Source organism: Phalacrocorax carbo, chromosome 7, assembly GCF_963921805.1.
Source record: "Phalacrocorax carbo chromosome 7, bPhaCar2.1, whole genome shotgun sequence".
NCBI classification, from domain to species: Eukaryota; Metazoa; Chordata; class Aves; order Suliformes; family Phalacrocoracidae; genus Phalacrocorax; species Phalacrocorax carbo.
Window position 1 is genome coordinate 38,703,868 of NC_087519.1, and position 143,824 is coordinate 38,847,691.

At 47.3% G+C, this 143,824-nt stretch overlaps 2 protein-coding genes across 3 annotated transcripts; both read right to left on the reverse strand.

Annotated features, from left to right (window-relative positions):
* Window positions 1–3,200: 3,200 nt before the first annotated feature.
* Window positions 3,201–80,361, reverse strand: P3H2 (prolyl 3-hydroxylase 2). Of its 2 annotated transcripts, XM_064457585.1 has the most exons (15): window positions 79,527–80,361; window positions 20,754–20,900; window positions 19,658–19,847; window positions 16,772–16,903; window positions 15,505–15,647; window positions 13,947–14,036; window positions 13,400–13,440; window positions 12,820–12,914; window positions 9,813–9,940; window positions 9,119–9,214; window positions 8,884–9,034; window positions 8,237–8,354; window positions 7,657–7,732; window positions 6,631–6,771; window positions 3,201–5,512 (listed from the first exon to the last, which is right to left on the reverse strand). In XM_064457585.1, the coding sequence occupies exons 1-15, from the start codon at window positions 79,992–79,994 to the stop codon at window positions 5,420–5,422; spliced, it is 2,109 nt and encodes a 702-aa protein (XP_064313655.1). In that variant the 5' UTR covers window positions 79,995–80,361; the 3' UTR covers window positions 3,201–5,419. The 2 variants fall into 2 exon arrangements, with proteins under 2 accessions (XP_064313655.1, XP_064313656.1); XM_064457586.1 differs by lacking the exons at window positions 3,201–5,512; window positions 6,631–6,771; window positions 7,657–7,732; window positions 8,237–8,354 and adding an exon at window positions 8,384–8,578.
* Window positions 80,362–123,708: 43,347 nt separating this feature from the next.
* On the reverse strand, window positions 123,709–135,453 carry CLDN1 (claudin 1). The gene is made up of 4 exons (XM_064457588.1): window positions 135,106–135,453; window positions 126,797–126,961; window positions 126,280–126,364; window positions 123,709–125,777 (listed from the first exon to the last, which is right to left on the reverse strand). The coding sequence occupies exons 1-4, from the start codon at window positions 135,326–135,328 to the stop codon at window positions 125,615–125,617; spliced, it is 636 nt and encodes a 211-aa protein (XP_064313658.1). The 5' UTR covers window positions 135,329–135,453; the 3' UTR covers window positions 123,709–125,614.
* Between the last annotated feature and the right edge of the window lie 8,371 nt (window positions 135,454–143,824).

Consider the following 143,824-nt stretch of genomic DNA (forward strand, 5'->3'; position numbering starts at 1 on the left):
GCACACATATATAGTGCCTATCCACACCTGTGGAAGAGCACAATGTCAAGGCACCCATGCATGGTTATACCCCAAAGCACAGACAAGCAGCAACATTTCCCTCAGGAAAAGGTGGCTCTTCTGGTGGGGTGTGGGTGTAGCAGCAGTTGCGGAAAGAAAAAACATGCATGCTTCTTTCCTTTTTTAATATAGTTCTTCCTCAAAGCAGGACTAGCCCATTTTTATCTCACTGCCAGCACTATTAGAGCCAGCTATTTTGTTTTTTTTTTTTCACCCAGGTTGGGCAAGGGTGTGGAAAGGAGGAAACAACTTTTTTTTTTTAATGACAGGTTTTCATGGGAAGATGTTTGGCTGCCTGTGAGTGCTCAGCTTTGCTTTGCCCAGGTTTAACCAGGAGGGCTAAGCACTGCTCAGTGCAAACACTGTCTTCTTCCTCTGTTCACATCTTTCCCCTGGTGAAATCACTGCAGCTTGCAGGCAGCCAGCAGCTGTAATGCAAAGCTGACAAACCAGTCCAGGCTCCTCTCCCACCCACAACCAGCAGCAGCAGCTGCCTCCGAGGTGGGAAGACCCTTGCACAAGGGCTGGCCAACCTTATGTACAGCAGCTGGCGAGGATGATACCACCCAAATTGCCCATCACCAGGGCACAGACCAAGCAGCATTGATGGGGAGATGGCAAGACTGCAGGGTGGGATGGAGTGGCAGCAGAAAAGGGGTTTCAGCCAGGCTGGCAGCTTGCAGGGATTATTGCTGGGACTCCAAAGGTCATCAAAGCTGCTGTATCTTGGGCTGTCAGTCTAGTTCCTGGGAAATAAAAGGGACATTAAAAAGGTCCAAATACACAATATTTTATAAGCTTACCATGCCCCAGCTTGGAATCAATGGGGATTAGTCATCATCTAGTGGAGCTGCTGGAGACTGACTTGCACATGGCCCTAAGACTTCACAGCAATATCAGTGACGTTCAGTTGCTTAAAATTAACTCACCAAAAAGTTTTGCAGGCTAATGCCTATGGACATGCCCAGGTTTTTTTAGACTGTAGCCACTGGACATAAAGAGCTTTAGGTATTTCAGTCTTGACTGTGTGTTCAGGAATTTGTAAATACCCACAAGTCTTATTTCCAGGTGAGGTTTCAGGGGCAAGCTTTTGGCTGGCGGGAAACTTCTAGCAGCCACTTGCAGTAAGGCATTTCCAGACCAGAAGGGGCTCAGCCACAGACTTTCTGCTGGCCCTCGTTGGTGGTTCTTTGCTTGTAAAACGTGTTTTCCATGCTCCTACTCTGTGCGCAAGGCAGCAGGTGCCTTGCTGGGCTACCATGACCCCTGCTAGCTACTCTCCTCACACCTCCGTGGTTTCACTGCCATCAGCTCTGCATGCTCTGCGGCTACATCCCTGATTGCAAAGTGCAAGGATTCATATGCTCCTTAACGAGGGCATCCATTTCACCTGTACCTTTTCCTGAAACGTTACTGACTCCATGTTGCTGACAGCATATCTGTGGCACAGACTGGCCTCCTCCAGCCCCATCCTCAACCTCTAGCAGCAGCCTTTTGCAAGGGGCAACCAAACTTGGCTTGGGCCCACTTGAATGTCAAAACAAAACCAAATCTCCTTTCTAGTAAGGATCCCCTGGCATTGAGTAATACCATGCAGGACTTCACTTCAGAGCAGCTGCCGCACCCAAGTGTGGGCACACACACACGCACACGCGCGCGCACACACACACAGAGCCACTTCAGTTGTTCTTTGAAATGCTTCTTAATTCTATTATATTTCCCTTATGAGTTGTTTTCTTTTTTTTCCTCATTGAATGTTATAAATCAACCCTGCTAATCCCACTCTGCATGTATTATTAGTATTAGGCGGGGCACAGCAGAGTTAACAAAGAACTAAGACACAGGTCAAGCACCTCCATCTCCAAACTGCTCCCATTGCCGGTGATAGACCCAAACCGGGGCATCTATAAAACCTGGCCAACATGTAAATAGGTTATGGTTCCCTTCGGTGGCCAAGCCTTGCCTAGAGGCACTCAGAGCTGGCCTCTGAGCTAGGAACCTTGCTCTGGAATGCACATCAGCTTTATTCTCAGTGGCGTGACTTCAGGCACTGCCGCCTTGATGAGCTGCTTCATGTAGGGGCTTTGGGAAGCAGCAGTTACCAGGCTGGCAGGGTAAGGGGAATAACCAGCATGAGCCAATGTAGCAGGAAGCAAAATGTTAGTGCACCAGGTTGTCCCTGGGGTGTATTTGACCAAGGAGGAATGTATACACTTGGTGTTCGTTGTTAGCTTTCTCTTTCCAGGGATGTGGGTGCCCTGTAGGCAGTCTGAATGTGACCCTGACAGCTCTGGCAGATGTCAGGCCCCCTACATCAAATCTAAGAGTTCAAATTCATTTCTCAGAGGCCAAGCCACCTTGGTGGTAACTCATCCCACTCAGATACAAAAGAGACCCAAAAGCCTACACTGCTCTGTAACTTGCTCCTGTGAGGCTACAGTGTGTTAATAAGCTTCGAAACCACCTCTGCTGTTGCAGCAGAAATACAAATCCACTTCTGAGTTACGTTTTTGCCAAAGCAGAGAGCTAGAAAAACGAACAAACAAACAGAAAAAGTACTTTTGAGTGATAGCATTCCCGTTTCCTGGCTTCACCCTGGCACAGACCACAGGCAGGTCTCGGTGGCAGAGCAGTGCAGCAAGCGGCATCGTCCAGGCAGCCCGGAGCCTTTCCCCTTCTTGGCGCTTTGGGGTTTGTGTTTGCAACTAAGCCCAAAATGTCGCATCCTTCTGAGGCGGCTCCACCATTCCCCACCAAAGCTGTTGCTTCAGCAGGAGCCAGCCAGTGCCCTGCTTCACTCTCCAGCCTGCTGCACACCCCAACATTGCACAGGGGCTGCGACACCCTCCTCCTGCTCTCCAGATTGCCTGAAGTGTGCCTGGTACTTAAGTTATCAGGTGGCTGGATACAGAACAAAGGAGATGGACAGGCAGGTAAATGCACACAGAACACAGACACGTTTTCTTACTCCTGTCCACACCAGTGTCTCTAACGCTCTTCCAATGTGGGAGATGTGTGTGTGTGCTCTAGGGACTGGGGCAGGAAACCCCAAAGGGAGAGGCACATTCATGAGACAAACTGCATATCCCCCACACCTCCAGCCTCCCCTTCTAGTATTTGGTGAAAGAAAAAGACAGGCGCAGAGGTTGTGTTTAGTTTATTTCCCTTGGACTTAGACACAGCTCTGGCTAACCATCACAGCAGCAAACAAACAACAACCGGTGCCAGCCCCACCATCTCCATGAAGGAGGACCAGCTGGTGGGATCCCTGCAGCCCCAGGAAGGCAGGGGCTGCACGGAGCTTCTTGGAGAGGGCAGCTCTGCAGAATGCGCTCGGGCTGTGGTTGTTGTGGGGTGGCAGCACAAATTCACACTGAAGGTGCAGCATGTAGGCATCAAGCCTTGGATGCAGTAGTGTGGTGCAGGTTGGGGGACAACACAGCCTGTGTTTTGGCTCTCTGGCTGTTCTCCCCTTTGTCCCTCCAGCTTTTCCTCTGGTTATTTTTTAAAAAAGAAGGGTTAAGCATTTACAGGGGAGGTATTTAAGCAAGGAAGGGTCTCTGCAGGGTAAACTGTGGGCAGTTCCTTGGGGAGCCAATACAATGAGTCTTTTAAACAGTCTATGAGGAAGGGGGATAACCTCAAAGAAACAAGCCACACTGGTGGCTCAGAAACACTCAGAGCTTTCCCCTCTCCAGATTCAACATTGGAGGATGTGCAGCAAATGACCCATCATCTCCTAGGTGGTAATAGTGCCCCCTTCACAGTCTGGGCATTTTTCTAGATGAACTGAGTGCCCCTTTATCTTGTCCAGGACCAGCTTTTGAGGAGGTCTCTGCAGAAGACCCATCCTTGTCTCTGGCCTTTGCAGCCAGTGACTGAATGAGAAGGGTGCTGCTGAGCGTGTAAGAGTTGGATAGGCACAAGGTGCATAAACAAAGAGAAAAGACAATTCCCTACTGCAGATCTTAAGGCCTGGGAATGCCAAAGCTGGCAGAAGGGAGCAGAAAAGGACTGAGAAAGTGCCAATGCAGCAGGGAGCTGAGCAAAGCTGCTCAGGAATGCAGACTCCAGCCAAGAGCCCTGCAATGCTTTCTGGAGAGACAGTAGCCTTGCAGTAAATTAAACAGTAAAGATTGCTGCAACCTGCCTTTTAGGAACTGCTTTCTAGCAGCAGCAGCAGCTGTTGGATCAAAATAAAAGCTGTTCCTATGTCTGGGATGTGGGCAATTCTGTGAATTCAGTGCTCATTCCGATTGAGGTAGAGGCTGCTCTGGCCTCATGCACAGGAGTTAATTTAATGGTGGTAGAGGGATGATTTATTAACTTAACAATAGTTGCTGGCATAGTAAATCTCTTGTGATAAGCAACATGTGCTTTCAATGCAACACCCTCAGACTGGGTCAGACATACTCCTGAGCAAATAGATGCTACCACACCGTGAACATCCACTGCTTCTGCACTGTCAGGATGGGAGGATGCAGCCAGGACATCTGAAGTACAAATCATCCAACAAAATGGCACTGTAACATCCCTGAGCCTTTCTGCTGCTTTCCAACACACACCTGGAAATGAGGACTTTTAACCTTGGGTTTTACAGGCAGCAGCACTGGGTTGGAAGCTCAAAGGATGTGGTATGAAGCAGTTACTTTCATGCATCCCAAGCCATTAGTAAGAGCAGGGACTGAACATGAGTGATAGACCCTATTTCACCACAGTCAGCTGCAAAGCAAACCCCTTCTCACTCGGGCACAGCTCAAGCCCCTGCCCAGCAGATGATTTCTGGAAGCTCTACTTGGAATTAATACCCAACACCAGCTTTGCATGGCTACAGAGAGATATGCATTTTGCTAGGACCTGGGTTTTCCTTTGGTTTTTTTTTTCCCTAAAAAGCATATTTCAAATGGTGAAGGGCTCTGAGATGGAAATAACTGACTTGGTGCTCCCGTTTCCCCCAGGGCAGCACCGCCCGGGTCTTCAGCCAGCACGTAGCAGGAAGACTGGTCCATTATCACACCTGAGGCATTTCTCTAGCAGAGGCTAAAGAGAAGCAGCTATTTCTGGCTGAGAAAGAAAAAAAAGAGGTTCTCCAAGGGGGTACAGTGGGCCTGAACAAGTCCTGAGAAGTGCTAGGGAAGGACAGGGAATCCCAGAGGCAGAGTCAGTCCCAGCAGGAGATGCTGGCGCAGAGATGAGGGGTCCCAGCAAGAACTGTGCTAAACACAGAAGAGGTACTCCTGAAACTCCACAATCATATTAACCTGTTAATTTATACAGTGGCTCTGTACAAAAATAGAAGGGTTCTAATAAGATTAACAATATTAAATAAATATTTAATAGAAAAAGTCTTTGGCCTAGTTCATAGCTCATCCTTCGGGTTGATATTCATTTCACTGGGTCCTAGATGCTCCTGGTCCAACATTGCGATCACTTCATCTGCCTGGATTCGCTCCTGCAAGAGGGGAAGGGAAGAAACTGTAACAGCAGAGCTTCAGTACCTGCTCTCAGCTTATTCAGTGCAGCTCAGGCTGCTGGGAGGACCCACAGCAAGCAGTTCAGCCTAGGACAAGCAGTGTATTTGAGAGGGCAGGGGACAGCCTGAGATTTGTGATGGGGAATCTCTGGGCAAAATTAATCAAATAAATTTGAACTTCAATACCTAATTCCTTCCTCCCTCCATGGTCTGCAGTCCTTGGGGCAGAGCTCGTGTATTGCTGTTCCCTTATCACACCTCACTAGCAGCCTCTGCCACAGTGTACCTTCCTCCTGCCCCTCTGCTGGACATGGATTTCCAGCTCCATGGGCAGGGCTGATCTCCTTCCACACAGGCACCAAGCATGGAGGAATTTCAGCTAGCACCAAAAAGCAGAGAGACAGTAAAGTGCATGTCTGAAAATAAGCTTCTCCCTAAACGTCACAGTCCACCTGCTTCACAAGGCAAAGGCACAAGGGTTTTGCTCTCTCCCTGCATTTAGTTTTGCTTGGTCTTTTATCTTTTGTTCTTATAGACCAGAATTGTTATCAAAGGGAGTCAGGGCTGGTCCAGCAGGCTTTTAAAACAGAATTTGGAGATTGCCTGTTGAAAGGCACCACAGCCCAGATCTCCCAAGGCCTCTGGGTGCCCAGACCAACGGTCTTCAGGCTGCCAAACCACCTTTGAGGACCTGACAACAGCCACACAGCACTCTGTCTCTGAACTGTGGACGGCTGTGGAGGACTTCCCCGTTCATCAGGTTATTGCCACTAGGTGTCAGAAATGGCCAGTCCAGCCCTGCGCAGAGCCCTCCTGCACCCTGCTCAGCACCCCAGCCCAGTCCTGCACCCCAGCCTGGCCCTGCACCCCACGGGCCCAGGGTGATAGATGCCCAGGAGCATGACCGGCAGGAAAAACCATTAGGTCCCAAGGCCACCAGCTCATGTCTCTGTGGTGCAGGAGATGGGAACACTGCTGCAGGTGTGCAATGGGGGGTGGAACTAGATGTACTGGGACTAGAGGCTGAAAAAGGTCCAAGTTCCTCTGGGATGCTGAGTAGCCCCCAGCTCCACTCACATCATGATGGAGGGACTCACCAGCTCCCTGTAAAGTGGGTCCAAGGTGAACCAGAGAGCCACGGCGCACCGCTGGCCTTTGGTAACTGCCTTCACCCCATGGGGGTTCTCACCGCCTGAGGAGAAGCTGATCATTCGCCCGCACTTGGGCTTGATGGAGGCCTGAGGGAAAACAAGCGACACCAGGGTGACAAGGAGCAGCATGGCTGCATGTACTGGCCATGTCTGGGCTTGCCACGGTCCATGGCCTGGGTTCTTACTGCCATCTCTCTGCATTGCGCCAGGACCCCAGTTGCTCTGGAAGACATGCAGAGCTCTAGGCACAGCTGTAAAGCTGTGTGGGGTAAACTGGGAGGTGTGAGGCTTGGTCCAGCTGTGCAGACATCATGCAGAAGGAAATGGTGGCATGGAGGCCTTGCAAACCCTGCAGGTGACCACTTATGGCAAAACAGGGCCATGGCATAACTCCAGGGATGTTCAGGCTAAACCTGGCATGGACTGTGAAACACCTCTTTCTCCTCTCTGCTGAGTCCACAACAGGAATCCTGCAGGACCGCAGGGGCAGAAGTGCCAGCCAAATCAACCTGCTGGCACTGATCTTAGGTAGATGCAACCTACCCTCCAGCAACTACTGAGCTTCAGAGCCCCAGCATGGTGCCCAGATGCTCTGTCCAACCACAGAGGGGGTGCCCAGCCTCCCAAATGGCCCCGTGCAGAGGTAGGGACTTGTGCCTGAGCCCCATCTCTCTCAGGAACTGATGCCCACCATCGTGACCTGCCCTGGGCCAGGCACTGCATATATACAGAGGCATCGCTTCATGTTTGGCCACGAGATGGGGTGGGAGGGACGACTCTTAGCCATCCCGCTGATCTGCAGGTTTCCTGCTCAGTGCGGCCTCAGGACAGGGCACAGAAGGTCCGTGCACCTCTGCCAGCAGGATTTTGTATCGGCTCTTTGCAAGGTAGGAGCCACAGGCTTCTTGGGAAAGCTCAGAGCCCCAGCACAGGCTGCTGAGGAACGGTGTTTGGTTCACAGCACCAACTTACCGTTACAGTTTTGGCATCCATCTCAGTGAAAATGAACTCGCCACCTTCAAAATCTGCATTCATGTACAGGAGGGCACTGGGGGAGGAAGCAGAAGATCCTCTGAGGGGAGCAGCAGGGAGGGCTCAGGGCTGACCCCCACCTCCAGAGCAGAGCCTGCATTGTTTCACCAAGATTTGGTTGGGGTGCTGCCAGGCAGTGGAGATTCTCCTGTGGGGCTGATCGGGGCCACCCAAACTGCCCTCATTTTGGAGCCATTGCTGAGAAACAGCAATTCTCTTCCTGCCTAGTAAACAATTCTCAAAATGTCCCCTAGGTCCCACCAGCTCTCACCCTCCCATTCTGCACCAAAACCACCTGACAGAGACACAGCCCTGTGGGCCACAGCTGGGATCTCTCAACCCTAAAATATCACATTCTGGCTTAAAGCTTAGCCACAATGCTTGCTGTGACCAGAAACTACATGCTGAATCTCACTTCTGCCATGGCTGGGATGCACCAGCTTTAGGTCTGTGGAGCAGGATGCCCTGCCTCGGAGAGGGTCCCCGGGAGCCCTTGGGGGCAGTCCCCCTTTTGTCCTACCTGTAATCCCGAAAGGTGTAGGCAGGAGGCTCCTTCCAGCACTCGTTGGCCTCAGGGTCCAAGAGGCAGTTGTCAGCATGGATGGGGTGGCTTAGGTCATTCCTCCTCTCCTGCTGGCCTAGGCAAGAGCATGTGGAGGAAGGGGGGAGAAGAAGGGGTGGATGAGATGGAAATGCCATGCTCTGTGGGGTCCATCATGGTAGGGAGCTTGCCCCAACCCCACTCTGGTGGTGTTCACAGGTGAGAGAAGGAAAGAAAAGGCTGGGGAGAAAAGGGAACATCTGAGGACTCAGATTTGCATAGCTCTGCTTGTTCCTCACTGCAGGGAAGTGAGATGGAGAGCTGGGGTGGGGCATAGAAAGAAGAGACAGTGAGAAGAGGCAAGAGAAGAGGGAGGAGAAAAAAGAAAGAGTTGGAGACATGAAAAACAAGAGACACCCCAGAAATTAGCTTCTTTGGGACAGCAGTGCCCACCCTTTGCTGCTGTGGGGACGGTGACTTTGCCCAGCCCTTGACCACCAATTTAAGCATCAGGCAAAACAGAGCTACTCTCAGGCATGCATCCCCACCTATAAAGCCCCCATGGGGGGCTGAACCTCTCCTGTCCTCCCAGCCCTGCCCTGCCACCGGCTCCCCCAAACCCTCACCAGAGAGGGCGGTGCGGCACACCAGGTGGGTGTAGGAGAAGTAGAGTGTGGAGTTCAGCATGAAGTAGGACTCAACGATCCTGCGAGCCTTCTCACTGATGTCGTAGAAGAGCCGGGCACTCTTCAGCGGGACACGGCCCTCGTAGCCATACTGGGCAAAGAGAAGGGTCGAGAGAGGGTCAGTGCTGTGTACTGGCTGGGAAGGAGAACATGGGAGAGAAGAAGGCAGCTGTACCTTGAGGGCTTTGAGGACGGTGGCTCCTTCAAATCTCTCGTTTGGGGTGTGGGGGGAGGTTTTGCCCCTGTAACCATCTCCAGCCAACATGATCCCCTGAAAGACATGAACACGGGTGAGTAGGGAACTGGCTTCCCAGGAGAGGGGGAGCTGAAATGGAAGCATCTGGGACCCTTTTCCCCAAATACCCCAGGGCTGCATCTACCGGCACAGATGGGTTGGGTGGGGAGGTGTTGCAGCTCTCCATGAGCATGGTCCATTCTGATATGGTGGAAAATAGCCACCCACCTCCCGACTGGCGATATTCAGGCACACTCAGTCCCTTCCCAGGCTCAGTTGACGGTGAATGACGGCTCAGCCAGGCTTGTGGATGAGCATCCTTTGGGGATGCATATAACATGGGGCAAAGGGCTATTTCTGCACAGGCTCTGTCTTGCAGCATGTTTCTAAGAATGGCCCAAGATGGAGCAGCAGCTCCTGTGCTGCAGTTTTGGCTGTATTATGGGGATAAGCATCTGACTGCTCTCCACAGGCACCCTGGCATCAGTTGCAATACTCAAGAGAGAGGCAAGAACCCAGAGCCTCTCCAGGGGTTGATCACACACTCAGGTCTCATAAGCAGGATGCTAGGGAGCCCATCAGGCACTCAGACCAGGTGGCAGTCACTTCCCCACCAGGGGCATTGTCTACTCACACTGGCCACCCTGTGAAGCTCTCGGCACTGCTCCTCTGAGATGACGTTATCCAGTAGTACTCGCTGGGTGCCATTTAGCTGCTGCGAGTTGTAGACAAACTTCACATCACTGTAGAGAAGCGGACCCCCTAATGGAAAGAGAGACACAAAACGACTCTGCTGACCATGCCCTGGCCTCATTAATGTCTTGTACCATGGCTGAGGGCCAGATGAAATCACTCGGGTGCCCTGCCAGGGCAAGAACTTCACAGAGAGCAGAGTTTGGCCTCACATAAGCAACAAAAGAAAGAGAAGCAATGGTAAACACCTGGAGATTAAATAAATTTGCTGCAAGTGCATCAGCATTTTCCACCTTCTCATTAGCTGCTTTGCAAATGCAGGGACCACAGCCTGAAAATGCGAAAACCTAATGGGACATGATGAGATACATGGACACCACCTAACGTGGCTCTCCTGCCCAGCAGCCAACATCAATGGAGGCCATAAGTTTCCACTTCATTTGTGCTGTGTGGATCTTGCCAGCTTGGCATGCACAGCCATTCTCTGCAGTCATCACCAGTGGGGTTGTTTTTTTGTCTTTTACACACATAGAAAACCTAATGCAGTGCTAGGCTTGCAGCAAGCATCACTTGTTCTCCACCGAGCAGAAGGGCTTTGAGTAGGCCAGCTGGAGGACCCTGAGGACAATCCTCCTCTTCAGAGGCAAAGAACTGATATGGCAACCCCTGCCGTCCCTCACTCCCCACCTCTGAGCTGCTTCCCTCTGCCCTCCAGAAGCCAATGGCTTGGCTGTGTTTTGGAGGTCCCAGGTAGCATTCCTGGGATTAGATTACAACTGTGGCTGGGCTTGCACACTGCTGGGCTTCCGCCTGGTATGGGACGACTGAGCCTTGCCCCATGCTGAGTGAAGGGGACAGGAGAAAGAGAGTTTAGCACTTTACAAGAAGTTTGCATCCATCCCCATCGAATTTGCCTAATCAGAAAAATATGGCGAGGCCACTAAATCACAATCTTCTGCAGCCTCTTCCCCTCATCTCCTCAAAGAAAGAAAGAAATGACAACAACAAAAACCTAAGCCAGATGTTTCTCCAGGAAGAAGGTGAAATGCATCTAAATTATGGGAAAAATTGTCTGCTGTCACAGAGCCACAATAAAACAGAGGAAACATAGCTTTAGAGCTTCTTTCACCATGTGGCACAAGCAAACCTCTGTTACACTACATTGATAATTATTGCTTTTCCTGTCTGTTGAGGCACACTGTGTTTTTGGGAGGTCTCCTTGGCCTATGGAGGACACATAACCCTGAGGGCTGAGCCCCACCACTAGCCCACGACTTTATTTCTGAAGAGTTAGGTTTCGTGGAAATGGAAAAGATGGGATGTTTCTCATGTTCACTTTGCTGTTCTTGTTGCTTGATAATAGCATTTATTATACATGCAGCTGGATCAGAACCAGGACTCTGAAATCCAAACTCCTGGCACACTCCAATTCAGGGCTGAGTTTTCCAGCTTGGATGCTGCTCTTCCCCAGCCATAGGCACATAAGGGATGAACCTGGAAGGCATCACTCACTACTTCCCCAGCTTCTTCTGTTCCTCTTGGGGAACTATTTGGGGCTGCCCTGTGCCATGAACACTGAACCCTTGTCCCACACCGGCGGTGCACTCCTGGCTGTCTTCCTTGCCCCACTTCCTCTAAGTATCAGCAGAGAGAAACTTGTTTCCTGTGTGTATGCTCTGTGAAAAACACCCCAAAGAAATTGGGGAATTCTTTGGACTTTGGGGAGTGAAGGAATTGGTGGAAAGAAGGAAGAGGGGAAGGAGAGAAGTACAGAGGAGTATAAAATTAAAATGGACTTTTCTTTTTCTCTTTTGGCCTTTTCTCTTCTTTTTCCAAGCAAAAAGAGAGAAAGGAAAAGAGACAACAAAGAGAGGAAACAGCTGGATGGACAAAAAAACCATTTTCTTTTTGACTATTTTCAGTTTTCTTTGTAAACTTGAAAACATTCTGCAACTAAACCAGAATAAAAGCATAGAGAAAAGAAAAAACAGAAAGGTGTGCTCTGAAATTATTTGGTTATACAATGCAAACAGGCCAATAAATATAAAGCCACCAGCTCTTGGCGAAAGTCCGTTCTTCAGGATGTTCCTGTGGTATTCATCTATTTTTTTGTATGGCTAGAGAAGGGATAACAATACTCTGAACAAGACACTGAGCAGCTGGAGGCAACTTGGGCCATGGAAAGCTGTGAAATTCCCCATGACCAACCATTGCATTACAGGGAGGTTTAATTGTCTGCTGCTGAGGAGCTGGCCCACTAGAGACACTGGACACTAGCTGGCTTGAGATTCCGTTGTTTTGCAGTGAGGAGCACACTTTGGGTTTTGGCCACAATATAGTTTTTCAAAAGTGTTATGGGGAAAATCTTATCTTTAGTAGAAGATGTTATGATATTTTTCTGTGGTTGCTGAAAATGTGTTGAAATGTCTGCTAACAGGCCTTAAAACCAAGCGATTTGATATAAGCCAAGCCGTGCACTCACAAGCTAGTCTGCAAACGGAAGTAGTTGCTAAAACGGTGTGATCCAGTGCACTTAGCAAAGCATCAGGATCGGAGTTCCCAAAACTTATTGTCGCCAGCATCCATCCTTCTGCAGCCTGGACAACAAAGAACATTTCATTCTTAAAAGCTCCTAGGGGAAAGACTGCTGTTTGTTGGTGCCACCTTCCCCACGGTAAGTAGGACCCAGCCTCCCAGCTCTGCATTTCAAGGCTCTGCACTGAGCAGCTCAGCAGGTGGGAAAAGCAGGTCCAAGAGCAGAGCAGCACTGGTGGGATCCACAGACATAGAAATGCTGTGGCAGCAAAGACTTCTCCGGCTCTTAAGCAAAACTTCAGCCCCTCAATGTTGGATTGGCCCTCATTGCTCAGCTGCCAACCTTTGCAGTCTGCGGTCTCAGCAATAGGAAAAGCCTTCTGATTCTGTTGAAACCTCTTCATTAGACTTACCCTCCTTCAACTCTCGATCCGGTTTCGGCATGGGTTTCTTTGCCAGGGACAGCCTGGGCCCATCTTCTGGTTCACTGCTAATACTTGATGGGACACTGAGGAGCAAGGGAGAAGAGGAACATCACGACTTTGGCCACAGGTCTCAAGTTCTGGGAATTGTGCTGTTTTGCACCTTTTGGAAACCAATACATGAAAAAAAATGGGCAAATTGATATTTTGTACAAATACCACAACTGCGCAAATAGAAGCCTTCACCCTACCCCATGGAAAACCATGTTTTTCTGGTAATGGGAACAACATTTTCCACCAGCAAAGCACAGACACCAACGAACCTGAATAGCACCACTTGCCTCATTGACAAAGTTCACTCTAGACAATCGCCGGTTTTGAGGCATTCAGCTAGAATAAGGTGCTGTGGGAATGTTTGTAGTGGTAAGGGGCAAAGGACACTAATTCAGCCATGATGGTGTGCTGGGGTGGATGGGCAGTGCCCCCTGAGTAGCAGACTGGTACTCCATCCCCTTCACCCACTGTGGGGACCGGCGAAGCTGCAGGCACAGGCGGGGTGGCAGTGGCTCACCTGTGCTCATCCTGGCGGGCACCGTACCTGTTCCAGTAGTTCTGCAGGAAAAGAGAGAGGTTGTGCTTCTTAATTTAATGCTCCTACCAAAGCCAAGAAGTGAGGTTCTGCCTCACACATGGGGACACCAGTCAGCCTCTCTGGTGTGGATCCATCCCACACAACTTCGGGCAATTGCCTGGGGTGACCAAATGGAAAAATTACCCCAAACCCAAACTGGCATAATATGATGAGTACAGAAGGAGGCCAGTTTGTCCAGCCTTCTCTGTCCTACCCCATCACCATGGCAATGACTGAGGCACAGCCAGATACCAGAGCAGGAGAGCTGGACTAGGCTATGTCTGCTTCTCCTTCACCCTGGGAACAGCTGCCGCCATTGCTTTGCCATCACCTGTTTCCCACAGGGAACAAACCAGGCGAAGACCCAGCTCCTGAGTCACCTACATGGGACTCGCTTTACAGAAGGGGGAGGGGGGCGGTGCAGGGCGAGCTGGTCCTATAGCTGTGAACTCCTAAAGGTCCTTGCCATAGCAGACCCAGGCATTACCGGTTCTGTGTAGGTGTATCCGAGGCCAGCCGCAGCCACCTGCAAGAGGTGAGACTCCAGCTTATGGCGCCGCAGCAGTGTTTTTGCTTCCTGAAAAGAAGAGGAGAAGGGGAATAGTTGAATGTGTAGCTTTCACAAGGCACAGTCAGTGCATGTCTGCTTCAACAGGGTTTTGCTTTTCACACAACATCATAGACTCCTATGGGTTGAAGGATGCTTGAGTCATGCCTTAGAGCAACCCTGGACACAGGGATGAGCCACTTGCTATGTTACAGAAGGGGGTTGTTCAGCAGTTCATTCAGGAAGCCTGAATCCCCAAAATACATGTGCATAGGTGGCAGAGAGTGCTGAGCACCTTGGAAAGCTTCTAAATATCTGGGCAAGAGGCTGACTGGAGAAACCCCAGCTGCAGGGTGTGAGGCAGGCTGGTTCAGGCTGGTGGAACAGGGACCCCGGCTGGGCTGTGCCGCTGTTCCCCACCTCCCACACAGAGCCCATAGCCTGCCAGTGGGCGGCTGCAGCATCACAGCGTGGGACACACTCAGTGCACTGGGAGGTGGACTACAAAGCACAGCCAGCTGGAAATCGTCCACCAAAGGGTGTTTTTTTTTTTCATGAAAAATATGTAAACAAAACACTGGCATTTCTCGTAGAAAATTACTTTTCTACGAAGCAAAAAGTTTTTTTACAGAAAACTTCAAAACACTGGAAATGCTGTAATGTTTTTGTCAACTTCAGGCTTTTCGCTGGATTCAGTTTGTGAGGAGAAATGATGATTGTTCTCGTTTTCTTTTTTATAATTTCCCTTTTTCTTTTTTAGCATTTCACCAAATTCACCTTGATTTTACTGGAAATCAAGGAATTCCCAAGGAAATGGAAAATCCATTTCTTGCCCCTCCTCTGCTTACAGCTTAAGGGGAATGAGCCTCAGCAGGGCTGTGATGGGGCGGGAGGAACTTCTTCTCTTCTGCATTGAGAGAAAGGCAGCCCAGGGCTGCAGATAAAGGCTGCCCAGACTGGAGAGGAAGCCTGTCCTGCTGGGTGACTGAACACGTACTGTTTGGTTGTTTGACCCCAGCCTCACTTTGTGATAGCAAAGCTATTCCCCGCATCACAGGCTGAGCACTGAACTCCAAGCTCAGTGACTTTAGAGTAACACTGACATCCCAGCCTCCCCATGGGAAAATATTTCTCAGCCCTCTCATAACAGAGGTACCCTCTGCTAGTGCTTCATTGCTTTCCTCCTCCACATCTCCTCCAGAGCACTGAACAAGGGCAGGGTTTACATTGCTGAGGCAGCCATCACCCTGCCTGCCCTTCCTTGGGCTTTGCTAAGCTGAAGTCCCCATCTAAAGAAGACACGGCCCTCCAGCTTCTCCCCCCCACCAGTGACTCTGCACTTCCATCCTGACAATTAGCATCACCCACTAGTCCAGCATCTCCATATCTGTTTTCAAAGTTGCCCTCCTGTTGGAAAGCTGCCAAACTGCTTTTATTTCCAGCTGACACTTTTGATAAAGCCTCCCACCAAGGGCTCTTAGGTGACACTCACTCTCACCTTTCTGGGTTTGACAGTGTCTGGATCCATCGTACCTTCCAAGAGGCCCTCATAATAACCTGCATTCTCCAAAACATCTTCATCATCTGGGTGGAAGAGTAGGTAGGACTTGGCACACTCCAGGGCTTTTACATAGTCACCAACTGGGAGGCAACACAACAGTTGTCAGGAAGGTCAGAGGGGGCACAGCCCCACCGGCCAGTGGTGCTGGGGGCACAGCCTGAGCTCTCCATCAGCTGAAGGACAAGCCCAACACTTTACAAGGCTCATTTGTTGTAACTTCGTCTTAACTGATCCAGTTCATCGGCGGGGAAACCAAGATAACACAGACACCATTTCTCTGTGGTCATGCACAGGTTGGGGATAGTATCCAAACTGGATCCAACTTGATGAGCAGGATGAGGATGCTGTCTGGCAGCAAACTGCCTTTCTCATACGCAGCATCTCTCAAGCCTCCAGAGGTTTTTACCCACTACATTAAACTTCTAGCTGGGCAGAGGAATAAAAAAAGCCTGTACACCATGCACGAAAGGCTGCTGACTCCTCCAGCTTTCTTCCCATTGCATTGATGAATGAAGAGGTGTTAGGTCTGAGTAGCAATTTTGACCCTCCCACATTCTGCCCTTTTCAGGAGAGAGCTCCTTGCACAAGCCTGAGATAACAGAATTCTGCCTCATTTTTTTCTTTCATGCAACAGAACATAAGAAAATGCCATACAGGACCACACAACTGGCAACATTTTATAGCACTGACAACTCCTGATATTTTGCAATGTTGTCAACTCCTACTACTTTACTGTGAATCTTAAAACATTTTGTAATTAGCAAAAATTGGCATCTTGGGATAAGCTTGGGGTAACTTGTATAGATGTTATATATCAACTTAGAAAATGTATCAATTGGTTCACAAAATGTGAAACATATAAAACCCTAGAACTCTAATATCAAAGGTGAATGAAAGGACCCTAAAAAAGCATGATTTATTTTAAGAATAATAATGTTTAAGCTAAAGGTTGGGCTTTTAAAACCTGCCCGATGATTGAAAACTTTTACAAAAATACTTAACAGTGCATTTCAATCAACCTGAAAGGAAAAGGACTTTCAAAGAGACAATTTCCAATGTCCTTTGCTCTCAGACCATGCCACCACATAGCCATAGCAGAGACATCATGGGAGAATATCCTGATTACCACATGAAGCAATTCAAACTTGTACAAAATGCAACAAAACTCAGCAAGCACTACAAGGAACAGAAAGACACCCTTTACCTCTGTAATAGGCAAACTGCAAGTAGTCGTAATGGAGGGGAAGGAAATTTTCAATGGGTGAGATACGGCCTGAACGTGTGGCAAGTTCTCGGACACAGTCATGTTTGCAGGCCAGGATTTGCATGTAGTGATCTGCCAAGAAAAGAAGACAGTCTGAACTGAGAAGGATGGGGATGGGGATGGTGCTGAGATTAGGACAGAGAGTAGATCTCCCCAGCTGAAGAACATGCAACTTACGCTACTGTGGTCCAGCAAGCGACTGCACACCTAGAGAAAGAGCTCAGGCTCCTTCCCAAAGCCGATGGAGAGCTGTAGTCACATTTTTGCCCCCCCTTGAGAAACGCCTTTCTCTTTCTGTTAACTGTAGAGGGAGCTTGAGCACCTCTTTTGTGTGCTGGGATCTGCTGCTTCTGCCCAGGAAAGCTGGATGGGTGCAGGGACGTGCAGGTGACAAGTAGCTCTTCAACTTCAAGAGCCAAATCAAAGGCAAGGACACCCACAAAGCAAGCGGAGGTGTGAAGACAGGTGCTGCCACACAAAAGCCATCTCCACATACCCTTCCTTCAGCTCATCTTTAATCCTCTCCTTTCTGCAGCAAGAAAGCTCCCGAGGGCACAGGGAGGTTTACATAAGGGGGTCACTGCAACTCCTCAAGCATGGCTGAGCAAGGCACCTGTGACGTGAGTCTGAAAGGTCTAAGGTGCAAATATTGGCAGCAAAATCCCTGTGTTTGCTGCTTCTCAAAGAGGCGATATCTCCCAGGGAAACCCAAGCACTTGGTAAACATCTGCCATTAGCAAGGTTTCTTAAGTGGTGGGAGTCCACAATATAGGTGTTGTATCAGCTGTACAATTTTGAAGCCAATGCTGACATCTGATTCCTGTTTGGAGCCTTTGCTGCAATGTACTTATGAATCAACTTTGCTTGCTCTGTCTCTGTATACCATTAAAAACCCTAAGAAACAAACACAGGCTTGAAAAAACCCACGTGCTCAGCTACCAAAGTATTTCTCAGAGCTGCCAAAAAACCAGCCTGAGGGATTTGCAATGAAATCAAGTGGAAACTAAAAACAGTCCCCATTTGCTCTGGGCAGGTAGTCTGAGTAGTTACCTGAGTTACCATACACGTCCAGGGTATTACATTAAGGAAAGCAAGAAAGAAAAGGACATAAATAATTTTGTTGTAATTTAAACCTATTTAAGCATCATAGACCTGGAATAATCCATCACTGAGAAACACTGCTTTTTCTTAGTACTGTCAAGGTGCCCTAGAAACAGCTATATAGACTGGAATCAATTCACTGAATTGCATCTGTTCCTGGGGTGCAGAGGTGAGAGCATTTCAACCTCACATGGCAGCACAGCAAACCAGCCTCGGACTGAAAAAAGAGTTCTGAAGAAACTTAAACTCTTTTCTTGGTGTATTGGTGTTCCCACTCCCTGCTGAAACAGCTGGGGCTGAGTGCCCTTGGTCCCAGTGTAAACACTGGATTAGGCTGTCCCACAATGACCACTCGGTTCCCTATAGGAAAGCAGTTGCACTAGCTTATTTTCCTCCGTGTGCCCTCACTTCCCTGTTTTTTTGGGTGCCTGAACAGCCCTGGGTTTTGGAGTTGTTATTCCCAGGCGTTTCTGGCCAAGCCAAGTCACCGTGCTTGCAGAGACCATTTGGCTTGTTCTCATTCCCAGGTGATGTGCTGGGCTGAGGACCCTCATGCCATGACTATGTCTGCGCTCCACATGGTCCAGCACAGAAACACCTCTGCTCACTGGGGCTCCATTCGACTGGCACAGCACAGGAACAATTTAACAGACACTAAAACTGCTCGAAGAGCAGCAGCTTTCAGTAAGAAGGTGGGCTTCCTTTGCCACTGAAGGCTGCTCTCCTGGAGGGCTTAATATGGCCCTCAGGCCATATCAACCGACAGTTCTACTGGTACCAAGTCATCCCTTACAACACTCCTCATATTTTTTGCATGGGTAAATAAACCCGACAAAGGCAGCTTCCCATCTGGTATGTTGGTGGTTTCTCAACTTGGTCATTTCAGTAAGATTTCCTGTCTCAACACAAAAAAAAAATTACGCAAAACAAAACAAAAAAATCTGCATCTGAGCGAAGTATTTTCTACAGAAAAAGTAAAACTCCAGAGTTTGACGCAACTCCAAGAGCAAGAGCAAATAAATAAGATTTCTGTCACAAAACAAACCTTAATTTATTGCTCTTCTTTCCCTTACAATTAATTGAATGTAATCTCATTTCTACTGAGAATGAACCATTTTAATCCCCTCTGGCTCAGAGCCACACATACAAATCTGAAGATTACACAGCGATATTCAGTTCTCTCCAGAGATTTCAGTGAAGATCATAATTAGGTGGGCGTCTGCTAATGACAAATCCATCCCTTTGAACAGGGAGGAAATCTATCTTCTGAGCCTTTTTGGCAACTTTCCTGGCCATCTGAAGTGTGGCCAAGAGGACTCTGCTGCTCTCTTCATATGCAATGAAAAACCAGAGAAAATACAAACAGGGGCCAGCAATGTCTAGATTCCAGTGAGGTATGTGAGACTGTGTATAGGGGAAAACTGAGGCAGTTTATGTTAAAGCACCTATACTTCCAGCTCTTACAGAAAGCTGCAAATGCTCCACACATCTGGAAATGAAATTCTTCCAGCCCAGCTTCTGTTCCTGTCCAAAATGAGATATTGTAGTTCCCTGCCCTCTGTATTTATACCTTCTGGCCTTACAAGTGCCTCCTGCAGCATTACTCAGCAGCCAGCAGTGATGGAAGGGAAGACTCTTCACCAAATCCAGCCGAAGGCCCAAACTCAATAATTAAAACATTGCAGGGCCAACAGTGAGAACCCTGAAGATGCAAAAATATCTCACCTGCAATAGCTTCATAGAGGCCAGCCTTATATTCCAGGTACTCGTGCTCCTCAAATCTCTGCGGTCCCTCACACATGATCTGGCAGTCTTCATCCTCAGAGTAGTACCCTTTCAGTGCACGCTCCAAGAAGTCAATGGCCAGCTCATACTCCTCTTTGTCATAGTGCCGTACCCCAGCACTATAGTCCTCCTGCAAAGTAGGTAGGCAGAAGACAAGACCATGAGCAGGCTATGCTGCTCAGACAACAGCTTCCTGCCCTTGCCAACTGCAGGTGATTTTCAAAACAAGGTACAAGCAGGCAGGGGCAGAACAATCTCCCCTGGCACCTACCAGATGTAAGCTGTTGTACCAAAGCACGTTTAAGCCATCAGTGGACTTTTGGACCACTGGAACCTCATAAACCTGCCTAAATTATCTTCTTAACATCTCCATACTTAGGGCATCCTCAGTGCCACTGCTGGGTTATGTGAAAAACCACTCCTTTTCTCTGTTCTAACCCTCCTACCCAACAATGCTGAATGTCAAGGGAAAAGACTGCACTTGATCCAGGCAGATCCGTCTTAGAAACTCCATTAATTACACCAAACAACCACTTCTCCTTCCTTGTGTCTTGTGAAATCAGAAAGTTGGGGGTGGCCCTGGCATTTGTGTTGGCCTTTCACTTTGGGGAGGTGGAGAGAGCTGTCACTCTCCTGCCTGCCACACTGCTCCCTCACCAGCACAGTTACTCATGTGCATGTACCCTGCCCAGGTGGGAGAACCCAGCTCAAAAAAAATATGTGTGAGCTAAGATCCGTCCTTCAGTGCCCATGGAGGCATCCATCAAAGCTTCCTGCTGGTGCATGTTCACAGCCACAGATTTCCCCAGAGTCCTCTGAAGAGAGGAACCATGTTGAAGCAGAGAGTGACTTGAAAAAGCAGGAGCTGGCTTGCCTTAAAGGAGAGTGCTGAAAGGGAGAGTTTGTTTTGCTGTATTGTAATATGGACCTTGGCAAGAATCTGCCCATTCATAGATGATGCTCTTATGGCCTCCTATATCTCTTCTCTCCAGGCTGCCTGACATTTAACCCAGGCACCCCTTTAGCTCAGACTCACCATGTGCTGCTTGGCCTCCCGGTCAATCAAGCTGACCTTCCCTGCCGTGGTCTTGTAGTTCTCGATGTCCTGCTGTATCTCCATGTGCTCAGGGTTTGCCATGAAGAAGGTATGAGCTGCGTTTGCTGCCTCCTCCAGCTTGTTCAGCTGTAACAAGACAAGAAAGACCACCTGAGCTGGTGATGTAGGACAGCAAACATAGCAGTTTACGTGGCACTACCTGACACCCATACCTCTGACACCCTTTTGACACCGAGCTGGGCAGTGATGGGATAACCAAGGAAAATCTGAACACAGGCTAAGGAAAACAGCTGAAATGAGAGGGAAGCTCAGTGCAAGGGAAATCAGAAGAGCTGGAGTTCCCAAGAGCCAGACAGGTTGCTTATATGTCTGCAACATGGTCTGTCAGCGATGGGGTCCAGTCTCTTTTCCAGCTGTACCACCCTCTCAACTCAACTAGTCCAACCCTCTGCATGGTCCTGGGTGGAGAGATGCTCACATGAGATATGTGATGGAGAGAGGAGGGGAAAGCAGCTGCTGAGACTGCTCTCTCCACAAGCCTTGGAGGCTAAGATATGTCCAGGCTAAGGGCTTCTGTTTGTAAATGGGCACTTGGGACCATTTATCAAGCTCAGCTCTGTATAGCCAGATTCTGCTGATAGTGATAGACAAAGAGCTTATCTTGGTATACAAAGTTAATTTGGATTTAGAGATTCTGAACCGAGACAAGACATTAGTTTCACCATGGAGAAAGCCTCCTCCTAAACAAACAGAAATACTAATAATTCTAAACACACCCACAGCAGCTACCAGGAGTGCAGGGAGCAGGACAGATGTTCAGGTAAAACATCTGTATGACCTAGAAGGAGAGAGGTCACTTTCATGGCAAACGCACTTGCTCCTGAAACAAAGCCAACACCAGTGAGTATCAGCAAGGTGCAGAGTCAGGCCCCTGGGATACATCTGCAGGCTGAGCATGCTCACCCAAGTTTGTTGTCAAGGACCAGGCTGATGTTATCCCTGGCAAGGCTGTGTCCAAGTGTTCTCCTTGATAGCGAAACCCACACAGAGCCCCATGTCACTGCTGCTAGGCCCCTCCTGAGGCACCGGAGCCAGTGAGCTCAAGCATGACTGTACTACACTGATGTCATGGCATGGCAGCTCACCTGAAGAAACCTGCACACGTACCCATAGGACAACCCGATTGGCAAAATGACGGGAACTGAAAAAGGGACCTGCAGAGAAGAATGAGCTTCACACCCTGTTATTCTACTCTTGGAGCAGGGCAGAGAGGCCATGTGAGGTGAGGTGAGGCCATGGATGCCCTCAATATCCTGATCATCCCAGGGAGACAATGGCAGCTTCTTTGGGGCTCCTTAACACTGGATTAATACTTGTGTAACCAGGGTGATGAAGTTAATGAAGCATGGATGCTGCTATACCATCCAACTGAACATTAAGTCTGGGGACAATCAGTGTATTCGTTAATCTGTATTTTAGTCATTAGTTAATCATTAATGCAATAGATAATGTGTTTCTGTCAGAACCCCTCTCCTTTCAGACTCAAAGCCTAATTTTTAGATCCCAAAACCCTCACTCCTAGTGCTTAGGGTCCAAACCTCTGTTTTAAGGATTAAATTAAAGTCTCACTTTTAGGTAGCAATGATTCAGGGTATAAATGGTTGGGAGTTACTAATACAATCTAGCATAGCTCAGCTAATGCTGGGACCAGAAGCCAAAACTTAGCCAAGATAATGAGGTAGCCAAAACAAGAACAGCCTACATGATGACAAAATCTTGTTGCTTTAGGGGAGTCAGAGAGGCCTCAAGATTTGAAGTACCTAAACAAAGTCACAGTGACATTTGGCCTTAAGAAAAGCAGACGTCCAGAGCCATAAAGATAAGGAACTGCAGAGCAGACACTAAACCAAGAACAGACCAAGCCTCAAGGGCAGTACATACATATTCTCAGAAGTGAGTTTGCGTGAAAACAAGGGTTAACTAGCGGACACAGGGAGGAAGAGTATGTCCTTCATCCAAAGACCACTGATGACCACCCGGAGACACCAATAGGCATGAGCAAATGATGTCTGCAGATAATGAATATGTATATCTTTTATATGAAAGCTAATGAATATGTATATGAAGCATGTACTTAACTGGCACAATAAGATCTGACAGTATGCACATTAGGAGGAGCCGATATCCCCGTGCATCCAGCACCGTAAATAAAGAATGCCTGCCTTTTAACACTACATTAGTGTTACAAGGTTTATTCCCGATTTCGGTGACACTTGCATGCACTTAATGTGCATCAACCATAGCTTGCCTTTCAGCCAAGCCATGACAAACACCCAAAACCTCTTTCAGTGAGCCCCGTGAACTGCCTAGTACCCTGCATTTCTTGGGGGCTCAGAGGGGTCATACAAACACTCATCACCAGCCAGGCATGTAACAACTAGTTTAATCTCTGACATATTATTATCTTCAGAGATGTGGCTGAACTTTTAATTTTCTGAGCAGCTACCTTGTCAGCAGGTTGTTTGTTACCTCTGCAGAAGTGTTTGCAACCATCTTTAAAATTAAAATACACATCTGATAACCCATGAACTCCTGTTGAATGAAGTGAGATTGACATCTGGGTGAATTCATGGGGCCTTCTCCTTGAGGGATGCCCCTGCATATGTATACCCTATGGCAATTTTGCATGCATGGCTTGTGAAAGATTTGTGGTGAAATACTAAGGGAAAAAAATGTGAAGGGTTTGCTCAGGCCACTCAGTTGCAGCAACAGCATGGCAAAAAGTCCTTTTTTATGCCAAACACTGCTCTGATCCAGAATAGGTGGAGTGGGGCAAGAGCAACAGCTTTGATTCAGCTGGACAAGGAGAGTCCCCCTGGAAGCATCGACCCCACACCAAGTCACTTATCAAATCTGTTCCTATTTGGAAAGTGGAGCTGTCTGCCAGCATTAATAAAATACTCCAGTTGTAAAACTGGCAGAATGATGCCTCCCTTCCTACTGCACATCAAGCTTGGCAAGGCTTGGGAAAATACAGGGTGAAGACATGCATTGTTTTTGCAAAGTAACCTTCCCTAATGGTGTGAAGGGAACATCTTTTGGCTGTCAAGGAAGCAGCCAGTGCCCTTTGAATCTCCACTCTCAAACACAATTTCTAAGTGGCAAATATTAAAAGAATTACCATAACAGGTTTCCTTCGGCTTTTCTTCAAAACAAGGTGGAATTAGAAAGTGTGGCAAGCTGCTGAATACAATTTTTGCATTAAAAAAAGATAGATAGATAGATAGATAGATAGATAGATAGATAGATAGATAGATAGATAGACAGACAGACAGATAATGGTGATTGGGACCCCAGTTTAAAGGCGAGGGAAGCAGGGAAGACGCAGAGCACAGCAGAACACACACTGAGCCTCCTGGCACACAGCAAAACCCAACAGAAGTGCCCAGTGCTTTCACCTGGGCTATTTAGTGTGCAGAGCAAACAGGGGAGCTACCATGAGTCAAACTGGTGGCAACTGGAGACATCACAGCTGTTGGAAATTGCTAGCTGAGCTTGTCAGGGTGATTCTGACAGGGAGACACTGAATGACAGCAGACGCCCAAGTCTACCAGGGGATTTGTGAAACTGGCACTTTTATATCAGACGAGCCACTCCAGACATGCTCTTATGTCGCTCTGGGGCATGGAGACATTTTGAAAGCAGATGCCCAGATACTTGAAGATCTTTTGGTGGAAAAGCTGAGCCATCGCTGTGGGACCAGACCCATGCGAGGCAGGCATTCTCCTAAACCCTGTCTGCTGCTTTGCTGCTCCAGCACAGCCAAAATTGCTTGTCCAGTTCCCAGAAAGGCCAGGGCAGAGCTGGCCAAAGAAGCATGTATTAATACCTCCAAAAGAAAGATGAAAGCTCCGGTCAGGCAGCATCTCATCTCACTCCCCAGATATGCCCTTTGAACACCAAAGCACCACTGTGCAGCAATGCCCAGAGAAACACAAAAAAATTGCCTTGTGTAAACTTTTGAAGTGTTTCAAGATTAATTCTGTGCTGACAACCTACGCAGGGAAGCCAGCTTTTACTGCAAAAACAAGATCTATTCCAGTGCTTCACTCGGAGTTTTCCTAAGGACACCACTCTCCAGCATAACCCCTTGGCTTCCCAGCAAGTGTGCAAAATGACTCTAAGAATTTTTTATCCAGGACAGACACACAAAAAAAATCCCAAACCCCTTCAGTGTAGAAGTACTTTTTTTTTTTAAAAAGACATTCCTATTCAGAAACATACATCCCATATTGAAAAAGCTCATCATAGCTGGGCAGCATCTGATACAGAATAAAGGACTGACCAGAGCATGTCACGATGGGAATTTTCAGGTCATGCTGAGTGTAGGTAGGACTGCCGCTGCAGCCGGTAATTAGAGAGGTCAAGATGGTGCAAGAGGTAAGCTGCTAACCTGGTCCAGAGGACTGCTATTAAGCCACTACTTGAGCTGCTCAGGAGAATTGCATTCTTCCATGCCACACCACAGATTTCTGTTCACAGACAGCATCCTGCTTGTGCAGACTTCAAAGGGACCAAATGCTCTCAGCCAGGTACCTGGTCCCTCGAGACACAAGCTGCAATAGTCTGTTGTGGGATGTTCTTTTTTCCTTTGGTTCCAGCTCCTTTTCAGAAAGCTGTCAAAAACTGTCACAGATCCTAGGATGGGCTTAGTTCTTCCTGAATAAAATCCACCTGTGAGATGGGAAGAGTCTGATTTCCAGACACAACAGAATATCCCTTTCCCACCCTTGAAACACGGCTCATACTGGGTCTAGTCCTGCTGGCTCTTCACAGCAGAGATGACCTTTGGATTTTGCTAAGTGGACTCAAAGCAGAACATTTCAACTCAACACTTTTCAATTTATCATGTCCCATATTTGCCTTAGAAACATTCAAGTAACACAAAGAAGCCAACAGTTGCTAAGTTTTGGGGAGTTTTTAAGTGGATGTGTGTATATAAAAGCAAATTCCTAACTGCTAAGACACGTTCAGAGACTAGCACTGACATTAATTATGAAACACTCCAGGGTAACTTTTGCCAAAACATTCTGAATTCACAAGGAGCAGGATATTTTGGTGTTTAAAGGTCTGGGCTGGGACTCAGGACACCTGGACTCAGTTCCTGGCCCTGTCACAATCTCACTGTGCAGCCACTGGAAAAAACATTTTGTTTTCTTTGTGCCTGATTTTCCATTGTTTTAAGCGAATAATAATAAAAATAATAGCATTCCTCCCACAGAGTAATCATTTTGTTTATTTAGATGGCAAGCAACTCAGGGACCATGTGCATATGCAAGCATGTAACACAAGGGGATTTTGATCTTTGTACAACGATCACTGAATGAAAATCGGCAAGGAAAAAATGACAACTGTAGAATCACAATCTTAGTATGTGCTCTAAGATCTGCTTGTTCATCCCACTGGAATATGATTGCTGGACTATCACTGCAGCTTTGCACCAAACTCTATGTATTTTGGCCAGAGAGGACACACGAAATCACAACACCAGCACTGAGAGCGCCCCAGGAACACCCTGTCCATTTTGATCTTATCATGCCAACAGCTAGAGCTGAGAAGGGGAAAACACAGCATTTAAGTGCTTCTGTATTTTGATGCTGAAAAATATTTTTTTTCCTCATTCAAATGTTAGGAGTGTTGCATTTTACAGAAAAACAGGAAAATTATTTTAAGCAGCACAACCTCAGATTAAAGCATTTCAGTAAATTGCAGATGCTCGGTTTCATGCCCATCAGGGACAGTGCTGGCCTGGACTTCAAGGGGCCTGCATCTTCCAACCTGCAGTAGTGGCTTGGATTAGGAAGGCTGTTTTATCCTGATCATTAGACAGTACCAAACACAGGCTGGAGAAATGACCTTGAGTGAACATCTTGAGCATCACTATACAATCAATGCCAATTCTCATTGATAACAGTTGAGAAAATCCTTTATGGAGCTCTCATGGGCTGCATGATGAACCATGTAATGTTAACAGTTCCTTAATAGTTCATCGTCATTCTTGTACTTGTCAAACTACATATTAGCCAGTAAACTCCATGTCAAGCAACCTAATTTGTACCTGTAAGGCCACTGTAACCAACCTGCCATAGTTAGGAAATAAACTGTCTTGCTGGAATATGTCTAACTTGCTGTTTGATTTTGCCGTCACTTGGGCTGCTGCATCCCTCAAAGAGAAGAACAGAGGATTCACCTCTTTGCTAATGCCTACCTGAAAGCAGCTCAGGCTGGCTCAGCTCCATGTGCAGGCACATGCTCTGAATTCACATTTGCCCTCACTATTTGCAGACGAATGAATTCTGACCAAAGCCTCTCTCATGCCAAGATGTTCAGCAAGCTTGCATAAACCCCTAGCGCCTTCCCTGGGGGATACGCCACACAACAGCACCACGGCTTTGGCTACAAAGGCTCTAAACTTGCAGTCCTTAAAGTTTGCTCTCTGGTGCTTGGCAGTGGGGATAATGAAGTGGAACAGGCGTTGTGCCAGGTCTGTGAGACGAGCATTGCATAGCTTTACAGTGTGCTCTTGCAGCCAGGGGGACAGTGTGCCATACGACAACCACTTTGCTTATGTTGAACATTGACATAGTGCTGTTTATGGGGGGGGGGGAAGCAGCTGTAGCCAGAATATCTACAGGTGCACAAGTGCTCCCAGCTCATCCTGCAGTTTTCATGGCAAAAACAAGGACAGAAGAAGGGCAAAAGTCAGAGGATTTTAGAGGATGTAGCCAAAGCAATATCAATTCTGACTGCCTGAGACAAGGGGTCACAGGGCATGACATAGCCAAGACCTCAGACTGTTACTGATGATGAGCTCTCATTTCATTGAACATATTATCAGATATTGGCAACTGTCATGCATTCTGTGTAACTGTGATAATCCAGCCTGCTTCTGTATTAAGGTATCTTCAGCACATAAGACATAGTTTGAATTAAAAGTTCTTTTTTGGGAGGGGAAGAGAAGAAAGGCTTATACACTGGAAAATATGTCAGACCCCTCAAAACCCCAGCATTTCCTGCCGTGCCAAGACTGGACCTACCTGCACATAGCCTCTATTAATTGATGAGTGCATGAGCTTGGAGCTTGTGAGAAAAAATTTCAAACCATTTGGCTGACCTATAAGCTGAAGTCTCAGACCTTCAGACAACTCTTGTTTTGCTGAAGAGATACTGTTTTTTTAAACTTTTCTGTAGCTCTGCTGCTGCTGTGTTGTATCAAAGGCTTAGGGCACTGGGCTCTGCAGAGGAGGGAGGCTCTGGAGTCAGTAAGCACAGATAACAAGGGAAATAAAAGGTTCAGTGTCATGAAGGATTAATTTCATTGTGTCTATGCAGAGCTTACTGCCTGGACGAGTAGAAGCAAGTAGCAGTGAGATGGCTATAAATAGCCTGTGACCTCAACTATTTTATTACTGCAAATAGAGAAGAAATTCTCCAGAGAAGTTAATCAGGAAATTTTCCCTCTGCTAATGGGATCTCACATTCACAGAAAGATGCTTGAGCTGTCTGCAACCCACAACAGCACCCACTGACCCCTCAGAAACACTAAAATCAGAGAGCAAGGCAAGCTTATGGCAGAAAAGGGCCTTAGCCAAGTGTAAGGAATAGGTACTAAGGGACAAAGGGGTGAAGCAGCCTTTGAGTTCATTAACACACCATCCCCTGCTCTCCAAAGAGTCTACCAGTTCCTTCCAACTGAAGGTAAGTAGTATTGGTCCCCCTTCTTGTTACTACTGTGATGGAAGGCAGTAGAGATGCTTTCCTGGAGGCTCCACATGCATCTTTTTCAGAGGTCTTCTCCATTTTGAAAATGCAGATAACCTCCAATATGCTTTGGATGGTTCCTCTCAGACCACCCCAGCACACCTCGCTGTGTGCTGCTACTCACCAGTTGCTCTGGCAGACCCAAATCCAAAAAAGAAGAAATCTGGGGAATTGGCACAGGGAAAACTTCTCATGAGAAAGGAAACTTAGGAAGGATTTGGGTTTTTTTTATTATTCCAACAAGCAATTTTTCAGTACACAAACATATTCAACTACATGTTGAATTAGTCTCCAGAAAGTGGCAGATACTTGGAAATTTAAAACTAAACTGAACAAACCACTTCAATATTCTTCTTGGAACAAATTCTTTCAATTAATCAAGAGAGAAATCCAATTCCTAATGAATCTCTCACTTGGGCCATACTGGCAGTATTTTATGTATGTGCCGAGCAGACTGACTGTATCCCTCCCCCTGAAAAGGCCATTTTGCATTGAGAAAGCAAATTAGATTGAGACACTTCATTCCTTCCTTTCCTCCCTGACATGCTCTTCTGAAACTGCTCCCAGGCAGGTAAGGATGAAGATTTTCACACGTTTCTGGCTGTGCATTATATGCTTCAGTGCACACTTAGTGTAGCAAATACTGCACAAGGAGCAGGGCATTGCTCACAGCAGGTGACTTGCAAAACCACTTCCCAGCAGGAAGGTCCCTTCCCACATAAACCTCAAACACACTGAAGCATTGCAGGATTCATCCCCGAAGTAGTCAGTGGGAAATATGTTTGTGCTTACTGAACCTTCGATCTGACTGTGAAAAACACTCTGAGCCAGATTTTGTACTGCGTGTAAAAACTTAGTTCTGTCTAACGTACTCTGATGACATCTAAGTTGTATGTGAAACAGCATGTTCAACAAGGAAAAATTCCTAGAATATGTAGTGTGGGCTCTCCTGGCACAAAACAAATCCCTAGAACTGGATTTTTAAAGCTTGGGCAAGAAACCCCTTGTAGATGGGATTCTGCCCTCTGTGACAGTACACAACAGCTGAGATCGCAGACAGGAGCTGGCAGTACACGGATTTCAGCACACTACTTTGTACAAAAAAAAGTCCCTTCTATCAGCGTATACCTGGCCAGTTGTCCCCCTCCCTCCAGATACAAACATACAACCACACTGGCAACGCACGACGGCCACGCTGCAGTCAGTGGTGCAAAATATCCTTGCCTGTGTGTTTTAAGCTCATGAAATCAAGCAGCTGGAAACAAGCGGTACATGACTATCTGACTATCCCCTCCTCACAGACCACCAGCAAGAGTCCTGTGGGCCACAACCTGTTAGACAAATAATAGGCTTTCATCTGATATACTGACTGATAATAGACAGAGCGGCAGGTGATCCCCTGCAGAGTGTCTTCGAAATACCTGGGAAAAGAGAGGTGAATCTCACTAACCCTGCCAGCAAGGAGCGAGGGAGCCTGTTCTCCACGAAGGGAGGAAGGTCAAGGCTGGAATGCTTCAATCTGATTAAGGCTAAAACTGATTGCGTGCTTTTAGGGGAAAAACAGAACAAAACAAACTTGGCAGGCAATTAAAAGGGCTGGGGGGTGCATCATGTAAGCGTGAGTCACAGGAGGAAGCAGACAGGGCACTCTCTCCATCAGCAGATGCCACGGGAACATAGCAATATTCTGCATTTCCACAAAGCCTTCCAACCTCAGGAATCCAAAGGCATTTGATTTGGGCTAGAAACAAAGCCAACTCATCTGTGATGAAAGAAACTATGACACAGAGATAGAATGGGAGGTGCTTGGGAGAGGATCACGGATGGTGCTTTTGCAGACAGTCTTATGAAGTGTCTAAGATCCCAACAGTAGTATAATCCACAACACAGAGTCATCAGCATGGAAACAAACTTAACAGTGTTTAGTCTAAGGAGGATGAAGGCCAAAGCATGCTACAGCATGCCTCTATCAAAAGAATTCCCATCAGTAAGGGATTTCATTAAAACAATGGTGACACACAACATCCTCTCCCAATGAGAGGATGAGAGTTATACTCTTGTGATGACTAAACTGATTAACAAATACTACACAAGCAACGGTGAATAACCTGGCGCCTGTGCATGGCAGGCTGATGCCATCCATGTGCCTACAAGAATAGGGCAAAGCAGCTTATTCCAGCAAACTTTTGGACATCAGTACTTCTACCTGGAAAGGTTCAATGGCATTTCTCTGGTATGTTTGCAAGAATGCAGCAACTCAAGTCGGAGACTAGACCCAAAATTAGCAGAACTGTCACATATTCTATTTTCCAGATTCTGCTTTTATGTATCTTCCCCTCTCTGAGACCCATAAAGCACAAGCTTTACATTTTAGATGTGAATTTTCTCTAGCATCCTGCCTCTCTGGACATTGCAATTAGTTGAGCTGCTCTGGTTGATGACATCAGGCACTGGGGCAGACTCCTAACCAAGCTGTCTCCACATTGATATCTCTATAGAAATAATTACTAAAACACTTAAGAAAAACACAACAGAAAACTCTGAGACAAACAGAAAAATTCTTACAGCAGAAACTTTCCTCCCTTTCCAGGGTTTAGCAATGGCTCAGCACCTTTTAAAAGAGTCAGGCATGATGAGCTATTGAATGCCCTTTGGGAGCCAAAGTTTGCTGTGAAACTGCATGTGCTTGTATGCTATTACTCAACATCATCCAAATAGCTACACATGCCCCTAGAAAACGCCCTTCTGAGAAGACACGTGGATTACTCACGACCATCCTGGAGCCAGGAAGCCACGCTGAACTGGTGATAAAACGATAGCCCTTATTTGCAGCCCTTTTCTGATGTAAATAGAATTTTGTCAAATGACTTATCTAAACCCTGTCCCAAGCCTGAAGACTGCCTCTCCCTACCTTTTCCCTGTGCAATAGATAGGCCATCTCCTATAGAAGGTACCAACTGACCCTAACAGTGATTATAGCCAGTTTATTAACACCACAGCTGTTTGTTTGAAAAGCAGAGCGCGTAGCCTTGAGGGTGGGTTGCAAACAGGACTGCACTATCTGAGAAAGATGTTCTCTCCCTCTGCCCTAAGCCAGCAAAGGGACAAATGGCACAAAACAAATTGCACAGCAAAAGGAAAGGAAACAAACCTCAAATCCCAAGGAGAGAACAGACTCATAGCATATCTATGCATTGTCCCCTCATACAAAATCCTTGACAGTTTTCAAGGAAATGGTTTTAATTACCATGGATGTTTTCCAGACACAATGTTTCTGGAATACCTTTTCCAGGGCTCAAGTCATAAACCAGTGGATCATTACTCACAACTGCTGAATGCTTGGAAACCATCATGACGGTGATGGGCATTAGGGCACTGCAGACTTGATTATATAAATCATCAGCATTATGCAAAGACTAAAGATCTACGAATCAGGGTGGGCTCTGTTCACCATGAGGGGAACAGACTGATGCCAAAGGGAAAACATACTGAGCTTATGCCTTAGGTGACTTTGGAGAAAACTGCCATCTTTGAAAAGGAACTTCTATGTTGATCTGGGCCAGCATCGAGGCATTGCATTTACTTTCTGGAAGGAAACAATGCTTGTAGAGAAAGAGAGGGAAGTGAAAAATATATCCATAGTTCTGCTGTATAATCTCAGTTGGTCTGGAAAGCAAAGGAAATGTCTTGCAAGGGGCACTACCTGTATGGGCTGCTCAGCTTGTTCAGGCCAAAGGGTCATGTATCCCAGGAACCTTAGCCCAGCAGTGGCCAGGGGTAGACCCATGTGAGCAGAGAGTAAGGACATGGTGGGTACACCCTCACACCCAGGGTATCATCAGCGAAAGCAGCAGTTTACAGGCTTCTTGAATCAGGATTTGCCTCTGGACCACTGTACTTAATAACCAATGATGGGCACAGCTCCAGGGAGCTGTGTAATCCTTTCTGGAACACATTTATACAAGCTGCAGTAAATGAGGGATTTGGAAGATTTTAAAGACATCAGTATATTATTTTCACCACAGTAGATGTGTGGCTGAGAAAGACCTACCACTAGGCTTCGATAGAGTTTTCGGCAGACCTGGGGGTTGCTTGAAAATACACCTGCACATTTACATGCCTGGAAGGCAAGAGTCTTTGCAGCAGCACTGCAAACTTCCTCAGGTTCCTCCAACATTCGTTCCACTAAAACTCAAACTCATCTGAGTAAAACAGGAATGGGTTTTCCCACAAAATAGCATCTTCTGAAATGAAACAGGGCAGGGGAGGGGGGCCCGCAACCCACCCTCTCATCCAGAACAGTAAGAGCACTCCAGGTCTCAAGGGTGCTCTCTTGGTGAGCAGAATGCGTATGCTGGCATGAGATGGACTGTGTTGATTTTACAGTGGAGCAACTGCCAGATATGTTCTCAGGAAAATCTGACACTGCAAATTCTGGAGGAGAGGTCCTCGTTCTTCAGAGTTTCTGACTGCTGCAGCTGAGGCTGACACATGGAACACAAGCACGCTGAAGAACCCACTTTCATGCACTTTCACCTTCAGTTTATCCAGCACTACTGAAGAAACATATATTTCATTTGGAAAGGATGTAATTCTACCCTTGCAAATCTACTCTTACCCTACTCCTGATACCAGATGGAACATTTGGTCTCTGTCTAATTAAAATAACCTAAGTAAATTATATAGTTACAAGCAAGGTAAGTTTAGGAATTCATTATATTTAGACAACAGGAAGAGTTTGAACATGATTTAGCATTGCGTCCTTGAAGAGTATATCCTTAACATGGTTTAGCATCGCATCTTTGAACAGTATATCCTTAATTAGTTGACTTTGCAAAGTAAGTGCATGGAAGTACCTTGCAAACAAGCCAGAAGGAACCAAGCATGCCTGAAGACCAATTTCAACTATCAAACACAGTGAGGAAGACTATTGACAGCCACCAGAGGACTTTAGAAGACTACCAATGAATGTGAATGTGCATGCATCGAGGACATTTGCATATATTAATGAGTTCTAAGAATAGCATGAATATTAAAATAATTTCCTGGAAATCTGATGAATATGCAAATTTCATGTGTATATAATTTCTGTAGTACGATAGCCCGGCGTGCACATTAGGTGGAGTGATCCCGTGTGCACCCGGTGCCGCAATAAATGCCCACTTTCTAAAATTCTAAAGAATGAGTCTTACAGAGTTTCTTTCACTGACTTTTACAGTAACACTCCAGCTCCCCAAGCTTTGATGAGCACTGTTGCTAATTTGATAGAGGAATTACTGGCTTTGAGAGAAGAGTAATACCAGTCTCCAGAATAACACCTCCAACACTGAGCCCAGGGGCATGTTACTGACAGCATCCACTGCTGCTCAGGCTTTTGTTGCAGCTCCAGTGTCTCCTGTGGAGTTACAACAGGGTGAACTTGGCTCATGCTTCAGCGAGCGAGGCCGCATACCTTTGGACAATTGCCTCCATACATGACACACACCACAAGTCTCAGCTGGATTTGCTGCTTCTGAAATGAAAACACTTTGCTCGCTTTCCCCAACTGTAGCTTGGTAATCATTACTAAACACTTATCAACTAGACGGCTTTCATTTCCTGAAAGCCTGGACCTAATTACACCAGGAAAAGCTCTGGTTTTTCTTCAGATACTGAGCAGTGTTGGTTTCTGAGCCCTCCTCCTACAAAGTCAAACTTTGCTCTGATTAGTAGAGGGGAGGGGAGGGGAAAAATGCAGCCAAATCTCAAAAGGCAAACTGCAGTGATTATTCACAGAGATGCCCTGGCTTCACTCTACATCATTAATAATAATAATAAAATGTCACAGCTATTCCATCTCCCCTCCCTCCCTTATTAATCTTAGCTGGGCCCTGCGAGGCCCCTGCAAAGAAGTATCATTTTCCCCAGCTTGCAGGTAAGGAGTCCGATGTCTCACGGCAAATCAGAACCAGATCCTGGGGTTGCCAGCTCCTAACACCATTCCTCGAAGGAGTGAAACAAACCCCCTCAGCTCCATTTCTTTATCAGGACATTTGATCCCGCAGTGGGATGAAGGACCCTTTTCCAAAAGCACTGCACACAGAGCAGCACTTTCAAATCCATCCATTGTGCCGTGGGGCCACCTGGGATGTTGAGTTACAATCGCCTGCTTGTAACAGAGCTCAGAATATCTCCATCAAATCAAACTGTTGGCTAATTAGTGTATGAAAAAAAACCTATGAATGCCCAGTAATGGAGTGATAATGTCCATAGCACCAAATCGCAAGATCTGCTGCTGCAGTGGCATTGGTTTTACCCTGTGAGCTGCCCAGGAGCTGCTGCCCATCCCAGTGGACAGCCAAGCAGGGCTGCGGGTGCCCACATCTGGTGGGAGCCACCTACAGCGAACCTGCTCAGGGAAGAAAGGTGAGGAAGACTTGTGCTATGGGGTTGTGCTTCTTCTGACCAAGGTTTCCAGGCAGTCTCACTAATCTTATTATCCTGGCTTGGGGAAGAGCCTACAGAAAGGCAGAACAGAGCTGTAGGTCCTCACAGTGCTTCAGATTTCCCTTCACAAGAGTTGGTGGAATGGCATGGGTGGGATGTGTCAGCTCCCAGTTTGGCCAGTGCACATGCGGCCAAAGGGGTGACCCAGGAGGAAGTGGGCATGTGTCTCTCCTTGAGAGCAGCCAAGAGATGTGCCCTTTGCAGAGGGCTGATCAGCAGCACATCCCATATTTCTGACTCTGGGTTGCTCTACTACAGGTATGTACCTTCACCTGTCTTCTTCCTCCCAGCCAAAAGTGGGAAATAAGACACAGACTTATTACCCTGACCAAGAGCAGTCCACAGACTGTACTCCTGGGGACTGGCATAACCAGAAGGGAGGCCAGAGCATCAGAGCCAGAACTTCCTATTGATCACTCCAGCATTGGTGACCAAGCTCCAAGCCAGAAGCACCAAACAGCCTGAATAAAATAGAGCTGACTTTTTTTTGTATCACGATCCTTCCTGGCCTCTCCCACAAACATGTTGCCAGTTTATTTATAAGCCACAGTACATAATGCATGACATGGCTTGGAGATTGGAAGCCTTTGCCTCTATTTCCTTCTCATGCCTGCCTGGACTCTCCCTGCAGATCCAGCACATCAGGGAAGTACTGCAGGCTCAGGGTGCTTTGGCAAAGCACCTCTTACCCCAACACACATTAAGCCCTGACCCTGCAGCTCCGCCAGGCCTGTAGCAACTTCTGTGGCCCTTCGGCAATGTGGGTTTTCCCATGTCAGGTTGGTAGACAGCACTTTGGGGAGCGCAGTGCTTGGGCAAGGAGGATGCTGAGCCCCGACACTGTGTCCCACATAGGCTGCTGCTCTGTAACAGGGACATCTACAACAGCTGCCTGCAGAACAGGACTTCAGAGAAAAGACTTGTGTTCACTGCTGGAACAAACACAGAGACAAAATACACCGATATCTACCTCTGAGCAGATAAACACTTGGTCAGATTCCTGTACTGAGGGAAGATATGGATAGAGCCAGGCTGGATGACACCCACAACTTGGAAAAACTGAAACACATACAATGTTCAACTCCAACTTCTGACACCCTTGTGGCCCTACTTGCTGGGAACCCTGTAGAGACACATTCCTCCACAACCTTCTTCACATCAGGGGCTTAAAAGCATCCACAGTGGTGGATGATCTTCACTGGTCTCCCATCCAGGTGCTGGCTCCTCAGTTTCTCAGTTCTCACAAGCACCAGGAAGCAAAATCCTAAAGGATGTGTCACTTTTGGGCACAATGCAGGTGTTTATTCTGTTACTGTTTGCTTTGCTCTGCCTGTCTGAGACAGGGAAAGCAACTGCTTGGTGCAGCTCCAGTGAAGGATGGCAGCCCTCTGGAGAGGGAGCCCCACCAGAAACTGCGGGATGAACAGAACTGCAGCCTGGAGCCTGCGGGGAGCTGGACAGGAGCATCGTGCTGCAGCGTACACAGGCAGTCGTGTGTCTCGCAGGGATTCTGGCAGGGATACCCCCCGAGCACAGGCTGTTATTACTCACAGCACTGACACGTTCTGCATCCTGGCTGCCAGCTGCAGCCCCACCACTGATGTCACCCTGGCAGGCTGAGAGGCATTACCCGCTGTCTGGGGCAAAACTGTTTTCTAGTATGCAAAAAATGAGAAGCTGTCTGCCCTTGCTGAGGACACGGCTCAAGTCATGCTCCTGCCAGAAGCCAGTGTTTTCCAATTACTTCGGAGGGGAGTCTGGATTTCTGCTTTTAATTCCTGGCTCTGGTTCTGATGTACTGGAAATTCTTCTACCAGTCACTAGGCATCTCCATGACTCAGTTTCCCTGTTAAACAGGAGTACAAATGACAGCATTTAAATACCTCAGATGACGATTCAGGGCTTAAGACATTGCACGATTTTTCTGTTGATATTAAAATTATGCACCGGTCTCCTGTAAGAGCTCACTCAATCCTTATAAGTGGCTCTTTGTCACTGTTCCCATCCACACCCTGGTTCTTTTTTGAAAGGCAAATACCATAAAAGGCTGTTTATAGAGACTGAGAGCTAGAAAGGAGAAGTCAAATAGGGTCAGGCTCACTACAGCTTTGCTGTCCTGAGCTGTGGCCAGGGACGGGTGGCTTCCTGCTCCCCCTGCGATCCATGGGGAACAGCAGCTCCTCTGTCCAGGAAGCCTCCGACGTGGGTGGGTGTCTCCTGCCCCTTTGCAAAGAACCGTTTCATCTCCAGTGGAAATAGTTAAGACGGAAAAGGCGGAGAGTAAGAGAATTAGGAAAATAGCAAGCATCCCTAATCAGTCACACTTGGACAGTGAGGGTTTTATGTGCATGAAGACTTCGCTTAAATTCTTTTTTGCATTTATCCACAAGAAAGAAAAAAAAAACAAACCAAACCTGGTGGCTGAGGAAATTGCCAGATGTTGATTCACCCTTGCTTTCTGCAAATGTTTCCATTTTGTTGCAAACCCAGGAACCCTCAAAAAAAGAATTTATGGGTTTTTTTAGAGAATGAAACCTGCAAGAGCTCCAATGACAGCACATGATGTGGATGAAGGCAGAGGAACTCTGCCATCTAACAGACTTCATGCTGCTAACTTTTCCCTAGCCTGCAGCAGCAGAACCATACCAGTCGCCCTATCACTGTCTGGTACCAAGTCTGGGTTTTCCCAAGCATGGAGAAGAGAATGCTTAAAGAAACAGGTATGTCAGTGCAGGGATTCTTAAAAGAAAATGCAGCTAACTATATTAATAAACTTTATAGGTAATGATCCTAATCACCATCAGGTTCACAAAGGGCTTTTAACTTGCTTAAAGGTGATCCAGGGCCACAACCAAAAGGGTCACAGACTGAAATAGAAGCCACAGAAGGCAGCAAGGTAGCTAGGATGTAATAACATCCCGTGAGACTCACCCCAAACACCTGAGTGGAAATCACAAGTCCTAAGAAATCCCATAACAACCAGTGAGAAGCATCTGTATTTTGCATCTCAGTCCAAAGACACCATCTCCAGAAAAGCAGCCCCTTAGAAACAGCTCCGGGGTTATTCCAGTATTAACTTCAAAAGGCCACCACTTAGGAAATCACCTGTAACTTCATGTCTCATCTCTCATAAGATCCAAAGCACACTTGCTCAGCCTGAGTAATCTGCAAAACCTAGAGCCTAACCAGTAGCTGTGGCCTCCCAAAAAAACCTAAGCCTATGTTCTGGACACAGCAGGCGACAGCACGCCACAGACCATGCGGCAAACAGGGTTTCCCAGGCCCTGCACACCAGCAAGCACTGCTGACAACATCGAAGAGCATTCCATGCTGCAGAGAGTGGGAGCTGCACCACTTTCCAACATTTCTGATCTAAACATAAATTTACAGCCAGCTATTGATGGATTAAATATGAAAGGGGAGACCAAAACACAAGACTATTGTCTCATTTACTCACTTAGCCTCCTGGCATATGCACCTATTGCATTTAATTTTGGTTTTGTTTTTAAAAAGAATCGCTTTGGACTTACTTCCACAAAGCCCTTCTCTTTGATTTAGTGCACAAAAGCTGTTCATTTCAAGAAGCTGTTGGAAAAACATTCATGTGCTCCCAGCCCAGACTACTGTTAAAAAAGCAGAGCATACTTCTAAAATAATAAAAAGCTTTTAAAAGTACAAATATGAAGAACTTTTGACAAATGTGTTTTCATCATTGCTGAGGCTAATTCAAAACATCAATTGCCACAGGTGTAAATTCACGGGAAACACACAGCTTTCCATCCAAAATAAATCTGGGCCACAGACTAAAATCTGCATGACCTAAATGGTAACTTAGTTGGCAAACGGAGGCATGGGCAGACTTGCGTGGCTAGCACCAGTACTGCATTCAGCCCTCCAGGGTATTATTTACAGATGCTCCCTATGACAACAGCATCCCTCCCCTCTTGCTCTTTGGGGTGCTTCCCCGGCACAGGATGCACCTGAGCCTCTCCCTGCATGGAGAAGCGTGGCTCCCTGAGCTGAAGCCATTCCGCAAGCCCACGCAGCAGGGATCAGGGCACAGGTCTCTCAATTGCACTGCAAAGCCCAGCAAAGCGTGGCACGGCAGGGCTCAGCCCGGAGCCTGTTTCAGGGCCAGGGCTGTACCTGCAAGCCCTCAAGGTCTGGCAGAGTGCGCTCAGCTCACGCTGCCAGGCTGTCGCACAGGCACACAGCAGAAATACCCCAGGAATGACACAAATATAAAAAAAAAAAAACTGGTTTCCAGTGACAGCAGCAGAAAGGTCTCTGGCTGCCAGACCACAAACAAGCTGGAGACGTTTCCCTCCCTCATCCTACTTGACATGAGACCTGAGCCAAACTCCTTCTTAAGCAGCTCTCCAATGGGTTTAGTATGAGACTGTCCATATGTCTGAATGCCGTTTGCACACAGACCTGTCCTTGCACTGGCAAGGTAAAAAAGCTCAGATTTAAGGGTCAATGGCAGCAGCAAAAGCACTGTCTTGTGATGGGTCAGGAGGGATAACAGTGACTTCTGATATTCCAGCAACCCCAGGCTAGATTTTACACCAGACCAACAGCAGCAGCAGCAGCTTTTGACTCCCCTGGAAAACAGAGATGCTTTGAGTGAAGCACCAGGAATGGCCAGACCTGCAGCTCAGCTTCTCAGCCTGCACACCTTGGTTTGCCCAGGCACATGGGCAGGATGGGTGGGCTTCTTACTGCAGCTTGAGATTCAAACTCTTCTTCAGGCATGGGCTGAGGGCTGCCAACCTGCCTGGACACCTCAAACCAGGGCTGCAAGGCAATTGCTGTATCTCACTTCCATGTCATATCATGAACTTTTCTCTTATGTCCAACAGATCAGCTGGGTTGCAAACACTTCTGGTCCCAGGCTATGAAGGGAAAGAGGTCAGACTTATATGCACATTAATCACACAGAAGAATTGTCCTCTTCATCACCCTCCCAAGGAAAGGTTGTTACTTATGTATATACTGATAACTGTGGTCCAAAGAGCCAGCTCAGAGCAGGGCCCTCTATGCCAGCTGGCCAGTGCAGCCCCAACATGTACAAGAAGGTGGGAACTCCTTCTCCCATGCCCAAGTCAACTGAAGGCTTTAAGAAGCCCTCAACCCAGAGAGCTCATGAACGCGATTAAGGGAAGGCACCAGAGACCAAGTCTGGACAAGGAGAAGAGTGAAGACGAGAGTGATACAATAAAGCTTAGTTTTTAGAAAGCAGATGGGTCCAAATCATGCAAGAAGTCTTTAATATCCCTTAAGCAGGAAATAAGTGATGACATGCTGTCATGTTGCTGTGTCAACAGCTGACACAACACAGCAGGATAATTGCATGGAGTCCCACATTATTTGAAAAGCCCTCTGAAGTTGCAGAGCTAGGGCAGAGGAGCCTCAAGCTCTGCAGAAGATCCGCTGCTGTGGGAGACCCCAGTCCTTCAGCAACCAGCCTGCGCTGTGGGGCTGCAGCCAGCCCTGCCATCCACAGAAAGCATCTGGGGTTCACCGCAGACAGTTACTGATACAAGACCAAAGCACCAGCCTCCCTCCCCTTCCCCCCTCCAATAAAACAGTACTCTGACCCAAATTGTGTTCAAAGGGTTCATTGTTGTCTGGCCAGCACATGAGATGCTTGAAGCTAGCCTGGAAGTCCTCAAGGTTGTGGACAAAGTTCTGCATGTCTCCAGCAGGCTACAGCACTTCTGAGAGTCTCCTTTATCCTTAAGAGGGGCTTTTTGTTTGCTTTTAACATTAGGCACAAGAAACAAAACATTCCTCCCTCCTGCTGCTCTCTCTTTCTTTCTTATCAGAAGCAGCCACTCAGATTTTCACCAACACGATCGCCCAGCTGTTTTTCTAAAGGTCTGCATATTTACTTTCTCTGCTTTTTTTCAGCAGTGGGATGCAGGAGGCAAGTCCTTGAGGACTGGCCCACAGGGTCCTGCCATGCTGGAAACCAAGAGGGATATTTCCAGGAAATCATGGATTTCTTAGCGCTGCCAACTGGCCTTGCATTTCTGCTTCCAGCAGCGGATTCGTCAAAAGGCACATACTCAGATATCAGCAGAAAGAACAAACCCTAAGTTCCCTATGAGCCTCACAAAAAGACTACCCCTATTCAGCACGAATTCTGCAAAACACATTCAATCTCTAAGGAACAGCTTTGTTTACAATCTGGTTTTGTTTGCCGGACCACGATGTTAGAGACAGCCTCTGCATAGATGTGCCTCCCACATGGTTTTGCTCTTCAGAGTGATCCTGCCTTTGGGAGAAGTTTGCCGGAGTTACCAAGTGAGCACACACAACCCTCTCCCCTGAAAGCAACACATTAGGAAATGGTCTGGGCTCATACATCAGAGTAAGTTTTTTGCTCATTAACCTATTCATTTACTCCCACCAGCAAAGCCTCCCCCCTGCCCCAGGTTAGTGCCTCCATCCCCTACAGCAAGCGAGTGCACAAGAGCATCCTCAGCAGGGCTGCGCTGAACCAGCTGCAGCGCTGCTAGCCAAAGCAGGAGGCAGGATCCTGAGCCATGGCTGTGACTCACTCTCCTGGCCCTGCCAAAGAAGTAGTTTTGGAGCAAGGAAGCGACAGGGAGTTTTAAATTAGAAAGCTGGTGAAACAAATGAAAGAAAATCCTCTTCAGCTCCTTCCTTGGGGCCAGCACGGAAAAGGGGAAAGGGAAAGGGTGTGCAGAGCATGAGAGGTGTCCGAGCATGGCGTGGTGCTGCACCAATACAGAGACAGGCTCTGGCCAAGTAACCTTTTCTTCTACATCAGTGCAACGCCCTTTTCAGCGTTTCGCCACCCGCCCTAGTGAGGCAATGACTATGTCCATGCTGCTGTTTGGCATACAGCATGCGAGCCAATGAGCTGTACAGGCATGTCAACATGCTCTCTAGGATGCTGCCAACCACGCCGGTGCTGGTCGGGTTTCCTTCATGACCCTCTGCCATAGAACATTGGAAGAAGTAAAACAAACCCTGAATGTCTTCCCCACCACTACATATAAGGCTGAATGCTTCTAGGTCCACATACAGGTGCGGGGAAGCATTAAGACCTAGAACCACTGCAGTCAATGGCAAATCTCCTAACATTAAAGGGGCTCAAAATACAACCACAGGTAATGTGGGCCAAAAAACCAGATGCTCCAGGTTTGCCTATCTCTTCAAAGCCACGTCCCAAGCCCTCTCTCAGTTTGGCACATTAAATCCAGCTCTTTCTTATATACCAATTACATAGTTAGCTGCAGTGCTAGCTGGGCTGACAGTCCCACAGGAGCACGACACGAGCACACAGAAGCAGACAGGGTGGTGCTCACCCAATGGCTTTGCTCCCCTCTGGTTCACACTTCTCCCTTCTTTGCTCTGGGGACCCTCCCAAGAAAGACACCGCTGCTGCTGAGCATCACTACAGACAGGCTGGGTTGCAGGGGCCCCTACACACCTTCTGCCCTCTGTGGCCAAGGGTTAACTCCACTGCTTACTTTGACGCTTATATCAAATCTGCAGATGGGGACGGGGAACTTTTTATGTTTCCCAGGGAGAAATCCATATTTTTCTTACTACACTTTGAGCACCGTAATGAATGACCCTGACAAGGGTCAGCCATGCATATAGTGGCAAGAAGAGGTTGGTGGTACGTTAGATCAGCCTGAAGCATAGCCCAGAAATACTGACTGAAGAAATCTGAAACTAGGACAAGTGCCTGCCCATAAATCACATTGCTGTGAAGAAGGCTGGAGGCATGGTGATTATGGCTCAGGCTAGCGTTAGACTTGTAAGATAATTTCCTGCTCTGTATTCGTTTAAGGCAGACCCCATTTTTCTAGCCCCTCAGGACTGGGTCTGCTTAGGCAAATTAAACATATAATGTGCTATTAACAAAGATTAGAAAAAAATATGAGTGCAGTGACTTGGACTTACAACCATCACACTGACCTGAGAGACCACTGTGCTAGGACCCACCCAGCCATGTCCACAGGCTCAGTGTAGATGGAGCTGAGAGTGGTGCCCATGGCTGCAGTCAGCACTGAGCATGATGCCAGCCCACATGCCAGGATGTTTCCTGCTAAGTCCTAGGAGCTCTTCCAGCAGGGTCTGGTCACATCAGCTCCACACCAGTGAGGTCAGTGTGCAGAGTAAGCATAGCCTCAGTCAGGGAAGTGCCGCATCTCCTCACCTGCCCCAGCCCCCAACATAAACTGAGATGTTACAGCTCCAGCATTTGCCAGTATAACTTCTAGTTTAACGTGCAAAACAAACCACAGCAATTAATTACACCTCTAAGCATCAGCACCCAGAGTTCCCAGCACAGAACCTCTACTAATTCTCCCAGCCAACTTTTAAGGTAAAAAGCTGTCACTGGGACTGCTGAGAAACAGAGACAAGTCATTTGGGTTGAGTCTGCAAGCCAAGGAGAAAGTGGGCTTGGCCATGGGAATGGGCCTGGACCAGCTCTGAGCTGATGGTTGGGGTTCACAGTTATTTCAGGATACGCATCCCAGAGCAGTTACAGCCAAGGCAAACCTGACGCCTCTTCCTGTGCTTATGTCCCTGATCCAGGATGCTTCCTACAGGAAAATCCATTATATCCTCTCACATACACACACACTTTTGCCCAAACACCTTCCTTGTCAAGTTTCAGCCCATGGCTGAGATTTGATAGCTCAGTTAATAACCGGGGGAGGTCTCAGTTCAGAGCAAGGAAGATGAAAAAGTCAGGGTCACTTTTCCCCACAGCCCTCTGTGCCTAGTAAGAGAGACAAGCATCAGGAACAGGAGAAGGATGCTGGGCCATGGCCCTTGGGAAATCCCACTGCATGACTGGCCGGGCAGGCTGGATCAGCTCCCAGGCAGGCCGGGAAGACATTGTCAAGGAAAGAAAAGGTCTGATTAGGCCTTTCTACCACTAATAATATCAAAATAGCATATTGCTTTCATTGGCAGTCAAGCAGAAAATGAAACGGTGCAAAAAGGAGAAGCCACAGGTGAAGTGGACTGGAATAATGTGGTGTCTACAGAAACAACAGCCTTCAAGTGCCCTTAATACTCGAGTTCTTCTCTTGCACATTGGGAGGTCTGTGAGGTACAAGCTATCAACTCTTACTCCCCACCCCATGGGAATCCTCCCACGCTCCTGCCTTTGCATTGCTGGTAAATTGGCAAGTGTCTCCTCCAAGCTACAGCAAGCCCCTGGGAAACAGGAGCCGGATGGTCCTCTCGCCCACTCTGGTGCACTGGAGGAAGGACATCCTCATTTTCCACCTCTGAGAGCCATTAAATTGCACTTTTTTTCAGTGCAAAGGGGAGCAAAAATGCTTTTGTCTGGCATTTAACCCCAATAATGAATCGTAGGTCAGAAGCCTGACTCGTAGGCTCTCAGCTCTTAAACCAAAACCTGCCAAGGACATCTCCTTGCTGCTACACAGAATGACAGCTTAGACTTTGCCAGACTTTGATGCCTTGGATCTCCCCCACTGGGTCTGTTGCACCCCACCTGCCTCACAGACCAGACAGAGCCTAGGCTCTCTGGGGCAGGGAGGGTTTGGCAACATGGCTGGACCCTGGACACTGATTAACAAACTAAAGCACTGACCTTTTCTGACTCCCCGCTGCTATGGCAGCAAAAATAAATAAAAGCAGGAATACCAAAGAATTAATTGAAGCAACTTATTGGAACCGTCTAGAGTGTTCCTAAATTAACTTCCTTTTTATTTTTTTTTTACTGCAGATCCTGTGCAAATCCCAGAGCACACAATGGGAGGGAAGCAGCATGCATATGACAGCACGTATCTAGCAGGTACCCTGTAGTGGGGGATAAGGGTGCTGTAAATCTTCGGGATGATGTTTCCAGCCCACAGTTCCTGAAAGCATTAGAGCTCTTATCATCTAAACACACAAGCATGCTCATACACAGCAGCTGGCATGTTGCAACAGCATGCAAACTGTGTACAATGTTTGTACAGACCTACATGCACTTATATATAATGCACATACCATAAGAAGGGCAAACTGTATGCCTGGAGTCAGAGCTAGGCAGAAATGATCAGTTTAGAGGTGGTGTGATGCACCTCAGTTCCAGAATTCAAAGAGTATGGCTACAGTCCAAAGGTACTTTTCTTTTTTCTTCTCTGTGGCGAGTGTCTCCTTCCATATCACCCTTACTCCCAGGAAAGGCTGAATATAAATTGTCTGCTAGTTCACAAGAATAATGGAACAAACTGGGCCACTCTCCCAAGCTCAGCTGTCCTTCAACCTAAAACTAGCACCAACAAGAAAGTGACTGGAAACACCCAGGTTGTGAGGCTCAAACCTCAGCCTGCTCAGAGCTCTATTGAACCTGCAGCCCAGTGACCAATGCAGGGCTGAGATGGTGCAAAAGGCTCCGTGCGTGAACAGTGTGAATCTCCCAGCCTTTGCAGGAAGGGGGCTATAAAGGATAAAAGGCAGGGACACTGGTGGCTGTGGGTGAGCAGGATGATGGAGTTGGCAAACTTCTGAGCCCTCCCGTTCTCTGGGATGCTAAGACCAGATGGCTTCTGCTGCTTTCAGTAGTCTGTGCAGAGAATGGATGCCTTTTCCATACATGAAACAAATTATCTTCTTGCTCTCAAGGATACACTTCCCTCCCACATGTCCATCTAGTTAATGTACATTTACAGCTCCTCAAGGGGAGGGAAATACCAAGGACCGCCATCCCACCTCGGTTGCTCTGCACTTTGCTTCCTACAAGAAAACAGCCCCTTTGCTGGTGGAGGGCAGCCCAGCAGAGCAGGGTCCCCTGGGAGGTGAAGGGCAGCAACTGGGGCCACGATTTAGGTCGAGATGGCTGCTGGCAGCACTTCAGCTGGCTGTGCTAAAGAGAAAAAAAGAATAGGGGGCTGGGGAGTTAATGTCATTAAGTATCTGACAGCTGGAAAATGTGAGCAGCCATTGTTTGCAGCCCCCCTACAGCTCCTCCCGACAAACAAGTCTGCTGAAAGCAGCAGTAATAAAGCATAAAAGCCAAGACTGGAAATATTGACTCCCCTCTCTGTCCCACTGCTCCCACTGAGGGAACAGGACGGCTCTGAGCCCACCCCGCCCTGGCTCGTGGGCCCACGTCTTCCCCACACCTCCCGTCCCTTGCCCTCATCCCCCTTGCTGCTTTGAGGCAGTGGCTTTGGGATTTATGCCAAGAGGCCTGGGGAGGCTGCAGCAGGAGCTTTCTCATCTTTCACCCGCTCAGAGCAGCTGTGCTCCATCTCTGCAAGCAGATGTGGCTGCTATCACCATAGGGGTGAGCAAACTGCTTCGAGTGCAGCTTCTGTCCCCACGGAGCTGCTGCAGGGAGGGATAGAGCAAGCCAGCTACACCCCACATCACCAAAAACTCAGAAACATTGCTTTTAACCCTTCACCCAGCTCCACTGATGGGAGATGCTAGAGACCCTAGGAGTTGCTGGCTGCCAGCTGAAACAAACTTGTCCTCTGCAGCCTGAGAAATGACCCTTACACGGCTTCTCCAGTGTGCATGAATGTTTTAGTGTTGGCTGCACGAGACGAGAAAGAAATCCACAGCTTAAGACACATGCATCATCTTAGACCAGCCAACACTGGTCAACAACTCTAGGGGCATCAACAGCTTATTTATCTCTTAACCTTCAGGCCACCTTCCCTTGTAGTAGCTGAACCTGAGCCCATGCCACGTTCCCCATGCACAGCCTGGCCACTAACCTGCTCCCAGCAGCACCGTGAGCTCCCCCAGCGTCAAACTGACCTGGTGCCAACCTGGGCGGGAGCATGCTGAAGAACACTGCAGGGAGGAACCTAGCTCTGGGGAGAAGATTTGAAGGCAAATTTTGGCTTTTTTTCCTTTAAATCTTCCAGAGGATTTTCATCAACAAATCTTCACAGTCTTATTCTGAAAGTACTAAACTCAGGCACTGAAACTACATCCCACTTCACCTCCCATAATGATGGGCAAGTAAACCACAGATTCAGCTCCAGGATCTCCAGCTGCATGGGCAGATGTGAGACTCCTAGCAAAGGAGGTCCATATAGTGGGCTTCAGGTTTATATCTGATCACAGGCACAGGACTCGACTGTCACATCACTCAAAGGACTCAAGGGAATTGCCAGTGGTCCTGTTCAAACTACCCCACACTTCAACAAGAAAAGAAGAATTTCCTTCAAGGCAGCATGAGAATTAAAATTGACCAGTGTTCATACCTAGATGCTCCCTTTCACATCTTGATTGGGTCCTCCTGCATCCCACATCAATAACAAACTCGCAACCTACCCAACAATTCTTTCAATCCTCCCCCCCATGAAGGCAAGCAGCAGTTGGGAAGCAGCACTTTCAATAAGTTTCCTTTTCTTGATGGAAGCAAGCAGATTTGACTATTTTGTAATAACTAGCACCTAAGAACAGACCCAAAACACATTGCCTGGGAAGATATAAACACAGCTCCTTTCTCTCACACCCCTGAAAACTTCTGAGGAAATACAGAGGAGGACCTTGCATGGCGTGCAACTTCTGCATTACGAAAAGTCATATTCCCCAGCACATCCTAAAGGAGAGAGCAGGTAAAGTGATGTTCAGCTTAGGCTGAGCCTGCTGGTAGGATAAAGAAAGTACATTCATGTTTCAAAAAGTATCCTTAAAATGCCTGATAGTATATCCTCCTTCCAGGTTTCAAGCCAAAGTGGAGAGTGAATGATGATGTGATGGCCAGCCAGACACCCACTCCCAGTTGGTCACAGAGAAGGAATTATTTTTGGCCATGGCAAATTTTCCTCTGTCCTGCAAATCTGCTAATGGCTGGGTTCTTGGAAAAGGCCAGGGTAGGACTATGCCTCTTGTGCTCAGACGCAGGTGCAGACCCATTCTTGCATGCACCAAGGAACACAATTGTACTACAACCCTCTAATCGGAAAGCTCAAATGTTGTTGAACTGGAATTGCAAAAAAAATGGGGTAAGGAAATACTTGAGAAGAAACCTACACTTCTGACTTGGTCTTTTTCTGCTCATTGTGTCTCTGTGACCTGGCAGTGTCCTTTAGGAGTTTGGTGACCATTTTTCATAAGTAATCAGTGTCCTGGAGTATTGGGGTATACCACACATACACTGAGGTATCTCATTAGCTTACTCATGTGGGTCAAATCCTGTGAAATTAATAGTCATTCAGACTATTGAGTCCTGATTTCATCTTTTCACAGCATCAAAACACTAAATGACACCAATACCCCTTGACCTTAAGAGTTCTTTGCTCAGCACTTCATCAGATGATACAACTGCAGCACATCTACAGCAACAGCACATGTACACGCCCCCATGTGCGTGCAATAGCAATAACTGAGATCCCAGAGACATTAATTTTCTCACCCCTTCCCTGCCGAGTCCCACACACTTCCGCAACAAACAGGAGGATTCTGATTAAGGCAATTCACATGGGTATAAGCCACATTTTCCCTGGCATCTTCCTCACTGGATACTCACAAACTCCAGAAAGAGCATCAGAGCACCTCACAGCAGCTTGTTTCAAAGCCTTTGTGCCTCCTTCCAGGCCAGCTGCCTTCCCCTCCCTGGTCTTTGTCCAACTGGGAAACACACATTTAATTACATTCATTTATGTTCAAACAGGCCTCCTGAAAAATAAGTGGATTAAAAGCTGGTCTGGAAAAATATTTAAACCCTATTGCAGCACACTGCAGACAGCATACTTGGACTGCAACGTAATTCAGGCAATGGGTAATGCAAAATGCATTCTGCAGTTACCCAGGTAATTCAGAAATGCAATCCCCTGCAAGAGGTATTGGGAATTTAAGATCTGCAGCACAGCCAGCCCTGCTACCTGTGATGCATTTAGCAGATGGCAGAGACCCACAGCCTCATCCATCTACCTTTGATCTTATGTTCTAGTCCTTCCTTCCGAGTCTAAACAATCATTTAACCACTGGAGAGGCTCAGTACATTTCTGCAACAGATCTAAACTCCTCTCAGAACTTGCAAGGGTAGGAGCTGCACATATTCATCTCCAGGCAGCAAAAGAGTACACCCACTCATTCATACCCTTGATCACTTCACTGTCATCCAAGACCCACATATGGATAATCTGCTTGAACACAGCCTTTCCATCACAGCAGATGGTTAATGCTATAAACAAGCTGGCTGGTAGCTGGCTACTGAGTTTGAACATCAACACCCTCCTGTTTGCACATCCTACTGGTAAGCATAGCCAGGCCAGCGCTGCTCAGCTTCCAGCTTCCTAGGAGAGGATCCCTCCGCAGGCAGTGCAAGCCTTTCCTACCTCTAGACCTCAAAGTCCAGTCATGCAAGGCAGTAAAATGCTAAAAAAACAAAAAACTAAAAACCAAAACCACAACAAACAAGCAAACAAAAAAGTCCTATGAAATCAGAGCCAAAGAGTCAAAATGGTGAAGTACCTGGTACATCCATGCCAGGGATGCAGAGACAGCTGACTGTACATAACACACATTAACCACAGACCTGGAAGCACTGGGACTGTACAGCCCAGGTATCAGGGCAATGCAGCTGGGACAAAATAAGCATATTTCCAGGATGCTGTGCTGAAACGAGTTAAGTTGTGCCTGGAGCATTTGTCAGCGGAGGCCACAGCAGTATGCAAACACAACCGAACTGTTTCCAGACCCATGCAGGTAACTCTGCATGGTGCCGCACCGCTCCACGCTGACTTGCTGGCCCAGATGCTGACTGCACAGGACACCAACTTCCCTTGTGCTCAAAGAAACCAGGGGCATAGCTAGAAACAAGACTCCAGGACTTGTTAAGCCAATGCCTTCCCTTCCAATCCATACCACACAAAGCTGCTGGCTCTCAGAGTTGGCTTTGTGTGGGGAAGAAAAGAAGGGACAGGAAAAAAAAAATTTGTAACAGTTTTTGCAGCCCAGTGAAAAGTTCTGCAGCATTTGGCAGACCATTAAGACCTGGACAAAATCACTTTGCTCCAGGCTTCAGAGGAAGCTTTCACCCTCCCAGCTTTTCTTGCCTCCCTTCCCTAGCACAGCCAGAATGCAGAGCTGGCATGCTCTTTCATTTAATTAAGCAACAGCAATTAGGCAACACATTTTTAAGCAGTTCTGTTGCAGCCGAGCTTGCTGTTCCTTGGGAAAGGGCTGGCTTTAGTATTCAACCAGCAGCTGTGTTCAAAGTGCCAAATCACTGGGTCAGAAAAAGGAAGCTTGATATGTAAACAGCCTTGTCACTAATTACCCCATTCTTTTGAGTGAAATGCAGCGGCTTTGCTCCATTAGAGCCTCAACTTCCTCAGGGGCAGGGGGAGCAGGCAGGGATGCTGCAAGAAGCAGGAGTTTGTCTGACGGTTAAACCAGAGCCTGGGAGACATAACAGGAACAGCCTTGCTGAATATGCACTGTTGTACAAACCTAGCCGCCAGAAGCCAGTTACATGGAGTGGTCCCTCTCAGCATGGGCCTGGAGGATTTACTTGTCCGTTCCACAGGCTCTGGGCTGACATTTATCACAGCAGATTGCATAGGAGAGGGGGTTTCTTTCCCAAGTAATTTGGAGTGGAATCCAGAGATTGCTGCCCCCTCCTCAGAAATTCCTTAGGGGGGTGACATAGCAGATCGGGGAAGGGGAGGACTCCACCAACTAGTAGGGAATTGCACCCAGCTTTCCTCCTTGCTCCCGCGGGAACCAGGGACTTCATGTGATCCATGTGGTGCTGAAAGCATGTTCCAAAAGCCCTGAGAAAAATGCTGAACGACTCTCTCACAGACAGCATTCAGCAGCTGCAAAGTAAGCAGTGCCTGGAGGATGGTGTCTGAGGCACCATGGCTCTGGCTGTGACACTCTGGGAAGCAGCACAGGTCGCCAGGCAGCACCACCGCCCTATGACTCCTCTCCGTGCCTTTGGCTTTCACTGGGATGTAAGAGCAAGGCCATCTAATATGTGTTCAGGGAGGCCGCAAGCAAAATTTAAAAAGATTTCCTGTTTCGTGTTTTTTCTTATAAAAAAAGTAATGGCCATTCCTCCTCTGCTTCAATAAGTGCAAAGGTGGCCAAGGACACCCAGTAAATCTATCACACACACATGCTCCGCTTCTCTCTAAGCTGAATATTTACAAATTTCTGAAGCGCTGAACCTCCTCAAGCCATTCAGCTTCTGCTTGCATCTGTAATATCTATAGTGCTTCTGAGATTTTCTGCAGCTACCCTAAATTAATGAAGATCGGAAACTAGGCTTCATCCATAACCCTGAAGGTCAATCACATCATTTTGCTTCAATATGCCAAGCAGGCAAGAGGAAAACAAACATATGGAGTTTCCAAAAGGAAGATGAATGAAGAGCCCTGTCCCAAAGGAAAGCAAAAGCCCTATACTAAGAAAGATAACTTAAAATAGTTATTCCTATCTGTCTGGATAGTGGCAACACACACAGTTCCTGGGTGCTAGCAAGATACCTCAGACTATATGGGTTTTCCCTGTATTTCTAAGAGGTGGTAAAACATTCCTTGCTATTTTGGGAGAATGCCACCATAAAAATTTTTCATTCAAAATTAAATGCGGTTTTGCACATCTGAAGGGAGTTTGGCAGCCCCAGGACAGTGCCAAGAGGCTTCTCCCCAGTCCAGCCCACAACACCATGTTATGCTGAGAGCACAGCTGCTAGGACAGGAAACCCACCCTGGGGAATGGGGAGGGCTTTACAGCCTGAAATTACTAAAAACACCAAATAGCAAGTTCGAGATTAAGAGTCACTTCACTGGATAGTCCTGTTTCCATGATCATGGGCAACAGCATGAACTGTGTGTCCTGTGCTCCACAGGTTGCCCCATCTGGTACACATCTGCTACCGCACCTCGGGTACGGTTCCCAAGGAGGCGATGGGCTCTGGGAGCATAGAGGACCTGCCTTAGCTCTGAGATGATGGCGTGAACACTCCCAGCTATCCAGGGACGGGTGGGACATGCCCCACCATACACATTTCAAGGATCCAGTGTCAGCAAGGCAAAGGCAGAGCCACATCTCCAGCTGTGAGACCAGCTAGTTCTGCCCTTGCTGTGTACTGCCCAACAGGCTGTCACACTCCAAGGGAGATGTTAAAAGATCAAGTGATGAGAAAAATAGTCACCAACAGTTCTACACATGAGTTATGGGGCTGGAGGACAAAGCACATCAAAATGAGTAATAGTGGTCTGAGGGGACTGCACACAGCTGGAAAGCTGAGGTTTTTTGCTCCTGCCATGGCAGAAAAAAATCCAGCACCCATTGGTAGCTTCCAAAAGAGCCTCTTTTTCTAACCATTCCCATTGCCATCTACATGTGACCAGCGGGGGGGAAGTGGCTGTGTGTCACCTCTCATGGCCCTTAACCAGCATCCACTTCATTGCTCCAGAGCCTGCACAGAGGCTCAGATCACAATGCCCACAAGCATTGCTCAGGCTCTTGGTGCAAGATATGAAATCATCCTCCAGGGGAAAGTAGACTATGTATTTAAATTACATGTTTGCAAGCTGTGTTTTCTCAGCAGTCAAAATTATCAAATATAAAGAAGCACCACGAGAGCTTCTCCAGGGACCTCCCTTTCTAGCCAACCTTCAACTCTCAAAGTAACATCCCTCAGTCCTAATTCATGTACTGCTTCATTGCCTTTAACAGCACTTTCCCCCAAATCTGCACTCTCTCTTCTGCCTAAAGCACTAATTTCCATTACCTCAAGAGGTATCAAATTCCAAACCTTTGCTGTAGCTTCAGGTTTTCACAGCCTGGTTACAGACACCTCATTAACCTCCCCACATCTGGTCCAGGCTACAAGGTGTTTGTTCTGCAACACGCCAGAATCAGTCAACACAACTGTCCGATTACATACAGGCTCCAAAATGTCTCATGTATTTAAAAAAAAAAAAAAAAAAGAAGAAGAAATTAAGCAGATGGCCTGCAGAGCACTGAGATTTGCAATTTTCTTCCCGGAAAACTTCTGCTAACCCCAGTTCCAAAAATAATACTAGGAATAGCCCTCCATGTGGGAAGGAAGCATTTTCTAAAAACCTTTGATCTCTGTGCTCCAGAAGAGGGAACTGACACATTAATTAGGACATATTGCTGAATGGGGTTGCTATCTCCCACCATAGGGCAAAACCAAAGCGGGTATTGAAACATTTCTGGCCAGATCCTGATAGAAATTTATTGGATCCTTTTTCAGTTAACAAAGTATAGCAGTTCAACTCTTCCATAATCCCTACTACCATCTCTCCCCTAAATCACTGCTCATCTCCTACTAAGAATGCTTTCCAACAGTTCTCACCCAGAATTTTATGCAGGTTTGTATCTGCCCTTTTTTAATAGGTATGTATCATGAGACTTCCCAGATATAATGAATTTATCTATGGCTACAAGCCTCATTTACAAGGCACTGAGACACCATGGAGCACAGGTGTGTGCTTGGTGGTTTACATCCAAGGGATAAACCCAAGTAGTCAACACTCCTGCTTGACCCTGGAGTGTCTCAAAACTTCCCAGGCGAAATGTTTCACTCACAAGTGCCCTTTTCCCACTAGGTTTCATTGTAAACTAGGATTTATGGGAAAATCACCCGTCAGACTGGACCTCCTACATGCACCCTCCTCTCCAAGACTTGTCACCATTCTTGGAGGACATCTATGGAGAACACCAATTCCTGTCCATCTCCTCTCCAAGTCTTTATCTAATCAGTGTGAAGGGCCCTTGTCATCTAATCCCTCTTCAAGGCTGGGCTTCCTCATTTTGGAAACAGTATCTTCAAGTTATCGCTGGTCCCTTCTCCCATACTCCAGCATCAGCAGAGCCAAGTCCCCGGACACAGGAGTACGTTGCAGAGCTCACGTCCTCTTACAGAATTGCTTCTGTCTGTAGAGGCCACAAGCTGACAGCACTCCTTTGAATTCCTTTCTTGGATCAAACCTTGCTTGAAATACTGGATTTTCTCCACTTCTTCCACTTTCCTTCTGTAACATGAAGCAATACTTTTTCCCCTATAAAAACTGAAATTGGGAACACACAACCTTAATTTCAAGGTATTTATAATTTTGGCCCATGCAGTCTCAGCATTATCCTGCCAAGCACTACTTGCTGCTTGGAAGGCTGACAAAATGTGATCAGCCATAAACAAATGAGCTTTAACCCCACCACAGGACAGGAACAGAGGGGAAGGGAAAGGGGAAAGAAAGGAAAGGGAAAGTGGAAAGAAGGGAGAGGGAGAAGGGGGAAGGAAAGATAAAATTCTATACTTTTTAACTGGACCTTTTTAACTCTGGTAAAATCAAAAACAAAACAATAAAAAGGGTATATATAAAGCTGTTTGAAATCTATACTACAAGGTGGTAGCTGTATTAAGAGTAAAGGGTATCAGACCCCTATCACTTTTGCCATTTTGCAATGGCAAACGATGATGACCCTGCTGCAGAGTGACAGCACACTTACTGACTGGTCTATCAGTAGGTTATGGTAAGTATGAAGCCAGGATAAGGGGAAGACAAGTTATCAGCTCTCTTTGCAGTCAGAGAAAACAGAGTGAGGGGGGAAAGGTGGAAAACACATCTCCAGTTTTTTGAAGAGAGCTCATCTAAGAGCTGTAGCCTGAAGGAGCATGTATTCTGGGTGGCTTTATCCACAGACAGGGTTGTAACAGAGATGCATGGGTTGAGCTGCTTAGTGATGCTTACATCTGAGAAGGGATTTAGGAAAGCTGAAAGTTAGCTACCCAATTTGGATAGTTGGAATTTGGCATAGCAATCTGACCTGTATTAAGTTTCCATCCACTTAAGTACTACTTGGAAGAGATTCTTAACCACTGTTTTTGTATCCTGCGCTTCCAGTTTGTAAAACAAGTTAATTGACAAAGAATCTGGGTTACCTCAGAGGAGGAGAACGATGAGAGACTTCCTCTGTCTGGATCTGATAATTCATTATCCAGTGGAGGGGAATTTGCTTGTAACAGTGACCACAGGCAACTCAGTAAAACGCTACAGAACTCACTGTCTTCAACACTAGTTGCAGCTTCATGGTGCTGCGTAGCTGGCTCAGACTCCGTGCTATCTGTTAACCAGCTCCCTGCAAGGCAAGAGGCTCCCCAAATGGCATCTTCTTCCACAGCAATACCCCACAGCTCTGGCCCTGCTCTCTACACCCTTCCTTACGAATTCAGCAGTGTTTTCCAATTTCATTGACAGGCAGCAGCATCTAGCATCTCCTGTCTCCTGGCATAGCGGAGCACGCACAGCCATTGCACTGCACACCATTAAGCAAGGGCTCAGCACCATGAACTCTCTTTCCCTGGGAATCAGAGAATCCCACTGAAACACTGAACAACAGGAAGTATTAAATCAGCATCTCCTCTGGAAAAATACCACAGGGAACCACCCACGGGACTATTCTGCTCTTGCTCTTTTGGCCCTGAATGCAACTTCCTCAGTAAATTAACCATCTGTAACAGGAAATGCTGCCTTTATCCATCCTATTGCCTCTGAAACATCTGCTCAGCTGTACATACTGTCAGCATTCTCAAGCAGGCGTCATCCCCCCTTGGTCTGTATCTGTGACACGTCTCTCAGTAGGAAGAGCCCTTTCTACAAGTTTCAGGAAAAAATACCTCTTTAGCCCAACATAGTTTTAACCCAGCCTTCAACTTACAAACACAGAGGATACACCTGCACTGCAATTAATCGGATTTCTGCAGAAATATGAGTGCTAGAATAACTTGAAGAACACAGGCTGCTCTTGCAAACAGCGTATCTCACAATAGCCTCAGTCTTAACAGTCCCGTGGCAGGACATGAGCAGCAAGAAATGCAAAGTCTATGCTTTGGGAAAAGTGAACACAAGCTAAACAGAGTCCAGCAGAGTTGGGGAAAAGAAAAATTAGGAGAAAACAAAAAAGAAAAAATAAAAAAGAAAACAGCTGTATAAGGTCTGACTCAAGAGGGACAGCTGAAAGCAGGGTTTTCTCAATATAGAATTGAAAAAAACGGGGGGGGGGGGCTGAAAACAGCCTTCAAATGTCTAAAAAACTGATATATAAAAAGAAAGGTGATGAGGGTCTATGCACGTGCTTAGTCTGTAGTGTGCCATAATGCTTATCTTGCTATCAGGAAAAAAAATCCCAACTTGAAGAACAGGCAATCCTGGGGACATTTTCCTTGGGCATTTGGAATTCTCCTTCTCAGGAGGATTTTAAAAATACATACTCACAGCAGATGGTAGGACTAGGTAAGTTTTTTAAGTGCGTCCCAACCCAACATTCGCACAAATCTATGACTCTGCAGAATTTCAATTTCTGAAAGATCTTGAGCGCTTTTAGTTCAGAAAATTTCCCAGGACAGATGATTTGCCCTAGTTCTTAATGAATCACTGCAATTCCTAACTGCCCTTAGTATTAGAAATAAGCATCCTACTTATGCTCTGAACTCACCCAGTTCCAGCTCCCAGCAGAGCCAGTTGCAGGTTTGTCAGGTGGACCACAGAGCCTTCTCCTGGCATTTTGATTTTCCCACACTGCCCTGTGACCCCTCCACCCCACCAACCTCCCCATCCTGCCACCTCCACACACACAAATACACATGCACATTTATTAATACGGCACAGAAACCTCTATGTCAATCATCTGCATGAAAGGACAATTTAAATAGCATCACCTACACAGCGGTGCCACACACACACCCCCACCCTTTTTTTTATTGTTTTTTTTTCAAGAAATTTTCAAGTTCTGAAGGAGTTGACTGAGTCACCGATAGACACATTACAATCAGGGGCAGCAAGAGGAAGGAGGAAGTGACAATTTCAGACCAAAGGCAAGGTGGCAAATCTTTATGCAGTGCATCATTACACTTTGAAGGAGCGGTAGATGCAAACCCTTTATGAAAGTTCAAAAGCAACCAGACAAATTCATAGAGGAAAAATCCAGCGGAGGCTCTCACAGACACAGACACCAACCTCAGATCCAGGCTGCCCCACAGCCACCAGTTCTGGAGGCTGGATGAGCATTTGAGGCAAGCATCACATCATTTTCGCTGTTCTTCTGTCTTGAGTGCCCAGTGCTGGCCACTCTTAGGGACCTTTATTCTAACTGGATACAGCTGCTCTTGTCTTAGTTGCCTAAAACTAAAAACAAACCTTCCCCTCTCACCATACCATTAATCATCTGTTTTCTAGTGCACACAATGTTACTAAGAGTAACAACAGCAATAACAAAAAGCCTGGGACAAATAGGTTTTCTCACTAGAAAATCCAATGTGGTTTCCACACTCTATGTCCATAGTCTGTTATTGCAGGGACATTCAAAGGAGCAGAATTGCAGGGAAGAGGTTATAACACACCCAGTACAGGGCTCGAGTTTATCTGGAAGGGAAGTTAATTGAAACAGAAAAATCCTAATTAATATTGGAATCCCTAACAACCTTCCCAACACCCAGACAAGAAATTCCAGGTGGGAAACTGCTTCTCTTCCAACTTGGCCTCCTCCTGAATCCAGAAGTCAAAGGAGCCCTGTGCTGGTGAGGCAGCAGGTGACCTCTGATTTCGTGCTGCTCCTTGGCACCCTACTGAACCCAAAAGTATAGACCTGGGAAAGAGATAGATGAAAATAAGTTGCTTGACTGATGTCATGGGTATCTTTGAAAACACTGGAGCAGAAAATCAATCTGTAATGCCAAGATCAGTGCATCAGGCACAGGCAGACAGCCACTCGTGCACCACTGCCTTCATCAGCCTTCTCCTTGGCTGGTACGTCAAGCTTCAGCCTAATTTACTGCTCTCCCCCAGAGCACCTGTAGAGCCTCTGATTGTTTCTTCATGCTGGGATATTTCAGCTAAAGCATCTATTGCATGAGAAGCATCAACAAGTCACTTGATGAAATTCAGATTAGCAGTTCACACCTTTTAGGATAAAAATAACCAAAGGAAACTGGGATTCATCCCAAAACACACCAGACAATTCACATTAATCAGGGGATGATATACCTGTCTCATTTCCAATCCTTCACCTCCTCTCTCCAGCAAGATAAATGGCAAAGAAAACAAATCAACACCCTCTACATTCTTCTTCTGCAAGGATCCAGTTTCCATGAGACTAGTCTGCCTTGGCTGTGAGCTGGAAAGAGCTCTGCTCTTTCTCTAGGGCGAAGATGAAGAGGCTGCGCACAACCAAGAATGAAAAAGCCCATGAGTCTCTACATTTTCCAGGCTCCATTCCAGGCTGGTTGTTTATAACTGAAGTTGTGAAAGAAGTACAGCAACTCTTTTCCCGGAAACAATCTCTTTTGGACAAGTGTCACAATATAGGCATCTTCTAGCATCTTCCCCAGAATCTGCCTTTCTGAATCAGCACCACAGTAACTTCCCAGCCCAGCAAGGTTTCCCAGCTCCACGTGCTGCAGCCAGCGTCACAGCCTGAAACATCGCAGCCAGAAAGATTCCTAACTCCCAACTGCTGAAGCAAGAAGGCGATCTGCTCTCTAAGAGGCCAATGCCAGCCTTTGCCTCTGGAACTTCATTGTGAGGCTCATGGCAGCTGTCAGTGCTCAGTGCTTCTGAAAACTAACTTAGTTGCTCTCCTACAGGATGAGATACCAAACTGCAGGCTCTTGGTTTCAAAACGATGGGACCAAAAGGTTCTCACTTAGGGTTTGGTCCATTCTGCGACTTACCAAAGCCACATTGGTATTTCTACTCTGATCTATTCAGTGCTGCTTGGATTGACAGTGTCAGTACAGCAGTGCCCATATCCCAGTGAGGAGCTAAGAGTTGGTAGCAGTTCCCAGATTCCATACATCGCAGGGCTTCAGGTGATGGGCTCCTGAAGCCATAGGACCAACTAGGCTTTCTGCATGGAAAAGATATAAAAATCCAGGTCCTTCCTCTGCTATTTTGCTGAAGAATGAATCACATCCCTTAAATTCTATTTTTGGCTGAAACCACAATGACCAACGGGGAGGTCTGCAAGGATGGAAAAACCTGGAAAGTATAAGATGCAGCCTACCTCATCTCTGAACTGCATCTGCTTGACTCAGCAAGCTCTGAGGGGGTAAGACCAGCATCTGCAGTAACCGAGAGCCTCCTCCTCCCCTTGCAAAAATGTGCGTTTGTGGCACAGCCAGATTCTTAGCAAGCAGTGTATTCAGAGGTGAAAAGGAGGTGCAATAAAAATACTTTCCTTATCTACCAGATTACAGCAAGACTTTCTCAGCAGGGAGTGTGAAATGTCAGCTGGCTAGGGGAAGCAGCTCTAACACTACAGCTTTTATGGTGAAATGATTTCATTGCCCTGTCTATTGCATACCACATTTGACACGGCCAGAGAGAGGCCCAGTGACAATATCGGCATCCACTGAAAGATGTGGCAAACCTCCACCTTGGGAATATTAAGGAAAGACCAAGAGTTGTGTCCCCCTTACACCCCACTTGTGGATTTGGTTAGGTCTAACCAGAAGCACAGGGTGGAAATAAGTGGCTGCACTGATGAACCAGATAGCATCTGGTACAGGAAGGAGACACAGAAGAAATGCAACATGAATTGCAGGTCGCAATTCACACCAGCTGCTCCACAACAAGTTTAGATCAAACATTTACACCTTGCTAATGAAGAGATAATTCTTGCCTGCCTGCCAATGCACACAGTTCAGCCCAATCCCCATGGTGCCATGAAGGCTTCTTCCTTCTGCAGTTCATCTGCAATGAAAATGTATAAAGCAAAACTTCAAACTCATGTGCAGGTGGGAACAGTCGTATGTATATGACTGAAATTAATTTAAAAATTAAGAAAGAGGGATGGACTTCAGGTCATTAGAGAGACCCATATTGTCCGGAGCAGGGCACAGAGTAGGTCCGTTTGCCATTGCTACCCTTCCGTCATACATTGTTTTGGTTGTTTGGGGTTTTTTGCATTTTCTATGGAAGGCAATTTATTGGGTCTTTTAGTCTTCTAAATTGAATAATTCTGACAAGTTGTAGTGCGACCTGTGGCAAAGCACATGACCAAACTTCTAGCTTCTTCATACCTCTTCATTTTATTGAGGTGGTGGGTGCCTGATGCCCAGCAGGTTCTGCTCACAGTCACAAACTGAGAACAGGGAAATCTCATTCCACCTTTCACCTTGCTGAACCTGTACACTCTCAGTAATTCACCTACCACATCAGTGCAAGCACTGCAGGCTCCTTGAGATGAAAATCCATCAACTCCAGAAGTTTGTATGCCTGTTACTGGCTCCAAGCATCCCATCCGCTAGCACAGAGCAGATCCACACACTGGCTCTGTGCAGATTACACATGAAAAAAATCATTAGCTGGAGGGAAAAAAGCCATCACCACCATGAAAGAGGAAAGCTGTTAGATGAGCTTTGTGTGATTATTTGCTGGGCTAAGGTAAGCTTCTTGCCTTGGACCCCCCACAACACAGACAGAAGTAACAGCTTTTCCTTCTCAGGACCGAGAATTCTTCTCATCTTTTCTTCATACTCCAACAACTTTGTATGGGTTATGAGCAAATAACATCAATCATTTCTGTCTGGTTGCTACCTTGCTGCTCAAGCAACAAATAAGGTGATTAATGAACCTCTGATGAAGAAAACAGAGGCTTTACTAAATGTAAAACATCAGCTAAGCACTATGAACTTTTCTTAAGTTCCCTAAAAATGAAGAGCAGCCGCCTGGCACTGATTCCCTCGGCAGTAGCAACTGCAGTATTTGGAGCAGCTCTGGATGCTTCTGAAAATAGGCATGATCTTGTGCCAAAGAAAACAATCCTTTAATTTTATAGTGTATGAATAAATAAAAAAAAAACCTGAAAATGAGAGTGTCTGGGGAGACACATATAATGCATTGCCTGGTGTTTAAAAAGGTCTTTTCCTTTGCCTTTCTCCAAGCATCAGCAAGTGGGACTTGACCAGATATAGACTGAGAGTTCAGGGGGTTCAAATCAAAAACCTTTTCACTTGATATTCAGTTTTCCATTGATATCTGTTCTTTGGGGTCAGGCCACTCAAAAAACAAAGGGAAAAAAAGGCAAAAATTAAAATATTTCTCAGTACTAAAGAGTCCTAGCAGTATCTCACAGCAAGAAAAAGTCCTCAGCACCTCCACGTATTGACTGCTGGCAGAGTTTTGCCTAAAATTTTTAAGAGGAGATTTTAGGCTCTCTACATAGCAGTGGCATGCACTGCCACTGTCTCCTGGTGTGAAACCAGCCGGGATGAAACACTGGGGAAAAAATTTTTTTTTTTCCCTGAGTAACTCTTCTGGTCTATGTTACAAGTAGCGGGAGGAGTCAGGTTGGAAGCAACCTTGATGGGGCTCAGTGGTGAACATGGGAAGGGGACACTCGTGCCGAGGAGGACATGTGCCATTCTGGGGAAGGCTGAAGTCCTTCTGCTGGGAAACATGCACCTGGGAGAAGGAGTGACAGAGAAATCTTGTGACTGCCTGCGCCATGATGCCCTGCTAACCCAGTGGTGAATCACTGAAGAAACATGAGCCTCTGGAACAAATTCTAGAAAGAAAGTGGGAAAAGCTCCCACCAGAGCACGACATGAAGCTCTGGAGTTATTTCAAGCATGGAAAATACCAAGAACAGCCCAGGAAATGGCAGCTGTTTGGGACTGATCTTTTATAAGCTACTCTAAAGAAAGCACTGAATATCCTACTTATGTTGAAAATTATACAGGTCATCTTCCATATTTAGTGCAGAGTTGCACAGAGGTAGCCAAGGGACGAGATACATTCATACTTCATCTTTAGCACAACTGCCACCCAGATCCATATGTGATGTTGGCCTTCTACCCTGTATTTAAACCACAATAAGTTGTGCTCTGCATTCAAGGAAAAAGGAAAAAAAAAATTAATCCAGACCTTTGTGGAAAAGGTTTCAGTGAAAGGGCTGGCTGCTTTTCTGTGGTTACTGAGGTAATGAAACTTCAACAGGGGCTTACACAATGTCAGAGTGGAAGAAATTTTAAGCATCTACTAGAAAGGTTTTAAGTTACTCAAAAGCCTTACTGGTAGGATTTCAGAGCCAGCTACTCTATTCGGACGCTAATGTGCAAGTGAACACGTCTTTCAAAACCACATGTGGCCAGGCTATTCATACTCCCAGTCTTGTTCCCTACCATTCATAAGTAGGAGTGTGAAGCAGCAGGGCAAATCAAATAAATGACTTCATTCCTCTGGGGATATGAGCAAATGCGAACAAAGAAGCAAACATTTAGAAATTCAGGATGCCATATTTTTTGCCAAGTTTTCTTCCAGTAAGGAACTGGAAGGATTCAGGGAATACAACTGTTATCTGTTATCTTCTTTCCTAAAGCTCTGCGGTCATGGGTGGACACAAGTGTGTATACACAAGCAAGCTCTGAGATCTCCCAAATCCACAAGACCCCCTGCACAGCTCTGCAGAAAACACTGCAGAGCAGTTTAATATACTAACACTTGTGTAATTGGATACAAAGACATATGTCTCAGGTAAAGAAGAATTTCGGGTACTGCATCACAATGCCAGGTAAGTGTATCTCTTTTGCTAAAGCAAAGGCCTAAAGCTCCTGGAGATCCTCACTTTGTAGTAGAAAGGGTATTTATGAACAGGCTAAGATGCTCCCAACTGCTAACCTGGGAGCCATCAGAAGACCAATCAGTTCCATTGCGAATTTTCTTCTGTAACAACACATGTGACTGCAGTTCAGAAAACAAGTGTGTCTATGCTTGCTACTGAACATCAATACCCTACAAGAGAAAGGTTATACTATAAATATGAAATCTTCTAGTGGGATCTAGAAAAAAAAAATCAAATTTTGGACATGCTTCAGTGATGGGAAAACCTGATGCACACTACCTGAGGGCAACCCCAGTTAAACCTCTCCGGCTACCTCACCTGGAGGACCTGCCCCTCCTGTGGGAAGGGCCAAATCCCCCATGTGACCGTGCTGGCTTTGCCAGACACCTGGCACACAGGCTTTACAGGTGTGGAAGCAAAGCTACACAGCCTTCAAAACTGTGATGCAGACTAGATGCCTGACAAGTTAAAAGGTATGAACGACAGCCGTTTGCTTTGTGCAGGGTCGAGACCCTGCAAGATATTACCCTCAGCTCTGTCTTTCCCAGCTGCAGCGGAGCCCGCCTGGCTGCTTCGGTCCCAGCACAAACTCTTGCTCCAGTTTTCTGCACAAAGAATTCAAATCCAACCTTTTTGCAAATTCCTCCTTTCAAAACAAAATGAACTCATCGCTACTCATCCTCCTCAAAACTTGCTACAGGTGAGTGCCCTGCAACACAACAGCATCCCCATGACCTCCTCCAGTTTGGCACAGGAGTCTGCTAAGCACATTTGATGCTGTGACTCGTTTCCCTTCATTCCTCTGCCATTGCTGTTCCCTGCCCCACTTTTTGCATTTATATTTCTCTTTTTACTCTCCCATGGGAGGAAGACGAACTGAAACATGCTCCAGAGCTGAAATTACAGTTCACTCCATGGATGTGAAATTAAGCAGAATATCAACTTCCAAAAAAAATCTCAGTGGATGTTGAAATAATTATTTTTCCAGCAGTGACTTTTTTTTCTTTTAAAGCAAAGCAATATGAAAAATAGATAAAGTCTTGCTGCATAAGGAGAGTCACTCTCAGCATCTCTCTTTAAGCAGAACAGCTGCAGACAGGACAAGCTGTCAGCTGTGCTCAGCCCCATGGCTAGTTGGGCTGTGAAGATGAGTCTGATCCTCCTTGCACTAGCTCATGCTGATTGTAGGGGTTTTGCTGATGAGGTTCAGCAGAAAGAAATACAAAGCTGTACAGAGCAGATTCCCAGGGGAATTTATGGTGTGATGATGGGATGGGATTTATGGCACGGTGTGGTGATGCAACAAGGGGTGGGATTCGGTTCAGGACATTGAGGACCCCTACTTCACCTTTTGCTCTTGGTCAGGTGCATCCTGCTCTGTGAAACGAAAGCTCTTGCTCCTGGACAGGGCAGCTGGCTTTCCAGATTCAGTCCAGGTCCCAGTCAGAAAGTGTTTGTAACTCAGGAACCACTCCAAAAAAACCTCTTGGGTCACGCTTCCTACAGTGATCCTATCAGGCTTTAAAGGCCTGAAACAAGATGAACCATTATTCTGCAGCCTGGTAATAATTTAGGGCTCCCACTCATCTGGATGCTCAATTTCCCCCAGATCGCAGGGATATCATCAGGTTTTGAGGGCCCTTTAAACAGCAGCAGCAGCAGCTCAGGGAAAAACATCTGGAATTAAATATACTGAAGGTCCCAAAGTCAAAAAGATCTCTGCAAAGGTAATAAGGAATACCTAACCACAAATGTTCGCTGTATGGAAACCAGTGCTGCTGAAACACAGACACTGTGCTGCTCCCTGCAAAGCAGCTTTAAAAAACGGTCATGTCTGAAGCTGACCTGTCCCGCATGGCTGTCATGTGTGTCTCCTCTTTCATATGTAGGACAGTTGTGACTGCCCATACTGATGCATGACTGGTTTCCACTGAGATGACAGTTAGCTCATGCTCTGCTAATAAGCCAGACAGCACTATTGACTCCGAGCAAACCGCTCCTATAATTGGGCTTTTCTCTTGCAGTACGAGACATCTTTAATTAATCTGCCACTGTTTATGCATGCTATTCCAGTCAGAGCTCACTCGCAGTGCACAGACATCATGCGGTGCATCTGACACTCTCCAAACATGTGATGTCACTTGTGCTTTACAATGCTGAGTGCCTGGTATATAATTACTGCACATTAAACTCATTCCACAGATAGGCAAATCATGACATGGAGTGCTGTGCTGGACCAAACCCAGCCATTTCTGTTCTGCCTCACAAACGGTTGCTGGCGGCCACAGCAGCACTTGTCTGGGTCGCACACTCCCAAATAAAACACAGTTGGGATCCTCACGCAGTTGCTACATACAGGCATGAGGTCTGCCAGATTGCACCTGAGCACTGTGCAGAATGAAAACCCAACACACTGCACTCAAAATGCATGGTACAATGCGCAATGCAGTAGCTGTGCTTTAGTAAGTCATCAGGCATCAACCCAAGCCATTAGAACTGATGTGAGTAAATCCACAGCAAGTATAGGTACCAACTAAGCTAACTCTTTTTCTTTCTGCATAAGTGTCATGGTTTCGACCTGGTCAACAACTAAGCACCACACGGCCACTTGCTCATTCCCTCCACTCTGGCAGGGGTGAGTCACACTCCCTTCCATTTATACTAACAACCTCCAGCTCAGTGATTTCAGATTAAAGGACAGATACACCTATGCCATTATGCAGTACAAAACTGCTAGTTTTATCACCAGATTTCAAATCCAGACACCTGCGAGGCCACTCTGCTAAATCCATCACCAACTTACAGTGTAGTCTGGCAATCAGAGCAGTTGTCCTCTGGATGGACCAAGAACAAAGTATGCAACTCAGGAGGCTCCAAACCCTGCTGTTTCCAGCGGCATTTGCTACATACCTCTGCCTGAAACTCTCTAGCGCTGACATGCTTCTGTTGTCACCGGTCACTGGCAGGACAAAGTCTCTGCTTGCATTGAGCAGCATCCCGGCTCTGATACAAGAGATAGCTGAGCACTGCTTTACTAATTAAAAGCAAATCTAGTTCTCCATGCTCAGGACTGCGAAAGCACTAAGTGTATATAAAAGCAGAGGGCAAAGCTTGCTGGCACATAAAAGGGAGAGTGTAGCACAACCTAAATCTACTGCAGTTTTGCAACAGGATAATCTACAATGATAACATCCAAAAGGCCTGGTGGGCCTCCTGACACACAGGAAACACTAAGAAAAGAGAAGCAGCTTCTCCCTTCTTTGTCCTTCTCCAAACTGTACCTTCCCCAAAAGCAAACAGAGCAAAAATAAATATGGTTGAGAGCTCAGCTGTCTGGGCTTAGCTCTCCTCCCTCAATAGTAGAGGATAGCCTCCAGACTTGGCATTAAGTAGCTTAAATGAAATAGATAGTGAAGTGGTTCATATAATACACTATTGACCCAGCTGTACCATGGCACAGGAAAGCATAGATAGCTACACCAACATATTGCTTCACTTGGCACAGTAATCCTGATCACTTCCCAAAGACGCTTCTTTCTAGGCCTGAGTACATTCTTACCCTGGTGAAATAATCCCTTACTCATGGGGCCAAGCATTGCTGGCTCTTACACCTGAGCAGTCCCTCCCATCTCAGGTGTGCAGCACAGGCAAACACCAGTAGGGATTTCTGGTTCATCACCCCAGTGCCAAACATATCTGCACTTGTGAGAAGAGGCTATGATGCACGCCTAGAGCATGCAAGAGCACAACTGGCAATCCTACTTAGCAGGACTTTGCTATTCAGCACAGGCTGGCTGCAACACCAAAGCAACCCTAAAGAGCAGCACAGAAGATCCCTAAGGACCTGGAGCCCTTTCCGAGCACAGCTCCACTGCCTGACTCCACTGACAATTCAACTTGGCGGCTGAACTGTAACATCCACCATGTAAAATAACAGCAAAGGAATAGGAATGTAAACAATAACCTGAAATGTGCAAACCTTTCCTATGTAATACTTCTCAAAACCAACATGAAGGATGTTTCTACACTGTGTTTTCCAAGTTAACTGAGCACACTGATTACCAGCAGGTCAGTGACAGCATTAAGTGATGTAACTTTCAAAGAAAAAGTCCAGGAAAATGATTACTCAGGTCTGTACCTGGTTTGGTTTGATTCAAAAAACATTGGAGGATAAAAATGGTTTATTTAGGAGTCTATAATCTAACTAGATTTCACAGCAAGGATCCAAAAATAGATTTGGAAAACAGAAGTACACAGATTAAAATAACAGTGATTTGGAGTTAAAAATGCTCCTGCAGGAAGCCTTGTGCTACAGCACAAAAGACATTTTCCAGGGACTGTTTTGTTGAACATCTAAAACCCAAACAGAAATCAGACTGGAATGAGTCCCCCAAGATGGAGAAATCTCTTTTGTTAAGCTCAGACCTGAGCTTGGGAACATTCAAAGAATCATAGAATCATTAAATAGTTCAACTCCCAGAACTTCAGCTGTCACACTGGAGAGGCCAGCTGCCAACACTGGTGAAACTCTGCTGCACATCCCAGGCAGCCAGGGACCTACAGCCTTGTGCTCTACAAACCTCTTCCAGGCAGAGCTCACTTCAGCCTTCCCATCATCCAGGCTCAAAGTACCCACTCAGGAACTGGGCACCGGGGAACCAGGCACTGATGTCACATGTTGTGCCTTAGTTACACCCAAGTCACTGAGGCTACTGGAATGAGACCCTAATCCATCATTAAAGCACTGAGTACGTATAGGGTCTGCCCCTTTATACGGGCGCGAGTCAGGTCTAGGGATGCTCAGGTCACAGCAAGAAAGATTCAGCCAGTTTGGGTGATGGAGATCAAACCTGAGCAGCAGGAAGGACAGCCGGGAAAGCACAACACACAGAAGCAGAAGTGGCAAGAGAGTGTAAGGCTCATGCTGATGGGAGCCAGGGGTGCAACACCTTCAGCTCCCCCATGCAGGCACAAGTGCTGCATGAAGCCTGCCTGAGCTAGGCTTCAGCTGTAACCCAGCTGAAGGCTACAGGCCAGGCAAGGATATTATCTGGGGAAGGAGCTCTGCAGCAGTGTTATCAGCCTAGAGCTGAATAACTGCCCAGCGGAGGCACACACTGATTAAACAGGACACTGTTGGTCTGCCACAGCAGCCGGGCAGAGGGACTGCAGGATGCACTGGCAGATTAGACCCAGGCAATTTGGAAAGGCAAAGCTGTATAGGCACTGCTGGAGCTGACTGCCTGACATTAAGTGGGGTGGGAGGCTGAGGACGTTCTTTGCATCCTCACGACACACAGAACATGCTTGCAGAGAGCTACCAGAAGCTTGCAGCACAGCCTGAGCTGTACAGAAGGGACACACAGTTGACAGCTGCTGAGTGGACAAACTCTGCTTCCTAAAGCAGCGCACTGCTGTTTTATTTGCTATTTGCCTGCCTTATAAAAGGATCCAGTCTGAAATCAAGTTTTATTAGCAGCATCCTAGTGAGCCAAGGTGGCCGGCTGGAGGAAGAGACAAACTCAAACGGGCAGTCACAGCAGTGAGTGCACGACTGACCCCGGAGTGCCGACTCCAGAGAAGCAGCAGAGTCACCAGCATGTGGATACCGGGATGCAACGCTTATGTTAAAGGAAACAGAGTGAGACTGCCAACCAAGGGATGAGGGGAACTACCAGCTGCCAAAAGACATTAGCATCTAAAGCAAAGGGAACAGAAGTGACCAAACATGAGAGCAATTCAACTCCCGCCATGGTGTCCCCTTGAGAAGGCTGTGCTTGCTGTCAGGTACCCTGGTCCACACCCATGCCAGTGATGCTGGTACTGGGCGCTGTATTTTGGCCCTTTCATCCCCCAGCTGGGCCCATTTGGAGACAACCTGGGGGGACTTAACCCCTTCTGCACCACACCAACCAGCCTCAAGGCTGCACAGAACTTTGTGAAATGGGTACCCTCTGCCTGCCCCAGGGGTAGGAGTGCGGAAGCAGTCCCCGCAAGGCTGCAGACTAGCTTCCCCAGCAGTCTACAACAGGGGTTTGCAGTCACTGCAGCACCCTGAAGTGCCTACGCACAGCGTGCTGACTCCTCACCACATAATTCACAGCACAAGATGCACCAGCACCACTCGCTCAGGCTGCAGCAAACCCTGCCCCACCTCCTGCTCTCAGCAGGAGAGACCAGCAGGACTCAAAAACACCACCAAGCAATAAAAGCCCTTCCCAAAAGCAACGTGAGTCCCCTCTAAACAAATGGTGTTCCCTCACCCACCTGCAGAGATCAGTGCATCTCAACTCCTGTTTAACAGCCTGCAAACACTTCCCTGGGATCAGTGCTGCCCACATGTGAGACAACTCCTGCTGCTTCTCAGCCCCTGCAACACAGACACCTGCAGTCCCGGTAGGTAGGATGCTTTGCAACACACCTGAAAGGGACATGGGTGATGTGAACTCTCTGAAAATAATGCTTTTTAACTAATTCTAGCTTCCTTAGAATAGAATAATGTTTGATAAAGTCCTTAAAATAAAAAAGCAATCCCTTACAACCTACCTACACATCTCCAATATTATCCCTAGAAAGACTCAAGAACAAAATGAAATGTTTTGTTCAGTGAAGCATCTCAGGAGTACCAGTGCATTAAAAAAATCCACTTATTACACAGTTCTCTAATAAGAAAAATGGGGATAAGACACAATGCATTTTCTTCCCCACCACTATAATATTTTGCTCAATCACAGATCCTTTGGGTGAGGCTGGCAGCCCTGGATGGGGAAGTGTTTTCCAGCAGCAGCGCAGTGCAACATACCACAAGTCAGTGCTCTTCCTTTCAGACTGTTTCAATGAAACTGCAGTTTCTCATCTGCTTCCAAAGAGACAGAGTAACTCAGGACACAGATAGCCCAGAATATATATAAGCCTTAGAACAGGCAGTGCCTTGGCATAAAAACCACTTTAAAAACAGCTTTTTAAGCAAGGGAACCAACAGACTCTGCTTTAGTCCCTGCATGGTCACAGCAACACCTTCAGCAAATATTTTGAAGGATATTTTCCAAGCTCTCTCCTTCTGTACCACACTGATCTTTTCTGGGAAGGGATACGGTTGGCTCTGTCTTCAAAAGAAGTTGCACCCACAGCCCTGGGCTATGAACTTCAGCACATCTCCCCATCACACCCTCAGGGAGTCCAGCCCCGACCTCTAAGAGCTGTGGGTTTAGGCAGTGCCCTACCTGCAATACTCTCACACATGATTTGCCCACCCTTTGTTTTTGCAGCAAAGCTGCAGGCAGAAGGCTCCAAGTGCTCCTGCCTCTAACCTTGACAGGACACAGCACGGTCTCGAGCTCATCTTTCTGCAGGGACACAATGTGATATCAAGGCCACCACTGCAGCTGGTTTCAAAAAACCACAGTGAAAAGCAGCATGTTGGTGTCTAACACCCATTTTTGTGATTTTTCTGGTTTGGGTTGGTGTTTTTTTTTTGTTTAAATTCCATTGCAAAGCCCCCTTGTACTGTGAGGGAGGGGAGCACATGCAAGACTCAGGGTAGCTTTGCACCAAAGAGGAGCAGAGGACCTGGCAAAGTGTCTCCATGCAAAGGAAGGAGTGATGCCACTTGGCAAGGTGGCAAGCAAAGGCTTGGCTCTGCCAGGATAGAAACCCAACAGCCTCACATGGGTCAGCGAGCAGCCATGTTAGCATCAATTGCCATTTACTGCAGCCGCACCTATTCCCGATGGCCGTGTCAAGTCCAACCCCACTTACACCAGCTCTATGCTGTGGTATGCACACTCACAATGCTATAAATAGCTCTGACACACATGCTAGAGAGCAACAGCACACAGTGTGGCATCACCCTGAACAAACCCAGTGAGGCGATAGAAGCAGGTGAGCACCCCATACTACTCCCTGGAGCCAACAGCATCCCCAAAACATGCTTCTGATCTGCTACCAGATTTTAACTCCATATCATAAGTGTGCAATTTATTATAGTGGAAACAAGATTTTTTTTTTTAAAGACACAAATGTGAGCTTGGCTTTGGACCTAAATCCCAGTTTTTGGAGCATTGAACACATCTGTCATCGGAGCCCCTGTCATTCAGCATGTTCAGGGAAACTGTTCACTGCACAAATCCGATGTTAGTACCTTGGCATGAAGCTCTTGGGACAGAGGTACGTTTTGGTGGTGCAGACAGTCCATTTCTGAAAACGTCCCTTCATGTTCTGCTCCTTCACGTGTTTTCTGCCACCTCCCAGGTGCTCCTCCCACCCTTAATAAAACTTCTAGTGCTACAAAGACAGAAATTTCTCCTGTGTGGCTACCTCACATATAAAACCTCCCAGCTGCCCTGTGCCCCTGGTACTAATGACATCCTCCCAGGCACCCTGCCTGCAAGCTCTGCCTGACCCAAGAACCAGCATCAGGGCAGGAAGCAGAGGGCGGTGGCAGCTGCCACCAGACCACCTCTCAATGGCCAGCTTGTGACCTCCATGCTGCAAGGGGACGCGTTCCTCGGCGCGACAGCATGGTCAGCATGCTGGCGTGCACCCTATCTGCTTCTCGTCTCAGCATGAGCACAGACTCAGCCTTTCATCCAACACTGAAAGAATGTTTTTTCTCTCTCTCTTTTTTTTTTAAGTGAACAAGAAGCTACAAGCATTTGGCCTTCATAACCAATGGGCTGCAGCCAAACTCTGCCATATGTTCCAGCTAATACATGTGGCCTTTGCTTCCCATCCAAGAAAGGTAAAAAAGGACGTTTATGAGCTGGGATTCAGCAGGAGCATGTGGGAAGGAAGGGGTGGGGAGGGGATGCTATTTTTGCTGCTGTAATTATTCGGTGGCCAAATCCCTGACCCTTGACGTCAGCTCTGGAGGGTCTGTTTAACTGACCAGTTGTCATGGAAAGGAGAAGGACTGGTTGGGAGGCACAGGCTGATGAGGAACAGCTCTTTGCTGCCTGAACCCACACACGGGCAGACCCCCTGCCTTCATTAGTCATCCCCAGCTCATGGCCAAGAAATAAAAATGTCAATACCTTATTGCTGATATATTGGCTTGAAACAAAAGCACCCAGGGAACTTTGCACCCTCCTTCCTGCCATCAGTTACTGTTAAAAAGCACAAGCCAAATCCTGATCTCGGTTTCCCCAGTGGAAAGGCAGAGAAACTCCATGGCCCTCAGCTGGGTCACCCTGGGTTCACATCAATGCATCCAAACTCAGCCCAGCTTCGGTCTAGAATATACACATGGAAATATGCCATGCGCAGAGTACAGGGGTATCTACTCCTCAGGAACAAACCCAGTCACAATGACTAATTCATTAGTCCAAATGACCAAAGGAAAAAACTAAGACAAATAACTGCTGAATCCATTGCTCCAGATGTCAAGCACTGCCCCAAGCCCAGAGTCCCACTAGCAAGGCTCCTGCAACTGTCAGGAGGTTGGCAGCAAATGGCTCAGTTACTGACATGGTGGTTTCTTATAACTGCCCATGCCATCCACGATGAAATCACCAGGTGTACGAGGAAATGGGAATAATCCTTGTTGAAACCTCAGGCACAGCTAGTGAGTACTAGGCATAAGTTCGTTTAGCAGGGCTAAATTGCATTGCTCGTTCACATGCAGTTCATTATCAGCTGCCATTAGTTATTCCTGTGGCCAAGGACAACAAAAGGACTCAGCAGAAGCCAGAGCAGTGCTCGCTAGGACATATGTATCAGAATTAACAGGCAGCGCAAAAGCCATTTAACAAATCCCAGTTCAACACAGCACATGGACAGGGCAGTTCAGCAGCAAGGCTCTGCCAAGAAGCAGCCAGTGGATGAAGCTGTCATGAGATGAGTTATGAGCAAGGTGCAAAAAAACACAGAAAATTAAGGAGATAAAAGAACAGGGAAAGGGCAAGTTCCCAGGTTACAGCACAGCAGCAGGAGCCTGTTCTCCAAAGCCAATGGGCTCTCCTGTGCTATCGGTGCCCAGTTTTTCCTGAGTTGGGATGTTAACCTAGCTCATGCATTGGGGTGCCTTTAGATCAAGACCTTAAAAGATCTACTGAAACCATGTGAGTCACAGTACTATCGTCTCCATCATCGAACCCACAGCACCAGGGATTGCCAAGAAATAAGAGGAATCTAGGCTTACCTTTTTTCTCTAAAAGATGAGAAACTTTGCAGGCTGGGACCTGCTGCCAGTATATTTTGGACCCCTGGCATGACTGCATAGCTATGAAGAATTTGACAAGAAAAAAAAGTAGCCCTGGCCTTCAAAATTGCTGATTACTAGCCTGTATGAAATAAGTTTAGTAGGTCTAAGACGAGTTTGTGCTAACTCATTGTGTCCTGATTCACAGCAGTCCTGAGCAGGGCTGTGCTGATTTGCTATTAGTTGAAATGATGTGAAAATCTGCAAAAGCTGTAGCTTTGCTTTTGGATTTGCTCTATTAAAAAAAAAAAAAAAATACAAAAAAACCCCCCACAAAACAACGACAAAAACCCAGCAGAAAGTCACTACAAGCGTTAGTCTACATTTTAGTATATTACCAGCCTGGACTCAAGTCCAAAAAGACAAGACTGAGTCTCCTGTGAAGACAGTGAGGGAATCCAGTGTAATTCTTGGTACCTCGGTACTGCTAGCTCACCTTCACCACAAAAACACATTCATTTGCTAGTGTCAGCATTGAACCACTGGGTCACCTCTTTCCCTCTCTGATCATACTTTCAACTCAGAATGAAACATTTCAGAAATATTTCATTTGAAGTGGCCTCAAGAACAGGGGCAGGGGCAGTTGGGTCAGTGACCCGGGTTTAGGGCAGGATATGTAGTTCTGCCCTAAACCCAGGACACCGACCCGACCATGAAGACTCTGAGTGTTCCATCCCATAAACTGAGTTTATTTTTGTCTACATAATTTTAACTTTATGAGCACTAACATTTACCCTCTGGTGAAGACTAGGAATGCTTTCTCAGAAAATCTAAATAAAGAGACGTTCCAAGAGTTTAGTTCTGGGATCTATTTATTTATCCTGTATTGAGTAACACCAGTTCTCAAGATTAAAGATAAACAAACACTGCTAATAGTAATAATCCAAATAATGAGTATCTGACAGTTCTACTATAGGTCTTTGGAGTGTGTCATATAAATCCTACAAAAACAAGACCGACTGACTGGGCAGACCTCACGGGACAGGTGGTAGCTGTGGTGAGAAATAGCCTCAGTAGGCTGCTCCTGCAAAGACTTTTTATTAGCGTGAATTTGCACATTATTCTGTGTCACTACCCATGAGAGGCCATAAGTGAAAACACCACCTTTCCCCCAAAGGCTGTGGTTCACCCAAGGACAGGACACTATTATCTGTTTAAGTCCATGCAGCATTACAGCATGAAGGAAAACAACAAAACATTCATGAAAAGTATCAGCCCTTGAAGGAAACAAAACAAATCCCAAAGCAACTACATTGCTGTGAATCCAGAGTTACTCCATGATCCCTAGGCAGGTAATCCAGATGTCTGCCATGGAGACAAAATACTCTGGCTCTGTGAAACAGCACAGAGATGGGCAGCAGTGAGTAGTTCCTCGAGGTGGAAAGAATTTGGTGGAGATACCTTATCAACCATCCTGAGGCTTGCTACAGGCGCTCAGAGACAGATGCCCAAGCATGGCTGGCGGGAGAAGACAGAATGATCAGTCTGGAGAGGTTAGAGGCCTGGTTTTATATACACAAGTCTGCTTCCTTGAGTTTGGATTCCCATAAATAGGGAGTTTTCAAAGGCAGAAATGGAGCAGGGCAATAATCTATATCACAAAGGTTTCTGTGAGTTTGGGCTCCCATTCTGTTTTCTTGTTTTTTCTCCTATGGCCTTTTATCAAGTTATTTTTATGTCTGCATTGCATTTCAGAAATCTTGGTGGTGTGGGTGTGCAGAAGAGCACAGCGTGACCCAAGGATATGCTCCCAGCAGATCCTCCAGCACTGCCCCATCAGCTGCAGTGTGGAAAAGCCAGCAGAGAAAACAGTGCGAAGCCAATGTTCTCCTCAAACAAGACAACTAGAAAGATTATGCTGCCTGTATAAAGTTTGTATGACCAAAAAAGGTTGGCTTTTTTTTTAAAGAAACAACAAATATACGGCCTCTCCTACAACATGAAGAACCTAAACATTGTTGGTTTATGCTTGCAACACATGAAATCCTGGTGATAACTGAACCGAAGCACAACTCAGGCATGGCAAGGGGGAACTCAAGACAAAGACAGAATAAGCAAGACTGAATTGGACTCTTGCACCTCTTGTTCTATTTATGATCTCACATTACTAAGAGAGGAGCAGTCTCCTATGCACTGGAAAATTGTTTTATTTATTGTTTTAAATGCAAGCACAGACCAGAAGTCCTTTCCCCCTCTAGATCTAAGGCTGGTGGTTACAGACTACATACATACGATTCCTGCTGTGCTTCACTGATGTGCAGCAGGGCATACAGGCAAGCGGGAAGATGAGACCATTGTGAGTCAGCATTTACAAAATCGGAACAACTGCTCAGGAGCAGCACACCAATATACAGAGAAAATAAAAACTGGCTATAGTAATTACCCAGCAAACAGGCCAGGCGATGCTGTGGCTGGGAACAAGATGAGATGAGGGAAAGAAACTTTGAGGGATGGGTTAGCAGGGTAGAAAAGAGGCAAAACCTGGTTTTGTAACTGATACAGTGACCAACTTTTCCAGGTTACTTGTTATTTTTGGACCAGACTGACTTGCAGGAGTCAGCACCAGGAGTGGAAGCGATGCTCTGTCACAGGGTTCATGGCAGACCATCCGCAGCAAGCTCCAACACAGCTACTGAATCAGCAGCTCTCAGCCAGCAAACACTTGTGCAGCACACATTGTTCCCTCCTCCTCCACTCGTTCTCAGAGCTAGAAAACTCCCAAAAAAGGTTGTGGGTGTGTGTATGTGTGTGTGTATTAAAAACATCATGGCCTTCAGGCTAGGTTTTAACAGAAACAAGATGACTCAGGTGGCAAAGCAAGGAGGACATGATTAATAAAATATTTAAGACAGCAAAGAGATCCCCCCCACACACACACCTGCCAAGCCTAGAGGGTATTTCACTGACAAAGACCAAGCAGCCAGCAGAAAGCCAACAGCATAAGTCAAACTGCCCTTCTGTCATGTTTCTGACATGACATCAGAAACCCACTGAAGGACCTTTTCTCTGTGGGCTGGAGAGCCCACTACACACACTACAAGAGTTAAATCCAATGTTCTCATCTGTTTCCACATCTTCTCAGAACCCATCCCACACTAACTGCCTCAGCTAGCTGTACCCAGTGTATTTCTAAATTACCTGAAAATATCAGCTATCCTAGGAAAGGGAGGAGTCTTCCTACCTAAAATACATATTTGGGAGTTGCAAAGAAGACTTGTGAGCACATTTGGACTTGGGCTGCTTGTTCAAAAATATTTGTCTATAGTCTCTATAGAGACTGCAGTCAACCTCAGAGGCCTGATCCAGAGCCCAAAGTCCACAGAAATCTTCCGCTGAATCCACAAGCTGTCCCAGTCCCACAGTGCACCACAGTCTCCCTTCACATTATGCTAGTTACAAAAAAAGCCCACTCAGATCACATCTGTGAAACAGAACAGTGGTCTTCAGACAGCTACTGTTTCTATTTCAGAAAAATACAGAGAAAAAAAATAAAATTAGGAAATAATTTAGGGAACTGATAGGATGACATGGATTTAGAGGTTCTGGGACATGTTCTTACAGAGTGATACTATCGGTATTTAACCTAACCACATGGTCACCTCCATGCACCTCTACTGTGGTCTGTGCAGGAGTATCTTGAGCATCTGCTCAGAAGCAGGAGCATCTTGAGCATCTGCTCAGAAGCAGGAGCAATGCAGCAGCCGCTACAGTCTGCTCTGCAGCAAAGAAAGTCCCAAACTTCCAATTCTAACATCAGTTTCCCAACAATTCACTGCAGAGACTAATTCATGTCATCATAAGTGGGCCACGCTGTGCCTGCCCCCAGGGTGCACGGGGTGGCTCTGCTGCCCCAAAAGCAGCAAAGCACACACGGTACTGGCCAACATTTGGTCTGTGCATCTGTCCAGCAGGACTAAAAGCATTTGCTTTTCATACCCCATAGGAGTGTTGCAAGGATTAGTTCATGTTTAATAAGCACCATTTTTCAAAGCAAAGCACAAGAGCCAAACCCTTCGATTTTTTTAATTCTATTCCTTGCTCTGTTACTCCCTCCCAAAGGGATGTGTTTCTCCCCTCCTGAGGAACAAAGAAGCGCAAGGTCAGCAGGAATGGGAGGTGGGAAGCACATTCCAGGCTGCTCCTCCTCTCTCAAACCACAAATGCCACCAACCTCTATGGTCTGTCCAGCCCGGCACCCACTCAAGTGCCCATCATCCAGGCCTCCCCACACAGTCTGGGAGGGGCCAGACAGGATATGCAGCAGGATGTCTAACCTCATCTCATTTCCTTTTTTGTTTCAAGGAGCAAAACACGGGGGTCAAACAGCCACCCCTGGAGCCATGAAGCCTGCCCACATGTCCCCAGCAAGGCTGGGGGTGGGGGCTGCACGAGTCCCGCTTTGCAGCTCCCCTTCTCAGATGAAAAGCTGAGCAGATGCTGCAGCCCAGCTCTTCCTGGAGGGTGCATGTGCCGATGCACCCCAACCTTTAGGGAACATGCCAAAGCCTTGGCACTCAGCCTTGGCAGGAGGAGATGGTTCACATCCGAGTGCATGTAAGTGCATTAGACCTCGTGTTTTGTGCAAGTGCAGGCAAATCCAGTGTGGGGCATTTTCTTCTGCACACAGACTTGTTGGGCCAGATCAAAAGAGCAATCCTGGAAACAGAAAACACATGCAGGCAGCAGCAGGGTGAGGATGTGGACAAACCGCTGCAGGTTGCTCTGTGGGACAAAGCTGATCAGAGTCCTGCTTACAAAACCCAAGAGTATTGGAAAGGGTTAACAAAAAAAGGTATTAAAAACAAACAGCTCTATTCAAAGAGTACCTTCCCTTGGCTACAGTGCCCAACACCTGGGCATCCGTGCAGATAGCAAGAACATCCACTACTCCATACGAGAGCGGGAAAATCAATGCATTAGAATGAATAAAAGATCTCCAGACACTGCAAAAGCAAATTAAGATGAGTCACACATAACAAAGCTGTTTTAACCACATTGCATTGATAAGTTTACAATGCATTTTTAAATGAGGAAAATAAAAATCTCAGACCCAGCAGAAGCAGAAATGGGAAAATATACTATATTCCCAAATAATCATGAGTTTTGTACATTGATATGAGAGAGACACAAAACCCATTCCCTAATTCTGAGGAAAGTTTTTCGGTGACCTTAATGTGAGCAAACCTTTGTGACTCTGGGAAAGGCTTTGAATTCAGAAGAAGAAATCCATTTTTTAGCATGGCAAATTTAGTGTTACTTCCCACTGATGGTGACATTAAACAGTGCATCTTTCAGGGTAAGAGCCACAGGAAAATTCTGCCAATTTGACTGGGATTGCGTACAAGCCAAATTATAGTCCCAGTTCACTCCCAGGGTTTCTTTCAGGAACTCTATGCAGCACATGGACACTAGAGTTTAAGCCAATGAAGTTCTAGTCCCTGACTTGTAAAAATTACAATAAGCCAATGACAGAAGAGGAAGTACGGAGAAAACAACATAGCTATGATTTTACAAAAGGTTTTAAAATGCAGTAGCTGATTTTGCCTCCTTGTTCTGCTGCTGTGTAGGCATTGCACCAGAGGCACTGGCACTGCCTAGGACAGATGTTTGCTTCTCCAACTGGAACTGGATTTCAGCAGAATCACCCTCCCCGTGCTCCGCTGTTCAGGTCTTCACCTATTAAGTTCCCTGTAGCAACTAAAAGGTTATGAATGTGCTCAAATAGAGTAGAAATCCAGCGGGAAATGTTCCATAAATGTTTTAAACACTCAGTTTGGCATAAAATAGAATTCCCACGGTTTCTGTCCTTACTAGTCATGAACAGGAAGACTCAATACAGGTGCCTGGCTTGACAGAGCACAAGTCTTGGACTAAAAGAAAAATACCCTCAACAATCCTGGCATGGGTTTCTTTTTGGTTTGGGTTTTCCCCCCCTCTTCTTCTTTTTGGCAAAGAAGTTCAAAGAATAACACTGTCTTTCTCTGGGAAGGTAACAGCTACAAGACAGAAGTTACTGGGAAAAGAGGACAAATACTCAAGATGTCAGTGGCTGTTAAATACTGTGTAGTGTTATGCATAGTATTTCATGTAACATCATCAGATCCCATTAGCAAAGGTTATATATGCCTCAGCTTCTTGCGCACACTGTGCTCCTGGAACAGAGCATGAGTTCAGTTTGCCTTAAAGAGAAACACCTCTGGCAGAGAGCATCAGGGTGGTACTGGGGGGGAGAGGATCTGGGGGGGCTTTTCTCTGCAAACTCTCCACCGAACACAGATCATTTCCAGAATTACGCTGCGGTACACTAAAAGACAAACAAGAACATCCCTCCCACAAACCAGAAAAACAAATCGGGAGAAGGACAGGTAAGCCGAGGCTGGACAGAGTCTGAGCTGTCATCCAGGATGCTGCGTGTTGGGAACAAGCCACGACCACTGACCGTGCACATCACTGAGAATGAACTGGGGGACCATATCTGGACGGCTGGCGGGAGATGGAAGCGGGGGACCACACCTGGGATGTTTTGGGAGAATGGAAGAGAGAATAACCTTTTTTTTTTTTTTGGGGGGGGGGGGGGGAGGGAAGGGGGCGGGGGGGAAGGGGGCGGGGGAGTGTTAGGAAGGACGGGGCGGGGGTCAGCCCTGCCCGGGGGGGCGGGCGGTGCGTACCTGGATGTAGGCGCGCTGCAGGTAGCTGTAGGGCACCCTGCGCTGGAAGTCGGCGCGCACCTCCTCGGCGGCGCGGTGGCGGGAGGCGGCCCCCAGGCGCGGTTCCTCGCAGCGCCGCAGGCAGCCGGCACGCCGCAGCACCGAGCCGAAGAAGGGCAGGTCGCCCCCGGCTCCCGGCCCCGGCGCCGCCAACCGCACCTGCCCGCGGCAGCGCCGGCGGCACCGCAACCGCGCGTCCCGCAGCTCCCGCCGGCTCCGCAGCGCCCGCTCCAGGCACCGCGCCGCGCCCGCGAAGTCGCCGCCGTAGTACGCCTCCACGCCGCCGGCGTACAGCGCGTCGAAGGGCTCCAGCAGCGGGCCGCCCTCCGCCGCGCACCCGCCGCCCGCCCGGCACCCCGCCGGCAGCAGCAGCAGCAGCAGCGGCGGCAGCAGCGGCAGTGCCCCCCAGGGCCGGCTCCCGGTTGCCATGCCCGCCGCACCGGCGGTCCGTGCGATGGGGTCCCCGCAACGGCGGGGTCCGGGCACCGTGTAGCGGGGCTCGGTGCGACGGGGTCCGCAGGCGGGCTGCGATAGGAGACTGGGCGGTGGGGTCCCGCAGCGGTGGGGTCCGTGCAACAGGAGCCGGGCACCGCACAATGGGTGTCGGTGTAGTGGGATCCGGGGTCCGAGCAGCGGGACGCGGTGCGGCAGAACGCGGGGGTCCGTGCGACGGGAGCCCAGGCACCCCGCAACGGATCGCGGCGCGGCGGGGTCCGAAGGGCTCCGCTGCTGCGCTGCGCTAGGCGGTTGCGGGACCGCAGCTCGACTCCCCGCACGCCCGGCCCTGGACCGCCCTCCCGCGCCGCCGGCACCTCTTAAAGGGCCCCGCGCCGCCGGCCCGGCCCCGCCCCGCCCCGCCCCCCCCCCGCCCGCGCCCCCGGCCCCCCCCGCAGCGGAGGAGTATCCCCGCTCCGCGGCTCGCCCCGTGGCTGCAGGGGTTTTTAGATGACGTCGTGAAATTTAAATTGTCCCCGGGGTGGTTTATAGGGCAGCAGCAGCAGCATCTCCTGCCTCTTCTCCCTTCCGTGCCCCATTCCTCCCCCTGCTGCCCCACATCCCCGCGGCTGGCGCCATTCTGCGCAGGACGCTTTTTTTTGCCCCGCTGTGAGGCTGTTGCTTGGAGGCGTTTTTCGCTGGGTTCTGCACCCCTAGCCCCTCTTGCCCCGGCAGCCTCCCGCCGCTGGGAATTCTGCAAATAAATCGCCTGGAATGGGCACAGTGAGTGGCTGGTGAAGCCTTTTCAGCTCCCAGCTGCGTGTTTGTCTCACTTCCTCCAAGGTTTCTCTCTTCCAATGCTGCAAAGCCCTGACCTGCCAAAAATGTTACTCATTTTTTTTTCGCTAATTTAAGGCATTCTTGTGACGAGATGTTTGGCAATGCACCCTAGTGACACATAGAAAAAAATCTTAGCTGGCATTTTAAATAATCTCAGTGTTGAACACCTGTCAGCAAGAAGTTTTTTCATACTAATACAGTTAATTTGGCTGAAATGAGCTGTTCCTGAGTGAGAGGGAATGGGCAAATTCTGGATCCTGTTAGATGCTTTACTGCAAGCTGCTCTTGACTCAAGTACTCCAAAGTCTGTGCATACAGCATTGTGTTCAGTGGGGTGTCTCACCAGGGACTGTAGCCTCAGTTATTTCAGACATTTCAGGAATAACTCTATAGCTGTTAGCTATCTTTTCATAGACCAAAATAGCTGCAAATGGGAGATGCTTGAAACCCATTTGGTCCAGATTTTGTTATTGCATCAAGCCAGATGTTCCTCACGGTCATGCTGGGCTTTCCCCACTGCTGCTTTAGTGGCTTTGATCAAATTGTGCCTTGTTTTTGCTGCTGTGTCCAGGATCAGAAACAGGGCTCAATGCCCTCCGTTTGGGCATGTGATCAGATTATGGAGTCTGGTTTACAACAGTTTCACATAAGGGAAGTTTTTCTCCCACATGGCTGGAGATTACTAGAGTTCCTGGTGAAGAGCTTTCCTATCTGGCAAAGATTTAATATCAGTCTTCCTTGTTGCTTTCTTGTGAATTGGCACAAAATGTTTTAAAGGTGTCCCTCCATCCTTCTGCCCTGGTAGGCTGCTCGCTGGGGAGGGTCTCACAATGGAGGAACCAAACATGCTGAAGGGAGATCTCCAGTGGGAGAGGTACAAGCTGTAACCACTTGCCCATGTGATACAAGTTCTCAGGTCCAGATAAATCCTTTTGCAAGGAAAGGGTTATCAGCACTCCTGGGAAACAGAGGTGATGTTATGAGAGGGCTACTTCAACCTTCTCAAGGATCACTTGAGGATTTGCTGCCTAGATCTATGACAGAGATGCCACTAATGACTGCACAAGTTTAGAGTGGGAGTCACCTCTGCCGCAAATTACAGTGATAAAGCACCCGGCTCCTTGGGTGCACTTTCTGAAGGAAGGACCTCAGATGACCTAGTTGCAGAAGTACTCTATGTAATTCCGTATTGTTTCCAAGTCAGCGACATCTCTGCGCGTGCAGTGATAACATTGAGGCCCTGTGTAGGAAAGAATGCAAAGTACACGAATGACTGGAGAGAGAATGAAGTAAACCAAAATGTTTTATTTCAGACAGCTGCATTTTCTCATCCAGATGTTTCTTTCATTAAAAATCCTTTTTGAAACAGTAAAGAAAAGGTTCTCAGCTCTGACAGCCTGCAGCCCAATTCTGCTGCACTTCCTCCAGGGGTTTCTCTGTAGGAACCCACTCACTCCGGGACCAGACTGCCACCACCCCCTCTTTGCAGTTCTCCTGCTTAGGGTCATGCTTTCTTTGTTCACAATAATCTGTGCTTTCCCTCACCCTGACACTTCATTGCTACCTAACTGTGGCAAAGAGTTCAAAGAGAGTCGCCACATACAAGGATCTCAGTCAAGGATGTCTCTGGGTCATTCCAGTGCAATTGATTGATCAACCACCCTTCTTTCTATGCCCCTGCTCACTGCCTAAATGAAAAGGCAACCACCAAATGGAAAGAAGTTTGCTGGTCCTCTGACTGGGGGCGTTGTTCTTGCAGAAGATCTGAACTGTAACAATTCAGCAATGCAGGTGCTACAGCCAACAGCACGGTAGGCAAGGTGAGCTTGCCTTCCTAGAGTTGGAAAGAAGCTGGGTTATAAGCCTTGCATGCGTAAAGGCAGGATTTTACCCAGGAGAATAATTGTTAGTTTAGGATGTTACAACTCTGAATCAGGCCCCAGGATGCCTGAGATATCCCTCATGCCTCCAATGAAAGGAATAATTCTAAAAATGTAACAACTCAGCCCGTGTTTGGATGTTGATCCTGGCCCCTGTGCAGTTGTTTTGAAAGACTTTTTCCTACGTAAATAGATTCATCTGAAGCTTTTTTTTTTCTTGAGGAAAACTCTGATATGTGGGTCAAACCACTGATAATTTGGCAACAAGATAAGAGCGAATTTTAGAATGCCTTTCAAAATGGCTTTTCAACATGCACTTTACAAGCAGACCTAAGTTTCAAGTCCTCTTTGTTTCATTTGTAGGCTTGCCTTCATATTTAATTCGTGGACAAACTCTATAATTCCCAAATCAAACACAGGTGACCTCTTCAGCCTTGTACCTTAGTGAGAGAGGGAGCTTTGAATCAGATGGAAAAGTACAACATAGCCACACTGAAGGGCCTTGCTCCTTCCTCATGTACAAAACTGCAAGTTTACTGAATATATCAAAACCATGACTGAAGTACTTCATGATTTAGATGTGAATCCAGACCTGAATTCTATAGAATGCCTCCATCTACCCATCATGTTTTTTATTCAAGGAGGGGTGGGAGTGATTGTGAATGTCAGTGGATGACAGGAGATTAATACCAAATAAATAGATGTGCTGCAATAATAACTCTTTGTCGCATTTTGGGACTCTCCTTCTAGGAAAAATCCATCATCAGTGTCGCATGAAAGTAGTCTAGGCTTGGGAGGGATGAAAGGATGAATGACCAAGGAGGAATTTTCTCTGTAAATTATTATTCTTGTTATAGCAAGATGTAGCACATTGCAACAGAGCAGGATAGGGATGGAGAGAATACAAGGTGCATGCTGGGGACGCTACCCCATCCCCTCCAGGTTGTACCTGTTGTTTCTTTGTTGCTGACTTAGAAATCTGCTTCCCCACAGCTGTTCCACTGTACATTTGAGCCTGCCTCTGACACATTGCTCCGGATGGGTTGCTGACAACTTGAGGTCAGCACTGGTGAAGAGGGGGTCTTTAATTTTTCGTCCTAAACCTTTTCACTTTTACCTCCTTCTAGCAATATTTCTGTAGGTTCAGGACCTAGGAGCAGCTGACTGTATTGTTTTCTCCCATCAGACATCTGACCTATGATCAAATGCTGTATGTTCTTCTTCCATACCCTACAATCGCAAGAATCTGGGATGTCCTCTGTCCTAGCAGGCCTCTATCCTGACATTTCTCCAAGGCATGTCCATCTCATATCTTGCTAATGGCAGCCTCTTTTTTTATTACTTCCTCTTGACATCTGCAGAGACATCACCTCTGCAGATGGACTGCAAAATGATTGTCAGCAAATCTTTGCTTACAATGTTGCTCTAAGTGCATCACCCAATTGCATATCCTTCCTCACACACGCCGTCAAGGTCATCTCATAACCTCCTTTGCAGCATCCAGTGAAGTTGACTTGGCCCAGGCAGAAGACACGTGCTTGCCTACATCTCTCTCTGCTACACTCCATTATTAATGACAGCCTTGACAGCTTATTCTTTTCTTTGTCCTGGTCTGGCCTGTCTCTTTGCTTCGTTTCTTGGGACTTATTATATCTCTGCCTGTTTTGGGCAAGGTTTTATGCTCTAGAATTGGCCATTGCTTCTCTTCTGCGGTATAAACCAAAACTAACTCCCCAAAGCCATCTCTGCCATGACCCCTCCGTTGTGCCTCTCAGGGCTTTGAACATGTGCTTTAGTTTGCAGGTGCTTTGTGATACACAGAAACCCCTGTGATGGATCTGTTATAAAACCTTAATACAAGAGCACAGACAAGTAGAACACAAGGCTCGCTGTTGACACTCAGCAGAGAAATACAATCATATAAATCACATAAGCAGAAGATTCTTGTGTCTTCCCATGTGTAGGCTACAGTATAACCTTATTAAATTTAAATGCCTGTACACTTTGCTTACTTGGAAACTTGGACTGCACTTTACTGCTGTTATAAATTAAAACCTAATAAAAATAAAGTTCAAAAAGTACAAAATACAAAACTACAGGCGCACTGGTGTCTTGGAAGGGTTGGCCACATGCCTGTATCTTTGAGCTTGGGTTTAAAATACCTCCATGGCCTATATTATTTAAGATTACAACAATTAATAACACTAAGGAACTATTATATTGTGCTCTACATAAAACTTTTCCTACACTGACAGCACAAAAAGTTTTACATATTTTAAGAGAGTTGCTGTTATAAACAGGAAGGTACCTATAAATGATATAAACTGAGAAAATTTAATCGTAGACTCATATGACACACTTATTTTCAATGCAAAGTCTAGAGTTAATGAGACGTGTGAATGGTTTCATTGTACAACAGTCTGAACTTTAGCTGTAAGCTGTGGCAGTTTCAGTTTCAGAGGGTGAACAGGGTCCAATTCATGACTACTGTAATTGGACCAAAGTCTGTGACACTGCCAAAATGATGGGTCAAGTGTAGAGCGTGTACACACACAGCCGGAGTCTGGCTGTAGCTCTGGGAGGTCCCACACACAGTGAAGGGATGGGGGTGGGACAGGCTAGATGAAGTGCCCTGTTTGAGTAAGGCTTGAAGGACATGAAATTCATCTAGGAGGGGCAGAGCCACATGTGACGCTTCTCTCCAACATGACTACAGTATTCTGTGGTGGTGCGTGAAGGGAGAAGAAAGACAGCAGATGGAAGAGACAGGCCACACATAGCTAACCTCCATTTCTGCCCAAAATGAGGTAGTTGGTGGAGGTGAGAGCATGTGGATAGAGTGGCCCAGGCTCCTGTGTGGCTGGTGTGGATGTTTGTCAACCCACCACCTCTCCAGGGAAGAGCTCCCCATGAAAACCATGACCATGAAAACCTTTGGGGGAAACATCTGGTGGATTTGACTCCCAGGTTTCCTTGTGCTGGCAGCTCTGCCGCCTGCAACAGGGCTGTTCGTGATGAAAGTGTGAGGTGATTCCGTGACTGAGCTGCTGTTGAGCAACATGGGAGGATCACAGTTTGGGAAAATATTCAAGAATCCCTCATGAGCTGTCTGAAGCAGATTGTATCTTTTAGTGGAAATGCCAAATGAACCCCCATTAAAATCAAACTAACTACCCCCAAATCCAGTGTGGCTATATTTTCCTCTGCACGACCTCATGATTATTTTTCCTACGTATTAACTCATAATCTGAGCAACTTGGTGCATTTATTAGTTTTGTCATTCCCTTTATAAGATCTTGTCAGGTCTCAAAATATTATTCAGCACTTAGAAAACATTTAAAAATAATATTATGTGAAAGCCACGGGGCTGCTGAGCCAGCTCAGGTAGATGCTGTCAAAACATAACCTGCAAACAGCAAGGTTTTATCCACAGACCTTTCTCCCTGAGTTGCCCAGCAGTGAGAGACTGGGTCTCCAAGAGTAAATATTTCCTTTCCCCACAGAGCTCTCCACGTGAGCCAGACCCCAACTTACTGCAGGAAGAAAGAAGGAAATGTCGGGCAGAGGGAAGAGGCCCTCTAGGAGGGCAACCCGACGGGACAGAAAGGAGAGTTGTGGCAGGGGGAAACCCAACGTCCTGCCCATGAAATCAGAGAAGGGGAAAGTCCACTGAGGAAATTAAAAACAAATTTTGTAGTGGTAGGACACGCACTGCAGAGAGGAGGTCCCTGGAAGAGGCACAGCTAAGCACCAGCAGTGATAACCAGGAGCAGCCTTTGGCAGGACTGGCAGCTCTCACTGCTGGCGCCATGGCAGAGGCAGAGGGAGAGGCTCTTGTGTTGCCAGTCTTTCACAATTTTAATTTTTATGATTCAATGAAAAGGTGGGGGGCTGAGAGACTATAAAAAATATTGAACTCACTTCTTTCACAGATAACGGGTTCCCGGTGGCTCCCCTTTCACGGTCCATCTTTCTGGTACATTAATGCAGTTCTGACTAATCTGACCAAAAGGTATAAATAAACATCCACAGCCCGATCATCTGCAACCCAAGGGAAACTGGAAGAAATGGTGTGGAGTTAAGTATAAGTCAGTGTAGCTCTGTGCCTGCCCCCTGATCTCCTCAAAGACCTGCCCTGGTTAAAAATCAAAAATCTTCATGAGGGTGAAGTGATGTTGGGGCAGATCTATACATGCAAAGATAGAGGCCCAGAGGTAGTTAAAACTAAATATACTCCAAAGTGCATTTGGCAGAATCATTTTTACTGCAAGGTGCTAGGTTTATATGGCAGTAGTTTTCATCCTAGAGAATTCCAAAATGCTCTGCTAATGCTATCCACATAAAACTCACTTCACTACAGCTGCTAGGCAGACAGGTTGCTGGCACGCTGCTTCCCACCCAGATGTGGGAAGGGAATAACCAACCTAGCACATCTCAGCAAAATCCTGTCTTAAGGGAAATTACCCCTGCGAAAGGAAGCAGAGCTTGGATTCTTAACATTTCATGTAACATGCAGACCTCTGGGGGTCCTGGTCTCTCCTCACAGATGTAATTCTGGAGGTGGAGTACTGAAGCCAACTGTGCAACCCTAGGGCAAATGAGAGGAAAACCCAGGATTTCAGAGTTGGACTGTGTGTGTGCAACAGACCAAGCCTGGATTCAACTGGGGGCAGGTCCATAGCAGTTACTCTGCGTTCCTTAGTACCAGCTTGGTAACACACAGCAGCGGGGGTACGTCCTGGCTCCCAGCCCACAAGAAACTTCCCAACACTTGATCAGCCCCAACCAAGAAGCCCGGCTGTAAGGGTTTAACCCCAGTTGGCAACTAAGCACAACACAGCCACTTGCTCACAGTCCCCCGCCTCGGTGGGATGGGGGAAGAGTCAGAAAGGCAAAAGTAAGAAACTCGTGGGTAGAAATAACAACAGATTAATAATTTGACAATACTAATACTACTACTAATAATAATTATTATAATATAATATTATTACATAATAAGTAGTAGTAGTAGTAGTAGTAGTAGTAGTAGTGGTGGTGGTGGTGGTGAAAAGGAAAACAACATAAAAAGAGAGAAAGGAACAAAACCCAGGAAAAACAAGTGATACAAACATTCACCACCCCACAACTGATGCCCACACATGATGCCATATGGTATGGAATGTCCCTTTGGCCAGTTTGGGTCAGCTGTCCTGGCTGTGCCCCCTCCCAGCTTCTTGTGCACCCGGCAGAGCATGGGAAGCTGAAAAGTCCTTGACTAGTATAAGCACTACTTAGTAACAACTAAAACAGCAGTGTGTTATCAACATTATTCTCATGCTAAATCCAAAACACAGCACTATACCAGCTACTAGGAAGAAAATTGACTCTATCCCAGCTGAAACCAGAACACCAGCCAAAAGGAATCAGGAGATTGAGGGTCTGTGGCCAGACACGGCATGCAGGAGATTGCACCATCATTCCTCCTCTCACACCATCCTTTGCACCTGTATCAATAACTGGGGAAAGCTGGACACTGCACAGGTACTACGCAGAGCCCTTCCTGCTGGAGGAATGTCTGGGAGACTGGAATAGGTGGCTGAATAGCCCCATCATTTGCAAAGCTGCTGCAGGCCAGCGGAAAACATTCAGTTGGGGAACAATTCTGCCAATCCAAGCAATGACATGTTCCCTCATTCCCTTTTCTCTTTCCTTCTCTTCCCCCATGGCCAATTTTTAGGCTTCATTAAAGCTGAACTAAGCTGGATGAATTCCTCTGCAGCATCATATTTACTCTGGCTCCACAGAGGTATAAATTATAGAAAAGTTGGGTATTGAAACTGTAGAATATGGTGGAGCAGTGGTGTAAGGATGCAGAGTGACTACTGTTTGCTGAAGATCAACACTGAAACCTGTGAGATCAGAATCTGCCTTGATCTCCCCTGTGCCAACGAGAGGTTGGCACAGGGGAGATCCCTTCTAAGGGATGCCAAGTGCCAGGGATGCCAGCTGCACGCCAGCTGGTGGCAGCACTGCAGAGGGTGACTGTAACATCAGCTGGGGAACATATGGCAAGAGCAGCAAATCCAGATGGTGATAATGAAGTAATGAAGTGGAGAGGAGCAAATATCCTGTCTCATTGAAGTGCTCCCTGTAATTAGAGAAATTGCAGAAGAGAAACACTGCTGAAGAATGGGAAGGGAAATTGCCTCTATGTTCCCTGTGGTGTAGTGCTCTGTGAAAGCTGATGTTGCTGTGATTAATGGCTGTTTCGCCAAGGGGAGGAGGAGAAGTCTTTGGAGGGAACAGATTCCCAACACACAAGGTGCTGTGCACCCAGGCAGGGAAGCAAACAGCTTGAAATCACTCATGACAGAAGAACCAGTTCTCCTGACTCTCCTCCCTGAGACCTCGCATGGGGACACCATTTGCTAGGTCAGGCACCAAAGGCGAGTGTCCCAGCAGAGAGGGTGTCACTGGCACAGGCTGTTCACTACAGCTTCAGCAGTTTCTCCAGGGCCTTTTTTGGCTGAGGATGGACTGGGGGGGGAGTAGATCTCAGCCTTACTGTAATCACTAAAAATAGACCCTAGTATGCATTCACTCCATCTCTCTTAGATTGCATTAACTTTGGGACTTGTCCAAAAAAAGATTTAGGTGGTTAGCCAAGAGAAGATCTCTGAATACGGTAGCAAGGACTCTGTTTTCCTAAATTTTCTAGTTTCTGTAATACAGCTTCTAGTGAAAAATAAGTAATCCACAGACAGTGCTGCTTTTGTATCCTTACATCAAAGATCTCAGCTGTTAGAAATTAGAGTGTGGTTACTTCTTTGACCCCTGTAATTTCTGCAGAGAACAGTGATCTGGTCTCACAAGCATCCCCCTGGCCAAGCCTTCAGGACTAGGAGTGAAATTTGCTCAGTGTGCCAGGCCAAGGGTGCTTTTTGAAGCATATGCCCAGAACAGGAGAGCTAAAAGCTTCAGCAAGCTCTTGCCGTATCAATCCATCATAGTTTGACAAGCGGATGGCTCAAGTGAGCTGGATCCTTTACAGAAGGAGGAGGGACGTTTCTTATGGGAAGTGGGATTTTAATCACAAAAAAGATATGTGAAATCTGTAATCTTTGTGCCAGGGTATGTTTCTGTTTAAGAAGATTCTGACCTTATCATTTGTCAGAAAAGATTGCTGTGAAGCTGGCTTTGCAACTGGCTGGACTGGATACTTATTTCTCTAAACAGCCTCTGTTGTTATAAGCCATGAGGGTCACTCGGAGCAGCAGCTGCTGAAGAGGCTGGCGGGCGCCCTGAAGCAAAGGTCAGCAGAGCATTTACAAGCAGGTTGTAGGGCATTTCCAAGGGATTAGCAGCCGGCTGGGTGGAGATGAAGTCCTAAAAAGTATCTCAGAAGGTCCTTGGCTGCAGCTGGATGCTGATCTGGGGGTGTCTCGTGCCAGTAGAGCTGTTACAAATGACTACAAGCTTTTGAAACAATGCATGCTTGGAAATGCTGTGTTTGATGGTTTTTGAAAGGGGCTGCATGAACAGCCCCTGAGACTGTGTTTCCCCACTGGCTCACAGCAGTAATCAAAGGCAGCATTGCTGTGAATTTCTACCATGCTTTTTGCCATCCTGTGCTACAGGGCCTCAGTTCAGCTAGCATCTGAAAAGGCAGAATTGAGCCTTTATTCATCAGTGATGCCCCTGCTACACTACCAACAGCAACACTGATGGTGCGAATCGCTGTGTATAGGCAAAATATAATGCTCAGGCTTCATTGTGGCATTTCCCACTGGAACAGCCAGCAGAAACCCTTTTCTGCCAAGAGTAAGTGGGATGTAAGAGAAAAAAGGGGGTCTGTACCCCATTTTGGGCTCAGACCTCCTCTTGCTGCTTTAGTCAAGAGAGAACTTGAAACGTCTTCTCTATGGCAGTCCCTGAAGGGACAGGACAGAGCCTCCTCATGGCCAGGAGGTCTTTTAGATGGAGCTCCGGGCAGGCTTTTGAAGCTCAAGACTCAAACTGAGGCAAGACACATGACAGCACACTTCTGAGGGAACAGGGCTCTAATTTCTCTGCTAGCATCAGTCTCCATGGGACGTGAGTGCTCACTGTGACATGGGACTCCAAAATCCTCCTTTGACACTCTGGAAGAAGCGTGCAAGGCAACAAGACGTCACTCTGAGGTGTCAAGGATGCTCTCAGTCCTTGGATAGAGGTGGCAGAAGAGCCATTCAGAGGGCAGAAGGACAGCACAGCCTCCAAAATTTTCTGAATGCCAGTGTAGAAAATGCCATCAAATGCCTGAGACCTGCAAGAGAGTAGGTAAAGAGGCAAACCATTAAATTGGATGGGGTCCTTCAGCATTTCACGCAACCAGGCAAGGCTCTAAAAGTGACAGAGCCCAAACAGAAAAGAAATCAGGGCAATGGAGTATGTGATCAAACCTTAATGAGTGGTCAGTCTCCTGTTTTGCAGACAGCAACATACCTTGGGACAAATTATGCTGATATGTTACAGGATTTTCAAGCACATCTTGTGCTAATTTTCCAAACTTCTGGGAGAAGGAGAGTATACGGGAGATTTTGTCCTTAGTTAATTTTATCGAGTGCATTGAGTATGGGTGGATTGGTTTTCTGAGCTAGACATAATTTCAACCATTGCTTTGTGTTTCTTCATTGGGATGCAGGGTACCATTTTATTGCCTTGTGTAAATTGCTTGTTGTTTTATTGAAGCATAAAAACACTTGGCAAGGCCACAGTGTCTCATTATCTTTCAATTGGGTGAGCAATAATTCCTTAAACAAACACAAAACCTTATTAAACTCTCAAATACCTAGAAATCAAAACAACTTAGTTACAGGGACGTCCAGTATGCTGCAGGTAACAAAGAAATGAATGTACTTTTTGGCTATTGAACACAATTAAATCTGGAAAACCACCTTGAAAGCTAAAATAAAAACAAGTCTGATGTTAGTGTTGCCTGCTCCTTGTTATTCTTTCTGCTTCTGTCTCTGCCTATAAGCACGCTACATTGCTGGTTATTAGCGCTGACCAAATCCCGAGGGACTGCTAATACTTCTGCTTCCAGACAATTTTGCAGATATAAATCCGGTAGGGAAAGATGGCAAATGAGAAGCTGGCAAAGCTTCTTATACTTGCCTGGCCCTTGGAGAGGGATGCATGCCAGTGCTGGACTCTGCACAGGGGCTGTTGCTGGTGCCTCTTCATACATACATGGGATGGAGACCAAGTCAACAGCTAACCCCCTTCTGCAGCATTCCTGCTTCGTGAAAACTGACCTCATCTCAGACTAACCTCAGCACATTCATCACCAGGAATTTGTGAGTCATCCTGGGAAACTTTTCTCCCTCTGCACTAACCATCTGAGCAGAACAGCTCATACCGCATTGGCCAGAGCTTGGCTGCCAGGTAGGGCTTCAGGGGGTATTCTCTGACTTGCCATGAAAGCTACTTGCCAGTCAGGATCCTGCATATCATTGGCACACGGAGACGCTGTACCCACAGCTTTTTCTTCCGCCTCTCTCTCCCCAAAGAGCAGCATCACAGTTAGAGATGCAAGGATGAGTCCCTAGGCCAGGTGGGATGGCTTATGGACAGCACAGCAACTAGAGGCAGAGCCCGCAGAGAGAAGACAGCAAAATCCAGCTGCGATGACAGTGCTGAGGGTTGCCATTGACATTAGGGTCAGTGCCTGCTAGCAATGAGAAAGGGCATCTTCCTAGGCCTGTGGTCTTGGTGAGCCACTGTCACCTCCTCAGCTGCTTAAAAACTGCCACCACCTTTGGCTCCAGTCCTCAGCACAGCACATCTCCAGCCAGGGGTTACATGGAAGCCAAGAAGCTTGTTTTGAGAATCGTTCGCCAGAAATGAGAAGTCAGTAAGCAAATCCAGAAGCCCAGCGCCTCAGCTGAAATGAGATGCTGCCTCAGTTTTTCAAGCTCATGATAGTTAGGTTGACAGGAACACCAATGGTCTCTCTCATAACCCTGTCTATCCATAACAGACTCTCTCATGACCTCTTCCTCCCTCATAAATTGTGACAAGTCTCTGCAGGGCATTAACCATGGCTTTGCAGAGGCCCCAGAGGTCCCCTGCCCTAAGAACAGAAGATGTAGATGGAGGATGAAGAAGGACCTATGTAAAAGCATACTTCAGCTCCAGGACAAACTAAGCATCAGATTGACAGGAAGAGATGAACAAGCAAGTAGAGAACCTGAGGCAAAATAACACGCTCGTGTTACAGTGGGGAAGATATCAAATCACACAGCCTATCTGCTGTTGCAAGGTTTTCCCTAACTGATGCTGTATCCATTATACACACACTTTGTGCTTCCATGAGGGGAAACACTGCCTGCTAAGGGAGCCCAAGGGAGGTGTTTTGCTTTCCTGGGGCGCTTGAGCTAGCGTGTTTATTTTAAGAGAAGCCCCTTGATATTTGAACCCATCCCCATGGGCATCTGCAGAGAGTGCCTGCTCAGTCACATGTCTTCCCCAGATTTAGCATTTAGGGAAAAGGGGACTAATTTCTGCTCTCAGATGGGAGGACGGTGTGGAAGGAGTTCAGGCAGCTGGAGGAAATGGCAGTAAAGGCATTAGGAATTCTCATCAATCATCTGTGAGCGTTTGGATGCTTCGTTTTATGCTTATGCCAACATGCTCACTTTCTGGGCCAAACATCACTGATTTTGTTGGAGTTTCCCCAATGAGGCTTGGCCAGGAGAAAACGGGACCTTTTTTCTTTAACTGTGTGTCCACTTTTTCATTACAAAACATCACAGCAACTCATTCTTCCCTGCACTGCACCCCCAGCTTTGCATGCACAGAAACATTTCTGTGTGAATAGTGATCTTCTGTGCTCAAGAAAGCATTACTTGAGGTTTGTGTGTGTCCAGCCTAAAAGCTATGTCAAGGCTGAGTTCCCTCTGACCTGAACACAGAGCAGAGCCAATGCAGAAGTGAGCAGAGTTAGCCCTAAATACAATGGAAGTCAGCTACCAGTGCCAGGAATGCTTCATCTCTCTGCAGTGGTTTGGCCATGAAGATTTCTGCTGTTTAGCACAGCAAAACTAGAGACTGAGACATTTCAGTGACATTCAGCAATCTGACACTGAGACAATAAACCCTTGCATTTGGGAACTAAGATGCTGCCTCTCCTCACATCACAGGGGAAGTGCCTGGGAAAGCACCCATGAATACAGACTGCCCTCTTCTACCCCTATGCCTCCAACCATCCTATTTGTTTTAGCTATTTTTTAATCCTCCTTTATCCGAACAGCTAGGAGAGAAAAGATCAAGGTATCCTTCCCCTAAACATATATTGAGCCAGATTTTTATTATACATCCGTGCTACCTATTTATTTCAAAGAGGTTTCTGCTGATTTCCAGCACAGTCTGTAAGGTCAGTGAAGCACAGAGCCACTGTTGAGTCCATGGGGGGACCATTCTCCCTGAAGGACTGAGAGCTGGTAAGACAGAACCAGATCTCCCTGGTACCAAATGATCTCACAATGACAGGTGCATATGAGAAAATTCAGACAGAAATCTCTTGCCACATGTAATATTCCAGTGACTGTCAGGTTAAATATAGTAATCCTGATATCACAGGACAAGAACCAGGCAGCTGTGTTGGTTTACACCAGCTATGGAGCTGGTCCAAGCATTAGATGTATAGGCTAATCATGCACCTCATCATGACACCAGGAAGGCACATAACCTATTATATACACAGGAAATCTTAGAATAGATATGTGTTATGGCAGCATTCAGGACGGGTGCAAAGTGCCGTACAAATGCAGAATAAAAAACCCCAGTCCCCTCAGGTTCTAGCAACATAAAACCAGAAAGCAGCTAGACACAGAGAAAAGTAGATAAAAAAGAAACTTATGATGCCTAAAAACCCACACCAGCATTCATCTGATTTACGCACTATGTTGATTGGCAACCATTTCCTTTGTGTCTGCAGTCAGGCCTATTTTCACAGGACAACTGCTAGCTGGTGAGAGCAGGGGTTTTAGTTAAGAGCGTTGTGTAGGGCCGGGCCTCAGGGTGTTTAAATGAGCAGACTAGGGACACAGAAAGGTGGAGAGCAAAATCTTTTTAGGAATATTTTTAGGATGAGACCTGACTTATTAGTGTAGCCATCAGATGTCAAGTCTTAAACAAGCGATTTTCTATAGGGTTTTACCACAAGAGGAAACAAAGATCTTCCAGACTTTTGAAGAACAAATAAAGCTATTGCAACGGGGCTGACTAGATTAGTGGCTGCTACCTGAAGGCTGCTGCTCTTTGTGCCACACCTGCTGTGATTAGGCAGTCTGGCATGAGCTGGGAAGAGGAAGCTCATGGTTATATGGGAAAGTCTGCTATGTGCATCTGAACTGGCAGATGGAGAGCACAGACTCAGGGCCAAGTCTCTGCACAAGCCGCTTACCTGTCTGGAGCCACATTCCCAGGACTCTGGTAATGTTTGAGCAGCACTTTGAAGGCTGCAGCTTCTACATAAATTCTCTTTCTATTTGGAAGCCAATAGGTGTGATATTGCCTGCATTTGTGCCAAAAGGCATAGGGGTTTGCATGACTTCCACGCTATCCTGTAAATCAGCCCAGGCTTTTTGGGAGCTTAATGGGATCATACTCAAAACTTGGCCTGCCTTTGGAGAAGATGGGTGAAAGGTTTGCAATCCAGAGTCATAGATTCATGATGACAAACAAACAAAGGGGAACCTCCCCTTCCCATCACCCCACCCAGTCCTGAGTAATGGAGAAAGGTCCCAGCCTCCAGCTGCCTTCCCTCCCCTTGGTCCCAACCTGGCATTTCGGAATGGGGGGAGAGAAATGAATCCCACAGTGAGTTTTAAATTAGGTGAGTTTGACATTCACCCAGTATACTAGAAAGCTGAAGAGACATCAGGGTTGAGCCTGGACAGGTTTCTGAAAGTGGCATAGAACCTCAGAGATCCACAGAATTAATGAAAGCCCAAGGGAGGTCAGAGCTGAGGATACTGAAGGCAAACCACAAATAAATGGCTTTATCATGTCATGCAAGGAAGTTCTCTGTTCCTAAATTGGTAAAGCACAACGAAGGATAATTTTTCTCCATTCCACAGTAATCCAAAATCCTGAGAGTAATTTATTATGAAAATAAGCTTAATGTTGTGCAGAAGTGGCTTCTTTGTGGGAGAGACCTAGTCAGGACTGTCATGAGCAGAGGAGAAACAGAAAGGAGACTCCACTTTGCAGACACACACCTAGAGTGGACTTTTAAGGTGAATATAGTAATGGAAGAATAATGGGATTTATACATCTCCAGACAAAGAAATGTTTTTGGGAGGCATAAGCAAAAAATGTTGACTGTATATATTCACTGAATTGAGCAATGAGCCACGGCCAGTCATATGAGGTTCAATAAGGCCAAGTGCCAGGTCATGTACCTGGGTCACAACAACCCCATGAAATGCTACAGGACTGGGGAGGAGTCGCTGGAGAACTGCCCAGCGGAAAAGGACCTGGGGTTGCTGGTCTACAGCCGGCTGAACATGAGCCAGCAGCGTGCCTGGGTGGGCAAGAGGGCCAACAGCATCCTGGCTTGTATCAGGTATAGTGTGGCCAGCAGGAGCAGGGCAGTGATGGTGCCCCTGTACTCGGCTCTGGTGAGGCTACACCTTGAGCACTGTGTGCAGTTTGGGCCCCTCACTACGAGAAGGACACTGAGGTGCTGGAGCGAGTCCAGAGAAGGGCAACGAAGGTGGTGAAGGGTCTAGAGAGCAGGTCTGATGAGGCGTGGCTGAGGCAACTGGGGTTGTTCAGTCTGGAGAAGAGGAGGCTGAGGGGAGACCTTATTCCTCTCTACAACTGCCTGAAAGGAGGTTGTAGCGAGGTGGGGGTCGGTCTCTTCTCCCAAGTAACAAGTGATAGGACAAGAGGAAATGGCCTCAAGCTGCACCAAGGCAGGTTTAGATTGGATACTAAGAAAAATTTCTTGACTAAAAGGGCTGTCAAGCATTGGAACAGGCTGCCCAGGGAAGTGGTTGGGTCACCATCTCCAGAGATATTTAAAAGATGTGTAGACATGGTGCTTAGGGACATGGATTTGTGGTGGTCTTGGCAGTGCCAGGTTAACGGTTGGACTTGATCTTAAAGGTCTTTTCCAACCTAAACAACTCTGTGATTCTATGATTTTATTAATAAAAAAGGAAAATATTATGAGACTGTGACAGTTGTACTGCCCAACATTCTGAAATTAGGGGGCATCAGAGCTAAGGTTGCTTCATTTTGCTTCCTGCTATACCCATAAGATGAATGCACAACAGGAGGCCTCCAGGACATATTGTTCATTATTTACTCTTTCTGCCTCCTTCCCCCTTAGCATTGTGGTTTGCCAGACCACAGAGTAGATGTTCATGTCGTATGAAATAATTTTGTGTTTTGTATTCTCCTAATTTTTCAGCATGCAGCTTCAGGTCTTATTCAGTGTGAGCATTTAAATTTTGCTCTGAGGATACAACTTCACTTTAAGCTTTTCTCTGACTGCTTTATGCTGTTCCTAAATGCTGCTCTGCCATTCATTAATTTCTTAGCGCAAGAAGGAAATACTATTAGCTCTATGTTAGCTGTACAAAATTAATCCACACAAAATGAAGATGAAATATAGCAACAAATTTTGGTTCTGAGGCATCAATATGCTGAGTTTTCAGGGTATGGAATATTTAATGTATCTAGGACAGTTTCTATTGACATAAGCCACATCAGTGAGCATCCACAAGCATCCTCAGCAAGTTCTACCAGGTTTTCCAACACCTGTAACTCGGCCAATCTGGGCAAAGCAGCAAACCTCTCACTCAAGGTGGGCACCTCCTGCCAAACCTCCAGGCTTGGGCAGTACTTTGTTTTCTCAACAAACCAGAGATAAGAATGTGTCCCAGATCTTAGCCACAGAGAGGAGGACAATTATAGGTGAAACTTTCCCAAAACATGGAAATGACTGAGGTGGACAGACCACATGGAAACCTTTAGCTCAGAGTGTTTGACAGAGTTGTAGAGGAAGGTATTCTGCTGGGAGGTGCTGCCCAGAAGTGCAAGTGGGCACCCAGCACATGCTCTGTGCCTATGGTGCGTATAGGGGCAATGCTGCGGTGGCCACCAGGGCTGACCCCACTGAGTGATGGGGTCCTGCATCATGGCTAAGCTCTGGCATCCCTCCCAAGCCAGATGTTCCTGAACTGCTGTCCCTTGCTGAGACAGAGCCTCAACAAGCATGGCTAAACCTCATTAAAAGCAGTGGAGGCCCTGTACAGCCTCTGTTTTCTCCTCCTCTGATGCTGAACAGAAGCCTGGATAGATTATTTTCAAGAGCAAGAATTATTTACTGGTCTGGGAGGGACTCTGCAGAATTGCAGCACCAATTTTGTTGTCACAGCGTCCAGTCCCTGCCCCAGTGAATAATGAAGGAGCAACAGCTGGGAAAAGGGAGAAAAATGCAGTACAGCAGAGGCTGGGGTACAGCATGCTGAGCTGGGGCCACTGCTTCTGGCAGGGGCTGTGCTAGGGTGGCCTGGTGCCCAGCTGCTGTATGATGGGAGATGCACAAAAGATTGTGCTGGACCAAGACCTTGGCATGGATTTAGAGGGGCTGTAGGACTGGACGTACCATTTTCCCCCAAAACGTAAAACAACTTCTGGCCATTTTTACTCATTTGAAATAGTGAGTGTTTGAGTGCTGGGCAAATTCCAGGTCGGATAGCATCATTATGCCTAGTTAAATGGTTATGGTATTTTTTAATTAAGCTCATAATTCTTTTTGATTGCCCTCTCCAGGCTTTTATGCAGCATCACCAGACACCAATAGACAAGTGTGAGATGGGATGTAAAGAGCTCTGAGATCCCTGTGGCCATGCTGTAATTGTCATTGCTATGGTACCTTTTACAACCAGGTTAACTGTCACTAAATCATTTGCACAGCAGATGTTGGCTATTCTGACTGCAAGCAGATGCATCTGCCAGGATGGTTAATCTCCTCCAATGAAATCTGAAGGATGATAGCTCCAGAGCAAGGGTATTAAGATGTTAGGAGTCCTGCTTGGAGTGTCCTTGCTCTGGCTTGCCTAGAAGTACAGAGAAAAGAGAGCAAAAACTAAACTGGTGTGTGTGTGTGTGTATAAATTTCAGATCTGTTGAGTGCACTTGAGTCCAGAAAGACAGAGGTTTGGCACAGTTTCCTGCACAGTATGTGTCTTCATTACCCAGGGTCAACACTGGGTTGTGTAGGCCCATCTCCTGATCCCCTCAGTCACTGGCTTTACTGCTGGGACTGTCCTCAAGCAGCCAGGTTCATTATTCCCTGGGCAAGGAGAGCTGCTGCTTGGCACAAGATTGAAGCCATCAGGCTCATTTTGCAGAGCAAGCACTTGACTCCTTCCTGACAGTCTTGCACAATGGTTCCCATGGAGGTCCCCGAGGACAGGCATCTCAGGACACCATAAGGACAGAGGACTTGAGATAGCCCTTCCCTTTCCCCATCCTAGATGGATTACCAGTAATCTAACTAATGTCCAGGCATTGTGGGGTTCACAGCACCACTTTCTAAAAGAAGCCTGTTTGATGCATGGTACATTTGGGGATGTGGAAAAATTTATGAAGTGTGCTGTGCTTGACAGCTTTTTCCAAGAGGTCTTTGAGTCGATTTTTTTCCAAGAGTCTGCATTCAGTTATAGTTTGGAATATGTGATCTCATGGTGTTTGTATTTATACCTCTCACAAAACCATTTTTACAGCATCAGTATCTATAGGTTACTATGAGGCACCAAGTGAAGTCATTGTAAGGTCACTCACAGGATACTGCCTCCTACATGGAGCACATCAGTTTGGCTGCAGGGTAGTTACAGCTGAAGTTACTTTCTGTAGCTATGAACTGAATAAATACAAGCAAGGGATATTAAAGTGATGAAATAACACAATAAAAATGGAAAACACACTACAGGGAAAACACACCCCTGGCTGGGACCAGTTATAAGGATTTGATAATGGAAGGGGGCTTTTCCATCACCTATTCCTGCATTAGGAAAACATGCAGTTCCCTGAGCAACAAGCTCAAAGGGCTGTTTCTTTCATGACTTCTTTAAAAAGCCCCTAATGTCTCATGAATGAACAAAATTTCCATACCAAGCTATTTCTGTACCTTGGCCAAGATTCCTAAGCTCTCCTGGGAATAGCCCCCCCATCATGCAGGTGACACCCTTGTTACCTATCAGTGTAACTGGAGGTGGCAAATTGGCTTCACACCATGCAAGAAGTTTGGCTCTTGCATGGAAGACTCTTCTTCCCTCTTCTCAACCCATTTTCAGAGGGGAAAAAGTTACCTCCTTACTGGAGGAAGGGAAAGCATGCCACAACAGACCAGAAGGAGAAAAGGTGCAGCAAAGGTTTGAATCTCAGCCTTTGACTCTGAGGTTGCAGCCTTCTCTGGGTAGTGGAGTAGAGGCACAGCCTCTGTGAGTCCGACGTGTGAGCTGGTGGCATGGAAACATCCATGATGTGGGAAAGAAGCACCCCATGGGCAGAGTGGAGCTCTTGGAAATCTGCATCTCAAAGGTCCTCCCGAAATGAGCGCTGCTGCTACACAGCTGCATTAGCCCGTGGGGTGGGACTTGGACCTTGTTGTGCCATAACAGTATGATAAACATGGGCCTTTTGAGTAGTTTGCCAGATAAGCCCTCTGCTCAGAACAGAAAGACCAGCTTGACTGACCTGGGCTACATGTTCCCATAACAAACTGAGTTAAGAAACACCCTGATTTCCAAACTAGTCAGTGCTCTAAGGTGACTCACAGTGCTCTCAATGCCCAGAGCTTTTAACAAAAAATCTTTTTTCCTCTTTTTTTTTTTACAGAATCACAGAATGGTGGGGGTTGGAAGGCATCTCTGGAGATCATCTTGTCCATCCCCTCTGCTTGAGCAGGGACACCGGAACGCATCCAGGCAGGTTTTGAATGTCTCCAGGGAAGGGACTCCATAACCTCTCTGGGCAGCCTGTTCCACTGCTCTGGCACCCTCACAGGAAAGAAGTTTTTTCTCATATTTAGGTAGAACTTCCTCTGTTCCAGCTTGTTCCCATTGCCCCTTGTCCTGTCATTGGGCACTATTGAAAAGAGCCTAGTCCCACCATCCTGACACCTACCCTTTAGATATCTATAGGTATTTATGCAATCCCCCCTCAGTCTTCTCTGGGCTGAACAAACCCAAGTCTCTCAGCCTTTCCTCGTAAGGGACATGCTCCAGTTTTCCTGCATTCAGGACTTCTTTTTTTTTTTTTTTTTTTTTTGCGTGAAAGACACCTAAGTGATAACATAACCATTTCCAGAGCTCGCTGCTGCTGATTCTTTTATCAAGTGGAAAACCTCAGCCTTCCTTTACTCATTAAGGCAGTCACATTTATTCTGCCAAATAGCTCAGAGGCATTCCAGTACCCACTGGAAGTCGTGGTAGCTTTCCCACTGACTTCAATGGGCACAAAATATTCCCAAGAGTGGAAACCCCAAATTACCTGCATCTGTTCTGCACATTTCTGAAGCCTTCCAACTACTAACAAGACCATCATGTTGCAAGAATAAGTACAGCTATGTGAAACATTAATGAGATTGTGTGTCTCAGTCTAAGTCCTAGTCTACTCCAGTTGATTGGAAAACTGCCATAAATAAAGCAGGATTTGGCCTCAAGTGCACTGAAAACTAAGGCATGTTGCATGCGTAAGAAGCAGCCCATGGCTTGGGCTGCATGGGAAGGTATTATTCAATGTTATGATTTCTGTAGTTGCCCAGGGAGTTTGAATGCTTCCCACTCACCTTGTCCTCAGCCACGTGGGAACGATGGGTGCAGGGGGGAGAAGGAGGATACAGCACCCTGTAAACTGAAGCAGTGAGGGTGGCTTCCCTTCTCTCCTTGGAATGGGGAGTAGGTCAAGAAGGAGAGTATAGGCATATTGCAGAGAGAGCATAGGAGTATATTGGGAGTATTTGGGATGTTGCTGGAGGACGTGGAGGGTAGCAAGCAAGCAAGCAGTCTGTATTACAGAAGAAATTTGGGATGCAGTGATTGTGGAGGGCATGGCAGGAGAATGAACTCCCTGATCTTTCTTTTCTCTAACTCCTGCCCCAGCTCCTTGTCTCCCCACACTGCTGCCCTCCTCCCAGCTCATTCTCCGGGGCTGGAGTGCAAGGGACGATTGATGAAAACTGATGCCAGAGCAGAGGAGGGACAAGTATGGCCAAGAGGAAGGTGTGAGGGTTGTCCTGGGTGCAGGCCAACCCAAGGGTACACAGAAAACCTAGGGTGTCACAGGCAGGAGATGAACGCAAGGGAGACCTCCCCACTCCTAGGTGTGGGGGTGCTTAGCCAGGCTCCCATGCTGGCAGAATTTAAGGCATTAAAATACAAGATCAAAAAATACCAGCCCATGGTATGAAGTCTCTCCCTTTCCCTTCCCATGCATTTGCCCCACCCAGCACTGCCCCATCCTACCAGAGTGGTAACATTCCCAGAAGACATGCTGCTGCCCCTTGAATCCCCCTGCTCTCTGGTATCTCATCCACTCCCACAGAAACACAGCGGTGCCTGGGCACTGAATTCATCCCCTCTTGGAGGAGTAAGATGACTCCTTGCCATATGGGAAGCATCTCACTGTAATAGGGAAACATAAAAAGGAAAATTAATTTGGTGGAAAGATAAGGATTAAGTTTGCATAATTCTTGCATAACAGAGCTAGACGCTGTATAAGACAAACAAAAGCCAATGAAAAGAGGAGAGGTAGCACAGGCGAGACAGAGAGGGGTTGAGCCATCCTATTATGATATCTGAAGTTATAGTTTGCAGTCTCTCAAAAAGGCCAGTCAGCATTTTGGGGACAGAGATGCCTGGCTGTACTGAGGAGGCAGAAAACATGCTTTGAGACCAAAGTCACGCCTTTTTTTATTGACAAGTGTCAGCTCAAGGGGATTAGCAGGGTACAATGCCTCCCTTCTGATTCACTCACCGGCCTTTCATTCCCTGCAAGGCGGGTAAGCAGCCGCCCCTGAATTCAAACAGGGAAGAAAAGGGCAGTGGTAGGAAGGTCAGAACCAGCTGGCTCGAAGGCGAATTCCTCCCTCCTTCCTCCGCACGGTCACTAGGTCACTCGGTTAGAGACTGGGTAACAAACGCCGGGGACCCAGCAGAACAAAGACTGGCTGTAAGCAGCACACCCAGGGTTGTTTGGCATATGGTGGACTTTTGGGACTCTGAGCTTCTTGTAGCTGAGGGGACAGGTCTCAGCATGGCAGGATTTTGGGCTGAGGGCCCGGTAACCCGGGCAATATCTTCTGCTCATCTCACAATGATCCATCCTCGCTGCACCAGCGCCATAACGAAGAGGTGCCAAGATCATACCACCATCTACTGGCCTTTCTTCACCGCGCAGCAGTGCTGGCGGGTGCCTCTGCAGCCTGGCTCAGCCCTGCTCGCTGCCTCTCCCTAGGCACCCTCCTGGCTCCTTGGCAATGCCAAGAAAGCCACCCTACCAACTGTGAGAAGCTGTCCCAGGACTAGTAAGCAGCTACACATGCCCAGGGGTTTCTCAGAGACAGAGATCCTCTTTACTCTGCTGACTTTCCCAGCCATGTGCAACAGCTCTTTTCCCATCACGTGATATTGCATAGTATCTTCCTAATTGCCCTCTTCTAGTTCTGAAGCAATCAGACTGTACTGCTTGGATTTACCATGTGTGAAAGTGCAAGTGTATTGATGTTATTCATGTACTTTTTCCCAGCTTACTCAGAATGGACAGCTTGCAAACCTGCAGGTGAAGTCAGGCCAACAGCAGCTCAGATGTGCCAATAAAGTCATCGGGCTTGGTCCAGGGGCCTGAAATCTCACACATTGGTCTCTGCATCAGAAGAATGAGCTGATGAAAGAACCATGCTTCACTGCTAAAAAAAATGGACAGGATCATGGCAGCTTATTTCACACAGACTGTTCACATCAGCCCTGACAGGGTCATATACACACAAAAGGTTGCAAAAACTCGGCTGGGAGTCTTTATGAGAGTAGTCTGCTTTAAGTTCTCAAATGGAGTGAACATTGCTTGCCTGCATGGAAGGCAGTAATATTAACATTGCATTTCAGATGTCTATAGCACTTTGCTGGGATTAACGAGTTAATCCCCATAACAGCTCTAAGCAACTTTTGCTGAGGCATCATTATCCCCCATTTTATATATCACAGGTGGTGGGATTTCTCCAAGCCTAAACTTCAGAGCTGGCAGTTCCCAGACTCCGGGCTGGTGGTCAGCCTAACTGTCCTTGCTGCCATCTTCTCCAGATGGATGGATAAGCAAGGACCTTGCATGTAGGCAAAACAGATGGGGTGCAAAGTGCTCATCTGGCTGACGGGAGGGACCATGCTCATATTTTCTTAGGTGAATGGGATCAATACACATCTCATGATCAGCCCAGCCTGAATGATTTGCTTTGAACAGAGCTGGAAGCCTGATGAACTGACCATCTTTGGCTCATTTTGTCAGCTTTGTTTTCATGTACCAAGGAGAATTGTTGAGCTAAAAAGCCTTGTAGGCCAGTGCTCCTCTTTAACTTGTAATCTGGTACAGCAACAGCAGCCAGCAGCCACTGTGAAATCTAACTTGACAGTGAGTCAGACCTGTGCTGAGGAGCCTCTTTCTTCCCGGGCAGTTTCTTCAAAGTCTGCTTCAGTATCTTGACATTCGTACCTGTGGAGAGTCTGCCAAGCCCTGCCACAGACATCTCAGAGCAGGTGCCTTTCACAACACACAGCAAACTGGAAACGAATTGCATATGCAAGCCCCACACTAGGTTTTGTAGGATTGCTGTTAAAAAGCTTTGCATTGCTATTAATAATAATGCAAGACCAGAAGCCCCCTCCTCAGTTATGGCTGCTCCCACGATGTTGGTTTTAGTTGCAGATAAGGATGTTTAAGGTCTTTCCAATCCACCTATCCTCTCCTTGTACAGTGCTAAGTCAATCATACACTGCCTGGGTCAATGCAGTAACCAAATGGTTGTGGTTCAAAGGTGTGCAGAGCGACCACTGCAGCCACCAAGGGGGCAGTGAGAGCTACTCCAGTCTTTGGATGGGCTGCGGACTCTCCCTTTGACCACCAGTGGGAAAAAGGACCCACCACAGCCCTGCACGGAGCTGGAAGCAGGCTTCCACAGATCCCCTGCCTGTCCTGAGTGAAGAGGGACACCAGAATGATGAAATGTTGTTTAGGCTCTGGCTTAACTGTTGATGGATTTTGCACTGAGGGCAATACACCTTCCTGCCTGCTCCAGGGACAGTTGCACATGGCAGGGGACAACGTGAGCAGATGGACACAGGAACCTCTGCATGCTCCTTAGATCACCTTCCCAGGACTTGCTGCCTATGGCTTTGTGCTCCCATTTCTCCAGAGAAACCCAGCCATGAGCAGAACAACTGCCGGAAAGTTTAAAAATGTGGATGTTGGCAAATGTTTCACATCACACCAGAAGCCCGTGTCCCAGCAGGGACTGGAGCTAAAGATACCACCACATACCCTTCCTCTCCTCATAGCTACATGATGAATTTCTCCTCACTATCCCAGTGAAATCCTGTCTTGAGAGAAGATCTGAAGGAGGATAAGGAGGATCTTACAGGCTAGTTCAAAGAGTTTGGAAGGTGAAGCGTGAGAACACGCCACGTGGTGGGCAGACAGTGGGACAGCTAGGTGGAGCGGCACCCCGGTGTCGCAGTGAAGGCCAGGAACCCGACGGAAAGGGCCAGACAGCAACAGGCTGCGCAAGCCCAGCATGACCAGTGCTATCTGGTTGGAAATCCACGCTGCGGGGAGCTGAGCTCTGTGCAGGCACAGCCTGGGCTGAGCACCTGCAGGTGGAGCTGCGAGAGCAGATCCCGCACAGCAGCAGCCAGCGCAGGGAGTGGGACTACCACCACAAGGAGCTGTAGAGGCAGCCTTCGTCTTGCCAGGCTTTTCAGTTAGCATAAATATTCAGTATTCATTAACCCAGAAAGACTGACCGTGTCCCCACGGCCTGGCTACAGGAGATCCCGCTAGACTCTCCTTAGATTTCTGTCTTTTCCTGCAAAAACTACTTCCCAAACCATAGACATTTTCCCAAGAGAAAAACCTAAATGCCAGCTATTGTTATGAAATGCTCTGCAAAGTTTTCCAATTTTGTGGAAAATTGTTACCATGAGCCCTCCTCCTGCGCAGCCTGTCCCGGAGCAGCAGCTAAGGCAATGCCCCCACCCGCCCAGGAGCAGCAGGTGTCCGCATTCTTGGCAAGGGAAAAAAAAAATCGGCGAGTAATGGTGCTGTGAGCAGAGGTGGGAGATGTTCAGCTTCAGCTATGTGTCTGTCAGTCTGGGGGGGTTAACATCAGCGTGCTACAGTCCCTGCAGAGTGCTCTGCTGCATAGTAAAACATTTAGTGACTCTAAGCCATTGTACCCAGAAAACAGGCCACCCCTACGCACCCCTCCTGTGTCAGGCATTGGCCCCATTTCACCTGAAAAATATCTTTTTATTGCTGCTGTTTAGTGTGAGAGCAGCCAGGAAGGGTAGGGGCATATAAAAAGGTGGTCAGCTGGCAAGAGAGAAATGCCTTGGTGATACAGAATGTATCCACAGCCCAGCTCATTTCTCTGCCGAGCTCCCTGCAGCCCCCTGAGTGGGTTTCATTGCCAGCAGGATCCTGCTCCCCATGAGATGCAAGCCCTACCCATGGGTTCATTTCCCAGGCTCAGCTGCTCTGAAGTGACCCCGCTTCCTGGGAGGGGGCTGCAGGATCCAACTATCTGGGAGGCCAACCAAGGAAACCCTTTCTTGGCAAGGAAGAAAAAGGACCTGGGAGGCCCCCTCAGCTCAGGTGACCCACCCGACCCCCATTGCAAACAGCTATAAATCCTCCCACTTCCCTGCCACAGCATTCCTCGGCTCTCCCCCTCTTGCTGGAGCTGGGCCTGGCTCTGCAAAGCATGTCAGTGTTGGCCAGCATTGGAAGGCAAATACGCAGCTGGCTGACTTATTTATCGGAGGGGTTTTCTGGCTGAGAACGGAGCTGACTTTAACCAGTGCATAGCTTAGGACAAGTTGGCTGTTTGGCTCTGCCAGGCTCCCTGCAGGACCGGTTCACCCAGACTCCGTTATCTGGCTTCATCAAGCTGGGGAGGGGTGAGCCCAGCACCAGGCACTCCCATCCAGCTGCCATCAGCCTGGACTCACTTGGTCTCTCTGCAGATGCTAAGTTAGCAGTGGGCAGTGCATTTGCCCCGTGCACAGAAGGATGGGGCATTGGGGCTGGCTCCCACGTACCACCATGGATGGGATACCGGCTCAACAAGACTTTAGAGAAGGGCTAACTTGATTAGCTAGACCACCATATCTGTCCTCAGAGTCTCTCAGACCTCTGTTCATTTGTGTCAGAAAGCTGGGAAACAATCTGCCACGTTTCCCTTCCTTTTCTGGCTCTTCCTCCAGATGCATCCCATCACCCCAGCAAGGCTGTTCCCAGTGTCCCCAGGTTCCTATGTCACCTTCTTACCCTACATGTTCACCAGCCTCTCCTTCCCAGCCAAGCCTCTGAGCACCCCTTCCTCTCCCAATCCCCCTTCAGTGCAGCCCATCCTGCCCCACCCCTTCCAGGATCACCTCCCTCTACCTCCTCCCCATCCCAAGTCCTTTCTCACTTGCTTGATTCTCTCTTAATATAACCCTGCCTGGGAGGTATGATTATCCACCTGCTCCCCACGCAGGGGAAAGCCCTCTGGTAGGGCTGTACCTTGGCTCCCTGCCATGCAGCATCACAGTTTTGGTTAGTACAGGACAGGGGGAGCCCCTGGGTACCTCTGCCAGAGGCTGGAGTCGGGGGGAGGGGGGGTGGGGGGGTGGGTCCAGAAGCTCCCAAGCACTCTGGCTGTAATTTATCATAGTTCATGGGTGCTCAATATCCTAGAAACCTGGTGTTTTATTTAAGTGATTGCTAATCATCACATGGGGCTTACCCATAGTAATGGCACAAATAGGCTGGAGTCCCCATGAATCACACCTGGTACAGATCTCAGGTCCTCCTCTGGCAGATTGAGAAACAAAATGCACAGCTGAGGTTGTGTGGATAAGGGTGACACAAACTTGTTCTCACTTCAGGGTGCCAAGTGGTCACCCGTGCAGGAGGCAGGGTGCTGGTTTAGGGGTGCTGCCCTGTGGCACAGCTTCTGCCCCATCCTGGCACTCACAGCACAAGCTGCCAGCAGGGAGGCTGCAGCATCCTGCCCTGGGTCTGGGTTTCAAGGGCGAGCGGCAGAGAACACGCCGGTGCGGGGTGTGGGTGACATGCCATGCAGGCAGGGGAGTGGCAGCAGAGTCTGGCAGAAGGGCTGCCACCCATATGGCACTCGGGCTGAGCGTCAGGCAGGTCGGGTGAATCATGCCTTCCTCCCAGTTTCTCTGGATCGATTATGAAAGGAGCCGAGATGGCTGCCGCAGATACCAGAGTGTTGTGTCCCCCCACACCCTGGCCCGGCTGCCGTGGGCTCTGCTCTGCCACAGCAGCCACCCACAGGGTGGCCCATCATCCTACAGTGACGCACCATAGAGGCCCCGGCCACCGAGGATCTGCAGCCCTTGGGGCAGACACCCAAGATCTCTAAGAAGTTTTTAAGAGGTTTCTGGCACTTTGGTTAAGCAACGTTGCTACCTGCATGGCGTAGTTTGCAGTGCAAACAGCGCAGGGGGACTGCTTCCTCTGGAGCTCCTGCTCTGGGGAGACAGAACCTGCTAAAACTCACCGAACTTCTACCATTGCCTTTTTATTTTTTCTGCCTCAGTCCTTAAGGACTGAGTGCCTATGCCTAGCTGCCTATCCCACCTAACTTTCTGAGGTTCAGCAGTATTATCCTTGGGAGTGTTAAACTTAGATACATAAGAGAGTCACATGTAGTTAACCTAAATAACAAACTGAGGGCTTCCAAGAGATGCTTCCTCACCAGGCCAACCCAGCTACCCAAGATGTGTGTGCCTCTGAGTGATCACACCAGGTAGCATCAGGATATTTTCCACCATCACCAAACCTTTCTATTAAACCATCTTCTGGGTCTGGCAATGGTTCAGCATGGTCCTGTGTTTTAAATGAATGGAAACAGTCTTGGTTCCTGTACAGGAGAATATTGCAGCCAGGGACGTGCCCATCACCTCTTTACCCTTGTGCAGTGCCTGCGTTTGAGCTGGAGCACCCCAGTGCTCAGATACCATGCCCCCCACCCCCCCGGCCCCTCTGATTTTGTCTTCCTGCTTCAAAAGCCATCAGTTTCCACTGGCAGAATATCCCCCTCATCTTAGGCAAGACCTGTGCTAAGAATTATTGTTTAGAGGGTGCCAGCTCTCCCAGTTGCTCCACACTTCAGTCAGGAATGCCCCCCCCCTTTTTTTTTTATTTCAGGAATGTTGTAAGTAAATTCACAGCTCAACAACAGTGGGAATGGAAACCCTCAGAGCTGAGGGCTGCCGACGTTACAGGTACGGTAATTCCAAACTGATCCTCCTTTGTGCTGATAACAGGGCTGGCTATTGTTTTCCTGAAGTCCACATGTCCGAAAACACCGCAGGCGTAGATAATTGCAGCGAGCATGTGCTTTTGAATCTGTTTCTAAAACACGCCTGGGATTTAAGCTTTTTAAAAATCATGACCCTGATTCTGCTTTTTTCAAACTCAAAAGCAAAAATTCCCTTGGCTCGAAATGAAGAAGAATCTAGCTCTTAAACACAACTTATAAAGGAGCAAACGTGACCCTCTTTTTTTCTTTCTTGTGATGAAAGAGCAAAGCCTGAAAGCTTTCAGCATTTTCCCAGCTTCTTTCTTTTTTTTCCCCTTTATTTCCTTTTTTAGCTGTAGAAAGTCAGATCTTATCTGAAGTGACTGGACAATTTGAATCTGCCACTTTCACTATTTTACTCTGATGATGTTCATTTGGGTTAAGCTTTCACTATTTTGCTCTGATGATAATGCTCATTTAGGTTAAGCTTTGTCTTTGGTTATAGCATAAGAGTGTTCTTCTAGCTTTTGGTTGGACACTTGGCTCATGATGGCCCCTTCACCCTTTCATGCTGTGCTGCTGAGCAGCCAAGACCGCAAACTTCATACAACTAAAGAAAGAAAGAGTGAGGGATAGCTTAATGAGCAGGATGCTTCCATAGGCTATTTTCTGGTGAAAACCAAGGTACCTTTTGACCTCTATGGTATCTGATAGGGTAGTAGAGGTTTGGGGACCATTCGCTTGGGCTCTGAACCTTCATTTTACTTTTGTTGGATGTGAGCTCTTGCTCTGCAGTCCCTTCATCATCAATACACCAGCAAAGCACATGACACACAATGGAAAAAAGGGGAAAATTCCTGAATAAATCACTTTCCAGTTAAATATTTTTTGGATAGGACACAAGAAAGGAATAAAAAACAACGCTGCCTGTCCCTGTGTCCCTCTTCTCCTTCTCCTCTTACACCCAAAAAAATTTTGGCCTGGCCAAGGTACGGCGCACTCATTGTTACGGCATCAGAGGGCTGGCTCAGTATGGACAAATGTGAAGTTGTAAACATGTTGTTACTTGGGGCCTGATTCCCCTTAGTGTAACACGGCTGCATGGCTGATGTTTGTGACATGGATCTTTCGGCTCCTGTGTCCCAGCTAAGAGGGATCATAATTACATCTCACCTTACCGATCTTTTTGGCTTGCCTGCCTTGAACTGCTTCTACAGACCTGCTTGACTTGTTTGACTGCTCTTTATTATTCAGCACAAGCCCCCACCCACCACCCTTTCATGTACTTTCATGTATATGTCTAAAAGCCACAAAGGGACATTTTTTGAGGGGGAAGGTGATGAGCATTGGGTGCTGACCGGACCCCCCGGCTCCCTGGACTCCTGAGGCCAGTTGTGGGGCAGAAGTGAGTTGTGTGCTCAGTTCAGCACACAGAGCGAGGACAAAACAGCAGCTGGCTCGGTAAGAATGAGTCACTCCATTTCAAAATATGGAAAATTTAATCAGATACTTCCTGAAACTTGAGTTTTGCTCCAACAAAGCACAGGAGCAAAAGCAAAACAGAATAAATCAAGAAGCTAAGGTGAGGTTGTAGATAGAGGCTCAGAGACAGAGCCTGGTCTCTTCTTGCTCACCCTTCTTGTAACTCCAAAGTGGGTATCACACAGGCAGGTGCAGGCAGCACTGATGGAAACAACCCTTCCCGGTGAAACTTAGCTCTCTTTAATGATGCCACCTCCTATCTAATGTGGAAAACCTGGCCTGACACTAGCCCTTTGAGCAACACGGCTCTGACACTAGCAGTAGACAATTCTCTCACTGAACACAAAGCTGCTTTTTTACTCTAGGCTTGATTCTGTCTGTTGCTAAAGGTCTTTCTATGTGTACAGGAACACGCTAAGGGTTAAGGATGATGCAGGAGATTTCAGACCACTCTGATTCTGCATGAAGAAATAGCTGTGCATCTCCATGAGCAGCAATGAAATGGAGGAGGCTCTTGAAGTAGGCATCTTGCTGCCTTAGACTTTATTTGGTGTTGCCCTCTAGACAATGACCCCAGCCTAAGGCAGAAGTTAAGCTTGCCCCCAAATCCATAAATCCTAGAGTGACTATTTTGTCCAGTGTCTAATTCACCTGCATCTGAAGTCACACCATGATTTAAGATGTGCTCCTCAATAAAGCTGCATGGAAGAGCTGGGCTGAGTCAGCCACTGAGACTGCAGATCAACTGGTATCAGCTGGTGGGAATGGGCTGGGCTCCCAGGCAATAGTTCCTCACTCAAGGGTGTCCATGTACCCAGCAGGATCCCAAGCTTTCACCAAGCTGTGCCAAGGTGCCCAAGAGCTGAGGGCCTGCAAAGGAGCAGCTCAAACTGGATTCCCTAAAGGAGAACTCATGGGCATTTCCCCAGCCTTTGCCCCAGGTGTGCTCAAAGACAAAAATAGGGCCAGGTTGAGCAAAGGCAGCCTGTGCAGGTTCTGGCGGTTGGGGTGTCCACGTGAGAGGTGGAAGATTTAATTCATGTTCCTGTTCTGGTCAGTTTGGAGGCAGCAAACGTCATTCCAGGGGAGTACCCTAACCTAGGGCTGGTGGCTGTTCTGGGTGGCTCCCTGTCCTCCACTCCGGTCAAGGAGTGCCTGGGTGTGAAAACACTATAGTCAGGAAAGATGGGACTTGGACAAGACTCCTCTGATCCTGGTGAGTCAGTCTCACTCTGGACATTTGAGTCACTCAATATTTGTACTCAAAGGCCCAGCTCCAGCGGGTACAAACCCTCCATTCCTGCTCCCTCACCCCCACCTGGTGCTGCTGAGCCAACATTGTCACAGGAAAACGGCTCCATGGCTTCTTTTTGGGTGGCTGGGTACAGGCATATGCGGGGAGTGGGGATCATTAAGGTTTCATCAGACTTCTGAGACGCTGGCATTGGAGCAAGCCTGAGCATGACTGAGCAAGGCAGTTGGGACAGCAAATTCCAGGGGAGGAGAAACTGCACCAGAACAAAGGAAGTTTGTCTAAGGACAGGAACACAAAGAAAAGTCCTTGCTGTTGCAGCTCTAAGAGAGAGATGAATCTGTTTCTAAAGTTAGGCAAAGCTCCCTGACTCCCAGCCATCCCTCATTTGTCACCCAAATTACATTGAGTCCTGGGGCAGCACCTACCTTTATTAAACTGCGTTATTTGCATCCAAAAAAGAGTCATTAAAAAAGAAGGTTCAGGCAATGCTACTGATCTTGTTCACCTGATCTCCTTTAAGATTACGGTCTGACTTTGGATTTTATTTACACTCCTCTGGCACTTGATTCCAGTGAGTTATACCTACGTTGCCACAGTATAATTGAGCTGATAATCAGATTTATCGATGCAAAGAATATACTTCCCCAAGTGGTGCCAGGAGGAGCTGTGGCAGAGGCAGACGCGGGAAGACTTCCTCCACCTGGACTCTGCTGATGGTGCTGCCAGCTCAGCCTGGTGCTGTGACCGGGCAGCATGCCCTGCCTGCTCCCCACCGAAACTGCTTCTGACCTTAACGGAAAAGTGGAGAGTCTTTCTGGATGACTCACAACATTGAATATTATGTTGGGAAATGAGTAGATCAGTAAATTAGCTTGCTTTTGTTTTCAGGAGTGACTGTTCTGTTGGATGGGGATCAGGGAAGCAAAGGGTGGCTTGTTTACCCAAAAAGAGAAAGGGCTTAGTCAAAATTTTGGTGGCTGATCGGAGTCCAGAGTCCGTAGGTGAAGATTGCCTCGGGGCACTTCCAGATCTGAAAATCTGATGGCATTTCAAATAGTAACAGTCTGGAGAGATTGGGATCATTTCTTCATTTGAACATGGTGTGAGCACCCAAATGAAGCGGGGTCTCGCCACTAGCATTGTCAGCAGCTCGTCAACCACATTTAGGACATTTCAGCTCAGAACTCAAGAGCTTTCTGTTCAAAGCCGGGAGTTTCTATCGTCAAAACCAAGCGAGACCCTTTCCTAATGGGGTCCAATATACCCCTTCCTGCACTACCATAAGGAAAGGTAAACATGTTACATCTCTGATCTGCTGCTTGCTTAATTTAATCTAGATAAAAGCTGGCTGTAGCTTGTTACTGTTTACTGAATGGTAGCTATGGACCAGATCTAGTTTGAATACAGACCTCAGCCAGATGAGAAAAGGGATATGATGACAAAGGTAGCTGTAATAGCAAGATAAAAGGAAAACCTCTTCCCTTCCTGTGTTGTTACAACAAACAAAAGGACTTAGCCTTTTTCCCAGTGGCAACCCCATATAAAAATAACAGAAATTGCCCCACAAAGAGCAGCAGTCCCAAGATTTCATTACTCTCGTGATGCTGCTAGAAGCCTTTTTCAAGCAGATGCTGTGATCTTCTCTAACATTCTGGCATTCACTCGTGCAAAATTAGTCCAATGTGCATATGTCACCTACACGTGTACACTCGCACAAATACACTTTTACTCCTGCAGGTCCTAGAACAGATGCCCATTCTCCACTCTACTGAGCGGTTAAACTTCACCCTGCTGGAAGGCTGCCTGTGTTGGGCTGTGCTATGTTACATTGACACACATGCGCAGTGTTTCCAAAACGCAGAATTATCCTGAGAGTCTAACTTCATCAGTCAGCTTAAAATTTGACTGATCATCTGTAACAGAATCTCGCTAACTGGTTTTCACAGATGAGTAGGAACAGATACTGCTTCTTTTTTTTAATTGCTACCATCAAGCTTAATTGGATGTTCAAGCTGAATGAATGCAAGTATACAGAGGCGGGTGTGGGAATGTGTCCCAGATTGCACCTACCACATTCTTCTGGTCTTCTCTGGAAGTAGATATCATCATTAGAGTAACCATCCTTAGCCGTCCCACAGGTTTTGGGCTGGATGGAGCCCAGAGCCTTCCTTCCTCACCTACGCTGGTCAACCAGAGATAACGTGTGGGAAGCTGACACTGCCCCCACCCCATTCCTCTGGTTTGAGCATACAGCAGCCTCTACAAGCTTGAGTTAGCTGTCTTTTGCCAGAATTAGATCCGCATGAGAAATATCCACCAGAAGAAAAGAAATCTCAGACACGGGAGAGATTGCACTGCTGAGGGGGCTCTGAGGAGCATGGGGAGGAAGGGAGCCGGTGCTGAGTTAGCGGTGTTAGGAGCAGACCTGTGTGCCGTGCTTGTGGGGAGGGACACCTTGTAGTATCCCAGGCTGGACATTATAGAATTGTAGAATCATTAAGGTTGGAAAAGACCTCTAGGATCATCGAGTCCAACTGTCAGCCTAACACTACCAGGTCTCCTAAAGCATGCCCTGATGGCACGTCCATCAGCAACTGCACTGGTGGTCTCCACAAATACTTGTGGCCACCTACCCTGAGAAGAAAAACACCGCTACAGACGGTGACAGAAACAGCCTTTCATAGGAAATCACCTCAATTGCTCTCGAGAGGAAAAGGCACAACTCTGAGAGGAACCTTTCCGGTCTCGATTAGCTGCATTGTGAGTTGTTTTGCAGATTAATTCCAGGAGAAGGAAGAGGGTTTGTTTAGCTTTTGTATGAATTTCTTCTGAACTTCTTTCAGTTCTACAAAAAAGTGAAAACTCAAATGTCCTCCAGGAATCTTCCATGGGAAATCATAGATGTTGTAATCACTGCTTTTAGCTACCAGACGTCCAGGAGATGTGAATCAAAATCACCCATGTCACAAGAGAGTCCCAAACAAGCTTTTCTCTAAATCTCTTAATGGAAATACTTGTGCTGCGTTACTTGCACATGTCCCCTCTGGCAGGAAGGGAGCAGGGCATACCCTGCACTTCATGTGTCATCTGCAGCTATTCTGTAAGGAATGCTTAACCGACCAAAACAGGGATGGGACTGTGGTCAGTCCTAGGACCCTATGTGCTTTATTTGTGTTATCATTTCCATAGGTATCCCTTCTTTAAAATCAGTAGAAACAGCCAAGTCACATCCTGAAGGGGATCCCAGGTGCTGCAATTCTCTGTGTAGGCTCAGGGACACCGAAGGCTATACTGCCTGCTTCACCAGAGCTAATACTGCACTTCAGTCATGCATAATCAAGTTGATTTAAGTGTATATATTTAGTTCTATCCCACCCTTAATACATGATTTATTTTTTCAAGCTCTGAGCTGTTTGTACAGCACTTGGTAACAACTAAACTGAAGCCACTGCTCAGAGGTATCATTTATATAATACTGAAAGAATTAGGGTTATCAGAGCGCTGATGGAAACCTCTGCCAGTTCGCATGCAGAGTGTATCACTGCCCTTTTCACACAGCATGGATTTCATTACCCAGGTGAATAATAGGAGGAAAGGGAGGGCTACCTTCTGAAAGCCAGGACATAGATAAGCCAGTTTGCCAATATTAGGAGGGGGTAAGCTGGCTTAAAGCAGGTACTTTACGAATCAGCTTGAATTCCCTCCAAAGTCCTTGTGTTTTTGGGTCCAAGCAGACAAAGCAATGCAATCCTTCAAGTGTTCTCAGTGTTGACACACACTGCTGAGCTCTGTGTATGCCAAGATAAAAAGAGGCAGCCTCCACTACTCCATTATTCAGTGCTAGACAACTTGATTATGGTGGAAAGAAACTACACTTTTGCAATACTGACATTGTGATCTACAGTAACAAACAAGTTATAAAAGGCCTATCACATTTTGAACTACTGCTATGGCTGTAATTAATGTTTTTACCTCGATCTGAAACACCTGATCTGCCTTCTTTGGAAAAAGGTTCGTGCAAAGTGCAATTCTATAAGTGCGGTTTTCATGTGCTCCTAATTTGGGTCATGATGTCATAACCTTTCAAAGCTGGCCTGAGCCTCCTTCTGGGGAGAAATTGTAAGGAAATTCCTATTAAAGCATGGTCTCGTGGTGATAAGAGCTGCTCTGCGTCAGGAGAAATTCATGCCTTCAGCAGAATTAGGTGTGTTCAAGGAAAGCTTGGTCATTTCTCTGCAGCATAATACACCAGAGTTTTACTCACCTTATGTTCCAGTTTCTGAGAAATTCTGGAGAAAGCCTGGGAGCTTTGCTGGCCTGCCATGCTCCACGGCTCACCAGTGCCAAAAGCACGATCCTAGCCCACTGCTCTGCTTTTGTCCCCCACCTCTGAGCTGAAGGGTCTCAGCCCTGCTCCCTGCCTTCTGCTGGTCTGACCACCACATGACAAACCTGGCAGTGAACTATTTCTCAGTTCAGTGTGCTCCAGAGATGGCAAAAAGAAGGAGGCAAGAGCACGTGGCCAGCGAGGATGGAGCAAGGGAGACCTCCCCCTTTCCAGGGCAGCTTGAGGACAAAGCAGTCCATCTTTATCCTGTGCCTGCACCCAGAGCCACAGAACTCATCCCAGCTGATCAGTCCCCAACCAAGATACACGGAGCTCCCTGAGCACATGGTGCATTTGTGGAGGAGGAGAAGGAAGGTTAGAGCATCAGCACTGATGACAGGAGACTCAAGTCCAAAGCCTCATAGATCTGTAGGCACTTCCCTTGATTTCAAGGATTTAAGGTTCAGGGCTATAGTTTGCCTGCTGCCCATCTGTAAGCAGAATGAACACACTGTGCTAACCCACCAGGCTTCTCTGAAGATGATGAAGACTTCAGGCGTGCAGATAAAACTGTCAAGAGCCATGTAAGTCCTTTGGAGATAAATCCCCACTCTGGAGTTGGCCTGACCTTCAGACAAGTACTTTTTCTGTCTGCAGGGCTTAGTCCTGCAGACTTACCCTGAAACATGAAGCAGACAGCCTGGAGCAGTCCCACGAGCTCAAGTGCTGCATAGGTGTAAGAAATTATTAATGACAAATCTGCTAGGCAAATGGGGAGGTGTGTTTGAGCCATGACAACATTATATCCAAAGGTAGGACCAGATCACAGAGCAGTAATTATTTGCCCTTGGTGCAAGTCTGTCTGCCTATTGTCCATGCAGGGTATATCACCCTGGCACCCCATTCTGTGCCTTGAGATCATTCGCGTTATTTCTGCTGTCATTGTTGGTACTACCAACAATATCCTTACCATCATTTCCTGGACACAGAAAGCAGCAGTTAGGGAAACGGTTGTAGATGGGGGTGAAGCTTTGTTTTTTGACACTGTCACCAGTGATTTGGGACCAGTTCCAAAGTTTTATGGAAATATTGCTTGATCCAGTGCTAACACTTAGAGTCTAATTAACCTGGGCAATAGCTCTTAACGAAGAGCCAGCATTACTGCTGAAGATGCCAGGCTGGCACATCCTAATTGGCTCTGGAGGGTTCAGGGGGCTGTTCTCACCTCATGGAAGGCCCAACAGCTCAGCCCCAGCCAAGTAACTGCCCCGTTATTTTCACAAGGATGGTCCAGCCACAGCCCAGTGTGGTATTGTTTTTCATGTCAATGGAACATACCACAGCTCCAATGTGAGCAAACACATTAACATCAACAGAGCCTTTTCCCCAAGCTAAACATATTACGGCATCAGCAAATTACAGGGCACTGTAAATTAGACTCCCTCTTGTGCAGACTCTGCTTGCTGGGCCAAGGCCACGTCCCTCCCTTAAGGAGTGTAGCACAGAGGGTTTTGTTACTCCTCGGTCTCCCCTGCTCCTTGCACAGGGCTGTGTGCTTGGGCATGATTGCACTTCTGCTCACGTTCTTAGAGCACCCATCCCATGCAGATTCCCTAAAGGATGCTTTTGGCATGTTACACTATGCCAGTGACCAGTAAACCTCCACAAAAAGAGACAACCCGTAGGTCTGGGTTGGTGGTAGGGCATTTTTACTGATTAAAAAAAAATGCACATAGAAAGGGACTGGCTTCCCCTTGCTGTCCCCAGTCTCTGAGCACCTGAAGTGAGCTAAGGGTCAAACAACTCCCCAGAGCACCTGCTTTGAAACCCTGGAGTCAGGTAAACAAGCAGACCTGGCTTGCTGACAGATACATTTCGGCCAATGTGTTTTTACCAGACCTTTTCTAGAAAATTGTGAAGTATGGAGAAATGCTATTGCAGGTCTGGGAAAAACAATAATTAAAATGAAACGTTGAGCTCTTTTCACTGGAAAAACAACAAATGCAGCCCACGCTCTCCCCTCCCCCTTACTGCATCTGGCATCTTTGCTTACAGGAGTAACCCTGGGTGCACCGGCCCTAGCTCCAGTCGCATGTGGCAGAGCTCTGCCAGCTCAGGCACTGAGGCTGTGCCATGCACACCTCAGTGCAGGCACCCCTCCAGGAGCAGCTTTAAAGAAGAAAGGCCCCAAAAAAAGCAGCAAAAGAGGAGCACACACAGGTAAATGATTATTTACAGCTGCTGCGTGGGGAGTGTTACACAAGGGGAGGGTGGAGCATGTTCCACCACCCTTCCACAGCTTGTGGGCAGAAAAGCCTATCACTGTCTTGGTGTTTCTACTCCCCCAAGAGAGTTAATGCTGTTTACCTTGTAATAAGAATGCTGTTTCTTGCTTTTTTTCCTTTGGCTGAGCTTGTTTTCATGGCTCCCCTGCTGCTTTCCTGCTGGAGGAGCTGGCTCTGAAGGCAGCGAGGAGTGCCGGGATGGGAGTACCAGCATCCCACCCCTCCCACCTACTGAACAAGGTTGTGTGGTTCCCAAATTAAAAAATCAAAGCCCTTGCCTGCAGCAGGAGGTGAATCTGTGGCAGGCACTAGCACTAGCACTGAGCAGCTGTCACATAGCTTGGTCTTTCCTAGGAGGCAGGCAAGTAAGAAACCTCGGCACTAGCTAGTCCATGATGTTCCTGCCTCCTGCAGGATAGAGTCTTTCTCACCTTCTCTATTTTTTGTTTTAATTGAAAACCACCTGCAAACTATAGGGCATTGGCAAAGGCTGTCTTTACACCCCTCAGTCCTGGGGATCTTTGCTGGGAATGCAGATAGAGGTCCTTAACTGTGATGAGATGGTTTGTTATCAGCCCTGATGTGAAAATGCAGTTCTTACGTCAATCACATTCTTCACCTTCCTGGACAAGAGCCAGTGATGTTCCTTTCACAGGTATGGTATTTTGTGATGTGGTAGGTGAAGTACAAAAATATCGTGGTAAGAACAGGACTTGTGCAATGTTCCAGACAGAATGTGTCACCAGCTCATCTAACCCAGCCTGTCTGCTGGTCAGGAACAGCCTGGTATGGTCAGATGGACCTGGTGATGCAAGGACTTTGGAAAAGTCCTTCCTCAAGGAGGAGGACCTGGACAACTGTAGTGAAGAAGGGCAGTAGGGGATCAAAGCCCAGTTTCAGAGCAAGAGAAAAACAAACACAAAAAATACCTAAATATGGGAAACAACATCAAAATTCAGGTTCCTGACATGAAACCTCCTCCTGGGCCTCACTGATGAACCAGACAGGAGCAGAGGGCAGTTTCTGTACCTTGAGGCAAACCCAGCAGATGGGTTGCCCGGTGCTCGGCCCCCAGCCTGGGCAGGACCCACCAGCTGGCATCTGCTTACAACCCCGTTGGAAGCAAAGCAGCAGCACCCGCAGGTTCCTGCTGTCTCTGGCAGGTCTCTGTAGGAAATGTAGACCCTAGAAACACCAAGTCCCTGATGCAGTATGCTAGGAATCCAGGCAGGGCTTTTCTGGAAAAGCTGTAGGAGTTGGGATGTTTTCCAATAGAGCACATGAGGCTCAACAAAGGAGTGTTTTTCCCTTTCTGCTCAGTGATGCAGATGCTACAGCATGCAGGACTTCTGCAGGAACTGCAGACAGGGTCAAAACCAATGTGCCAGAGAAGAGCAAGCTCCTTGCTGCAGGCTGGACTTCTAGAAGCAGGGAAACAACAACCAGGCAAATTGAAGAACCTGTGGGATTGGAGGAATGAAAACTCTAATGAAGGAGGAATAAAAAAGCCTCAAGAATAGCAGACAGAAATGCAGTCACAGGCAGCAATAAGTTCCCTCTGGGGATGCAAGTAAAGAGATCGGAGTTCCTGGGGTGGCAACGTCTGCTGTCTTCTGTCTTATCTCACAGCAGCCATTCCTGTGAGCAAGGAGGGAGGGAACCTACTTGCACCCCTCTGCTCTGAACGACACCAGCTGTCTCCTCTGCCAGCTGGTGTGTGCTAAGGTGGTGGGCAAACAACATCGATGGGGAGAAATCCTGATGGCATACACATAGGTGCTACCTGCTGGCAGGACTGTTTTGTTACTTGTTAGGTCTTAGAATGCAAGATTTGACTGTAGCCCTGCCACTGTGCAAAGAGCTGACTCTGCAAGATGCCTTTTCAGATGGATGCATGTGTAAGACTCTGGAAGAAGATGCTGCTACTGTTGGCATCTTTTTGATATGGAATCTTTTAAATTTTCCTTTGTGAAAACACTGAGACAATTCTACATCACTGTCAATTCACTGGCTCCCCCTCCCCATTATTCCATGTCTCCATGCTCAGGATAAAGGCTCAAGCTCTCAAGCTCTTTTGGTCCCATTACTTATCTAGATTCGTAAATCTGCTACATTTGAGCAACTTTAGGAAGTTACTGGCATTTCTGGGGTTTAATTTTAAGCAGAAGTGCTGCATTAACTTTCCTTCAGTAATGCCATTATTTCTTCTTCTGCCTTATATTAAAAAGATTCTGAGCGTGTATGAATATTTCACAAACATTTCTTATCACCCGCTCTATTGGTTATTTATGGGATCTCCATGTCAGAGAATTTTCAGTGCTTCAATACACTGTATCTATGCACTCAAAGCAGTACAGAAAACAAAGGCAGATTTATTATAACAAACTCGTGTAAATCAGAACCTGAATCTGATGAAGGCATTAGGATGGACAGTTTCTTAAAACTGTCAAGTTGGAGAAGCCAAGAAATCCAACAGGCTGATGCTACTCCAAAAACATCTTGAGCTCTCTTACTACTTTGAAATAGCTAAGCAATATAAATGACCGTGTAATTCCCACTAACAGTGAAGTTCCCTGCACAGTATGCACAGCTCTGGCACCATGTGAATAATAAATATGGTATGGAAGAAGGTACCAAGAAGCAGTCAGAGTTCCCATTGTCTGTACAGACAAATGCCATCATTTCATTGCAAGATAGCAATGAAATGCTATCTTAAGCCAGCATCATGCCCTTGTGGCCAAGAAGACCCACGGTATTCTGGGATGCATTAATAGGAATGTGGCCAGCAGGTCAAGAGAGGTTATCCTCCCCCCCTACTCTGCCCTAGTGAAATCACATTTGGAGTACTGTGTCCCATTTTGAGACCCCAGTTTAAGAAGGACATGGAACTGCTTGAGCAAGTCCAGCAGAGAGCTACCAAGATGATCAGGGGACTGGAGCATGTTCCTTACGAGGAAAGGCTGAGAGACTTGGGTTTGTTCAGCCCAGAGAAGACTGAGGGGGGATTGCATAAATACCTATAGATATCTAAAGGGTAGGTGTCAGGATGGTGGGACTAGGCTCTTTTCAATAGTGCCCAATGACAGGACAAGGGGCAATGGGCACAAGCTGGAACAGAGGAAGTTCTACCTAAATATGAGAAAAAACTTCTTTCCTGTGAGGGTGCCAGAGCAGTGGAAGAGGCTGCCCAGGGAGGTTATGGGGTCTCCTTCCCTGGAGACATTCAAAACCTGCCTGGATGCGTTCCTGTGCCCCCTGCTCTGGGTGCCCCTGCTCAAGCAGGGGGGTTGGACAAGATGATCCCCAGAGGTACATTCCAACCCCCACCATTCTGTTAGCAGCAGGGATGTCAGTCACATGCAAGAATTGAAATCACTAGGAAACTCCCCAACTTTCAACCCATGTTACTCCTTTTCTATTGAATGTACAGCAGAGATGGCCAAAGGGCTGTAGAAAATATGGCCAAGGGGAATTGCATGATCATGCATGAAAGGCAGGGAAAAAGGGTTGGAAAGCTCCCTCCCAAGCAGGGTCATGGTCATCTCTTGAGACATCAGCCCTCCAAGAGATCACAGAATCACAGGTTGGAGGGGACCTCAGGGATCTAGTCCCTTGTCACTACTGGATAGGAATTAGGATCATGAGCCATACAAAATTATGTTTACCCCCAGATTTCATTCTTTGCTTTCCAGCCAGCCTGCTGGCAATCCACAAACCATATCGAAATGAAAGTTGGACTGTGATTTTTGTCACATTAGAAGTATAGCAAACAAACAAGTTCGCCTCTGGCTTCTTCCTCTGTGCTGGTCTCACACAGATCTGTCTCCCACAGAGGGCAGCAGCTGAGAAGTCCTACTGAACATTTTATAGGTGGAATTGCTTTCCTTTGCTGTTCTTCTGCCCAGGAAACTTCAGAGTAGAACTTGCAAAAGTCTTTGGAGAAGGAGTGAGCATGAAAACATGGGAAAAAGTTAATCTCAGTGGAAATCCTTTACTAATTGACAGGTTGGAATAAGAATGACCATAGACCCCAGACTATGCCAGGCAACCAGTCTGCTCCAGGCACTGCAAGCTCACTCTTGCCAGCCACATGCCTGGCTGTTTTGCTCTGCCAGCTTTACAAGGCCTAATTAGCACTATTGCTTTTGTTTGTAATTACAAAAGCAAACATCCCTTGGAGAGGAAGGGAATAGAGGAGGCAGCTCCTTGACTGAGCTTAAGAGTGTTTTAAATAAGTTTGCCTCTCAGTACATGTACTTGAAAATATGAAAGAGATGAACACAAGAGCCCTGGTGAATGGAAACAGTTTCCAGGCCAAGTAGAAGTGAGGGGAATAGAACCTTGCTACCCCAGGGAGATATCAGTGCAGGTTATAAGAGACCACCCCCAACCAGAACTATTCTTTACCTGGCCTGAAAAACCAGAATGCCTGACTGGTTGTGCTCATTGTCACAGCTGGGAGAAGCACAGTACTCTCCTAAAGGGGCTTTAGAGTGAGATGGATACTCCTATGGCCCATGTCTTCATGATCCTATTAGCCCAGAAATATCAGGGAATTGCACATGAGTTATGTGCACATACCTGACACGCATAGATCATCAGGTCTCTTCCTGCTCTGGAAGCAGAGCCTCTCATGCAGACAGCCACAGCCTGTGCATACCCTACCCACAGAGAGCAAAACACTGCTGAAACACAAAGCACCTCTCCCCAGAGCACCTTGGCTCCACACCCCATCCCTTCCCCATTCCTGCTGCTCCTACCCTCCTGCAAGGGAGCCATCTGCCTTCCCCCTGCCCCTTCCTGCTCCTCCCAGGGTGCAGCCAGCCTTGCTGAGGAGCAGACCTTCTGGTTCCTGGGCTGCAATCACAGCAGATTACTGGGTGAGTTTCTGCCAGAGGCCACAACTGCCTGACTCACTGCAGAAGATCTGTCCCCACCTATGTCTGCTGTAGATACACACAGCTAAACAAAGCTCCATCCTGGCAGGCAGGCCGTCAAAAGCTCAAGCCCCACTCTTCCAAGCACACTATCCAAGTACTGCTCAAAAACAAGAAGTGAAATAATGCAGTCAAATTTTCCTTAAAAAAAGTCCATTTATTGAAATTGTTTAAACACTTTATACAAGTTCCCCAATACAAGCATCTGCTCCCTGGCTCAGGGTTAATGCAAATACAAAAGCACAGACTTCAGCAGCTCTTTAATGTGACCTGAGCTGCCACCTCCTAAGGCAAGGTCTCATGAGGCATCTGCTGTGCACGGGCAATTCCCCATGGAGAAGTGGAAGCCATATGACCCAGCTGCAAGTACAGGCCAACATCAACTCAAGCCTGAAGCAAATGCTCTCTTGTTTTTTTTAGTAACTTTGATTTATGTTGCAGAGTCAGGTCAAACAGAGGTACAAGGCTTATACAAACCACCAATGCCATGGTTGTACATCAGTCAGCCCCACAGGCTCTCCCTGTCTATGGAAGGAAATCAAGAAATCTGATGCCTCTGAACACATACAAAATTATAAAGCCAGGTCAGAAGCAACCAGTTTCCTTTTGTAGAAGAAGCAAGGTTGAGCTTTGGAGAACTGGTACCATCCTTCTAGGAATTATGAGACTTAACTCTGGACAGCCTCAGCCAGTGTCAATCAAACACTAAGTGACTGACTGGGTGTTTCAGAGGAAGGGCTGGGAACCTCTGATGAGCTGCCTTTTTTTAAGCTATGACTTAATATGCAAGGATGGTTTTATCTTTAAAATGCTAGTTTCTTCCTCTTTGGTGAGCTTGGATTAAAAGACATTCCATAAACTTTGGGTTAGTTTCCTTGTAATTTGCCTTCATAACACTGAAAGTGTTTACAAGAAAAGATACAGGATCGAATGGCAGCGTGTGAGGTATCCTTGGGGAAACATCAGGGAACAGAATTGCGTTCAGTTTGGTTTAACACATTTAGCTGCGTAAGGCAAACTGAGAACGGTAACTAAGCCTAAAGACTCAAGGAAACAGAAGTTTGTTAAAAAATGGCCTGTAACACACACAAGGAGATAAAGCTTCAAGCTCAGTTAGGTACTAGGGTGGGAACATGGAGAAACAATCACTGGCAACACTCAGTGTCTAAGGAACAGCAGCAACAGCCCCATGAGAGACATCCAGTGAAAACAGAAGGCAATCGTTTTTCTTTAGCTCTTCCCTGGCACCAGGGAAACCTGCAGCTGCTTTGGGAGTTTCCTAACCTCTGTAGCTTTGAAGCCTTTGGCTCAGACACAATCAGCTTACAAGATCTTGTCAAAAGAGTGATGACATACAGTTAAGCCAATCCACCTAACGCTGCATCTTTGTTGCATCTGTTGGCCAACAGCATGGGCATGGACAGTTACAGATTTCAATTTAAGTAACAGCAATTTAATTGTGTCTGACCCTCTGCCATGCCAATCTGCACAGGAAGTAGGGTGCTGAAGATGATGCCAAGAAGACAGTACAAGAGCACTTTAGATCTCTTCAAACATTCCTACATGTAAAGTCTTTTCCCTAAAATAATGTTTCCTCTTAAGCTATTGGTTTCATCACTTTGTATATAATATATGTTCCTTTAATTTCTACACACACCACACTGGGCTCTAACTTAATGGGATATGGGACTGAATTGTTACCATCTATTTTTAAAAAAAAACAACTAAAAAAGCACCAACAGCCATCTAAAAAAAAAACAGTATCATTTTTCCCTTTTACTCCCAAATACTAAACTTAACCCAAGCTTGGAGGTTTCATCTTTCCAGTGGCAATACCTATGAACCTAGGCTAGCCTTCCTCCATGGGCTGGGAGAGAAAGAAGTTATGTCCAGTAGCAAAGAGGATTACAAAAATATACACATTTTTGGGAGAAGAGGAAGGCAGAACCTAGAGTCTGAACTCTGCTCAGGACAGTGGCATTGTAGTGTCCTCTCCAAACTGCTTTCGCTACCAGCGCTGGTGGTTCCTCCTCTTTGTTTCATTATACATAATCCTTCCCTGTGGAGGGAGCATTTTTTGGATAGCCTCGGGTGGGTGGATACGAAGTTTCTCTCCGTGGACAGGAACAGCAGAGGAAGGCTCCCCCCAGAATGGCCAGAGAAGCAGCTGCCCAGCCAATGAAGAGAGCTGATCCAAACTCAAATCTGGCGGGGAAACAAGGAAGAAAGTGAATACTGAAAGTAATGCCTCTGGATTAGTGTTAGCATGTCCACACAAAGCAGAAGGGAGCTGAATTTGGGATGGAGGTGGCTTCCTGCAAGACGGCAATTTGGAGCGTTCAGAGACTCTGCTGACCCTCAAAGCCCGGAGCTTTGCACACTGGGTTAGTCCAGTCTGTCAGCTCACCCTGCACAGCTGCAGCAGAGCCAAGCTCCATACAAACCAGGCTTTAAGCATTTAGTGGAGGAAAAACACAGAAGTCACAGCAGTTAAGTCTCTGGCAGCAATGCTGCTTTAAGTCTGGGCTTTGTTTTAAGAGCCACATGGATGATGAGATATGGTCCTAATGCTCCTTCTGCACAGTATGAAGCCAACCCAGCTATCTCAGGAAATTCCCTTCTTTGTTTTGAGCCACTGCTACTCAAAACTAAGTCCTGTGAGCATTTGTCATGCTATACTATAGTGTTATATCAAATGGGTCAGTACCTGGTGTTGACAGGGGTGAAAGGGTCATAAAAGGCCCGAGCCACTCTGTTGCCGTACCATGACGTGGCCACCAGCGCTGCCAAACCTGCACATGAAGGGAATACAATGTCATGCCTTATTAAGAAACCCAAAACAAAAAATCATTGCAAAAATTATGTAGCGTAACCAGTATCCAGTGCGATGCTGAGCTGCTTCTGCCCTGGGAAGACCCAAGATGTTACTTAGTGCAGAGTCCTGCTTTTCACTGAAGCAGTGCATACAGGCCAAACTCAGCTCTCGCTAATAGAGATGAAGGCATACAGTCCATATACAAGGCATAATGCTGGTGCCAAAAGACCTAGTTGATGCCTCAGATAGCCAGCAGCTACTGTGCCAAAGTCTGCTAGGGAATTCCCAGCCCAAAATGCTCTTGAAGCAATGACACCAAGTTCTCCCCATCTGCTCACATCCCATGCAGGATAAATACTATTTAGGAAATGGCACATTTTAATATTAAATACATCTGTACATTACCAACCTGCAATGATGAAGATCACCCCACCGAAGACAGCCATCCGCATCTTCTTCACCTGATCATCTTCCATGCACTTCATGCATTTCATGCCAGTCACAGCAACAAATACAGCAACAAGGCCCAGAAGTATTGCAGCTACCATCAAAGCCCGAGTGGCCTGCAGACTGCCTAGGAGACATTAGGATTTGAGTTACCACAAAGAAAACTCAAGATACAAACAGAAATTCCAATTACTGTGCTCAGTAACCATGTGCCAAAGTAGTCTGCTCCGTGTTACACAGGATAAAACCAAGCAAAAGATTATTTTTGAGCTCTAAGCTCCAAGAAACTGTCATGCATCAGGATCAGAAGAGAGGACTCAGCCTCTTCTAAAATGCATGGCAAACAAGGGCATGCAGCTCTTGGCAGGAAATGACCTGGGAATTGCCCTCAGACATCTTTTGTTCCTTGATCATTTGAATCCCAATTGGAAGGACATATCTGTTTATCAAAAGAAGTATTCAGATTTAGGCTCTACCTTGACAAAGCGTTTAGGCACATGTTTTAATATGAATAGCACCACACATATGAATAGTCCCACAGCAGACAGCAAGGCCCCTTTATTGCTCAATGCTTCCAAAACCTGTCTCTTATACAAATACCTCAGTGCTGATTGAGATATTTTTCCGTTAAATCCTCAGTTTGAGTCCCAGAGGGTACGAAAATACAATTGCAACAGAAACAGGATTTTCCCAGCCAAGTAAAAAATAGCGGTATTTTCTGCCTAAAATATTTAGCTGATTAGACAAATATATTCAAGTGTTTTAAGAGCCTCTTGTGCTTTTGAAGAATTGGAGCACAGAGTGATGCCTCCCGTAGGCAGCAGTTGTATTTGCCTGGGTTCTCAGCTGACAGACTCCATGTACTTTATCCAAGATTTGGCTTTATATTGATTCACCTGAAGGCATAGACACACTAACCCTATGCACATGAGCTACTGAATTCAGATTTTCTCGATCTCAAAGAAAAAATCCAATATAAATGAAGTCATTACTAAAAAACCTCAGGTGACAGAACACCTGAACAGCAGTGAAGCAAGTGTCTGAGCTCTATTGCCTGGCAAATCAGGTTTGTTTAAACAGCATGGATTTTAATATACAGTCCTGTTAACATCTGGGAACAAACAGGACTGGTTAATCAAAGGAACAAGCTCCCAGGAGCATGCTGTAACCAAGGCAAAAGTGTCCCCTCCCCTGACACTGAAGGTTATCTAGCAGTGACACATGTACAGTTTTAGTAAAGTATCACCAGAATCTCTTCCCAAGCCTGGACCTTACCTCTCAGAAAGCACAATGACCACATTCTGCTAGAGCTCTGCAAAGCACTTCAGGCTTGGACAACTGCAGCTGCAAGATTCAAGCCTACAACAGGGCACCTGCAAACTCATCTGCTAGCACTTAGCACTGGTACAGTGAACCCATTGGAGCCTGTGCTACAACAATGTGCTCTTTCTGATCCTGGCCAGGAGGGTAGCAAAGCCACACACCTTGCCTCTGCAGCTTCTTTACTACAGTTTGCCCCATGGCACTGCTGGTGCAGGAAAATTCTTGTGACACACACAAACAAGAGGCTATCAGGCTCTAGTTCTGCTTTAAAACAGATCTGGACCAGCCTCTATATACACCACCTTACTGTTCTGTAACTAGATTATGAAACCAGTTAAAAACAATACAATTAAAAAGCAATATTCAGGGCAATAGGAAGTGACACACTTTCCTAAGAAGAAAGTTGAGAGTTGGCTTTCTTGGGAAAAACCCCACAATCAGCTTGGCTAAGTGTCATCTCTCACTTCCTTCAAAGGGGAAGGGCAACACTTCCACTCCGCCCAGGTGTTAATCAAAACCCATCTGCTGCATTGATTGCAGAAACCCATTTACAGAACCATATATCACTTTAACATAAACCCCAACAGCAGTATCCAAACACATTTGAGATTTATCTCCAGTGTCAGAGATCACACTCAAAATAATTTCTAGCTTACAAAAGCTATGCCAATTTTCAGAAATATTTCAGGTGACAAGTTACCACACAGACAACCAATTCTACTGCCATACACTTAAGGTTAAACTGTGCATTACAGCAGCAGCTCTGGAGAGGCCGATGGCTAAACACTGGTTCATACTTTGCATGGGAAAGGACATTTTGTGTAGAGGTACCAAATCTGTTTCATCAAGTCTACAGTAGAGCTGGGCTTAGTCTTGCTGCATAAGAAATTACTCTATAGGAGAGGGTTTTGAAAGAGCTCTTTCATGAGGCTGAAAATATGAAGTGTTACCTCAAACAACTAGAAAACTAGTTAAAAGGGTGGGAAGAGACCTTCCACCTTCAAACACAGTACCTAAGGGACAGACACAGGAAGATGCTTGAAAAAGTTTCTATCACCTCAGAAGACCTAGCTATGAAACCTGCTAAAATCTCAAGATGTACCAGTATTCACTGCATGCGTGCCATGACAGCTTTGCAGAAGCAGCCAAACAAAAAGCAGCATTGTGAGCATTTGCCAGAGATTCCCGCTTTCAGCAGCAGACCCTGAAGGGACATCTCCTGGTGTCCTCACACCTCTCTTATCCATGGCATAAGAGGACAGAGGCATTTAGGAAACTTGCAGCAGGACAGAACAGGTTGGCGCATTTGCAGAACAGACTGTCTCTTTATCCTAAGAAGTTTTAATGTGACAACTGTATTAGCCAGCCATCCTCACCTCTACCTGGCCTGGCTGCCCCACACTCAAAGCACATGCTGGGAGACAGCGCTTTTGTCTTCCTACTGCTTTTGCAATGTGTGCAGTACATTGACTGTGGTTAATCATCATACAAGCTATTAGTTATTATGTACACATTAACCACCATGTTGTCAATGGAAGCTGCACATCCAGAGGCTGAGAAAGCTGGTTTAATGAGTTCTGTTGTTCACATGGACTTTTCCAGGTGCTTTAAAATCCCAGATTATATAAGTATACTACTGTCTTAACCTGCTAAACAGAACTCACTACCAAAAACAAGGTGAAGTACTCTCCAGCAATTTAACTTCACAACTTCTATCATATTTCCTCTACACTCCTTGCTGTGTAACTCTCCCTCCAACAGGAACAGGTTCTGCAGTGCTCATAGCCTCCCGCACCATAAACCACAGCTGTCAGAAGGCCCAGGCAGTCTCAGGAGCCCTTGGGGAAAGACACAGTCCCACACAGGGCAAGAAACTGGCCTGGCATCCAACGACAGCTGTTACATGGCAACAGTATATTGTCAGTACAAACCACTACTGACTCAGAAGCCAAACTTTTATTGCTAGTTAGTAATGAGACCCCTGGTCTGAAAACCCTATAGCAAGAAAGCAGCAAGTACCGAAGGACAGAGGCTTTTAGAACTACTGAGGATCGTTCATAACAAATGTGAATCCTGCAGGCAATAAAATACTGTGTAAGCTGACAAAAATTACAGCAGCTCACACCTGTTTCACATAATGAAACCCACTTTTTAAAAACAGGCTAACAGCTCTGACTTCGTGGGTTTGGACACAAACTATACATGATGCCATTTATCTAAAGCCTATGTAAGACTTTCCTTCCCACAACTATCATTACCTGACACAGAAGTAATTGCTGGCAACTCCTTAGTTAAAGAAAAGGACTTCACCAGCATATGTTTGAGGTTATTTTTCTGTCATCATATTTCCTTATTTATTCTGTTTATATAGTCTACATTATAGAAAAGCTGCTGGGCAAGTGCCATGGGATTTTTGTAATGCCTGTTTGTAATGCAAAATTGCTGTAATAGCTCTGCGTGCAGATTATTTTCTGATAGGGATGCTCACTGACTGCCTTGTTTGTATTTAAACTATGGACTTTTTCTTCCCTTCCCGTGGGCCTTCATGCAACCAAGTGATGACAGAATACAGGTGAAACAGATGCTGTGCAGCTCCCTCTAATCTCTGCAGTAGAAGTTCCCCAGGAGTTACAAGCACCCCTGCAGTGCAGGAAGCCTGTTACAGCATCCACCTCCAAGAAAAGCCAGCAGCCTTCAAAGCCTTCCCACTGGGGTTTCATGAAAGCTGAGTCTCCCTGAAGAAGCAGGACCTGAGATCCTGCTGTTCTGCCCTGCCATCATGTGAAAGTTACTTTTGTGCAGCAGGCAAGCAAATGAAGATCTGAGCAAGCAATAACAGCTTCAGAGGTAGCCAGCAAACATCTCTCACACTTTGCAGTCATTCTGGCTGGACCCAAAAGCCTGCTAAATGGCTTGGAGGCTTTCAACCTCCTTACCAGCCCCTGCAAAGACCCTGCACACCCATCACCATCAGGTATTCCAGTCTGGACTCCTTTCAAGCACCTTCCCACAAGTCTGGGAGACTGAACAGAGGGATATAGGCAGCACACAGTCAGACAGGGTAATGTTTCTTGCCCAAACGGAAAGGCTGGGAAGTCCTCACTGCATGTCCACTGCAAAAGAGGCAAGTTCAGTACGTGACAGTGGCCTTGTACTCCACCTAACCCAAAGCAAATAAGGTTCAATGCCCTCCTGCAGTCACTCAAAAGAGCAGAGAAAGCTTGCTGGTAAGACAGGCAACATGCAGTGCCACCATTTCCAGATTCGTGGTCAGAGAAGACCTGGGCAGCCCGTTTTCCCACAAAGCCTGGAAATCCCCTTACCAAGAGATTTAGTAACACTAGCTACTAAAGCTGCTTAGAAGCTGCTTGTAGAGCAATAAAGCCAGTGCATTGCAACAGACTCCCATCCCCTCTTGCAGACACAACAGGGCACTGCACAGGAACAGCCTTGGTGGCATTCCAAGTAACCCTCTACCTTCTCAAAGTGCAGCACAAGTGAGACTGCTTTATCACTCAATCATTTTTCATGAGGAAGGAACAGGGATTGAGAAACATGGGAGCAAATTAACCCTCAACCCACATGAAAGCACAGATACAAGCAGGTTCTACCTGCTTACTCCAGATCTAAAGATCTGGAGAGAGCTGATCAACTATTTGGACACATTTGTCCCTCCTGCTATACTATAGCTTTGTCCATCCCTGGGCCACCCTCCCAACTCTCCCACCACCACAACAAAGCAGCAAGTAACCTGAGCATGAACCCTTCCCCCCAGTCCTCTTCCCCAGCTCTTGGAACAGGCTCAGCTGGGGTGGTAAAGATGTAGGAGGGAAGATTTCATATTTCAGTGATGCTGTTTGACCCAGAGGGCATCCAAACCCTTGTTTATTTTCTGGGCTAAGGCACAAAGGCTCATTGTGGATGTACTACATTTGGTGATGAAGTGGTAGATGAGTCTCAGCTTGTCTCAAGCACAGCACCTCTCCCAGCAAAACCAAACAGGGCAATGAGTATCTTCAGCTAGAAGAACCAAGACAGGACACGGAACAACCTCTGCTCTGAACAGGAGAGTGCGGTTAGGTAGGGCTGAAAGCTTCCAGAGGCAGGCACCAGGAGCTCTTCTCCCTCCTGTCTGAGACCATCCCTGAGACCCCAGAGGAGCACAAAGCTGAGCTAAGCTCCATGGACGATGCTGGAGGGCTATAAGAACAATGCTGAGGCTGTGCAACAAAGCCTTGTTGCAAGGGTGGCTTTTGTTGCCTCTATGTCTGCATGTGGCCACGCACTGCTTTTCACGTAAGCCAGCAAAATGCAGCCTTTCTATTGCCTGAATAGGAGCACTGACATAAGCCCTCAGCTGAACGCAGCTGCGGGAGAAGTGCCAGCATGGGTGCACTCCAGCAGTGTGGCCACACGGGAAGCTGGAGGCCCCTCAGTTGGCTAACAGTGCTCATCAGCTTGTGCCAATCCCACCTCTGGCATGCAGAATCAGTCCAAGCAGCCAAACACTGACACATCTAGAGGAATGGCTACCAGATACGCAAAAGCTAGCTTGCAAAGCTTTCCACCATTCCCACAACCACGAATTACTGCAGGTGTGAGGAGACTCAGTCCTTTCAATGGGGACAAAGTAATTGCAGTTCTGAGCCTCTCCCATCGGTGCGTGAGGCTCTAACATGTGGCTCAGAGCATTCAGGGCATGTGAAACTCTGGCAGGAAAGCATGGCCAGGAAGAAGTTTTTCTGCCCACATAGGTGTACCACACCTTCACCATGACAAATAAAAGTAGTAAGGGAGCTTACTGTGAATTGGGTATAAATGGGGGGTGTTCGCACCTCCACCCAGAACAGCACTGCTGGGCCCTGCCCAAGGCTATGTGGCCTTGAGACCTTGAAGGGAGGCCGGGCAGGGAAAACAGTAAATGTGTACCCCACTAGGTATGATCTGCTTTCAAGTGAGGAAAGCAGCAAGCTAAGGAAACCAAAAGAAGGAGTAGTCCTTTAGCCAGCCCTCACTGGTTTTCTCGACTAGGAAAATTTCCCCTGCAATGTCCATATTTCTTGGGCTTCCAGGGAATTTTCAGGCAAGCATGCCCTGCAGGGCCAGGGGCTCTCCAGGAGCACAAAAGGCTACTAATAGCTCAGCCTCGGTCCCTGGCACCTCACACCTCCCTCCCCCGTAGCCCGGGAAAAGAAGAGCCCTTATTGTTTGCAGGACAAAGGTGAGGGGAGCAGCCGGTTTTCAGCACTCAGCCATGGCCACGGCAGGTCTGAAGGTCCTGGGGCAGGTTTTTAGGAGTATGTTCAAGCTAGGCTCCACATTTGATTCTGCACGTAGGTCTCATTTACAGCACAATGGGCTGCAGCCACACAGTCCCCGAGGCAAGTTTACCTTTCACAACCCATCCAGGGGGTGGCTGGAGATTCCTCAGCCCTGCTGGCATCTTTGCCCCCAACCCCAGTGCGAGATAAGAGGCTTGAAGCTGAGCTTATATATAATTACTGTTCAAACCTCCCCGGACTGTGTGCTTAGCCCAGCCCTGATTATCCACGGCCCTGCACCCTGTTTGTGCTAAGTAGGTGCACCTCAATCCTGAAGGGAGTGATTTACACCTCTGCCAGCTGCAGGGCCCACGGCTGTTCGGGGCAAGGGAGCGGGAGTGACTGATGTAGGCCAGCAGTGAAGGTGGGGCGCGGGGTGTCCGGCTTCACTGCATGACACACAGGAAGGGTTGGTGGCAATCCAACTCGGGGATACTCCCAATGGTCCCCGGTTTATGTGAAACTGCCTGCCCATTCCTTTGGGAAAGAGGTGACCAAGGTGGTAATTAGGGAGGGAGAGGGATGAAGGTGTTCCAAGACAGACACTTCTGGACTCGGGATGAGGGGACGGATATTGAAAACGGATTTTTTTTTTAAACCCTTTTGGGTGTCAGCATCAGTTAACACGCTGCAGCGCCATACAAACAGCCTTCATTGGGGCTCCAGCTCCGCGTTACCGCCCCGAGGGAGACCCCAGCAAGCCAGGCCACAGCTCCTGCATCCATGAGAAGCCTTCGCCGTCCCAAAACAAGATAAGAGACCTGGATATTACCTTGATGTACTGGTCTGCCTAAAAACTCCAGTCTGGGCTAGATTCCAGCTCACCTGCCAGCCCTTTGCTGAAAAGCCCCACGGGATTAACAGCGACTTTCCCAGAGAACAAAAGACCGAAACAGCCAAACCAAAAAGAAAAGGATCCGTGCTCGAAAAGACCAACTCAGCGCCACTGATGAACTTCGCTTCGTGCTGAGCCATGCCCCACGAAGGCAGTGTCTGTCTGAACTTCTACAGCCAAAAGCTCTTGCTCGCGATCACGGCGCTTTCCCGAACGCAAGTGGAGGCTCTGACCCTTCCCCTCCCGGGACGTTTTTTTCTGGGGGACGGGCCGGGGGCTGCGGAACGGCTCCGGCTCCCCCCTCTACCCCCCAGGAGGCAGTACCGCCGCGGCAAGCGCCCCAGCGCCGCGGAGCCCCGGCTGCCCCGAAGGACGGTCACCGCGGGAGCCACCCTCAGCCCCGGCGGGAGAGCCACTGGGGTCCCCCAAGAGACATGCATCTAAGCTCCGACGGGACGATGGGTGATCTCGAGCCCCACACCTTCACCCCCGAAGGTAAAGGCGGCATAGCTCCAACGGGACAGCGACCGTGAAACCCGACGGCACCAGCACCCCTGCGGGACAGGCACTGGGCGAGGCGGGGCGGCAGCACCTGTACCCTCTGTGTCAATTCACTACAGCCCAAGACGAGACGCGACCGGCACCGGCGTGGGAGTAATGACCCTACGGGACCGATACGCTCAGCCCAGACCCGAGAGGCGCTGGGTGGAGGGGATGACCCCGACGGGACGGACACCCCCAGTCCCAACAAGACGGGCACCCCAACACCCGCCGCCCCGAGCCCCGACTTACCCTCCAACTTGAGCAGCGAGTCGTACACCTTGCACTGGATCTGCCCCGTGCTCTGCATGGCGCACGACATCCACAGCCCCTCGTAGAGCGCCTGGGCCGTGACGATGTTGTCCCCCGCGTACGATGCCATCTTCCACTGGGGCATGGCGGTGCTGATGATGATGCCGATCCAGCCCAGGAAGGCCAGCACGAAGCCCAGGAGCTGCAGCCCCCCGCTGGCCATGTCTGCGCGGAGCCGGGCCGGGGGGAGCTGGGCGGGGGGCGCTGCTCCGCGCCGGCGGAGGGTCTCTGCGAGGGGAGGGAGCGAAGGCGACCAGCCCCGCGCACCGCACCGCACTGCCGCCCGCGCGCCGCCCCGCGCAGTTTTTAAAGCCGCGCAAAGGGCGCCCCCTGGCGGCCCCGCCCCCGCCCCGCCCCGCGGGGTTTTACGCGGTGGGACGGGGCCCCACGCACCCCCCCGCCTTCCTCCGCGGTGAAGTCGGGGGAGCCGCCCTGGCTGCTGCCCTCCCCACCCCCCCCCCCGCCCCTTCCTCCATGGGGAGCGGCGTCAGGGGGGGATGGCGACACCCCCGGGGTGAAGGGGCATCAAAATGCCCCCCCCGCTCCCCGGGAGTGACGCCCTCCCTCAGGGTTTCGCACTGACTCACAGCTCCTGGGGCCCACCCTCCCCCTCACTGCCTCTGGAGAAAGGGCTGGAGGGACTGTCCTTTTTGTCCCCCACCGGGCGTGCCAGGCGATGCTTTGGCACCCACGGAGGTTTTGGCACCTCTGGTTGTGCTTGTGGGTCTACCAACACAGTCGCCTTCCTTGGTCTTGCTGCCCGTTGCTGTCCTTTAACAGCCGGAGCTATAAACTCTCCTTTTCGGTGAAGATACCCTCCCTGAGCCAGCACCTCCGACGGGAAAGGTGGAGACGGGGCTGTGCCGTCCCGCTCGTCCTGCTGGTGTCTGTGTGACCCACCTGCCCCGGCCCACCCCAGTGCCGCCACTACACGGCAAGGGCAGGGGGACTTTTCCTGCCTGGCAGGCTCGCTGCTCGGCTTCCCCGGCACGCAGCACACGCGGGAATAAACTGGTGCAGAGGAACCTGTAGAGAAGCCATGGAAATTATCAGTACTATGATTTTGAAGGGGTTTCAAAGAGGCAGCTGAGCAAACACTCATCACCCACATACAAATGCTGCCAGGACCCTAAATTAAAACTTTTTAATCTACCATTTTAATAAGGACGATGTGCTGTAGATCTTTGAATGACTGGGTCTCTCCTAAAGGAGAAGTTTCAGTTTTTGAATGCTTCAGTGACTTACTGAGGTTTATTGAACAAGGGAATTACAGACCAGGAAGGAGTGTCATCTTTCTCGGGTGTGTATTTGTCCAGTAACTGTAGTTTCCCTTTCTCCTACGTGAATACTGAATATTGACAGACCTGGACTCAGAATAGGTGGAGTGAGGAAGTACTGTCTCCTTCAGAGGCCCCCAGGAGCACACAGCATGGTCTGGGTGGTGCTGCCTGCCTTCACCACAGGGCTGGATGCAGGGGACGTCCAGCCTGGACCTGCTGTAATCCCAGGCTCTGAGATAAACAGGTTACGATTACTAATAAAGGTCCTGCTGGAGGTAGGGATGGGGTTGTATTGTTTTGACACCGTGGTTTGCTGCATTCTGATGACTTAGGAGATTTTGCTGGAGCTGCTTCCTGAGATTTGCAAACAGACAAACAAACAGACTCGTGATTACCTGACCAGTTCTGCGCAATGCCAGGGGGGTCAAAGGGGAGAAAAGCAACTGCAATCTCACCACACCGAGCAGAGACAAAGCAAGGCTGGTCTGCTCTGAAAACACTTGCAGCTGTCGGACCCCAACATCCAGGCAGCAGCGCTGGTGTGACAAAATCCATCCTAGTTACGTGGTAGCAAACTTTTCTAGTGTGTCCTTTTTCACTTGCAAAAGAATTAGGGAGCTGTGAATCTGCAGCTGAAGAAATGGTGTTTTCCTGCGTCTCTATAAGCCCCAGTTTTATAGCTTTGGAAATGAAGAAGAGGAAAGCAGCAAAGTTTTCTTTGACTATGCAGAGATAACAAAGTAGATGCATCTCTCTGCGTATTCATCAAGAACTCTGCTACAGGGAGTAGAGAAGCTCCCAGGGTGGTGCTGGATGTTGGAGCTGATCCCTGGGAGGAACAATTCCTTGCCTGACAAAGAGGCAGGGCAGGAACCCACGCGAACCTGAGGAGAGCAGAGTTAGGAGTGTCTGGATTTGATCATTGATGTCTGGGTAGTCATATCAGTCTGATAATGTCCATCTGCAAAGGAATGTGCAGTGTTCCCAGGTGCTTCAGAGCGCTGAACTGACTCACCCCTCGCCTGATCCTCCTGCCACCCCCCAGACAGATCAGGTAGCTCCTTGCTGATTCCTGCAGTGTAAGGTCAGCTCTGGACAGGGGTACAAGTTCTAAAGATGCTTTTAGTAACCTTAGATCCTTTTGCTACAGGCTCTGAGCAGCCAGGAGGGGGAACAGATGTTTTGTGTGGGAAGGACTTGGGCTTTCTATTGAACCTTCTAGGAAAGTACAGGGAGGAGTTCCTGGGTGACAATGATCTGACTGTACTTACACTGGGAGGGACATCAAGAGTGGTCTTGAGGAGATGCATGTAGCAGGCATGCAGGCAAGTGGTGTATGATGTAGCACTCTGATCATGCTGCTGGTGGTTGGAAGGACTGCGAAGCATGCACACCCTGTACTTGGGAAAGGCTGGCCTTAGGGTGTGTTCCTGAGGGGCTCTGCAGCCATGCCATTGCTCTTCTGTCCCCAATGGGTGTTGCACTGGGCAGTGTTACTGGGTGAATATATGACAGAGTGGCCTTGGGTCAGACAAAGGCCATTAAGGCAATACTGAGATACACTGATGTGCTCTTGGACCTCCCATAGTCCACGCAGGCTACAGCACAGGCTCTTCCCTGTGCCTTTGGGCATGCTTTCTAGGCACAAGTTCTGTGCTTGCCTCTTGCTTTGTGGAAGTGAGAGCTTGTAGACAAGTTGCTCACGTCTCTCGACCATTGAACGCCCCTGACAACCCCTATAAACACCTCATGCCTGGAGTCCCAGCTTCATAAACACCCAATGAATATTTTGCTTTCCAGGGACAATTTGAAGTTGATACTTGTTACTCACGTTTCATGAAAGATTTCAAAACCCAGCAAATCCTTCTGTGGACATCACAAGGAACTTACAGAGCAAGATAAACACTGAAACTCTGCTTTTCCCCTTCATCGCTCATCAGTGTTCTCAGCACTCTGGAATTTGCTGAGAGTTTTACAGCATCCCTAGGATCATCAAGTCTCCTGTTCTGGACTTCCTTCCTTTCTTTGAGACATGAAATATCTTCTTTTCTTGAGATGATTTTCTGCACTGGTTCAATGGGCAAAATAAACCCCCTCTTTACTCAATAATCACTGCCTTTCCTCCTCTGCCTAAGATTCTTTTTTTCGCTGGAAGTCCCAGAGAGCTTTCACTCTGTTTTCGCCTATTTTTAATACCTGACTTTTGGGGAAATACCATTCTTTCAGATCGTTAATCTCAGCTGAAAGACCTGGGTTTATCCAAGATGTTGCAATCTCTTCTGTATTCTCTAGGCTAAAGGTATTCCAGGACTGACAGTCCTTAGTGACTGGCCTGTTCATAAGTAAACATGTGAGTCTTCATTTTTTGGCCTTTACAAAAGCAGGATCAAGTGAGAAGCGGAATGTTTATAGACAGTTACTGAAATCAAACTGGGATGCTTTAGTCTGCAGGTAGACAGACTCCTCTAATTGTTGATAGAGTTTATCCTCATGTATAACAGTCCTTGCTGCACTGAGCAAATGTTTAACACCTTGGTCATGTTGCTCCTTGGGCTGTTGTTACTCAGGGGAGCAGCCCCACCTCCGTACTCAGCAGAGATTTGTGCTCTGTGGGTAGTAAACGATGCCTGTTTCCTTTTCTGGCAAAAACAAGATTGTAATGCTTGCCAGGACTTGCAGGTGAGCCGCCTGGTTTCCTCTTCTCTTAAACATTTCTTGGGGAAGGTCTCTCTGTGCAATGCCTGTGTTTGGAGAGCACAGAGTTGTGTGTGATCCTCTCTTGTGGCATCCCCTAATGCTGGCTCTTGGGCTGCCCTGAATTAATCCTTGAGCTAAAACTGATGTATTAGGGGGAAACATCTCATTCTGGTTATAAGTTATTATAAGTAGGGGCAGGTGTGAAGAGGAGGCGCAGCTGCACAATCCTAGTTTCAGATTGAAGATGCAAGCTCCACATCTGGACCAGAAAATGGGAATGGGCAGGCAACATCAGCCCAGCCCACTGTTTGGTGGCAGCCAGTTGTAGAGCCAGGGAACGACACAAGCACATAGTGACACTAACCCAAAATGTGTTGCAGCCCACCCTGAATATATCCTGAGCTAGCACCGGTACTCTTAACTTTAATTTTGCTCAATGGATTTTTGAGTCATAAATTTGGCTGTTTTTTGAAACTTCTGGCACTTGCAGCACCCTGCAGCAAGGAGTTTTGCAGGTTAACTCTGTGTTTCATAGGAAAGTACAATGGCTTGTTTCTTTTGAAGCTCATGACTTGCTGTTGCATTTGGTGTCCCAGGGCTCTCGGGAAAAAAGGGTGGACTGATGGGACCACATGCATTTAGCTCTGGTTTACATTGTCTTGAAAAAAACCCTTAAAATTACGTTGTTGTTTATCTGCAGGCTGCTTTTGCTTCTCCCACTTACTCCCCCGTCCATCCAGGAGAAGCACCTGTGCTGAACCTTAGCTCCAAGCACTGTTTTGCAGGCAGCACCCAGATGTCTTTACCCAGATGTCAGGAGGATCAAAGACAGCTGCAAATCTTCCCTGGGATTAGTCAGGGATTGTGTCCAACCCAGTCTGCAGTGAGGGGCAGACGTTGTGTTTGACCATGGTAGCAGCTGAAGCAGTCAAAGATCACAGCTTGCAAGGCTGCAGATCACAGCAGTACAAAGAAAACTTAACCCTTCATCAGCCGCTCACTATTGTAGGACTGCGATTCACTACAAAGTTTTAAAAAAGGTTGTTGGACAAGACCTGCTCCAAATGACTCATTGCCTAAAAGGCAACAGGATACCAACTAGGACTAAAACTGGAGCTTTCTCCTGCATACCCAGATTGAAATCTCAATTTCCGGGAGGAAAGTTCAGATTTCCTCTTTGGAACTGAATTTTTTGGTTAGTGGAGGGAGCATCAGTTAGAGGGACTGACTGGACTTTTTTTGTTACTGACTACACACAGGGAATATATTGTGAAAGTCGGATTTTAAATGGGCTGTATGAATTATTCCTTCTCAGATGTTGGGGGGGGCAGAAACACCATAAAATTCTCCGTGTTTGGTCAGCAGACATGACCTGGAATTCCTAATCTGCTGGAGATAAACCAAGCTAATAATCAACCCTCTTCTTGCAGTCATTCAAACATTCATGTTTCTTCACCAGCTGTAATAAAGCTACAGTTTTGGGAGTAGTTTCACTCTACTCTTCACATGATGGATTTCATCTGGCTGTAGTTAAAATGTGCTTATATGTAACTCACTGAAGTTGCATGAGACTGGAGGCTGGCTGAACTCCTGGCTTCTGCTCTAAACAACCCTCTGATGGGGCTCTGCAAGGGATTGTCTCTCCTCCTCAGCTTCTTGGTTTTCACCTGTTGCCTTTGTTTTTCCTCCTCTCCTGAATCAGCAACCCACAAATGACCATGAGGCCCGAGACTATCCCTCAGAATGCCCCAAAACACTGAAATCATTCCAGTCTGTAAACAAGCGTTTTTGGCATGTATAAAGCTGCACCATGTGTGTCATTACCCACAGCTCTCAGATTGCCGGGCTTGTCTGTGCAAGGCAGCATGCTGCTGAAGAAATAAGGGTGGTCCTGCATTTGGCCACTCACGTGTTGTTTTTCCAAAGTGATACTGGAAGCTCTGATAGAGATTCCATGGCACAAAACCCATCCCATGGAGGCCAAGAGATTTGACCCATATGGTAGGATTTATTTTGCTTTCAATTTTTCTATTTTAGGATTGTTCTTTCACTGGACATTCTGTACCAGAGGCCAGATAGAAAAAAAAAGTCAGATGCAATCAAATTGATGGAAACAATGAGTTTCACAGTACTAGAGAGGTAATGGTGGGAAAAGCAGGGAGTTATTAAACTGGCTTCTGCCTGCTGAAGGTATCTCTGTAGGATAGAGTATCTCTATAGAGTATCTCTATAGATACTCTATCTCTATAGAATAAAGAATAGAGAGAATAGAATATTCTGTAGAAGGTAGGTCTATGTCATATCATCGGTTAGGAAAACATGTCTCAGATCCTCCAGGAAATGGGCTCTGTGAAGACCTAACCTTTGTCATCCATCCATCCTCTTTGCTCTCACCATGTTCCTGATGCCTGTGAGGTCTTTGTCCTACTTCTCCAGGGACCAGTTATTGCAGGGATCACATTTCTACCCATATCTCTCTAAGTCTCCACCAGGGACTCCGTCATGGGTGGTGCCTGTGCTCATGTATGAGCTTGATGGCCTAGTTATAGAATGAATTTCCTGAGACTGGCAAGCATCTGATCATCTTCAGGATCACCACTGAAAAATTTCCTCTTTGTAAGAACCTCAGGTTGTTCTTCCTGAAATCAGATTAAGAAATGAGGGGGCATTGGAATGATATAAGAAACAAATAAGGAGGAGGAAAAAGAGAAGATGCCTAATGACTTGATCTGAAGTCCTCCACAGGGACTGCTGGTAAGACAGTAGTGAAGACAGAGTTACCTCCATGAAGCCAAAGTTACCACCATTTATGTTGCTCACCCAAGTGAGCAATTAAGCCATCAAGATCAAGTACCTGTGAGTCTGGTTTTGGGGAAACCTTCATGTCAAGGAAAAGCCCAAGCCGTATTCAGCATTTTAGAGGTTACTCAAAGATTCCCATCCCAGGGTATGGCTATGTTTCACCTTTTTGTGCCCAGGCCACAACCTCTATCCATCTCCTCAGCCCTTTTGGTACCTCAGATGATCGGAGATGGGAAAATAAAGAGGTACAGGGTCCTTCCTAGAAAGGCTCTGCCATAAACTACTGCAAGATTTGTAGATCAGACTATTCAGGAGCAATGTAAAGGCTAGGAAATGATGTTTCAGGTCCTTTTTGGGGTTCCTGAACTTAGTCCCTTCCACATATTGCTAGGAATTCCTCTGGGGATTCACAGAATCTAACCTATTTGGGTTATACTTGCATATTTGAACAATTCAAGATAAACAGTTTAGTGTCCTGTAGGAAATCTTATGACAGGCCAGAAGTGGTGAGCAATTGCTCAGCATCCTCACAGACATGCTGACCCTGTACAACCATCCTCCGTTTGGAAAATGAGAGGAGCGGCAGGATGGGATTTGTAAGTATTGATATTCAATATGCTTCAGTCCCCTTTAAGACACTCATATCAGAGCCAGGTATTTCTGAAGCACTGGATAGCTGCTGCTGGGACATACATGGCTGGATTTCCAGTGCATAGCTGGGTCAAACATTTAAAGAAGTCTTTAAATGTGGCCAGTTATTTGAGTACCTACATGGGAATGACACTCTTGAAAATCCTTTGCTAAGTGCAAGACACATCTGCGCTGGAAGCAGAGCTTGTGCATGCATATGTGTGCAAGGCAGAGGAGGAGAGAAGGAGCTTCTCCTCTGGACTTTCTGACACACCCTTTATCATTAGGACCGGGAGAGCACATTGGCAACCCAAGGTCATATTTCAATGCGTAAAGAGAGTTTAAAATCCCAGTTATGTGGCTGGAGGCCAGAGGCTGGAGGTGTTTCTCTCACAGCTGTGTCTCTCTGCTCATGAAAACTCTTCTTTAAGCCTGATGTACACAGAGGCTTTGCTGATGGGTGATTTGGGAGCACTCACATTTGGTGATGGCTGAATGGTAAGCCCACACCCTGTGCTGTTGACAAAGAAGGCGTGAACCAAGCCTGAGCCAGAAGCAGGTGGAGGGCTGGTCTCCTTTGGGAGAGCTTAGATGAGGAACAGCACATCTCCATAAAGAACAGAAAGGGAAACAGAGCCCCATGTGAACCACAACCACCAGGGCAGATTAGGGACAGAGTAGGAGAAAGTGGGAAAGGATATGCCATGCTCTCCTCTCCTAGTGCACAGAGAGACTCTGATGTGGGGGAGAGGGCAGGGCAGGAGACAGAAGAGGAGAGGAGGCCTCTGAAGACACTCCCTATACAAATGCCTTGAGCGAGATGAGCACTGGAGGCTGGAGTCACCCACTGTCATCTCCTAGCCCAGGGCTGGGGCTGCAGCTCTGCCCGTGTCTCCCTGCTCCTCAGGGAGTTTCCGTCAAGGATTAGGCTGTCTTTTCTCTTCCTCCCTCCTCTTCCTCCATGGTTTTGTCCTCCAGCCTACAGCACACCTTGTCTGCAAGGTGAAGGCAGAGGGTGATGGGGTGTACATGAGCCATGAGGGGGCTCTGCTCACACTAGTTTGCTCAGCAGCAGGGGCAAAGGCATCCCTGCCCTGTCCCCTACCCACTCAGGGAGAGGGCTGGAGCGATGGAGCAGCCTCGTGGAAGGCTTCAGGGCTCAGTTGGCTTCTCCCCCTTGCTGGAACCCAGCTCTGCACAGAAGGTACAGCATCTTGGTGGGGTGGGGCAGACCTGGGAGTCATTCTGTG

What these genes read in the sequence shown, in the direction of transcription:
- CLDN1 (XM_064457588.1), bottom strand. Translation starts at nt 135,328, where the DNA reads ATGGCCAGCGGGGGGCTGCAGCTCCTGGGCTTCGTGCTGGCCTTCCTG. An exon ending in GGTGATCTTCATCATTGCAG is followed by an intron (nt 126,365 to 126,796) that starts GTTGGTAATGTA and finishes CTTCATGTGCAG; the next exon opens with GTTTGGCAGCGCTGGTGGCC. An exon ending in TTCACCCCTGTCAACACCAG is followed by an intron (nt 125,778 to 126,279) that starts GTACTGACCCAT and finishes TTTCCCCGCCAG; the next exon opens with ATTTGAGTTTGGATCAGCTC.
- P3H2 (XM_064457585.1), bottom strand. Translation starts at nt 79,994, where the DNA reads ATGGCAACCGGGAGCCGGCCCTGGGGGGCACTGCCGCTGCTGCCGCCG. An exon ending in TGCAGCGCGCCTACATCCAG is followed by an intron (nt 20,901 to 79,526) that starts GTACGCACCGCC and finishes GTCTTGTTACAG; the next exon opens with CTGAACAAGCTGGAGGAGGC. An exon ending in GGGAGGCCAAGCAGCACATG is followed by an intron (nt 19,848 to 20,753) that starts GTGAGTCTGAGC and finishes CCTACTTTGCAG; the next exon opens with GAGGACTATAGTGCTGGGGT.